This window comes from Equus quagga, chromosome 14 (genome assembly GCF_021613505.1).
Source record: "Equus quagga isolate Etosha38 chromosome 14, UCLA_HA_Equagga_1.0, whole genome shotgun sequence".
Classification (NCBI taxonomy): domain Eukaryota; kingdom Metazoa; phylum Chordata; class Mammalia; order Perissodactyla; family Equidae; genus Equus; species Equus quagga.
The window spans coordinates 67,170,002-67,307,536 of NC_060280.1; the positions used below are offsets into that span (position 1 = coordinate 67,170,002).

General features: G+C 55.5%; 1 protein-coding gene across 2 annotated transcripts; it reads right to left on the reverse strand.

Moving 5' to 3' along the window:
• Nucleotides 1-51,983: 51,983 nt before the first annotated feature.
• NECTIN1 (nectin cell adhesion molecule 1) lies at nt 51,984-118,524 on the reverse strand. Of its 2 annotated transcripts, none has more exons than XM_046684899.1 (6): nt 117,674-118,524; nt 68,621-68,971; nt 67,764-68,066; nt 67,255-67,372; nt 65,622-65,773; nt 51,984-56,179 (listed from the first exon to the last, which is right to left on the reverse strand). In XM_046684899.1, the coding sequence occupies exons 1-6, from the start codon at nt 117,750-117,752 to the stop codon at nt 55,632-55,634; spliced, it is 1,551 nt and encodes a 516-aa protein (XP_046540855.1). In that variant the 5' UTR covers nt 117,753-118,524; the 3' UTR covers nt 51,984-55,631. The 2 variants fall into 2 exon arrangements, with proteins under 2 accessions (XP_046540855.1, XP_046540854.1); XM_046684898.1 differs by lacking the exon at nt 117,674-118,524 and adding an exon at nt 86,655-86,974.
• Between the last annotated feature and the right edge of the window lie 19,011 nt (nt 118,525-137,535).

The following is a 137,535-nucleotide window of genomic DNA, read 5'->3' on the forward strand; positions in this document are numbered from 1 at the left end:
TGGCTTGCCGAGCGATTCATAGGTCAGCACCCGGGATCTGAACCGGTGAACCCTGGGCTGCCGAAGTGGAACGTGTGAACTTAACCACTGTGCCACTGGGCTGGCCCCTTCTTTTTTTATCGACGTGTAATTCACGTGTCATAAAATTCACCAATTTAAGATATACAATTCAGTGGCTTTCAGTATTTTCACAGAGTTGTGAAGCCATCACCACAATCAACTCTAGAACATTTTCATCACCCCAGAAAGAAACCTGGTGCCCATCTGCGGTCACTCCCTAGTTCCCCTCAACACCCCTAGTCCTAGGCAGCCGCTGGCCAACTTTCTGTCTCTAGAGTTGCCTAGTCTGGACATTGCATGTAAATAGAATCATACAGTATGTGGCCTTTTAGGTGGCTTCTTTCATGTAGCATACTGTTTTCAAGGTTCATCCGTGTTGTAGCATGTTTCAGTACTTCATTCCTTTTTATGGCTGAATAACCTTCCATTACGTGCAGAAACCACATTTGGTTTGTCTTTTCACCAGTTGATGGATATTTGGGTTGTTTCCACTTTTTGGCTATTATGAGTAATGCTGCTATGAATATCAGTGTACAAGTTATGTATGGACATGTATTTCCCCTTCTCTTGGGTATATACGTAGGAGAAGAATTGCCGAGTCATATAGGAACCCTACCACTCTAGTGGGCATAAAGTTGTGTTTCACTGTGGTTTTGACTTGCATTTCTCTGATGAGAATCTTTTCATGTGCTTATTGGCCATTTATATTTCTTCTTTGGAGAAATGTTTGTTCAAATACTTTGCCCATTTAAAAATTTTTTTCGTCTTTTTATTGCTGAATTGTAAGGGTTTTTAAAATACATACATAGTCTGTATACTGCACCCTTATCCATGGCTTCCTTTTGTGCACAGGATGAAGCTCAGCCCCCTTCATCTGGCCTACAAGGCCCTTGCTGATCTAACCCGGTTTCCTTCCTGTGGCTCCATCTCCAGCTTCTCCCTTCCTTTCACTGCTAACCTTTTTCCACTCCCTTGTCCAAGAAATGTTCTCTATCACAACTGGCCTTTTGCAGATGCTCTTCCCTCTACCCAGACACTATTCTCCCTTCTTGCCTGGCTAATGTCCACTCATCTTCCACTTAAGGCCCCTCCCTGGGGGCTAAAAAGATGGTGATTGCAGACAGGTTCTGTGGCTGAGTGTTGGCCTGTGGACAGGGCCCAGCCTCTGAGAGATACCTGGATTCTGGTCCTTTAATGATGATAGTGAGGTGGTGGAGATTGACGGCAACACTATCCCAGGGATTCGAGACGGGCAGTAAATACCTCATGGTTAGATGGGATTTTAAAGATCATTTAGCCCAACTTCCTGCCCCAAAGTTGGAGCCTCTCTGTAGCATCCCCACGCAGCCTGCCCTGTCCCTGGGTACTACCAAGGACAGCAAAACCAGTACTCTGGGGACACTCAACATTGTCTTTGGGAAAAGGGGGCGGTGTGCTTATCTGCAATCAGACCATCCTGGGCTGGAATCCTGGCTCTGCCCTCAGCTAAGGAATCTAGGGCAGGTCTCCTTAACTTCTGTGAGCATTAGTTAGTTAGTTAGTTTAATCTGCAGATTGGGACTAGGTAGTAAAACCACCTCACAGGATTGCTTTTTGGGCCCAGAGCAAATACTCGGCAATGTTAGTTCCCTTCTCTTCCTATTAGAAAATTCTTTCTTAGATTGAGCCTAAATCTCTTTCCCTGTGAATTTTAAACATTGGTGTTGAAGCCACAGGTAACACGTCTCTCTCATCCATAATGTCTGTTTCACATTTGGAGTCTGTCCCCTTAAAAGCTTCTCTTTTGCGAACTCAAACCCCGCTTCCTTCAGCTGCTCTGCTCCAGTCACCCACGCTGCTGTGGGCCTCCTTTAGACATCCTTGCGAGGCAAATCCATTCCACGGATAACGGCTGGATTATCCACGGTTCTAGGTCATTTCTGGCAGGATGGGAGCTGTGTCCGATTCACAGCACCTTGTAGAGCCCTTTGCACATGGTAAGTACCCAATAAATACGTGTTGACTAGGCCTGCCTCTCTTGGTCAGAGTGAGTACTCCAGTCCTGAGTCCCTCCTCCCTTCCTCAGGGGCTTCTTGAGACCAGGGAGTGAGGCAGACAGTAGTAGTATAGGATCATTCACTCACTCATTCTTTCAACCTTTACTGACTATGTAGTGGTGAAGCAAACACTGGGCTGGGGCTCTAATAGGAAATCTATTTTCTCCCTAGGGCTGCAGTAACAAAGTACCACAAACTACATGGCTTACAACAACAGAAATTTATTCTTTCACAGTTCTGGAGGCCAGAAGTCCAGAATCAAGGTGACCTCAGGGTCATCCTCTTTCTGAGGAATCTAATCCATGCCTCTCTCCCAGCTTCTGAAGGCTTCCAGCAATCCTTGATGCTCCTTGGTTTGTAGAGCCATCACTCTAAACTGTCTCTGTCTTCACATGGCATCCTCTCCTGTATGTCTGTTTCCAAATTTCCTTCTTCTTCAAAGGAGACCAATCATATTGGATTTAGGGTCCACTCTGAGCCAGCATGACTTCATCTTAACATGGTTACATCTGCAAAGACCCTATTTCTAAACAAAGTTCACATCCACAGGTTCTGGGTGGACATGAATTTTGGGAGGACAATATTCAATCCAGTATATTCGGCCTTGTGGCCTCCCCAAATTTGTATCTGTCCCATGTGCAAAATACATTCCCCTATCTCAACATCCTTAAGAGTCCTAACCCATTCTAGCACTAACTCTAAATCCAAAATCTCATCTAAATATTATCAACTCAAAAAGTTCCAGATCTCATCATGTAAATCATTTCAATTGAGTATGGATGAGGCTTTCAGGATGAACCCTTCTGAGGCAGAATTCCCCTCTCTCTGTGGACCTGTGAAACTAGAACATGAGTTATCTGTTTCGAAAGTACAATGGTGGGACAGGCATAGGATAGAAATTCTCATTGTGAAGGGGAGAATAATGGAAGGATTAAAGGGGTCACTGGTTTAAAGCAAGTTTGCAATCTAGCAGGGCAAGTTCTATTAGGTTTCAAGGTCTGAGAATAATTCTCTATGGCTTGATCCACCCTCTGGGCCCTCAGGAGTGGCCCTCCCTCTCTGGCCTCTACATCTATGACTCTACCCCCCAAATCATTCTTCCTTCATTTTGTCCCATCTCTGTCCCTTTCAGTCCAGGCTGCTAGAGTTTCTAGTGATATAAAATTCTTAAAAACCTTGTGGGTCTCCTATGTATGTCAAAAGGACCCACCCATTAACCGTGAGGGCTTTCCACAGATCCTTCCTGGATAATCATACCTCTATTCCTGGCTTGGCTGAGATGGTTGATTGGATCCATAAGTCACATGCCTAATCTTTTTAGCAAAAGTTGTCCAGTCACACCCTTGGCCTTATCTCTAGAGCATACTGTCTAGATAGGCTGAGAATTTTCCACCTCAAGTTCCAGGTTCCTTTTTGCTTAACAATTCATTCTTCAATTTATCTCTTTTCTCTTACATTTTACTGTAAGTGGCAAGGAGAAACCAGGCCTCAGCTCCACACTTTGCTTGAAAATCCCCTCAGCTGAATACCCAAGTTCTACTTTCCACCCAATGGTAGAACACAATTTGGCAAAAGATTTCTCTATAACAGGAGTCACGTTTCCTCCAGTGTGCAGTAACGTCTTCCTTCTTTCCTTCTGAGACTTCACCAGAAGCACCTTTAACACTGATATCATAGCAGCATTCTGTTCATGACAATATATGTATTTTCTAAAATGATAGAAACTGTCTCTACAGCTTTCCTTACTTCCTTCTGAGCTCTCACCAAAATCACTTTTAATGTCCACTTTCCTACCAGCAGAGTCATCCAGCCAGTCTAGATTTTTTTCTATCATAAACCTCAGAATTCTTCCAGCCTTTACCCATTACCCAGTTCCAAAGCCACTTCCACATCTTTAGATATTTGTTACAGCTGCACCCCACTTCCTGGTACCAAAATCTCTCTTAGATTCTTAGAGCTGTAGTAACAAAATACCACAAACTGGGTGGCATAAAACAATAGGAATTTATTCTCTCACAGCTTTGAAGGCTAGAGGCCCAAAATCAAGGTGACAGCAGGGTTGTGCTCTCTCTGAGGTTCTAGAGAAGAATGTATTCCATGCTTTTCTCCTAGCTTCTAGTGGCGTCTGGCAATCCTTGGTCTTCCTTGTGTTAAAAAAGAGAAACAGGTCCAAAATGGAGTCAGTTATGCTAAGCCCACGTCACTGAACCAAGACTTATTACCTAACTTAATTACAATTTCAACCTCTCCTGGGAGTAGAATCTTAAACCAGACAATCTAGAATCACGTGGTTAGCACCAGTGAGTAATTTGCCTGACAGAAGGCAAATTACTGAAAGAAGGTGACTTTGCCACAAACAATTCACTCTTTGCTAGTAACTTCCTTGTCCTGCCCCCTTCTGCCTACAGAAGTCTTCCGTTTTGTCCAGCTCTTTGGAGCTCCTTTCTATCCGCTAGATGGGATGCTGCCCAATTCATGAATCACTGAGTAAAGCCAATAAGATCTTTTAAATGTACTCAGTTGAATTTTGTTTTTTAACACTTGGCTTGTGGAATCATCACTCCAATCTGTCTCTGTCTTCACATGGCATTCTCTCCTGTGTGTGTCTGTTTCCAAATTTCCCTCTTCTTAAAGGATGCTATCATATTGGGTTCAGGGCCTATCCTTACTCATCTTAACTAATTACATCTGCAAAGACTCTATTTCCAAATAAGGTCATGCTCACAGGTTGTAGGTGGGCATGAATTTTGGAGGGACACTATTTAACCCAGTACAAGAAACAATCCCTGCTCTCAAGGAGCCCACAGTCTAGTGGGAGGGGGAGTAGACATATTAGCAGGAGCGATGCAGCGATGGAGAGAAGCGCACGCGGAGCAGGGAGCTTGTGCTGGGGAGGGGAGTGGGAGAAGAGGGAAGGAGGACATCTGAACCAAGCCTCCCAGGAGACAGGAGTTGGTAAGGGAAAGGATGTGAGATGGTGTAAAGGCACGGAGAAATGGCCTGGGGTGTGCCGAGAACTACCAGGAGTTGGTGACACTGGAGCGTAAACTGGGGAGTCAGGAAGTGATGAGAGGTGAGGCTGGTGAGGTGAGCAAGACTGGTTGTGGAGTGCCTTGTATGTCATGGGCCTTGTCCTATAGGTGATTGGAAGCCATCAGAAAGTTTTTAGGCAGGAAAATGATAAGGCCAAATATGTCTAGAAAGATGACTCTAGCATCTGTGTAGGATAGGCTGGAGGGGTGAGACTGGAGGCCAGCTGCAGTGGACTGAATGTTTGTGTCCCCCCTCAAATTCTTATGTTGACATCCTATCATCCAATGTGATGGTATTAGAAGGTAAGGCCTTTGGGAGGTGATTAGGTCACGAGGGCGGAGCCCTCAAGAATGGGATTAGTGCCCTTATAAAAGGACCCTAGAGAGCTCTCTCTCACCTTTTTCCACCAGGTGAGGGTAAAATAAGAAGTCTGCAACCTGGAAGAGGGTTTCACCAGAACCTGACCATGCTGGCACCCTGATCTTGCATTTCCAGCCTCCAGAACTGTGAGAAATAACTTTCTGTTGCTCACAAGCTACCCAGTCTATGGCATTTTGTTACAGCAGCCTGATTAGACCAAGACACCAGCAAACTGGTGCTAGTCTGGATTGGAGATGTGAGGCTGTCAACTGCTGATGGGACCTTGTCCAGTTTGCTTGGACTATTCTTCCGGGATAGACCTGTACCACAAACACTGTTTTGCATGTACAACTTGATCTGTGTAAAAGGAAGGCAGAGGAAGACATCAGAAATTGTTTTCCAAGAGCAAAGGTTGGGTTTCCAGAGGATCTGAAGTCAAGGCCGAATTTCCCAATGAGCTAGCTGGGCTCCACGTGGCGTTTAGACTTCCCAGGGCTTGCTTTCCATTATTTTCCAGTGGGAACCTCCTTCATACCCCTGGTCTTCCGCTTACACTCTCAGTCCCGTCAGGTGCAGTTTCTAGCAAGACCTGAAACTTTTCAATAGTGCCCCGTTGGTAAAGGAGCCTGTACACCCTGTAGACGCCCCTTTCCTGTAGGACTGTGTAACACATCCTCTTTCCTGGGCCAAAGAGATCTTCCGTGGGCCAGTGCCAATTGTGAGTGGCCTGGGGTCCAAGCCCCACAGGGCCCTCCTCTCCCCAGCCCACCTGTGCCCTTACTGTTGACTGTTCAGCATGAAAGTCCCCTCTCCTTTGGGGACATCTGGTAATGCAACCTTTTTTCCCCAGTCTAGACAAAGGAGATATTCCACAGGCAGCCGTAACTGTGAGTTTTGGGATGTTAGTCTCGCTGTGGGTGGGAGCTGAAAGGCCTCAGGGCCAGGCTGTGGGATCAGCCCCTGCCTAGTGGCGGTAGAGTGATGAAAGAAGTGTGCAAATGTGCAACCCAGGAGAGACGGAATTCGGGGATGGTTGGGGAGTGGACACTTCCTGCGGCAGCCCAGACAACTGCTGGCGTTGATACATTGATTCATTCTATAGAGGAACATTGTGAAAGACTGAAATAGACCGAAAAGATCATTGGGTGTCTTGTCTAGCACATTCTTGGGTTTTTTTCAAACTTTAATTGTCTTTAAGCTATTTTACAGCTCTGGAAATTGTAGAATACTGGTAATAATGCCAATGCTCGTTGTCTTTAAAAATGCAACTTAATTGCATTGTGTTCAGTGGAATGCAATTGATTATTGCCCTGTGGATAGACCCATTTTACATTTATTTGTAAATTCAGTCCAGCATTCCTTATTTGCCTGGACTGAATGTGTTCCCCTCCCCTCAAATTCATATTTGAAGCCCTAACCTCCAGTGTGGCTGTATTAGGAGATGGGACCTCCAAGGCAGAACTGTAATTAATTAAGGTTAAATGATGTCATAGGGTGGGGCTCTGATAGGATAGGATTAGTGTCCTTATAAGAAGAGACATCAGAGAGCTCACTGTCTCTCTTTCCCCCTCCTTTGCACACCCACAGCCCGAGGAAAGGCCACGTGAGGACATAGTGAGCAGGCAGCCGTGTACAAGCCAGAAAGAGACTCTCACCAGAAACTGACCATGCTGGCACCTGCCCTTGCACTTCCAGGCTCCAGAACTGTGAGAAAGAAATTTCTGCTGTTTCAGCCGCCCAGCCTGTGGAATTTTATTACGACAGTGTGAGCAGACTAAGACATCTGTATTTGAGGTTCTTTGAGTTTTCCTCTGAACCAATTATGACATCTTACTGGTTCCCCCGTTAATTAAAGAGGTAAATAATATTTTGACACAGGTTGCTTTTATCTATGTAAATGAGAGTCATGATTTTATCCTTGAGACAAAAATTATTCTTTGATCATTCAGTCATTTCGCTAATGTTTGTGATGGCTTCTAGGGCCCAGGCACCGTGCTGACGGTTGGGAATACAAAGATAACTTTAACACAGTCTGTGTCCTCGAAGAGCTGGCTGTCTGGTGCAGAGGCAGGCAGGGGCGGAATCAGTGATCATCGTCGAGTGACATTGCTGAGGCTGCGATCGGAGGGGGTGGCTTCCAGTAGGGATTTCAGGCAGGATTGGGTTTTTCTTAGTGGGAAAAGCATGAGTTTTGGAATCAGACAGGCCAGGGTCCAAGTTCTGAATCCAACACTTCAAAGCTTCATAACTTCAGATAAATTAATTGTCTTATCTGTAAAGTAAAAACACTAGTGTTTGAGTCTTGAGGAGTTGTGAGAAATAAGTGAGGTGCTGTGTACAAGGCGCCTGGCATGGGACAGATGCTCCGTAAATGTTAGTTTTCTCGTGCCTTCTTGGCCGGGATTTCAGAAGCACAAGGAAGGCCAGCAATTCCTATTTCTCCCCGCTGGATGACACTGAAATTCCTTTAGAGGAGGCAGATCCTTTCATTACACGGTGAGAGAAGGACCTGCGGTGTAAACAGCCTGGGACAGGAAATTCAGTGACTGCAACGCCCCTTAACGTGTAATTTGCTGATGCCACGGCTGGCTTCCGCTGCGAGAAGGCTTTGATAGGAACCGCCCCTTGCCTGCGAGTGCCTTGAGAGTATTTTCACATCTCCAACCTGACCTCACTTAATCCTCCCAGCGCCTCCTGGAGAGGGCAGGGCCAGGACCGTCATCCTCATTTCACGGAGGAGGGACCTGGCTCTGAGCAGTGAAATAAACAGCTTGAGCAGGAAGCCAGGCGTCTGACCTGGTCTCTGAACGCAAACGACGCACCCTTTCCTCCAGAGGGCGAGAGAAGGGAGAGAAGGAAGGATGAGGAAAGGGAAGGAGGGAAGGAGTTGCTCCAGAGAGACCCCAAACTCAGAGAAGCTCAGGGTTTGCTCTGCTCGAAGGAGGCAGAGCCTCCCAGGTGTGGATTAAGGTTCTGCTGTCTACAAGCTGTGTGATTTTTCACCACACTGGGCCTCTGTTTCTTTTTTTACACAGTGAAGATAGTAATGCCTATTTCATTGGGCTGCTATAAGAATAAATAGGATAAAATAAGCAAATGTGAGCACCGTACTAGAGGAAGAGGCTGCAAGCTGCACAGGGCAGGGACGAAGCTGGCCTGTTTACCATCATGTCTCCAGCAACCGGTGAAGCGCTGGGTGCATGGTGGGCGCACCCTAAGTAGGCATTACCTGAACGAATGAGTAGCATGTGCTCCATAAGTGGCCACTACTGTAATCACGATGGAGAAATGGGATTGCTGGTGGAACTAACCAAGGCTGGGCACATGGAAGGGAGGATGGAGGAACTGGGTCTGCGGACATCTTCCAGGTGGTTGTGGGGAGGGCAGGCTCAAGGAAGGGCTCACGTTCTTTGGGTACCAGGGTTCTGGGACACCCTCTGCTCTGAATCAAGGGGCTGGAGCCAGGATACCCTGCACCCAGGCAGAAGTCGTAGGCACACAGTTAAGCCCCAGAGGGCGGAGGTAGACAGAAGCCCAAGTCTGTGCAAACCAACAGGGGCAGCTCGAGTGGGTGGTCCAAGGCCATGCAAACAGCTCCCCGCAGGGTGGGCGGAGAGAGCTTCGCTGTGGCCCCTGCGCTGGGGTGGGGTCATGGATGGCCCAGAAGGACCCAGGCTGCTACCACATGGCCTGAGCACTTCCTCCCCACACCCCGCCTGGGTCCGGCCCTCACACAGGCCAGGACGTTCCATCAGGAGCCGTCTCAGCGCCTTCTGTGGACCTCCTGGGACCATGGTCAACGCCCAGGCCGAGATCTCCTAATGGGTGTCTCTGGAGTCAGATGTTTTTGATGGAGCCTGTCTTTAGGAGAGACTGGTGGGAGTCTCTGGTCTGTCTCAGTCTGAATCTTCACTTCTGCCTTCCACAGCCCCTCTCCACCCCCTGCCTGGCTCCTTCCCAAGGTCCTGCAGGCTTGCTCCACTCTCTCCCTTCTCAAAACAAAACAAACAAACCTGTCTCCCTGCCCCCACCTCTCTCCTCAGATAGCATCTTATCTTTTTTCCCTTGTAGCCTGCTGTCTTCTGTTCTCCCCTCTCACTCACTTTTCAAACCAATAAAAATTGGCTTCTAGATGTTACTCCTGAGTGGACTTGCCCATGGTCTCCGAAGTCATTAATAACTCCCCTGCACCCTACACCCTGTTTCTAAACCTGGTGGACGTGCTCAAGAGGTTCCTGACTTGAGCCGCACGGGACACTGTGGCAGCCCCCCTGTTGGGGCCCCTGCCCCTCCTCTCTTCCCTCTGACTTGGCTGGCCTCTCTCCGTTTCCTTTGTGGGTTGCTCTCCTGGGGCCCCTCCCTTTCCTGGGGGTGCTCCTGGGGTTGTATCCAAGGTCCTTGCCTCCTCTCCTTCCACACGTTCTCCAGGCGTGAGCTCATCCTCCCCGTGGCTTTAATTACCATCTCCAGGCCCATGGCCGCCTCTCCAGTGCAGGCTTGTCTGGGGAGCAGCAACCATACATGGAGCAGCTTATGAACCTCTCTGCCTGGATGCCTCATGGGCACCTACAACTCCACACTGTGCGAACTTGAACCATCGTCAATGTCCCCTTCCTGCCTTCCAGCTGTGGTCTGTCAACTACCTCCGTCAACATCCACCCAGTTGCCCATCAGAGATCTGGATGCGATCCTTGGCTCCTCTCTCTCTTTCACCCTCCGAGTTCAGTCCTTCTGTTGGATTTGACCCTCTTGTCCATTGGGTTTTCTCTCCTAATTAGCTTCCCAATCCACCGCCTTCCCTCCTTTCCCATGGCCCCTGCCCTAGCATGGAGGCCTTCCTCTGTTCCAGCCTCTTCCCAGCCTCCTCACCTCCAGGCCCGCCTCTGCTCACTCTGCCTGCTCCTGCCTGCTCATCAGCTCTGCTGGTCTCACGCCGTTGCCTTTGGGCTGGCATGGCCCTGTCCTCTTTGAAGATGAGTGTCATAGTTAAAAGGGGTGGTTCTGGAGCCGACAGACCTGGTTCAAATCCAGATGTCACCACTCACTAGCTCTGTGACTTTGGGCAAGTTTCTTAGTGGCTGTAAGCCTCAGTGCCCCCCCTGTGTAAATGGTGGTCACTGTGTCACAGATTGTCATGAATCGAGTGTGTGATTCCAGCTGCTTTTGGGTTCTAGAGAAAGGCTAATCGCCAGCAGGGAGACGGGAATCTTTGTTTTGGAAAATGACCCTTTTCGGTGCGACAGATCAAGCTCTCCTGCCAGCCCTGACGCCTGGGGTGAAAGGCGGGAAGAGAGGGCCGCACATGGGGGCAGCTGTGAGGGAGGGTCAGGCGTGGCCTGGCGGGCAGAGACTGAAGGGAGAACTGATGGAGGAGGAACTTGCAAGAGTAGGAGGTCTGGTTTTAACATTTTGAGTCAGACTCAGAAAAGAAGGTTCCACCACTTCCTCGGTTCCTCCCCACTTTCAGTAAAATTCTCTTGTAAGTTCTGCCTTACGTTAGTAATGTTTGGAGGAAAATTAAGGAAAAAGCAGAGCCACTCCACCTATCATTATCTTCCAAGAAGCCCCGCTGGATTCTCCCTGCCCCCACCCCAAGTCTGGTTTAGGGTCCCCCCTCCTGTCGATCAACCAGAAGACAAAAGTCAGGGATGAACGGCAGAACTGAGTCAGAACAGGACTGAGAGAGAAGAGGAAATCAGAATGGGAGGGAATCACGGACACGCCAGGTAATTCCTGCCAGTTCTCAGGGATCTTGGAGAGCACGCCAAGCGGAACCACTTTTATCTGAATATTAAAGGAAAGGGTGACTCCAAAAGCCTTAAAGTGACTTAAAGAGAGCATGTGGATTGTTGAGAATTAAATTAGATAATGTACCTAAAGCTCCCTGGCACTGGGCCCAACACATAGGATGCTCTCAGAAATTTAGGAGTTACTATTTTTAGAAAACATTATAATGTCCTGTTTTACAGATAGCAAGGATACACAGATCTCATCGGGAGTGAGGCGGGCACATGTCTGCAGAGGCAGATGCACTGCATCTCTTTGTATCGTCCCTGTCACCCCGTCTCCCTGGTGGGGATGCACAGCTGCTGGTGACACTCTCCATGCAAGCGACAGTCTCATTATATCTGGCAGTGTCATTTTTGTTGTTGTTATCATCAGCTACTATTATTTTTAATAACACTCTTCTTCCTGTGTGTTCCCAGAGCATCTCCCGTCTGTCTCCACAGCTCTGTTACTGAGTGCCCATCTTAGTTGACTATTTTTCTACTTGGATATAAAGAACATGGCTAATTTTCATGTGTGGTTTGTGGAAATAGAATTACTGTTTTTGGTTCCAGCATGTATTCTGTCTCCTTCCTCCAATTACATTGTAAGCTCTTTGAGTCAGAAATTGAATGGATGGTTCTCTTCTCTCTGGTTCCCTTTGATTTATGCACAATGGTGGCTCCATGGATGTCTGTTGCTACAGTGGGTGTTACTTCTGTCCCTGGCTGAGCCCAAGAGCCCAAACCTCGACAGAAGGAGGCTGGGATTGGCCCAGAAGCCCCTGCTCTGTCTGCCTGTGTCTTCACTCCCGTCTCCTGAGATCGTCTGAGCTGCCCAGCGGTGGTGGTAGAGAGAAGGAGACAAAGAAGGGGGTCTTCGAGAAAGAAGGGTGAGCAGTGTGAAACCGAGCGAGACCCCTGGGGCCTGGAGAGTGTACCTCATCAGTCAGAAAGCCCACTTCATGAGGCACAGGGAATTATTGAATTACAGAAGATTGACATCTTCTGGATTAGAAAGGACCTCAAGGTCATCACATTCAACTCTGGCCCACTGCCAGGCTCTCCTCTTACATCTCTGGCAGGTTTTATACAGTTGCTTGAATACCTCTGCTGATGGAAAGTTTACTACCATCAGAGCAGGAACTTTTGGTTACCTAATCATCTCTCTTCTCTCTGTCATCCCTTTTCCTCCTTCCTAACTCACAACCTGATTTTAATCAAGTACCCACCCTCCTCCATGTGCCAAAGGGAGAACCATCACTGGGCTAAGGAGCGGTGGTGAGCCCATTTCCCTTCCCAACGAATTACTTAGGCAAGGGCATGGGCATGTGACACAATTCTAGCTAATGAGGTGGAGGAAAAGCCTGCTGGGGGCTTCTGAGAAAGGTTAGGGTTTCTCAGAAGAAGAAGACCTAGGCTTTTAAAAAGACAGAAGAAGAGCTGGCCTCATTTTCTGAGAAATTTGAGCCTAGATGTGATGCCTGGAACTGTGGCAGCCATCTTACGACCATGAGGGGAGCTAACTTGAAGACAAGGTGGATAGACTGAGGCTAACAGAGCAGAAATGTGTAAAAACAAAATAAAACAAAACAAAACAAAACAAAACAAAAACACAAGCAAGCAAGCAAACAAACAAATTGAGTGCATTGATATAGTCATTGCACAGGTCAGTTAACCAGCCATGGGGCTGCATCTACCAATTTAAGCAAATTCCAAAAGCTATTAACTCATTTTAAACATGCAGTGGATGAAATAGTTCGCATGAACTGCAACTAAACTAGGAATCTCTAATCCTAAATGTATGTGACTGAGTTTTGAATTTAAATAAAGGACTTTACATTCATCTCTGTTAAAGTTTATTTTGGGGTTTTGATTTAATCTTCTATCTTTTATAGACCTTTGGGATTACAAATTTAATTCTACAGAATATTCCTAATTCCTTTCAACTCTATTTCTTTCACCCATGAAGTTTCAATGAACAGAATTTCTTCGTTCAAAGAAATAAGGGAGTTGGAACCAGGCCAAAGAAAGAGTTCTGTAAAAATACACTGGAAACCTCAGGGCACCAGTGTACAGACATTTTGAGTCCACCGAGTCATACCATGCAGCCCCTGTTTCTCTATCCTGTCCACATTTGGACAAACGCCTTGCTGAAAGCAGGATACAGTGGCTATGATAGAATGACGCACCTGCCTTTTAGAAATGGAACCACAGGTAGCAGACCTGTGCTGGGTCTGTGCAGCCCCAGGGTTAGGACCCTCTCTGGACATGTCTGTGTGGGGAGGCATGGCCCGTTTGTGGCCCTTCTCCACACTCTCGTAGCTGGATCTACAGTTCTGGTTTGGGGATGAGGTCTGATCTCCGGTTGCCAGGAGGCAGGGCTGGAGGAGAGGAAGTCGGCTGGAAACACAGATGAGCCATGAGCTGCTTTTCTTGTCGGAGGCCGGAAAGGCTATATAGTGGCCCGATCAGATGAGCTCCTTCTTAGGCCTCCTCACCTACACACTCACTTCTGCTTCCCTGGCCTTCCACTGGGCCTTTCTGCTCCAGAGCTTCCTGACCACTGTCAGGGTTGGCTCAATCTCCTATTGATCTGAAAACTAGATCTTGAGGGGGCTCTTTGGAAGGGAAACATTGGCAGGGGAGATGGAGGCCCCTTGAAGCTTCTTCAGCTCATGGGGCCTATATGAGCCTGGGAGTTCCGGGAGTGGAGATGATCCTACCCAGGAGGTGGGGCTTTCCTGAGCAGCCCTGGGGGTGACCTGTTCCCACTCCCCACTCATCATTGCCCCCATGAGCAGGTCTGGTCCCCTCCCTGCATCCTTGGCCCCTTGTTGGCCCAGGAGCAAGGAGAAGCCTGACTCTGAGATGACTGCCTCCTGGTCCAGTGCTCTGGGGCCTGTGGCTGCCAGGCCCAGCCGGTCCATCCCACCTCTCCCAGGGCCTGCTGGCCTCTGGGCATCTGTAAGTAGTGAGCCAGGTGGCAGTCTTGTTGGGCCTGGCCCAGATGTCCCCAGGGCCCTCTCCATCAGTGGCTCACATGCGCTCTCTGGAGATGCAGAGCTGTGCCAGGCCGGAGGGTTTGGGGTTGCTGGGGCTTCCTGCGTTGGCTCTTGCCCAGTCGGAGGAGAGCCAGGTTGGAACAGGATTGGCCTAGAAGCTTTGTAAGCTTCGGCAAGAAGAGGGCCTCCTGAACCTCTTCATCCCTGATCGTGGGCAAGGGGACCTGGCTAGAGAGGGGTGTTCCAGGATCTGAGTGGCCAGCAGAAGCTGTGGTCCGGTCTGAGTTGCTTGAGCCTTTGAGGGGATGTGCCTACGATGCCTGAGATGGCAACGAGTGGGAAGAAGAAGCTGGGTATTTGAGTTTGGAGGTGATTTGGGGGGTGCTGGAAAGCTGGGGGAGCTGCCTCAGGGGGTCAGCTCTACTGCCCTTTCCTGTGACCTGATGCTCAGCTTCCTGGCAGGAGAGGAGGGGTGGCAGTCTCGGGCCTGGCGGCCTGGGCAGCTGCTGGGCTCTGGAGGCCGAGGGGAGTCAGGGCTGGGGCTCTTTCTGGCAGCTTCAGAGAGAGGATGGGGAGTGTGTGGTGGGGGGGGAGGGGTGCTCACCTGCACACACTGAGGCACACCCACTTATTCTCGCCTGGTCTCCATGTGTGCCCAAGAGGGTCACGCTCAGTTGTTCACCCACATGTCCCCCCCCCATGTGTGGGGCTGGAGGGAAGTGGGGTCTGGGGGCTCTGGAGGTCTGGGGAGAGGACACTGGGATGCAGGATGAGGCTTCTGTCCTGGGCTGGCCTGGAGCAGAGCTGGGGGCTGGGGTGCGTACAGGAGGGGGGCAGTGTCCTCTACATGGATGGCCACTAGAGGCAGGTGTGGAGCTGAGGAAGGCCAGTGAAAAGAGGCTGGCGGAAGTGGTCCTGGGGGCGACAGGTGGGCAGCCTGCTCCAGGTAGAGGTCTTCCCAGAGGGAAGGGTGGCTCTGGAGGGCCAGGGGCCCCGCCGCTCTCATCCTGGCGTTCTAGGGAAAGAGAGGAGAGGAAGAGGGAGGGCAGGGAGGGACTGGTGACGGCGATGCCTCCTGCGTGACAGGCACCTCAGAGTCCATCTCGGTCCATTCGTCCGCCCGTCTTCTCCACAGTGCTGGGAGGGGTCCGTATTCCCACTCCACAGGCTCAGGGGGTTCACCCACTCGCCCAGGGTCACTCACAAATCAGTGGCAGAGTAGGGTTTGGACTCAGGTCTGTCCAGGACCGACCTCCCCCACCACCCGCGCAGCAGAGGAGGGGTCTCGAGGAATGGAGGGGAGGCAGGAGAAGAAGGGGGTTCTCCCTGGGGGGGTGAGGTGAGGAGTTCACTCCTGGGATCCTGAATGGATCTTCACTTGGCTCCCACACTCCTGAGCCCTGGCTGGGATGTCTCAGGGTCCCCTGTCATTCCATCCTGCCTCTCGCCCGGACCTGAAGTCCTGGGCGGCTTTCCCGGGAGCGCGCCTCGGGGGAGGCTGGGGCGCTGTTCCCGGGCCGCCCAGCAGGGGGACCCCCTCCCCATCAGCCTACGTCTCCGAGGGTCCGCGGGCCGCAGAGCCAGGCAGCCGCCGCCACCCTGCCCTCTAAAAGCAGGGGAGGCCGCTGCTCCTCCGCCTAAGGAGTGGAGGAGCCGGCCTGGGGGAGGCTGCCCGCCCTCTGCCTCTGGCCCGCCTGACCTGCCTGGCTTCCGGGCTCCCAGGAGGTCGGACATAAGACTCAGGCCCTTGGGCTCCTAAGCCCCTTCCAGGGGTGAGCTGGGCCTCCGGCCTCCTCTAGGTCTCCGGAGAAGGAAGAACCTGAGATGCGGAGGGGCCCCGGAGCAAGGGCGCCCCCGGGAAGGGAGGAAAGCTAATCAGAGGCCTGGGAGGGCTGCTCGGGCCGCGGGGCTCCAGCCTGCACACCACCACTTGGGGCTTTGCCGAGGGTGGCAGCTTGCTTCTCAGAACAGCACCCACTCCACCTGCCCACCCTGCGCTGCGTCTGGCCACCAAGGAGGCTGCCCCGGGGTGGGGAGCTTTTCTTGCCCACCTGGGGGCTCTGAGCTCCCGTATGCCCATTTACAACCTGGGGAGAAGAATCGCATCAGAGGGTGTGGGGAAGAGGGCCTGAGAGAGGCCTGGGCTGGCTTTGGGGCTCTGCCACCACTGGCTGTGTGGCCTGGGGCAGGTTCCTTCACCTCCCCGAGCCTTAGTCACTTCCTGGTAGAACAGGACCAACAGAGGCTCCGGACAGACGGTGAGTGTCCGCGGCTGCTGGCTGTGGGAAGCAGCGCAGACCGAAGATGGGCTCCTGGCTCCCTGTCCCGAGGGGCCTCCTCGAGGCTTGAGCTTTACCTCCTTGGTTCTTTAAAATTATAATGTATGCGGAGTCTGCTGCCAAAGGAGGACTAGAGGCAGCTAACCCCTTATTTTACAAATGAGAAAACAAGCTTCGGGAGGTTTAAGGACTTACTCAAGTCACGTAGTCTCTGAGGTTCCCTGATGTTCCGAGCCAAGAAAAGTTTCATAAATGCAGCTTCAGCCTCTCAGCCCCACCTCCCACCCCATCCAGACGCCATCATCCCCTTGAGGGATGTGGGGCTGGGCCGAGGTTGGAGGGAGGACTTGGGCCCGAGGCCTGGGGAGAGGCGGCCGCCTGGGCAGAGACTGGGAGAGCCCCGACCGAGGCAAGTGTCTGGCAGCAGTGATGGGGGGTTGGCCAGAGATGGCTTCCAAGTGGCCACTACATGGTGTCGAGGCCCAGGCCTGGAGGACGGGGTTCAGGTGGAGCCTCTGTGTGGAGTGGCTTCTTGGGGGCCTGGAACTGGGGTGTTAGGACCCCTCCATCGGGGCAGCAGCAGGCCTTACTCACCGACACCCCTGCTCTCAGCCCTACCTGCTCCCATCTCTGGAGGGCTTTGTGATGGCAATAATATTAACAGCAACAATTTATTGAGCACCTACTATAAGATTGGTGTAGTACTAGATACTATTCTTGCATTCTCTCCTTTAGTCCACTCACCAATCCTATAAGGTAGACAATAGTCCCCTTTAAACATAATATAGCTGTGGGTCACAGAGGTTCAGTGACTTGCCCAAGGTCACACAGCCAGTAAGGACCTGGTGGTATTAGGTTTCCAGCTAGCTCTTTGAATCGCAAGTCCTGGGAGCTTTCCACCAAGCCCAGGGGCCTTTCCAGCCCCAGGCTCTGGCAAAGAATGTGCTTCCCGGGGTGCTGGGATGCCGGACTCTGGCCTGTCAGGGAGAGTTACAGTCTAAGGGGGGGTTGCTCATGGCAGAGCCTGCTCTTTGATGGGGGACCCCAGCTTTGATCTCCTTTTGAAGTCCCGGCCTCTGGAACTGACAACTTCAGTGGGGAGAGCGCTGGGAAGGGGGAGATGAAAGGGCAGGAGAAGCCAGGGGAGAGGGGGAAGGGGAGGAGTGGGGGAGGCGTGAGCAGACGGAGAGAGAAACAGATGTGTGATGGAGGACAGGGAAGCAGGTAGCTGGCAAAGGGAGAGAGAGGATGGTAGGGAAGAGGAACCAGGGGGCAGGGAATGCTGTGGAAAGACAGGGGACTGGCCAGGCCCAGGCAGAGAAGGGGACGGACTGCGTGTGTCTAGGGGGTGGGCAGAGAGGCAGGGGAGGCAGCGGCTGGGGGCAGGGATAGGCTGTGGGCTCTGGCTTCCAGGCTCTTCTGCCCAGGATTCTGGGCTGCAGGGTGAGCCAGCACAGTGGAGCCCACTTGTCCCTCACCCGCCATCCTCCCCCTAAAGGAAGGCGCCTCTTTCTGGCTCATTCTGCCATGGCTGGTTGTTGGTGTCTAATGGCTAGAGGTTCCAACAAGTTTCGGGCCAAGGGATGGCATCGAATGGCCCAAGGAATGGGGTGCGGGGGAGGTGAGGCGCTCACATCCAGGATTTTCCTGGGGTCCGTGGGCCAGGCCTGCGCCCCAGTCGAGGGGGTGGGAGAGAGAAGCAGGAGGCTCTGCCCCAGTGGCCGTGCACCTGTTCCTGTCTGACATCCGAGTTCCTCCTGCGGGGCTGCTGCCAGCAGGCAAGTGAGAACACGTGGTGGAGCGGGGCCAGCGGCTGGGAGCCTGGGAGCCGGCTAATTCCTGCTCGGCAGCTTCCTTCCTCTCCGCCAAACCGCCAGCTCAGAGCTCCGCCCGCCCCTGCCCCGCGCCTTGCTCTGCGCTTCCACCCTGCACTGCCCAGGCTCCCCAGACCCCACACCCCCAGGTTTCTTGCAGCCTCTCCCCTGTCCTGGGCACCCTGGCCCTCGAAGGGCCTCCCTGGGGCCCAGGATGGCACCACTTAGCTCTGCTGACAGTGGGAAGGTTTGGCGAGTTTGGGTGGGGAGGAGGAGCCGAGGAAGGCCGATGAGGGAGGCAGCAGAAGCCCTCCGTTTGCTGGGTTTCTGCTAGGAGCGCCCAGGATTATACCCGCCCCGACTCTGTACTTCAGAGAGGCCGGGAGGGCTTCCAAATTAGGATTTATGGGATTAATGGCTTTTTTCTGCCCCCCTCCTCCCCGCCTGTCTCCCTCATTGCAATCCTCACACCCTCCTCCCAGTGGGCCTCTCTCAGGGGCCCAGACCTCACAAGAAGGCTCTGCAGGAGCCAGGCTTGCTTCCCTGGTTATAGGGGCTGCAGAGGCCAGGAACCTCCCTCCTTACGCCTGCAGCACCCCTTCCTTGGCGAGGTGCAGGGAACCAGTGCCAGGTTCTCCTTGGGGCCGTCCCTGCCTCCCCTTGGGTCTGCACCCTCATACCCAGCGGGCGTCTGGGGCTGAGCCAGATTCTGTCTGTAGAGGTGGTTGGGGAATGACACATCGTGGGAGCACAAGACGATGCTGAGATGCAGCGGGGTGGAGAACAACTGTGCCATGTGGAGGAGCAGAGTCCTGGCCCTTCACGGGTCTCCAGACCCAGCTGGCTCCCTGTCTGGGGGAAATGTTCTGCAAGGGCCACCAGTGAATCCCTCCTGGTCCTCCCCTGACCAGCCCGTGCAGCACCTGCCGGCTCACGGGCCTTGTGGGACTTTTCTCACCCTCGGCACCGCCATGTCCTTCCTGGCCAGTCCTTGCTTCCTCCATCCTGTCCTTTTCTTCATCCTCTCCCCCCGGCCATCCCCCAAACCAGCTCCAGCACAGGGCCTCGAGTTCAGGTTTCCTCATCTGTAGCCCCTTTGGCCTGAGTCTCCAGCCCCTGACTCTAGTGGCCCCATTTGAGGGGTCTTCGGCTCCCTTTAACCCCTCAGGGAGGCTCACATGTTTGCTGAAACCCCTCTGAGCTCATCATCCCCCTGAGTCGATATCTGGGTTCTCTGCCCTGTGGCCTCCACGTGACTCCAGGCCCCAGGGTGCAGAGAGAGAGCTGCGCTTGCCACCCAGCAGTGCCCTGCAGTTCCCCTTTCAGGCCAAGGGCTCCGGGGCCCTGAGCTGTCACTCCGCTGGGAGCCCCTCAACGGCTCAGGGACCTTGCCTTATCCCTCTCTGAACTCCGAGCTCTCAACATGGTGCCTGTCGGAGAGCAGATGCTCAGTAGAGGTTGGTTGAATTAAAGTGTTCAGCTGAGCCAAGGGAGGTCAAGAGGAAATGTCAGCGTGCAGCCTTGACCCTGGGGGCCACTTGGTAAGAAAAGAAAGGGGAGCAGCCAGGTGCCTGGTGAGGGCCAAGGGGCCATTTGTGATGCAGGGAGTGAGGCAACTTCTAGGAGAGGGCTGTGCCCACTGGAGCCATCGGAGGGTGAACAGGGACTGTTGGAGCAGGAAGGAGCCCTAGAGATGATTGGGTCCAACCTACTTGTTTCACAGGTAGGGAAACTGAGGCTCTGAGAGGGGAAATGATGAGCCGAAGGTAACACAGTAAATTGGAGGCAGAAGTGAAACGATGTTCCAGACCTCTGGGCTCTGGATCAGGTTCCTTCTCCTGTACCTGTCTGGTCCCCGCCCAGCTCTCCCACCCTTTCTGTTGCCGAGGCCCCCAGCTCTGCATCCCCCCAGCTCTGCATCCCCCCAGCCCTCCGTGCAGCTGGGCATTTGCAGAGCGTACCTGTGATCCAGAGACAGGCTGGGCAGCTAGGGGGCATGTGCTAGGGTGGGCTCAACTGGATGGTGGCATATTCCACAACCTCTCTGGGCCCTGGCACCATGGTCCGTGGCCCTGGCGTAAGTTCCAGGGCTGAGGTGTCCAGCTCTGCGTAGTGGACATCAGCGTCCTTTTGATCGGAGCCCTAGGCAGGAGGAGAGATGGCAGGAAGGGGCGAGTGGTAAGGACCGGGACAAAGTGCCCCAGGGCAAGGTGCCGGGATGAGATGGGGAGGTATGGGAGTGAGGTGGGTGCGTGAGGGAGAAAAGGGGACCATGGAGGGTTGTGAGGTACAGAGAGAGGGACAGAGAGAACCAGAAAAGCAATCAGTCAGTGACAACAGAGAAAACAAGGGTTTGGCAAATGTGTTTACAAACTTGGCCACAAAGCATTGATATGCTCTGCTAAGCTGTGTGCCCAGAGACCAATGGGGGGGGCTCTGGGGAGGCAGAGGCAGGGTGGGTCCCACTCCTGGCCCCACTGCACTTGGCTCCGAGAGATTACTTGGGTCAACTCTCTCATTTTGCAGAGGGAAGAGACTGAGGCCCAGAGAGGGGAAGTGACATGCCTGGTGTCACAGGAAAGTTGCTGGCAGAGCAGCTGTGGCATAAAATGGAACTTGGAGTCAGAAGACCTGGCTCTGAATTTTAGCCAGACCACTTGCTGTTGGCTGGCAAGATTCTTCAACCCCTCTGAGCCTAGTTTTTCATTTGTAAAATAGAGGAACGCGGCTTTCGTGAATTATCACCGTGGTTAGAACCCAGGGCTCCCCCTGCCACGCGAAACTCTTTGGTGGCGCTGTATTACTTCTGCCTTTCAGTGTGACTCGGAAATTACTAGAATGGCAGTGCTCTGAGGGCAGGGGCTGCCAGGAGGCTGAAGGGGCAGAGGCCCCACCTGCCTCCGGGTGAGTCAGCCCTTCTGATGACTCCCGCCGTGGCTGTGCCAAGCCCTGCCCCCTCGCTGCACCTTGGTTTCCCCTTCAGCAAAATGAGAGGGTGGCTCGATGATCACTGGGGCCTCCAGCTCTTACCTCTGGAGCTTTCTTCACGATCCTTCCCCTCAGCTCAATGCCCATGTTTAGGCAGACAGACAGATGGACCTGTCCGCAGAGCAGGAGTGGAGGCTTCCCCGGCCAAGAGGGCAGGAAGCTGGGGCAGGGAGGAGGGCTCTGCATGATGGAATGGGAGGCAGACCCCTGTGACCTAGGCTGTGCCCACTCCCTTCCCCTTGGCTAGGCTGCCTGCATCGTAGGGAGGGTGGGTATCCTGATTTCAGTCGTCTTTCAGCGGCGCCCATCTCATGCCCATCACTGACTGCGGTCAGGGACACATGGCAGGGCTGAGATGAGAGCAATCAGCCCCTGGTTTCTCAGAAGTGGAAGTCACACTCTGATGCCTCTCCTTCCTCAGTCCCTGTGCTTCCAGAGCCCACCTGGAGGTCAAGGTGGAGGAAACACCTCCGTTCCAGAAGGAAGGAGGCCTGGGGAGGAGGTTGGGGTTACAGGAGGCCAGAGACAGAGGGAAGGGGAAGGGGCTAAATAGATAGGACGTCTGGCTCCCAGCTGTGAGCTGGAGGTCCTGTGAGGGTGGAGAGGGACGGGAAGGTGGACTCAAGGCAAGCAGGGCAGTGTGCGAGGAGGAGCTGCTGAGGGCAGAAGGCCTCCTGGAGGCAGCCCAGACTGGCCTCGTTCCCGAGGGCCCCTGGAAGCAGGAGGAGCAGGACTCCACAAGCTGGGAGTCTAGGATGGCATGAAGACCACCATCTAGTGGAGGCAGAGGCGGGGGGACGAAATACAATGACTCTGTCCTCACTCTACACACAAATGGTGTGGCAGGATGAACAGACCCCATTTCTTGTCCTTCCCATCATCATGAGGATGCCTGGGGACAGGTGCGTCAGGTGGATGGGAGGCCAGGGTGTCCTGAAGCTGCCCAGACTCGATGGCTTCCCACTGAGACTGTCTGCTGAGAGACCATCGGTGTCCAGATAACTTCTCTTCATGGGCCTTTCCCAACAGAGCACCACTGGTATGGAGCAACCTTGTTCTGACCTCACAGAGGCCTGGGAGATTGGGGCGGGGGGCAGTAATGGCAAAAGGTGGTTAGGGACCATCTCATCCTGGTGGGTGGAGGGGAGTTCTCCAGTTCATTCTATGGGTTTCCACAGTGTGGGAACTGCCCAGGGAGCCCTGGATGCTTTGCCTTCAGCCTTGATCTAATCTGTCTCAAAGATGGAAAGTGAGCAGTGACCTGAGACTCCTGCTTAGAGTAGGAAGCCTTGGTGACAGGTCTTAGAGCCAGCACCTTGTAGGCCAGGTGTGTCTCTGGCCTTGGGCACCAGCCTTGCTTGGGCTCTGGCCTGCGTCTCATCCCAGAAAGCACAGACCTCCCAGCACAAGTTCAGGGAACTGGCCGAAGCTGCACCCTGAGTTGGCCCCTTAGCAAACTTGACCATCAGTTCCATCCCAAGGTCGTCCATGCCCTGGAGTTCCCATACCCCCTGTTTGATCCGTATCTGTAGCAGCCACGGACATGCACTGCTCAGATCTGCCATGAGGAGCATCACTGGATGACAACCCAGCAGCTGCCTGGTTGGATCTTCCACAGCATCTGCAGAGACCACACTTCCCTGGCTGCTCCTGCAATGACTGAGCTCGGCTGGCCGGGGTCCTAGTGTGGACCCATTCCTGTGGGGCAGGACGCCTCCAATGGACCACGCTGGCAGGTGGACTCCCCACGGGCCTGCCCAAAGCTTTGTCAGAGCTGTGCTGCAGTCTGCAATGCTTCTGGCACACTCCTCCTTCCTGCCCGCTCTCTCTCAGGGCCAGACCTGTGCTGAGGTCTGAAGCCCTTCCCTGCCTCCTGTCCCCTCTCCTTTATCCTTCAAAGGAGTTTCCCCCAATGCAGCTCTTGTACATCAAAACTCGTCTTGCTGTCTCTTCTTGGAGGCCTCGAACTGACCCAAGTGAGACCAGGAGCAGGCCGAGAAAACAGGAGGCAAAAGGTAAAATGAGATTTGGGCCTGCTCACTCCCTGCCCCGTGGCAAGGATGACCCCACCCCAAGTAGCAAGTAGGGCAGGAGAGTCCCTGGCACAGCATGGCAGCCTATGGTGAATATTCGCCAGCGGGGCCTGGAGCACATCCCGGGGGAGGGGAGCGCTCTTGCTGGTACAGCGATTCAGGCAGTTGAGATGCACAAGAAACAATGCCAGAGGGGGATGCAGACTGTGCTGGGTGTTATTTAGGTATACTGGCACCTAAAGAGGGATAATGAGAAACTAGGGCCGTCAACAGTTAAAGGCTCCACGTGAGAGCCAGAGACCCTCTTGGTAGCTCACAAAGAGGTCCCGTGCCCTCCTGCAGTGGAAGAGTGGACACAGCGGAGGAGCAGATGCACGATCTGAAAGAAAGAACGACAGCGCTCTAGAGATGCTCAGCCAGGCAGAGGTGGTTATACTAAGGTAAGGGCTCTGGCTGGGAAAATCTGGAGCCTGAAACCGAGGTGAGGGCAAATGGATAGAAGCCCTGAGGATGTAACCCTCAGAGCACTTAGAGGTGGCCCGCCCTTCCCCAATAAGAGCTGACACCATTCCGTGCTGGAAGACCCCGCAGGACCCTCTCGCCTGCAGGGCAGCATGCACCCCCTCGGGAGCTGCCTCCACCTCCGTTCCTGGCTGCCAGGCTAAGAACTAGGGTTTCAGCCCAGTGTGACCCAGCTGGGGACAGCTGGACCCGATGAGGGAGGAGAGATTACACCCAAGGAGTAAGGAGTGGCAGGAATTAGCTAGCAGGCCCCCGCAGAAGCCAGGTGAGCGTTGCTGGGGGAGATGCTGAGGGTTCCTGATCAAGAGGCCAGAACGAAGACTGGATAAGCAACAGAGCATTGACTTGGGGGCACTTTCTCAGGACTTGGGATTGAACCCCTGGCAAGGACCCCAGAGAATAGGGCAGATTCACTGCTGGGGGCATGGCATTTCCCCAGTCACATGCGCAGAACTGGGGTTGACATGCTAACGCCACATTGGGCCCTTGGTCTGTGGGACCAGAGCCATGTGGAAACCTCTGAAGCTGCTCCACCAGCCAAGAGAGTCAAGCAAAAGTGATATTGCACTCGAGGAGAGGTTAGTGTCACCATGAAAGCCCTAAAGGATGCAGGGGTGGTGGTCCCCATCTTATCTCCATTTAATTCATCAGTCTGGCACCGCAGAAGCCAGATGGATCCTAGAGAATGACTGTCGACCACAATAGGCTCAATCAAATGGCAGCCCCGATTGCAGCTACTGGAACAGTCTTCTAAACACCAGCTGAAGGGCTAGCTCGGTGGCAGAACTCTGAAGGGCCTCTATATGGTGCTGTGTCCCCAACAGGAAGAACACACGGGTCCAGGAACCAAGGGATGAAAACAGGTGTGGCCTCACTCACCATCATTCCCAATGACACAATGGGGGGATCTTAGGCTGCCCATTCCTGAAACTCTGGGCTCTGCAGGGTGCACTTGGGCTCCTGTGTTCTGGGGCCAGCAGGCAAGAAGGAGTGGCATCTTGGCACGGGTAACTGGCTCTGATCAGCAGGAGAAGGTCAGGCTGCTGTCACACAGTGGGGTAGGGAGGGATATGTGCAGGGCACAGGTGACTGCTTGGGCCTCTTCTGCTTTAACTGTGCATGGACACATGTAACACCCTTGGCCTGAGAAGGGTATGATTATCAAGGGCTCAAACCCCTCTGGAATGAAGGTTTGGCTCATAGCACCGGGTAAGCCACCAAGACCTGCTGAGGTGATGGCTGAGTTATGGGAGTGTAGAAGGGATATGGAAAGGAGAAGAGGAGCATCAGTTGTGGCCATAAGATCTACTGGAACAACAGGGGCGACACCCTTCAGGAAGAGAGGCTCACCACATCATGGAGGAGCAGCTCCCTGTGGGGCCAGGGTGGACCGTGGCAGCCGTGGACGTGCACGGCTTAGATCCTCTGCTGCGGGCAGCATGGTTGACTGCAGCCCCAGCTACTTCCCCTCTGGATCCACCACAGCGTTTGTGGTGAGACCACACTTCCCCCAGGCTGCTCCCCCAACGACAACGTGATGGGGTCTGGTGCAGGCCCGTTCCTGCGGCATGCAGGCCTCCTCTAACGGCCACTGTGGCCCGAGGACTCTCCGTGGCCTGCCCAACACTTTTGTAGGATGTGCTGCAGTTCGAGACTCTTCCTATCAACCTCCCTCCTTCCTCCTCTCCTCTCCCAGGTGTCAGACCCGCATGGTGGGCTGCAGTCTCTCCCTGTCTACTCCTCCTCCCTCCTTGAGCCTTCACAGGTCTTCCCCCCAATGACTCTGGACATCTAGTCTCATCTTGGCATCTCCTTCTTGAGAGACCTGAACTGACACAATAGCTTCAGAACTCCATCCCTCCGAAGGTCATTGTGTGCCGTCTTCCAATTCTAGCCTGGGCTGTCTGTCCTCACAAGGCTGAGGAGGTGGGAGCCCCTCTCCTTAAGGGGAAGGCAATGCTTTCTTCTCCCAGCTCTTCTAGACACCTGCCTCAATCCTCCGAAAGTCCTCCCTGAGATCTAGACTAGAGCCACCAGCTCTTCAAACGGTACCTGCCACCTGAGTGGACTCCTGGCCCAGAAACCTCGACAGAAATTGAGGGCTGTGCCACAGCCTTCGTTAGTGTCCCAGGGTATGTGTGCAGCATGGGGCCTGGGACCACCAGGCTGGGCCCCCAAGCTTGGATGGCCTCTATTTGCTGGCCCACCAGGCCCCCTGTAGCCTTCCCGCTCCCCTCCGGAGCCCTGCCTTGGTGAATGGTGCATGCTCTCTGCCTGGCTCCCTCTCACTACTTGTTGGGAAGGAGAATTGATGACAACATCAATAATGTGACTTGTATACAAGCTGCACCGCCAACGAACCCGAGTGCTGGGGATAAATCCTCTCCTGGACCAGTGATTGCTCTGTAAGCCAAAAGGAATTACACTTCTCTTGGCAACAATACCAGCGCCTCCCAGGACGCGAGTCGACCTCCGTACACCACCCAACAGGCCATTCTCACGTGCACCCCGATGCCCTAATCACATGGCGCCTGGGTTCAGAACACAGAGTGTCTCCACCACTTAGCCCCTCCTGCCCACGGCTGGCAGGTAGAGGTGGGCTCGCTCACTCTGTCCCAAGTGGTCTTGTTGTGTCTCTTGAATGCATAAGCTCAGTTGGGGGGTTTCCATCAATCTGATAGGCGCAGAGGCCGGGGAGGGAGGGCTGGGAGGGAGGGGGCAGAGGCAGAGCCATGTGCTGGGGTTGGGCTTGTATGAGAGAAGTCGGGGGCAGTGTTCATGATGGGGGGCCAAGGCAGCGGGGCTGTCCTTGAGCTGGAGCTTCCAGGCTTGGCCGGGCTCCTGCCGTGCCCCCAGGGAGGGCCGTGCATGCCAGGCTGAGGGGGCAGCAGTCAGAGTGCGGACAGAGAAGTCGTTAGCGGGGATTAGGGCGAGCTGCAGCTGTCCCCTTACATCATAGCGATTTTTATGCCTAGCCCGGGCCCGCTCTTCAGGGGATGCCGTTGGAGTCTTCCATGACTTTCCAAATCACTAACTTCTATCATCTTACTTCTCCCTCTGTGCCTCAGGCCCCCTCCCCACCCCATTCCTGCTTATTTCCCCCTCCCGGCCCCCCATCTCCTTCTACCCAGGTTCTGACAAGATTACTGACTCTCCGGTGGGGGCTGAGCTGAGGGAGAAGCTGATTTGGAGAATGCTGAATGAAGCGTCTTCCCCCTTTCTGGAATGTCGGGGTCTCTGCACCCCCTCCTACCTCACCCACTTTCAGGCCTGGGGGTCGTGTTCTTTCTCACTGTCCCAAGGCAGGGGATGAGGCGAGGCTCTCCAGAGATTCCACCCTGCCTGGCCCAAAGTGACACCTGGCCCCTAACTCAGGACACCAAACCTGAGCTCCCAGGGCAGCTGGCCTGTTCTCTGGGCCCCCTGGAGCTGAGGGACAGCCGGGCGGCTGAGCTGGGTGCCCCGCCGTGCACGGAAGCCTGGGTTCGCCGAGGGTTCTACGCAGCTGGCGCCCACCCTGAGGCTCTGCCCACTGTCTCAGGCTCCTGCCTTCAGGTAAACTCCCCGCAGGTCTGGCCATCATCCTGCTGCTGTGTGATCAGGGCCTGGATGTGGGAGCCAGAGGACCAGGGGCTTGAAGGATGCTCTCCCGGTTACTGACTGGGTGACCTTTAGCGAGCCTCTTAACTCCACTGAGCCTCAGCCTCCTCGTCTAGAAAATGGGGGCGATAACAGGACTCATCACAGATTGTCGTGAGGATCAAACAGAACAGTATTTGAAAAGCGCTCAGCAAAGTGCCTGGCACACTGTAGGCTCTCAGCAGGGCCATTACGATCCCTTCTGCTGGAGCTGGCAGGGCCACATGGCGCAGTCTGGGACGTGGGGGTGTGTGTACCCTCACACGGGAAGGGGTTGTCCAGCTGCTGTCTGAGGAACAGACTGTGTCCACAGTGAGTCCAACTCACTTCCAAGTCTCTAGGTTGCTGGTGGTCTTCTGACCCTCCCCATAGAATCAGAAGGTGGGGGCCGGGTTGGTCGTCTGGGCTCAGGGCCCCCGATAGGAATGCTGCCTCCCCAGGGGCAGGATTTGGCATCTCAAGATGGGCTCACTTTGGCACTTCCAGCTGAGAGGGAGGGTGGCTGTGCTGCGGAGACAAAGGCCTGGCTCTCCCCCCAGTGCCAGGAGAGGATGTGTTATCTTTGGGCCCAGGCAGTCTGGCCTGGGTCTCAGGGCTGGCACGGTCTGGGTCCCGCCCAGTCCCCCAGTCTGCTGAAAGGCGTGGGCTGCGGGCAGAAGTGGCAGCCATTCAAGTGGACGTTGGCCCTCTGAGCAGCTGGGAGCAGGGCCAGGAAGCGGCTGTGGCTGGCTTCCTGGTGGTCATTGACAGGACAGGGACCTGGGGTGTGGGGTACAGAGCTGAGGGTGGGGCTTTGGGGAGGAAGGGCTGGGCATTCCCCCAGGTGGGGGCTCTGCCTCTCTGGAAACCCCACCTTCCTGCCCTGGTCTGTCAGCGCCCAACAGCGCTTTGCCGAGGCTACCAGGAGCGGTGCAACTCAGGGGCCTCCCCCACCCCGGGGAGAGCCGCCCTGTGCCCTCCCCTCCCTGTCTCTGTCCTGTTTCCCTCTAAGGCAGCTGGGCTCGTGGCCAGGCTGGTGGAACTGGGCCGGGGGCACCCTCCTTGAGGTTCAGGGGTCCTTACTGAGGGGCGGTAGGAGGGGGAGGCCCCCAGATCATAGTAGGGGGTCTGTGGGGGCAGCTTCTGCAGTTCCTCTTCTTCCTGCTGTGGCTGCTGCGTCCCCGGCTCCAGGTGGAGAATCTGGAAGAGAAGGGGGTATGTCTGCACAGGCTCCTACATGCCTCCTGCTCCAGACGGCCCTCTTGGACTCCCAGCTTGATTGGGGTTCCCCTCCTCAGTTCCCACGCACCCCATCCTGGCTTCCCCACACTGGTGGCTGTCTGGGAGGCACAAGCGCAGCCTTTCGCTTTGCAGGCTCTTGGTGACCAGCACTGGGCCAGGTGCCAATGATTTCTTTTAGTGAATGGATGCACGGGAGGTGGTGGAAGAGGTTTCCCTGGGGCCCCTGGGTAGGGAGGGTCCTGTTTGTCATTTCTCAGGGTGAGGGAGGGAGAAGACCCAAACCATAGTCTCCAGCCTTGACCTGGCCTTGTGGGAACTGACAAGGGCCAGCAGTGTGCTGGGGACTGTTCAGGGCCCCATGCAGGTGGGAGGGCTCTGCCTTCCAGTTGGGCCCCCTTCCTGGGGCCATCTCCCTTTTTTTCTCCCCGCTCCCTCATTCCAGGGACTCCGACTCACCTGGATGTCCTCAGGGGCAAGATGGCTCTGCCTGTTGGGAAGAGGTTCCAGCTTCTGGGAGGGGGACTGGGCAGTCCTGGGGGAACAGAATGAGGCTCACATGGGGGTCTGCCCCAGTCAGGCCACCTGACAGTTACTGGTCCCTGAGCACCCCCCGCCCCCCCCCCGCCCCCCCCCAGCACTCTGCTCCCAGGCTTGAGGGGGGGTTACTCTCACGGTGGGGAGGGGCTGAGGGGGCCCTCCCATCTTCCCAGTGTCTCTGCTCCTAGCCCAGCCCAACCCAGCCGGTCCCTCCCCCCAGCCTGGGTACTATGGCAACTGTGTGAGTCTCACGGGTCCTAGCTTGGAGGACAGTGGATACACAGGGGCCCTCACATGGGGCCAGGACCAGGGTGAGGGGAGGAAGGCCTCAGGTGCAAGGCTAATGGGGTCACCAAAAGTCTCAGCCATCATGATAAATAATATTTTAATGTGATATTTTAAAAATTAAAATTAATGCAAAAATCCATGATGAACAAAATACCAACATTTTAAATAAAGACAGGATCAGTAATAGCGCCATGCCGCACCATGTTGCAGCTTGAGGCAAAAGGAAAAATCAGTAATACCGATCCTGCCTTTATTTAGAATGTTGATATTTTGTTCATCATGGATTTTTTGCATTAATTTTGATTTTTAAAAAATATTGCTTTAAAATATTATTTATCAAGCTGATGAGGTTTTTGGCATTCAATTAAACTTTGTGCCAGAGGCGAGTGCCCCACTCATGTCACCCTGGTCTGAGTCCTGCCCTCACTGCTTGCTGGTGGCTGGGAGAAGGTAAACTTATGTAAGGTATTTAATGGCTCTGTGCCTCAGTTTCCTCATCTGTAAACTGGGGATTATAATGCACACCTACTTCTCTGAGTAGCTGAGAGGATAAAGTGTGTCTTTATAACGCAGTGTAAACACTTGGGTGGTGCCTGGCACAACCAAGTACTCTGAAGGGTAAGCTCTTCCTGCAAAAGGGTTAATGCCCCTCCCACCTCACAGGTGGCAGGGGGAGGGAGTGAGGCCTGGGGGTGGGGAAAGTCCAGGTATTTCAGCAGGGAGCCTGTGGGGGTGGGAGTTTGGGGAGGCAGATGAAGGGGCTTGCCAACACTCACCTGCCACTGTCCATCTCCAGCCAGCTCTTCCGCTGCCGGTGATACAGAAAGAAGACAGCAAGAGCCACACCAAGGATGAGGACCAGGGCCACCACACCTCCCAGGAACCTGGCTGCACTTCCTAGGCCCCGTTGGGGAAGGGGTTTTTCTGGAACCAAGAGACCAAGGCAGAGAATGAGAGAGAGGGGGAGAGAGGGAACTCAGGGAGTCAGAGATGGGCAGAAAGTAACAGAATCTGCCCTGAGGCAGTGCCCTGCCTTAACCCCATCCCCACCCCTGCTGCTCCCCTCCCCCATCCTGCTCCAGTTCTGGGATGGGCTGTCCCAGTTAGGGGGCGATAGATGTCTACTCTGGCTCACTGGGGCCCTATAATCCCAGACCTTGCTCTGATCTCAGGATCTGGGGCATGCAGGTGGGGGTGGGGGATGGGGAAGGCAGGGCAGGCAGAGGGGTGCTCAGAGATGGGGGTCCCTACCCCCTCATTGCATCTCTGGCCCTGCAGGGAAGATTCCTGTTGAGGAGTTTAATTTCCTTCCCCTCCCTACCCAATTAAACAAGCAAATGAACTAATTGGTGCTTTGCCCTCCCAGCTCTGGAGAGAGTGAGGATCTGGAGAGGGGAAGATGGGGACCGGGACCGGGAGGCTGGAAGGGGATCCTCAGGGAAACCAAGGCTGTCCAGGACTGAGAAGCTGAAAAACCCAGAGAAGCTGAGTAACCCACCCTCCGTGTGAACCATTGCCCCAGGAGTGTTAGCCTCATGGGGGCCCTGGGTCTGGGCCTCGGGCAGCCCTCCTCGACTTGCTTTGTGGTGGGAAGGGCAAGTCACTTAATCTCTCTGGGCCTCGGAAAGAAAAAGGCTGGGCGGTTTGTGAGAGTTTGTTGAACGATTTCTCAGTCTGAGCAGGAGCCTGAAGACCAGAACACCACGAGGCGGCTGGAACTGAGCCCGTAGCCAGGGACACACGCTGCTTTCTGGCCGGCCCTTCTGGCCAGGTCTTTTCCTCCCCTCCCTGGACTGGGTTCCATTACCCACCTCTGACCTTTACAACACCCAGGGAGGAAGGGACTGGGGAGAAAATCATATATGCTCCCTTCCCTCCTTCCTCCCCACACCATATTATATATAATTAAACATGGAGAGCACCTGAATAGAGATGCTAAATTGCAGTTTGCAATAAACATCATGGAGCCAATTTTCCTAAAGCAGGATTGACAAGCACCTGCCTCTCTCTCTGCTCCATCCCAGTGCCCTGATGGGGAGTGTGTCTGGCAGAGACCTCAGCACCAGCCTGGCTCCCAGTGAATCCGCAGCCCCTAAGGTCTCTGCAGAGGCTCTGGCCCCAGCATCCATCCATCCACAGCCAGTGGGCTGTGATCCCGTTGGGAAGGCAGCATCTGTGTGTGTGTATCATAGGGACTCAGGAACCCCAGACTCCTCCGTGGACGCTTGCCCCTTGCCCAGCACTGTCTCTCCTCTCCTTTCCAGACCTCGTGGCCTGGGATACTGCAGTCAGTTAAACAAACCTTGTCCCCTTTTCTCTAAACCTTAGCGTCTTAGCACCCACCATAACCTCCTTCTTGTCTCTTCTTTATCCTCAAGCCTTTCTGCTCCTGCTTCTGCCACCTTCCAGCTTGGCGTCTCCTTTTGTTTAGCAGGCATTGACGGAGCATCTACTGTGCTCCAGGCCCTGTTGCGGTACTGGGCAACGGAGGTGCGTACGGCACAGGCCCTGCCTCTGAACGCCACTGTTTCCCATCCGGCTCACTTCTGCCTTCTGGACAGCTCTCCTCCCTGTCTCCAGCGCCACCCCCCTGGTCCAAGCCACCAGCATCCCCTTAGTTCTGCAACAGCCTAACTAGCCTCCCTGCCCCCAGTCTTTTCCTGTCTAAGGCATTCTCCACCCTTGAGCCCCAATGGTCTTTCTAAAAACAAATCCAATCAGGCCACATCCCTGCTTAAAATCTTCCAAGAGAGCCTCGTGGCCCGCAGTGAAGTGTGTGGGCTCTGACGCTTTGAGGTCTTGTCGACCTGGGCCCTATGCATTCTGGAGGAAATGACTCTGTGCGTTCCACTGCCCTCCCTGTGCAGCCAACCTGGACTACTTGCAGTTCCCGACGGTGAGTCCTTGCTTGCTCTCATCCTCGGCTCTCAGTAGAGCTGCTCCCACTACCAGGGGCTTTCTTTCCTACACCCTCTTTGCCAGGCCAGCGCATCCTCCAGGTTTAAGCTGGACAGGTTTCTAGGGAGCCCTCCTTGCTTCCTACACTGGAATGGGCATCCTCCTCTTTTAATGTGACGATGAGCGCATGCCCGTTTGTCTGTCTTCCTCGTCTCTGGCACGGCACCTTGTTTGCAGGAAGTGCTCAGTCCGTGTTGATGAATCAAGGAGTGCTTGGCTCAGTGAGTGTGCGAAGGGCAGCTCTGGAGGCCCACCTCTGCCCTGGAATCTCACCTTCCACCAGGGGGTGCTGAGTCCCAGCACCTCTGTGCGGGACCTGGGAATTCTGTTTCCTGGACCCAACCCAAACCGATATCCCTGCTTCCTCTCAGCACAGCTGAGGCAGGCTGGCGTTTCCGAAGGGCTGGCGCGGGGGGAGCAGCAGGGAAAGAACAAAGAGGCACAAGCACACATACCCGGGCCGACTCACGGGGTTCGGGTTTCTCTCCTGCCAGGGCCAGCTCAGCTCAGGGGGCCACCCCACACAGGGTCCATGCCGGAGGGAGAGGTGGTTTCACTTGAGCCCCTTCCTCGGCTCCCTGCTTCAAGATAACCTCTCTCGGGGCCATTTCAGCAAGAGAAGGAGGCCGCTGCCCTTAGCAGGGGCCTTCAATCATGCTTCTAGTGCAAACGATAGCATCTGACAAATGAGACTGTGAGTGCGCTCATGTGGGCATCAGGGACATCGAGGGGCAAAAAGGGTGGGAGCTGTGGGCCAGGCCTCCAAGGTGCCAGGGCCAGAGCGGATAACTGATTTTGTTCCCTCCAAATTGCCCTATCTCCCAGTCCCACCCTCCTAAGGTCTAAGCGCAAGTTCCCTTGGAGCCCCTGGTCCACCTGGAGGGCCCCATCCTGGTGGAAGAAACACCAGTGGAGGGAAGATGAGAAATGGGGACAAGAAAAGGGAAAGATGAGGAGGAGAACTTGGCCTGAGCCTATGGCATACCAGGCACTGGCTGGGTACCTCGGCTGATTTGGGGGTCACGTCAAGCCTGCAGAGTTAGATCACGTTACTCCTGATGAGCAAAATGAGGCTTAGAGAAGTAAAGTAATTTGCCCAAGGTCACCCAGCTAGTCAGTGGCAGAGCAGGCAGCGGAACCTGCATCTGGGTGGCGTTCCCTGATCGGGCTGTGGGGTCTTCCTCATCGTCCTGGACCCTCACATAGCATGGAGCTGCTGCCCCCAACTCTTACCCGACACATCCCTACCTACCCTCCTCCCTTGGTTCCTTTGTCTCTGAGCCTCGCCTTGACAGCTGTGACGAGGGGGCCTGGCGCTGGCCCCAGCTGGAGCCCTGGCATCGAGCCCCCAGACGCTCTCTGGTTACACCGGGACGAATCTGTTCCCCTAGCCCCAGCTCCACAGGCTTTAGGGCAGGACTGTCACCTGCAGCCAGCCGGGCTGGCTGGGGCTGGAGTGCGGGACCCGGGAGAGCTGGGAGTCAGTGTGTGAGGGAGGGGAGCCAGGGGCCTTCCGAGAGCATCTCTTGTGAGCCAGGCTGGGTGCTGGACCGAGATGGTCATGTTGGCTTTGAGAAGGCTCAGAGGGCTAATGTCACTTGTCCAGAGTCCCACAGCCAGAAACAGCACAGCTGGAACTGGATCCAGATCAACTTTGAAGTCTCTTTTTCATACTGTGTTAGCAGGACCTGGTGTCCCTGCAGCCCAGGAGGTCCCCTCTCCAAGCAGAGCCTACATCTGTCCTGGCTCGGGCCCCAAGAAGGGCCTCCGACTGACTCCCATGCCAGTGCCATGCCCTAAGGCTCGTTGCTCTCACGTGTCACACCTGTCACATGGTCATAGCACACCTCAGACTGAGAAAGCAAAATCCCCAGTTAGGAGGTAAACACAGAGCTGGGCTCCAGTCTTGGGGGACTGTGAGCCAGGGACAGTCAGGGGCTTCTTGGTTTCTCGTGGAACCAGACCTGCCCGCTGCATTGAGGCCCCGTGGGGGGGACTGTGGTGAGCTGTGGGTCCCAGCCACGCATCCAAAGACCCCAGTCTGCTTCCCCCTCCCACCCCACTCACAGCCAGACATCGGGGGTCCTGTGCTGTTGCCCCTCCTTCAATCTAATGGACACGTCCCGAGCATCTATGTGCCAGGTTCCGGGGGTCTTACCTCCTGGCTAATGGGGAGTCAGACATGTACACAAACGAGCCCCCCCTAGTGTGTGGTTCATGCCTCAAGAGCAGTCTGTTGGAGGCCCAGCACGATATAGAGAAGACAGTGGTGAGCTCTGGAGTTCATGGCTTTTCCAAGGAGGTGCCTTCTGAGCAGGGTTTTGAAAGCATAATAGGAGTTCACCAGGAGCATCAAGGGAGAAGAGCATTGTAGGCAGGGTGAGGAGTGCTGCGGGGACATGTGCTGGAATGTGGGGTGTATGGGGGAAATTCCAAGTATTGGATACAGCTGGGAAATGGGGTGCAAGGGAAGATAGGCAGGATAGGAATGTAGGGTGGGGAGTAAGTTGAGGGCAGACTTGGCTCAGAGGTTTAGATTTTATTCATAGATAATGTGACACCCTCTCCCCTGCCCGCCCCGCCTGGGGACAGAGACACTGCTTTTTTTAAATTTCTTTTGCAGGGAAAGACTTGTCCTGAGCTAACACCTGCTGCCAATCTTCCTCTTTTTATTCTCCCCAAAGCCACCCAGCACGTGGTTGCCTATCCCAATTGTAAGTCCTTCTATTTCTTCTATGTGGGATGCCACCACAGCATGGCTACCGACAGATGGGTGGTGTGGTTCCAAGACCGGGAAATGAACCCAGGCCACTGAAGTAGTGAGAGCGCCGAACTTTAACCACTAGACCATCATGGCTGGCTCAGAGAGATGCTTCTTTCTGAAGAGCTGGGCTGACCGGGGCTCTCCTCGGGCTGCCTCTTCCAGAGCTCCTTGGGGCAGTGCTTGGCCCTTCTGCCCACAAAGCTGTCCTGGGTTAGTCTGCCCCCTTCCAGTGACACAGGTGGAACAGGTGTTTCTGGGGGACCAGAGCTCAGAAGGGGTTGGATGTCTGGACTTGGCGCTGATTTCTCTGCCCAGGGCCCACCTAGCGGGTCAGAGTCCACCTGACCATTGCTGCAGCAAGAGTGCCTCTTTCCTGCTGGCCAGAGGCAGGCGGCAAGGACTTGAGTCAAACTCTCCTCTCTCCACAAGGTCAGAAGGCAGAGTCCAGCAGCACCACTGGGTACCCCATATCTCCAAGTGCCAGATGGAGGCAGGGCTCCCAAGACCCATCTTAATCTTGCTGTTATATAGAAGGCCAACTGTGAGAAGGCAGAACCCACCCACAGGTGGCAGGGGCTTCTGCCTGCACAGGCCTGAGCAGCACCAACCTGGAGCTGGGGACAGTGGGTGTCAGGACGCTTCTGGCATGGCTGGCTCTCCACGCTCGGGGACCAACAGCAGTATCCCTGCAGTCCTGTGGCCTCATCAAGACTAATCTCCCCACCTGCTTTCCAAGGCCCCGCATGAACTCCCCAGGGGGCCCTACCTCCCTTCCCACACCTGTCGGGCTGTGTGTTCTCTGGCTCCAGCTCTCTGTCTGTCTGTCTCTCGCTTCACTTCTTTCCTCCCAGGATTCCCAGCTGAGTGGTGGCTGCACCTTCGCACTTGGGGTTGTGGGACCCACCTCTCCCCTTGCCCAGGAGTGGACATATCCCTGTCTTCTCCAGTTTAGCCCCTACTGGAGGGGGCTCCTTCAGGCACTTTCCTCGGACCCAGGGTGGTGACGAAACCCACCTAGCAGCCTGGGACCGAAGGAGTCACAGAGCTCTTTCCTTGGTCAATGCAGGCAGCCGGTGACTGCGGGCCAGCATGGATTGGATGTGGCCAGCCTCTGCCTCCTCCATCCCTTGGGCTGCAGGGTGAGGAGGCGACCCTGTAGTCTGCAGCCTGACACGGCCCTGGCTGCCACCTAGGCTGAAGCTACTGGGAGCCCCCTGCCTGCGCTTCCCTGGGGTGGGCTCCTGGTCCCTCCCGCTGCCCCGGGCTGGCTTGCACTTTGGCCTTGTATCTGCCCTGGTGTACTGGTATTAGTGCAAAAGCTTTTTCTCTTTGGCCACAGAATTTGCTCTGGTTCTGAACTCAGGTGGTGGTCCCTGTGCAGTCGCCTTCTTCAGACCTCCTGGGCGGAGGTCGGAGGCGCCGGGCTCTGCGGATCTGCCCTGGGTCCCCCTTGAATTGACTTCATTTGTCTGGGGCAGATGTAAATTATGGAACGTGCTTAGCACGGGGCCTGGCACATGGTCAATATGTAGTAAATGGTTGCTATTTTTGTTATTAGCTATTCAATAAGCGCCAGTGGATGGTGGTGATGATGTTGCTGCTGCTGCTGCTGCTGCCGTTGGTGATGGTGTCAGTGCTTCTCCCCTCCCTGGAAGCTTGGCTTCTTCACCTACAATAGCATTCCAGGCCAAGTTACACCTGTGACCACATTATCACAGTATCAATTACATCTTACATGTGCTTTTCCTAAAATTATCTCATTTGACACCCTCACCCCTTTCTTCTGTTGACAGATGGGTAACGGGAGGCTCAGAGAAGTTTAGTAAAATGCTCAGGGTCACACAGCTCACTGATGATGGAAGTGAGATGAGAACCCAGGCGTCCGGATCCTCAGGGCAGAGCTCTGAGTGGCCTCCATGAGGATCCTGCCTGGGTCCATTTCCATGCCTCCTGCTGCCTCCGTGTTCCAGTTCATCTGCAGAGGAAGACTCACTCTTGAGTCTGCCACTTACTTGGCTGTATAATCTTGGGCAAGTCACTCAAACCTTCTGAGCCTCAGTGTCCTCATCTGTGAAATGGGAACCACAGGAGGGTTGTTGTCTGGCGTAGATGGGGTCATGCATGTGAGAGCCCTTAGCACAGGGCCTGGGCCTGCTCAGTGCCCAGTAAGCGTTGGTTCTAGTAGGGTGGGGGACACGTCTATTCCTGGGCAAACCCCAGGTAGCCGGGGCCGGGGCCCCTGCCCTAGTCCTGTCTGTTGGCCTCTCTCATCCCTGCCCTCAGCTTTCCCTCGTGCCTTGCTAGTCATGATCCACAAACCCCAACTTGTCTAGGCCTGCATGGGCCTCAGGACAAGGGGTCAGGGCATCCCAGTGCGTGTGTGTATGCGTGCGTATGTGTGTGTGAGAGAGACTGTGACACTCCTTGAGGAGCGTTGAGGGCAGTCACTTTCCGCTTTCACACAGCAGCCTTCCCGCCATCTGGATTGCTCTCCCTAATGTCACCAGGCCTCCCAGCCCCTCCCACCCAGCCCTTCAAACCCTGAGTTGTTGTTAGGAGGAAAAAGGAACCTGAAGGAGGCTGACTTCCCCAGAAGCTTGCCCCTCGCCTGCCGCAGCGTCTGTCCGCAGGGTTTGTTCTCGGAGCCCCCTCCAGGTCAGGCCCAGCTGGAGAGAGTTACTGGGATTTCATGCACATTCCTGGGGGGAGAGGGATGTCTCCCTGTTGGGGACCCTGCCGGGCAGGAACCTGGCCCCCAGCCCTCTCTGAGGGAGGGAGATGAGCCAGGGTATTGCCTAGCCAGGTGGGGCGGGCTGGGGGGCACAGGGAAACCATTTGTCTGTCACACACCCTGTGGGTGGGGCACTCCCTCCGCCTCCCCTGGGCGCCCTCTCCCCTCCCCATCTCCTTCTCACAAATGGCTGCTCTGAAGGGAGAAAGAAGGACCGAATCTGAGAAGGTGCACAGCGCAGCGGGGAAAAATAATGGCCTGGATTCTCCACTTTCTGGCAGTGTGACCTTCACTGTTCTGAGCCTCAGTTTTGTCTTCTGAGAAACAGTAGAAATAAGTGAGATAATGCACGTGAAGTGCCCGGCCCAGAGCGGCCTCCATAAATCACAGCGGCAGCGGCAGCGGCAGTAGGATTCCAACCTTCCTGGCATTATTAGTATTCCCATATTAAAGGACAGTGTGGTGGGGAGAGGAAGTTCTCCCCTTTGCCTGGATGGGGGTGGGGGAGGGGGGGCCATGGCTGTGTGTTTAAGGGCTCCAGGATTCTCTCAGCTCCAGGAGGCTCTTCCTTCATCACCCCCACTGCTGCCTCCCGGGGCCGATCCAGCACCCAGCAGGAGAGCTGGGCAAACCAAGGGGCCCAGTGCTCTGTCCCCTAGAAGCCAAAACTCACTGGCTTGGCATCAGTGCCACCCGAGGCCTCAGCCAGGTCCCTCCAGCCACCATCCCGCTCTCAGCTGCCGGGCATGGTGCAGTGACTCCCTGCACTGATGGAGCCCCTGTTGTCCCCCACGGGTGGGAGCCCAGTGGGTCTTTGTGGCCCTGACGGCCCTCTCTCTTCTGGTCTGGCAGGGCTCTTACACTGTGGCCTGCCTCCGTGGGGCTGGGTCTCAGGCTGGGGGTAGGAAGGCGTGAGTGACAGCAGCATTAAAGCTGTCAAGTCGGACGCTGCCTCGCTGTGGCCTGCTGGTATGAGCTGTGCGTGTGGAGCAGAGAGATGTGAGGGCAAGGGCAGCCGAGACAATCCCGAGGCATCTGGGAGCTGGACTGAAGGCTACGACAGCAGTGGAGTGGAGAGCAGGCTCCAACCCACAGGGCATGGTCCAGGGTGTAAGTGGGGGGTGGGAGGAGGGAACACAGCCTCCCTGCTCCTCCCCCAACCCCGACATACACACTGCCCCAGGTCTCAGAAACAGCCTGTCCTCTGAGCCGCCTGCTGCCTGTTTTTGGGCCCTGTCACTCCCTCTCAGTCTTGGTGGGTGCTCAAGCAGCCCCTCACCCATTCCCAAACCCCAGGCCTTCCCCGCATGGTTTGGGGGGTGGCCTGAGGAGAGCCTGCACCTCCAGCTCCTTCAGGCTCTTTGTCCCCTGGTTCCCCTCTCAACAGGCTCTGGTTTTGGGGGGTCCTCAACTCCCTCCACCCCCTTAACACCTGTGTGAACTTCTTGCCATGACAGTCACTGCCCACAGGGACAAGTCGTTCTCCCACTTTATTTCATCTGGGACTAGATGAGCATTTTTCAAAAGGAATGTTACTAGGAAGATAAGAACAGGAAATACGAAAACACAGGAATGGCTGAGTTCATAGAGAACCTATTTCTTCTGATGTCATTTACCATGCAGTCGCAAACTCACTGGAAATGTCTGAAGGTCAATGCTGCCAGCAGAAAGCTTGGGCTGCCCTGGGAAGAAGTGAGGTCCCTGTCATTGGAGGTATTCTAGCACAGCTTTGATGTCTCCTTGGTGGGGAATGACCTTGAAAGTTCCCTACATAATGACGATCCTTTACATTCACACAGAACTTCACAGTCTACAAAGGGTTTTCCCTTGCATTCTCATGTCTCTGGAATAATCCTAGGAAACAGGCAGAGCATGGGTTAATATCACTGTTTTACAGACGAGAAAATCGAGGGGCCGGCCCTGTGGCGTAGTGGTTAAGTTCGTGTGTTCCACTTCTGTGGCCTGGGGTTCACAGTTTCAGATCCTGGGCATGGACCTACACACGGCTCATCAAGCCCATTCTGTGGCAGCATCCCACATACAAAACAGAGGAAGATTGGCACAGATGTCAGCTCAAGGCGAATCTTCCTCAAGCAAAATGAGGAAGATTGGCAATAGATGTTAGCTCAGGGCCAATCTTCCTCACACACACACAAAAGAAAATCAAGACACAGGAGAGAAGTGGCTTTCTGAAGTCACATAGCGGTGGTGCCGACACTTGCTGGGATTCACATTCTGAGCCCCGACCTGGGGCAGAGCTGGTCCAACTTCAGGACGTCTGTGGTTCTTTTCTTACTCAGTCCTTCACGGGGAGCCCATCCCCACCAACTTGCCTCCTCTTGCAGGTTGGTCCACATCTGCAGGGTGCTTCGGAGGCAGCCAGAGGTGATTCTGGAGTGACTGAGCCCACACAGGGAGAGTGGAAGCCTCACCCTCCCATGGGGACACATGAGCAAGACAGACTCAGACTGGGGGCTCTTGAGGTTTCCAGTGGGGATTAGGTTGGGGAAGGGACCCCAAAAGGCTAGAATTCCTGAAGCCAAGAGCTGGAAGCCAAAGGGCCATCTCCCTGAGAGTGATGGCTGTTAATGATCTCGTGTCTGTCCCTCCTGGGCCAGGGCTCTCTGCAGGACCCCACTCCTTGCAAAAAATCCCCCAAATCAAGTATATATTGAGAGTCACCTCAGCGGGGTCTGGAGTGATGGAAATGAGAGGGGTTTAGATATGGAGATGCTTAAGATAACATGCAGTTAAATGCAATGGCGTTTCTCTGGGCCCTGCCAAGCTGGAAGGTGCAAATGCACCCGCCTCAGGAAGAGCTCTGTTCCAAGATGGGGTGTGCTGGGTGGGGAGGGGATGAGCTCCAATACTCTGGGGGGCCGAAGACCCAAGAAATCTGGGGAACTTCAGGACCTGGACGCGTCTAGGGAGGTAAAGAGGAGTGGGGTGATTTAGTTCTGGCAAGTTCTGTGAGCAGCGCCATGGGAAGCCTCAGAGAAGATTTAATCAATTGGTTTACCCCTCTCAAGTTGAGGGGAAAACAACTTCAAGGAGAGAAACAGGGACACCTGCACTCTGGGTCCTTCTTGGGGAAACGCTGGAAGAGGTCTGATTTGGGTTGGGGGTGAGCTTTTGGGTGGGGGGCTGTGTGGAGACGGTATTTCCTGTGCACGGGCCGTGTGCAGCCTATCTCACTGCCCCTCAGGGCAGCCCTGGAAGCGGGCATTATCGTCTCCATTCTACACTACTTGCCCCAAATCACCAAGCTGATAGACAGATTTGGGGACTGAACCCGGGTCTGTATGACTCCAAAACTGGGCCCACCCACCAATGTGTGTGTCAGCACAGCCACCAATGTTAGCACAGTCTCGGCTGTGCTTTGAGATTCTGGGGCACAACCTTGAACGGAACTGTGTATGTTCAATGTGTTCTGTAAGTTATAAGCCAATGGAAAACTGTGAGCCGTGGCGGCATTTTGTGTCCTTTTAATGGGAGGTTCAATAAGTGCAAAGAGCCCTTGGCTTGGAGTCACAATGCCTGGATCCAAGGTGTGTCTACTCCTCGCCACCTGTGTGATCTTGGGCAGGACATTTAACATCTCTGAGCCTTGGGTTAAGCATCAGCTACATGGGGCTGGGAAGACCTGTCCCCTGCTTCCCTCCCCAGCTGGCTGTGAGGATCCTGGGGTGCGAGGTCCCCCCACTTCCTGCCGCAAATGTTTACAAGGAGGCCCTCCTCACTGCTGGGTATTCTCCAGCTTTTCCAGATCACTTCCGTTTTACAGAATCACCTCCCATACTGTCTTCTCCAGGAAGCCTATTCCCAGGAGCCCTGCCTGCCATGGATGCCTCCTTCTGATGCCAACATGGTTCCCACTATCTCAGTTGTACCCCAGGGCGCTTGCTGCTTTGGGGGTGTTCTGAAACTTGTATTATGCCCGGTGTGGCCCCCTCTCCTGGCTTGCCTTCCATCCTGTTGTCAGGACATGGCTCTGCCCTTTAGGGTCTCGATGGTTGCAGGCAGTGGTAGGGTAGTACAGTGGTTAGAGGCATGGCCTCTAAGGCCAGACTGCCTCGGTTTGAAGCCCAGCCCCCCACCAGCTAACTGTGCGACTTTGGATGACTCTGTTCATTTCTTCGTTACCCAGTGTTTTGGGATGATGGTAATAATCATTCCTGCTTCCTATGACCCAGGTGAGGGTTTAATGCTGTAAAGTACTTTGAACAGTGCCTGGCACTTAGCGAGGGAGACTGCGAGTCCCAACTATTATTAAAAGATCTGGAGTCGCTTTGTAATTTCCAAATATTGTGTAAATGTGTGGAATTCTTACTGTCGTTAGCCTTCTGGGACTCAGTTTCCCCATTTGAGGGTTGGGGCAAATGATCTTTGATGTTCCTTCTGGTTCTAATGGTCTGTAATTCTAAAACAGGTGGATAAATGTCTTGCTTGGGTTCGGCTGTAGGGGCAAAAGAATAGCCCGCCGCAGGACACCTCAGGGCCCAGGCTTCGGAAGGGAGAACCTGATCGCTGGAGGTGATGGCACAAAGCCCCCGAGAGGAGGCCGCAGATGCTGGACGGCAAGTCTTCCCAATCAGGGAGGCCCTGTGTGCCGTCTTTATCCAGAGCCTGCAGGAAGGCCAGTACCAGCCAGCCGGGCCCAGTTCTCATATGGGCTTGGGGATGTCTCCTGAAAGTGCTGCGTAGAGGAGAACTACATTTTTCATTGATGAAACCCCCAAGTCTTCCCAGGGTGAACTTCTCCAGAGGGAAACCCTGGAGAGAGACAGCAGCCACAGCTGTTCTTGGGGGTCTGGTCTCCCCTCTGCCACCTGATGCTCTTGAAGTGGGCTGTCGGAGGAGACGTGGGGAGCCCACGCCCACCATGGTTTTCCCTGTGGGGACCCCTTCTCTGCTCAACTCTTGCGGGGCTTGGGTGCTTGCTCTGTTAGCAGGGCACTTCTCTGCAGAGGAGGTGGGTGTGGGGCGTTCTCACCAGTGAGGGTGTGAGAACAGCCTGACAGGCTGCTGCCCACCCTCCCCCACACTCCCACTGTGCAGCAAGCTGGACTCCTCCGGAAGCCGCCTCGGGCCACCATCACCCCAGGCACCTGGGCTCCGGATCAATTGCTGTAGATAGAGGGATGGAATGTGGCGTGGTGATTCATCACTGTCAGGGCTGCAAGGAGCTCAGGGGACCTGCTACCCCAGCCCCGTTTTGTCGCTTTGTATCTGGAGCAGCCCAGGCAAGGCCGCCAAGCTCCTTTCTCCAGGGTCTTTGTCGCCTACGCAGTCATGGAATCAGGGGCCAAGGGCCTTGCTCAAGGTCACCAGGTGAGAAGCAGCAGAGCTGGCCTCTTTCCAGCATGTTACCTGCTGTGGGCCAGCCCTGAGCCCCTGCCATTCCCTGCCAGTCCATTACAATTGTTAGTGAAAGCCCCATCTGGGTGTGGCTCAGCGTCCCCTGCCCTCCTTGTGAAACCTCAGGAAATCTGCACTGCTTAGGAAAGATCTGAGGAGGAGAGGAAGCTCTTCCAGCTGACTCCACCCAGTGTGGTCAACAGCTCATCTTAGCCACAGGGCACTGCTCTGGGTTTGGTGTCAGGATTCCTGTTTCCTGACTGCTGGCCCTTACTTCCTGCTACTCTGGGACTCCTCCAGAGCACACACCATCCTCCCTTCTCTTCTGGCTCTACCCATCCTGTCCCCAGCTCCCCCAGTACCTCCCAGGCTCTCAGAGGAGGACCACAGCATGGCTGGGTGGACACTAACCCCTCCTCCTGAGCTCCAGGAAATGCATGACAATGGGTTTTCAACATTCCTCTTTTTTGAGTCTAGGATTCTTTCAAAACCCCAAATCTCTGATAGTCATGTGAAAAAAATGTTCGGCATCCTTAGTTATCAGGGAGCTGCAAATTAAAATCACAATGAGATACCACTATGCCCTTGCCAGAATGGCTAAAACAAAAAGGACAGATGATATCAAGTGTGGACGAGGAAGCGGGGTAATTAGAACTCTCATACACTGCCGGTGGGGGCATAAGTTGCCACAACCTCTCTGGAAGACTGTTCGGCTGTATTTGCTGATCCTCATTCCACTCATTCCTGGGTATATACCAATCAGAAATGAGGACTATGTGCCCCAAAGTTACATACAAGAACGCCTGTAGAAACTTCATTTGTAATTGCCCCAAACTGGAAACCGGGCACATATCCCTTGGTGGCAGAACAGAGGAATACATTGTGGCATGATCACACAATGGCATATTACACAGCAAGGAAAAGCACACCACATGGCTATATCTCACAGACATCACGTGGAATGAAAGAAGCAGATCCACGAGTAAGTGCACCCTTTGTATGATTCCATTTATGTGAAGTTCCAGAGTAGCGATATTGCCTGGGACGGAGCTTGAGTGAGTCTCTGTTTTGATCTGGGGGTGGTGACGGGGGGTATACATGTGGAGCTGTACCTTTAAGATTTATACACTTTACTGTTTGCATGGCATTCCTCAATTAAAAACAAATTAAGTTAAAAATAACAAGTACCAAAATCTTACACGGAATCCTGGTATAAAACAGATGGAAGTTGGGACCCATCCCCTCGCTTCCCACCTCAGGGGGCTCCTGGGGCACTTCTGCAGATGAAACCTTGGAGGATACCCTGGAAGGCTTTGCTCTGGAGTAAACACAGCCTCACATTCCTGAGGCTGGCCCCAGGCCCCCACCACATGGGGTGGGGGGGGATGGCCTAGTGCAGGGATCCCAACCAGGGCCATGCCCTTGAGGGACGTGTCTCAGCTCCTGCATGCCCGCGCCCCTCCTCCAGCTGGTGGTCATTGTGTGGGATGATGCAAATCAGAGAGGAGGAAACTGTGTCACCATAGAGCCAGGAAGGTGCAGAGCTGGGCTCCCACCTGGGACTTGGCAAGCGTCCTAAACCCAATACGGTTTCTGTGACAGGCTCGTTTCCCTGCTGCAGTTTGGGGCAGAGGCAGACAGGCAGTGGTGAAAGCCACAGTAAGAGATAACATTACCCTAGCTTAACTCCACTGAGCACTGTGTCAGGCATTGTGGGAAGTACTTTACAAAGGGACGACTCTCCTTTAATCCCCACAGCAGCCCTCTGTGGTAGGTGCCACTATTATCTGCTTTACAAATAACTGTCTCTATACACACCTCTCTTTACTCATCCCAGCAGTCTATTCACGTAGATGGTGAAATATAGCTCAGGGAGGGCAAGCAACTTGCCTAAGGTCCACACAGCTGATAAGTGGTAGAACCAGGGATAGAATCAAGGTCAGTTGGACCCTAAGGCCCTGCCTCTTTGCTTTCACCAGATTTTCAATAAATGTCTGCTGTGAACTGAACTGATGATAGAATCAGCATCTAAAAAGGACCACAACAGGCTGAAATGCTGACCTGGATCATTAAGATGAAACATAGCAGTGATACATGAAATCACAGCATTTAGGGGAAAAATAGGCCAGTACAGGGTGAGAGAGACCTGCTTAGAGGTAGCGCACATGAAAAAGTCTCAAAGGCTTACTCATTCATCCATCCATCCACTCATCCATCCATCTATATACCCATCCACCCATCCATCCATCCATCCATCCATGCACACATCCACCCATCCATCCATCCATCCACGCACCCATCCATACACCCATCCACCCACCCACCCATCCATCCATCCATCCACCGATCCATCCACACACCCAGAAATTTAACCTCCAGGATTGAGCTCCTCTGTGTTCCACGCCACCACTATGAGGTGAGCTGGGTTGGCTGTGCCCACAGTGTAAGAGGGAGCAGGCCAAGTTCAGAGAGGACACTGAGATAATCCCCTGTCCCTGCACTCCCATCCCTTGCTGGTCAGATCAGTTCCAGGGAACAGTATTTTGTCCCAGGCCCTCGGAAGGAGAGGAAGCTAATAATTTATTTTTCTCAGGAACGGCTGGGGTACTGGGAATTTTTTTAAAAAAAGACTTTTTTAGAGTAGTTTTAGGTCACAGCAAAACCGAGTGGAAGGTACAGAGATTTCCCACATATACGCACAGCCTCCCTTACTACCACAACCCTGCACCAGAGTGGTACATTTGTTACATCGATGAATCGCCACTGACACATCGTGATCACCCAGAGCCCGTAGGGAACTGGGACTCTTGATGTGGGTTTGAGAGCTTGCTCTGCACTGGGCATTGTGATAAGGCTTTTCCACAGATGCTGGCCAACTGAGCCAAGACTTGAACCCAGGCTTGCCTGACTCCCAAGTCCAGGCTTCTAATGGATGTGTTGCTAAGTGGCCTGACGACTAGGGCAGAGGGTTGAGCACATGAAAAAGAGGTTTGGCGAGGAGTAACTATCTCCAGATATCTGAAGGACTGTCCTAGGGGGGCCAGACCACATAGCTTCTGAGGGAAATACATGGACCAATGGGCGAAACTTAGGGGAGGGAAACTTTGTCTGAATAGAAGAGTTGCCCTATGGTGGTAGGGCTTGACTCGAGAGGTAGTGAGTTGCCCATCACCGGAAGCAACTGGAATGCTTGGAGGAAAGCCCTGCCTTGGGGGAAGTTGGGCCATGTCACCTGCAAGGTCTCTTGACTCTCGTGTTGCTAAATTCAATTTGGTTCAACCTTTATTGAACACTCACTCTGCTCGCCCTGGGCTAAGTGCTGGGGATGAATCAGATATGATCCCAGCCCTCAAGGCGCTTACAGTCTAGCAGCCTACTCAAGGCAGCTTGTGTGGTTCTGTCACTTTCTGACTCTTCTTACCCATGGAGGCTCTCTCAGGGCTGAGGGTCCCAGGAGTGTTGTAAAATGGAAAGGAGCTGGCCACTAATGGAGGGGAGAGTGGATGTGAGGAGTTCAGGCTGAGAGGACCCTGGCCTGCTGGCCTCTGAGCCAGTCATCCCCCAAAAGGTCTTTGCTCCCTGTGGGAGAGAATACCTTCCTCAGAGAAGGCTCTCTAGAGGCCCTCGGGCCAGTTGGGGAGAGCAAAGGGCTTACAGGGCACAGGCCCTGCCACCCTCCCCTCCGCCTCTCTCAGAGGGTCCTCCCTCATCTGCCTAACAGGATTCTAAGGGGACTGTCACATTCACTTCTTCCAAGGCTCTAACATTATGGAGCAAGAATCTCCATTCGGGGAGGGCCTGTGGGACCTCCTGCCTGGCCTTTTAACTCAGAATCCTGCTTTCTTTTCCAGCAGGTACCCAGAGATCAAGCGCCCAGGAATGGTCTAAACCCAGAAAACCTGCTTCATGAGGATTATAGGTAGGGTTTCATCCTGGCCCTCCATCTGCCTGTAGGTGCTGGCCTGCATTGCAGTCACTGTCATCTGGGATCTCAGATCTCAGAGGTGATGATGGTGATGATGAAGATGATTGATGAAGATGACAATAAACAGCATATTTGGCACTCAAGCTCTTATGTGCATTAACTCAGGGAATCAACCAACTACCCACCCCTCGGTCCCAGTTTCCTATCTCAGGACCCGCCTCTTCCTCATGATTGACACCTGGGGTGGCCTCTGCCTCCACAGTGGGGGCTCTGAATCTGGCTGTTCATTAGAATCTCCTGGGTAGCTTGTTGAAAACATACCTGTCTGGGCCTCAACCCCGGATGCTCTGACCCTATTGGCCCGGGGTGGGGACTGCACATTTGACTTTTTAAAATCCCCAGGTGGTTCTGGTGTGTGTCCAGGGTTTGGATCTCTGGCTCCGTGGAGCCTGTGATGTCTGTTGATGATGCCCTTGGGCCAGTTCTCCAGCCAAGCAAGCCTATTCCTGCACCCTTCCTAGCAAGGAGCTCAAGATGAGCTTGGATACAGCAGGGCTGGAGGGACTAGCTTAGATGAGGCCCCCAGCAAGCAGTGTCTGTGTGTGCTGGGGAAGGAGGCTGGCAGAGGGGAGGGAGGGAAGAGGCCCGCGCCTGCAGCTTCTCATCCCAGAGTTGGTAGTGGGGATGAGGAGTGGGAGTTGCCCTGGCTCTGCCATCAAGCCTATAAACCAGGGGAGAAAACAGGGTTTGGGGGCCACAGAAGCCAGCACCAAGGTGGAGCCCAGGGACTGCTCCCCAGAAGTGTTTGGCCGTAGGGGCAGGGCCGAGGCGGTTCCAGGAGCAGGGTCTGGCGGGTGCACTCCCTAAGCCTTCCCAGAGGCCTTTCTCCTCCACCTTTCCCACCAACCCATGTGCCTCCCATTCTTCAAAACCATGTCAGATACCATCTGTGATATGCTGCTTTATGATAAGTGTATATTTGGTCTTTGTCCTTGTTCCTGGTGCAGAGTTCCTAAAATCCTTGGAATTCCTAAGTGATAAGAGCCATAAAGATGTCTTGATATTCACAGAAGTCTCTTTTCACCTGAGGTTATGTTAAAAGAAGTCTCTTTTAACATATGAGGTGATTTTTGGAAAGCCCCTAGGATGGGGCTGGTTGCCAGGGGAATGAACGACATGATTAGAGGGGTGGAAATTTCAGCCCCACCCCTGATCTCTGGGGAGGGGAGAGGCACTGAAGATTGAATTTGATCACCAATGGCCAATAATTTAATCAGTCATGCCTAGAGAATGAAGTCTCCATAAAACCCCTAAAGGACGGGGTTCAGAGAGATTCTGGGTTGGAGAACACATACGGGTGCTGGGAGAGTGGTGCCCGGAGAGGGTGCAGATGCTCCCTATGCATCTGTTTCACCTGCTATTCCTGAGTTATATCCTTCCATAACAATCTAGTGAGCAACTGGTTTCCTAAGTTCTGTGAGCCACTCTAGCCAATTAATTGAACCCAAGGAGGGGGCTGTGGGAACCTCTGATCTGTAGCCAGTTGGTCAGAAGCCCAGGTAACAGCCTGGACTTGTGATCAGCATCTGAAGTGGGGGCAGTCTTGTGGGACGGAACCCTTAACCTGAGGAATCTGATGCTATCTCCAGGTGGGTAGGGTCAGGATTGAGTTTACTGCTTGGTGGTGTGGAAAAAACCCACATCGAGATGGGTGTCAGAATCACACCACCTTTTCCAGGGCCCCATGAGCCCTGTCTGACTCTCATGGCTCCACTCAACACCAAGCGTGGCTCCTGCAAGCCCAGTTTATACCCCACGGGGCTTCGCACTACTCTGTGGGTGAACTGAAACTCGTGTCAGATCTAGCATGCCCCCAAGAGTTAGGTTGGTATGACCCCCCTCTCCAGGATCCCTCCCCCTCCTTCTGTTCACAGGTTGTGGCCCTGCCCTTGAGCATGTCTAGCACACACTTTCCGATGAACTGATTGCCAACCTTACAGTTTCCTCTCTAGGCTTCAGTTCTCCATGGGCTGAATGAATGCGTTGGACTAGAATGATCTCTTCTAGAACAACCAACATAAGATGCTAGATTCTCAAGCTAGCCTGGGATACTCTTTTTTTTTTTTTTTAAAGACTGGCACCTGAGCTAACAACTGTTGCCCGTCTTCTTTTTTTCCCTTCTTCTCCCCAAAGCCCCCTGGTACATGGTTGGATATTCTAGTTATGAGTGCCTCTGGTTGTGCTGTGTGGGATGCTGCCTCAGCATGGCCTGATGAGCAGTGCCACGTCCACGCCCAGGATCTGAATGGGCGAAATCCTGGCTGCCAAGTGGAGTGCGTGAACTTAACCACTTGGCCACGGGGCGGGCCCCTCTTTTTTTCTTTTTGGAGGAAGATTAGCCCTGAGCTAACATCTGTGCCCATCTTCCTATACTTTATATGTGGGACACCTGCCACAGCATGGCTTGACAAGCAGCACATAGGTCTGCACCTGAGATCCGAACTGGAGAACCTTAGGCCGTTGAAACAGAGCACCAGAAATTAACTGCTGTGCCACTGGGCCGGCCCCTGGAATACTCTTAACAAACCTCTGGTCTGGAGAACTCCTATCCATCCTTCAAGGCCCAGGGGGAATGTCACCTCTTCCATCAAGCCTTTGAGACCTTCCCAAACAAAACTAGCCACTCCCCTTCTGTGCTACCACAGCACTTTACGCACAGCTCTGCTTCAGCCTGCGGCCAGCAGGGCACTGGAATTTGGGACCCTTGGAGGCTCTGAATTTTTGAGAGCAGGGACTCTCAGTGGTACTATCGCAGCATCACACAGTGCCTGGCCCAGGGTGGCTAAATGAATGAATGAATGCATGAGCAAATGGCTGAATTCCTTGATTCAGCGAGTTCATTCTCTTAACCATCTGCAACCAGAGGAGGTAAGGTAAGGAGGGTGGGAGAGAGGCCTCAGTGGCATCCAGAGGGAGGTCTGGCTGCCCAGCCATCTTAGTCCTGGGTCCACAGCGGAAGGAGGGCAAAGGTGGGCACACCCCAGGGAGCCTTGGCCACTCCGGTGGGTCCTTTCTCCAGACCATTCGGCATTTGGTCCTCCGCTCTGCTGAGGGTGGGATGGGGGGACAGGGGCAAGGATTGAGGTTTGGGTGGAAGAAGCCATGCCCTGACTAGCAAAAAGTTCTTCCTAAGCCTAGCTCAACTAGGCAGGTGGGTGTGCCCTGGACTCCTGGCATCCTGGGGGAAGGGCTGGGTCTGGCTTCTCCAGCCCAGGAGAGGCTGTGCCTGGGACTAATTGGCTTGCCCTCCTTCCGCTGCTGGAGAAAGTCTTGGCTAATTTGCCGGAACGCTCTAGTTAAATGCCAATTAGGATGTTCTGTCCACTGCTCTCTTTCAATATATTAATACTGTAATTAAGCATTTATTGCCTGTGCAAATTAAAAATTAACTTAAATGGACAGCCTGGAAAACTGAGGAAGTGACCGCTTAAACAACCAATTTGCATCTCACTCAAGTATCAACATCTAAACACAGTCTAGGGTGCTGGGTCTGGCCTTCCAGTGAGGGGCCCAGCCAGCTGCCAACAGCTGCTGTCTCCTTCTCCACGCCTGATTGCGCCTGCCCAGGCCTCTCCATCACGCCCCAATCCTAGGTGTGGAGGACCTGGTCTTGCCCCAGATGGGCAGCAGGGCCTTCTGCTTGGCAGCCACCTTGCCTTGCAGTATCCCTACCCCCTTTTCTCAGGGGTGAATGGTGTGGATTTCAGTGAAAGGAGATGCTACTGGGGGTGGTTGGGAGGGGGTGGTTGGGAGGGGGCGGCTACTGAAGCCCCTGCCACTCCCATCCCAGGATCGATTTGTCCTGCATTCCAGCCCAGGAGATGGGAAGCAGATGGTGCTAGAGTAGGGAGGGGGGAGGTAACCAAGGAACTAGGAGACCTTGCCTTCCACTAGTCCCCTGGAGAGATGTGGGGGCTGGGTCTGAGAGAGAGCTTGCAGGGGATGGGGCCTGGCAGGATCCTCCAAACAGAAGATGAAAGGATAAAGCTCCCCGTCTCTTCTCTGTCCCCAGGGATCTGTCTAACACGACAGGTGTGACACTGCTGGTTTTCTTCTCCAAACAGCCGCAGGAGGGGACTTGGCAGGAAGGAGCAGGACAGTGGGGTGTGGGGCGAGAAGAGGAATCAGAGAGGGTCTGAGTGAGTGGGAGCTTGCCTCTCTGGGGCAGGAGGGCCTGCACGCAGTGGGGCAGGAGACTCCAGCCAGCACATGGCCCTCCCTCACTGTTGGCCCCCAGCCTCCCTGCCTGTGCCTGGGACGCCAAGCCCTGCCAATGCTGCTGTCCATGGTCTTGCCGCTTGTGTGCAAATGGTTCCATGGCAGCCTGTGGGCTGTGGGGGAGGCCTCAGGCAGGACCCTCACATTCTCCCTTGGGACGGTTACAACTGGTGGGTTGGGGTTCCTTTTGTTCTGTGCAGGGGGCTCCTGCAGGATCCATGTCACTGTCCCAGACCCATGGAATCCGGACACGGGGTTGAGGCTCCCTTCCTCTCCCAGTGGTGCTGGCCGCAGTTCCAGATTCACCCTGTCCCACTCCCACGGCTGTGGGGAAGGGCACGGCCACTGCAGGGAGATGACAGGAGGACACGAGGCAACCAGGGTTGTTTTAAACACTTTATTTATAAAAAAGTACATTTTTTTCCTCAGTACATTTTCAACCCAACATTTTTTTTTTTTATACAAGTAAAAGGGGGTGATGCAAACACCCCCTGGGTCAGAACCAGGAGAATCTGCTGGGTCGTCCCCGGGACCAAAGATGAAAACGGTGACGAAGAAGCTGAAGCAAGAGTAGCGGGTCACAATCAGAGGTGAAGGGTGGCAGCTTCTCCTGGATTTTGTGTCCATTTGTACAAAAAGAGAAAACCATTGTTCTTTCCAGCCAAGAATCTCCTTCCTCACAGCAGGAGTCGGAAGAGCAGCAGCAGTGGCAGCAGCAGCGGTCCCCGCCTGGGACACCACTCAGGAGCCACATCCCGGTGCCCGGGCCAGAGCGGGCCTCCCGTCGGGGTGTGGGCCAGGGAGGCACCTACTGCTCCTCTCGAGGAGCCGGCTGCTGGTGGCGGTCAGTGGGGCTCCAGAGGTCTCCATCTGGCCCCACAGAGGCCTGGAGCGCGCCCCTCCTCCCAGGTGTGCTGCCCACACCCACCAACACAATTCCTGATTCCTCAGCTTGGAGGACGGCAGGAAAGTTATTGCACCAGTGACTCCAGCACACAGGAGGGGGCTGGCAGAGGGGGCACGAGCCTGGGAGAGAGGGCCCCCTGGGAGTCTCTCTATGGCCCATGCACCAGACACTCACTGTTCTTTTGGCAGGACCCGCCCCCTGCCGCTGCCGTGTCTGTGCGTGTGCACCTGTGCTTGGGTCTGCCGGAGGTGTGCGTGCCCCGTACGTGCATGTGCTGGGCCTGAGGTGCTGCACACATGCTGTGTTCACTGATTCCCAGCTGCTGCTTTTCAGACCCTTCTGTAGAAGGGGACTTGAATGGTTGCTTCTGTTACACATTAGAACGATATCAAAATCTTAAGGAAATAGGGGGATAAGTGGAGTGGGGGGCGGGCGAGGACAGGGAGGGCAACAAGAGGCAGGATGACAACTGGGGAGGCCTTGGCACAATTAATACCAAGTTTATTTCACTTCCAGCAAAGGCAGAAACTCAGCTCGTGCTGGGGGCGTGGAGGAGAAGCAAAATGTCCTCATCTCTCTGCTGGGCTGGAACTCCCCTTTGCTAGCTGGTTGTGTCTGTGGGCCCAGCAGCAGTGCCGACCTCCCCACAAACTCAGGGCACAGAAAACCCCATCTCCCCAGGCCCAAGTGACCTCTGCCTCATGCCCACTCTTGGCTCCAGGTAGCTGCTGCCCTGCCGGGCACACTGCTGCTGGGCATCTAGCAATGCAGGAGCCTCCCACGTGGCCCATGCATGCGGCATGGACCCCACAATTTGTGCTTTGCTTGGAATGAGGGCATGGAGGTGTCTTAAGAGGGTTTCAGTGCTTTGGCTGGGCCCAGGGGCCTCTTAAGTCCATCATACAGTGAGGAATAGTGGGTGGCAGTGCAGGATAAGGGAGACACAGGAGGATGAGTCCTTTTAGTCTCATGGTTTCAAGGGGATACAGAATGCCTCTATCAGGCAGGCCCCTGGGATTGCCTCCTGCCTGGGGCAAGGGGACCAAGCAGAGGGGCCAGAGTGGCATGAGGTGGGATGGGGCAGTGATGTCACATGGAAAAGGTCCTCTGCCCTTGGGGGGGACACTAATACTGCTGGGAGAAGCAGCCCAGCTCCTCCACCTCCCTCTGCCCTGTGGCTAGAAAGACCCAGAATTTTCTCCTCCAGTTCCACCTCATCTAGTACCCCCAATGCCAAGAGGAGAGAACCGTCCCAGGGCTGGCATGGCTTCAGACTTCTGCTACGTGGCTACTGGGCGGCCTGGGCTGGGGCTAGGGCAGTAGGGGCCAGGCAAGGGTGGCCCAGCTGGTGGGCCCAGGGTTGTCAGGGCAGAGACGGAGCTGGCTGGGGGTTCAATAGCAGCACCAGGGAGGGAAGGAGTAGGGCGGGGGACTGGGGCTCCCTTGGGAAGCCTATGGCAGGGTAGGTCAGTGCCCGTGGGGCACAGAGTGGTCTGCCTCCCTGCCCCCAACACTAGCCATGCCACAGAGCCCGACACCTGGGCTGAGTTAACTGGAATCCTGATGGGCAGCATGACGCTGCCTCTCCCATCCCAGGTTCTTTCCCATCTAGAGTGCCGGGGGACTGGAGTGGGCAGACGCAGGAACTGAGGCACTTTGAGCTGGGGGATGGGAAGACCGAGGTTTGGGTGACTGGCAGGAACCCAGAGCCCCCTTCAAGGAGGGAATCTACAACTCAAAGGGAGAGCTTCTCCAAGGCCCCCTCCCCCGATCCAGAATGGAGACCAGGAATAGCTGAGCAGGGAGTGGAGAGCGGGCAGGCAGGAGCTTCTGACTCAGGACCCCGGGCTACCCTGCTCTCCTTGAGCTTTCTGGCAAGCCCGGGACATCGACACTGGCCTTCGTGGGGGAGGCTCTCCCTGCACTCCTTAGGGTCTGTCAGCCTGTGTGCAGAGCTTCAGCCTCGTGGGCTGCCTTCTGCCTTGCCCTCCACCTTGATACTTCTTCACTGCTAACTCCTGGAGGAATTTCCCCTTCGGGATCCCAGCCCTGACTCCCCAGGATAATCAGGAGTTGCTAGCACTTCATAGATAAGGGAGAAATCCGAGAAGCTTCCATGCTGTAAAAAGCAGTTTAGGGCCAGCCTGAGATCCTAGAGTGGAGGCACCAGGGGGGCCTAGTCTCAGCAGTCCCTGGAAGCTTCTGAAGGCTGCCCCCATCCTCAGCTGGGAAGGGGGAAGAGGTTGGGCAGAGAGGGGCAGGCCTTGGGCAGTGTCCAGCCTGGGTAAGGCTTTGACCCCAGGGGCAGCACAGGGGTAGACACGAGTGGTGTGTGTGCATGTACGTATGTGGATGTGGCAGCAGAGGCATGTGGGAGCTGTGGGCCAGGTCCCCTTGCAGTCCCGTTGTGTGGGGAGCAGACTGGGGTAAAGAAGAGGACACACCAGAGCTGGGCCAACTTCACTCTCTGTAGGCCAATGAGGAAAAAAAATGTAAAACCAACCTCACCAGGAAAATACACCGCCCAAGGCCCCAGGCAGGGACCTAGACTGGATTCACTTAACAAAAAGACAACCCTGGGTGCTTTGCAGATCCCACCCCCCCACCCCCTACCTCTTGGCACAACAGCTGTCTAGATGGGGGGTCCGAACTCCTGGCTGGGGCAGCTCATGGTGGGGGCTGTGGGGTTCCCTCTCCCGGGGAAAGGAGGAGCAGCATCTGGGGGGGGGGGGAAGGGCTTTTCCTCTTGGAGCCCCTCAGCCCTCCACCCCCATGGAGAGAACATAAACAAATTCCAGTGTTGGGGGGTGGGGGAGGGCTGGCTCCCCAAAGCCTAGAGGGGTGCCCAGGTACCCACACAGGGCGAGGGTGGGATCAGGGGAGGAGAGGTACAGCAACACCGAAGCCACAGTGAACACAACACCACGGGGAAGGCTGGGGACAGGAGGAAACCAAATCAAAGTCAGGTGTGTCTGCCCTGGGCTCCCGGCTCCCTGGGGGTGTGGGGCTGGCTTTGGGCAGCTGGGTGAGTCTCTGTGGGGCTCCTGGAGGAGTGGGGTGGGGAGTGGCAGGGGGCGTGCGGGTGGGGCTGGGGAGAGGGGGTCGCAGACAGACGCTGTGGAGAGGACGGCTACACGTACCACTCTTTCTTGGAAATGAAAGACCCGTCGTTCTGAGAAACCATGTTCTCGGCCAAGTCCAGCTGCTCCGGGTCGTACTGGTAGCCCAGAGTCCGGTCCCCGTAGCCGTCCTGACGGGCCTCTGCCTCATCCACCGTGAAGTAGGGCCGCTTGGCGTCCTCGTCGTATTTGGGGTGGGGGCCGCCCACCTTGCGCTCACCCCCTCCACCGCCGTCCTCCTCCTCTTCCTCCTCGTAGCTGCTCCCGCCCAGTGGGCCGGCCTTCTTCTCGTCGTCCGAATCGTCCGGGTACTGTAGGTTCTGGGCCATGGGCGGGTGGTGCTGCGGGATGCCCGCCTTGCTGTAGCCATTGCCATACACGTGCTTCTTGGTGCTGTAGTCGCCCTTGAAGGTGTGCCGGCGCCGGCGCAGGGCCACCACGATCCCGCCAACAACGATCAGCACCAGCAGGACGCTCCCCGCCACGCCCCCAATGATGGCCGTGGGTACCGACCCGGCGCGCCGCCCGTGTTCGGGAGGAGACGGGGTGTAGGGAAATTCTGGGTAAGGAAAAGAGATGGAGGGGGACAGTGTCAGTGTCTGCTCCTGGGGAGCTGGCAGGAGTGGCAGGGAGGGAGGAAGGGGAGGGAAAGGCCAGGAAAAGGGCCAAGGACAGCTCCAGTTGCAGAGGCCCCTCAGCAATCCACCCCTCCACCAGCCCGAAGTGCTGCACTGGCAGCTGGAGTGAGAGGAGAGGCAGAGACAGTCCACAGCCCCAGAGCCTCCACACTGACTTCCTCCATGGATGTGGTGCCAGCCCACCCTTGACCCAGTGTCCACTAGACGCCAGTCACCGTCACAACACCCTGTGATGTGGGTGTTCTGTTTCCATTCAACACACGAGCAGAGGAGGCCTAGAGAGGTTAAATAACTTGCCTAAGACCACCAGCCAATGACGCAGCATTGGTTCTCTTGCATGTAAAGCCTGTGCAAACGTCACCACTACTACACTGGACACCTGCTGGTCACTGTGCCCCAGCACAACACCTGGGCTTCCTAGACTCCGAGTCTAGAGCAGGCTGGGTGCCCCATGCCTGATCTCATCTGCTCCCAGGGTACAGGGAGGAGGATGGCTTCCCAGATGCTGGCCCTGTAGATGCCCCGTGAATGCCAGAAACCAGGGCTGTGGTTCTTGGCTGCGGTATGGTCCTGCAGGGCAAGGCGGGTGCCAAGGGCTATGAGCATAAACCACTCAGCATGGCCATGCAGAAAGTGGGGGCAAGAGCAGGAGAGTACGTAGCAAAGATGACGATTATGCACGAGAGAGCGTGTGCCTGGGCATACACCCTTGTCGTCACGGTGAGCCCATCTGCCTGTGCTGACGTGATGAATGTGTGTGCGGAGATATGCACGTACTGAGGATAAAGTGGAAACAAGAAGGCAGGAAAGGTGAAAAGAAGAGAAAGGAAGCAGGTGGGAGGGGAGAGAAGGCTGGCTGGTGACTTCCAGTGCCAGTGGAGCCAGGCTGGAGTGCTGCTCTGCTCTGGGCAATGCTGCCTCTCCCTGTCCTTTCAGGGCCATGCCAGAAAGGGGTCCCAAGGTGAGGCTGAGGGAGGCCGTTCCTGGCACCACCACAGGGTGGCACCGGAGACCATGGCTGGCCTTGGTCAGGAGGAGCTGGTGGGCAGGTCCAGGGCTAGCCCTGAGGGTGACCTTGGATGCTCTTGTCCCTCCTCTCTTCAGGCCAAGGTAAAGGGTTGATTTGGGCATATGTTCTGGCCTCTGGGAATCGGTTTCTGCCAGCTCACTCCTTGATTCAGCATCACTCTCTCCATGGGAATCCTGCTCCTCCTGTGAGAACATTCCCTCCTCCCAAAGGCAGAGCCGGCCCATGTGTGTGATGTGTAGAGTGTTGTCTGCAGCAGGCAGAAGAGAATCTAGAGATTCTAGAAGCTTCTAGAAGAGAAGAAAGGCCTTCCAGGAGTTCAGGCTGGAAGGGCTAATGAAAACAGTGGGGCCAAAGAAGGGGAGGCAATTTGCCCACGGTCACATGGCTAAGCTGGGACCACCCAGATGCTCCTGCTCCTGGCTTCCCCACATGCAGGAGTTGGCAGAGAGAAGCATAACCACTGAAGACTCAGCTTCCCACTTGTCACCAGTGTGTCCTCAGTGCAGGTCATGGAGTGGCTGCCCAATAAATATTTATTGAATATTTGTCCTCACTGCCTACTTCCAGAACAGTCTCCCTGGAACCTCGAGCTTCTCCTGGTTCACCAGGTCCCATCTATTTACTGCCTTTAAAAAGGCTGCACATCTGCTCCCGATGAGGTGGGAGCTGCCTCCACAAGGTGCCCAAGAGGCAGCTGGCAGGAACCTGGCCTCTTCTGTACTTTCAGTGCCTGAATGCTCTTGCCTCTCTTCACCTGTCTCACGGCTCCAGCCATCTACCCACCCACCCATTCAGCAAACATGTACCAAGCATCTCTTTTGCTGGTCACAGGATACAAGAAACTCACAGCCTAGCTGGGGAACCATATGACACTCTTAGAGACAAAGCAGCATGTGGACATCAAGGGCACTGGCAGAGAAGTGCCTCAGGAGTGCAGGGGAAGGAGAGTGCTGTGGCCTGGAGTTAGAAAAGGCTTCTTGGAGAAGACTTAAGCCAAGGCTTGAAGGATGGCAAGGACCTGCAGAGGCCAAGAGAGTAAGGAAGGCATCCAGGTGGAGGGACCTGTCTTTCCTTTCTGACCCGTTTCCCCTGCCTTCCAATACAAGGTCCCCTGATCCTTGACTTTCCTGAGGGTTCTGTCTCTGGCTGCACGGCTGGGCCTTCCCTCTGCTCCAGCCACCTGGCTGGGGGCTCTGCTCTTGTACCTTCAGCCCTTCCCCTCTGCTTTCTTTCCTAGTGACAGACCTGGTCTCACTGTCATGAGTTACCTTTGTCCTGCTGGCTCTCCAAACCATCTTGGGTTTCTAGCTCTCACCCAACTCTGGGACTTTATCTCCAAAGGCTTCTCGGACAACATTTCCCAAACTGTGGTCCGTGGAACCTCAAGTCATTGGCTCAGAGGGTCAGCAAAAATACTGGGGTCAAACACTTCGGGAAATGTTGGTTTAGACAAAGCATCAGAGCCCTGTATCTTCTCATGCACACTGTGGACCATAAGAGGAACATGTAGGATGCAGTGTTCCTCAACCTACTGGAGCATGAACCTGCCTTCCTGACTCAAGGACATTCACAGGACTAGTATTTGGATACACTCTCTGAAAAGTTCTCGAGCACATTCTCATTTGGAATTCTCTTCAGCACCTCAAAACCCATCTGTCCCAACCTGGTTCACCATCATCCCTCCATTCAAACCCTCTCCATCCAACACCACAACTCCCACCACCATTTGTCTACTCTTCCGGCTTAGAATCTCATGTATCTTTGACTCTTCCTTCTTCATCTCTAGAGTCAAAAATGCCGCCAAATCTTGTTGACTCTTCCTCTTCAGTATCTCATCACATTATGCCAGGTTTTACTGTCGTCGTAGATTCCTGCATCTCCCACCTTCAGTTGGTCTCTGCCTCCCTGTAGTCACTCCATTCAGTCACCAGGTTAATTTTCACTGTGTAGACATGACAACTCCTTTTCTCAAATATTAGCAATGACTTCCCAACTGCCTGTTGGACCGTATCAGGCTGGCTTTCAAAGCTTGCATCATGCAACTTGATCTTGGGTTTGGCCAACTCACCATCCTTGCTGTCCAAGTTGATTCTTTACTGTAAACCTTTGCTCACGCTCTTCACCCTTCCAGGAATGCCCTTCCTCATCCCCTTCTGCCCATTTCAGTTCCTCAGTCCCGTCTTTGAGCAGCCTTCTCTTCTCCAGCTCACACTTACCTTTTCTCTTTAGAATTTTTGCGTACTAATGGTCTGCACCTCTCATTCTGCACCTCTGGTATAAACAATAGGTAATCCCATTGCATTACTCAAACACTGATGCATTATAGTAAAGCCTGTGCTAAAACACCCTGCACTAAATGCAAATTAGGATCCACCATGATTGGCTCTGGTCCTCCTGCCAGTTTTCAAATGGCTAAAGTTCTCCTCTTCTGATGGAATGAGGAGAGGGGTGGAGGAAGTGGCAGTCTCATGACAATTTGGGATTGACTCAATTCGGTGTGTTACCCCTGAGGACAATGTAAGTTTCACTATATTTTCCTTTGTGCTTTCTGTGACAGCAGAGACCCAATGAAAAATAAACCTCTCCTATATTTTACTCAACTAGATTCAATTTTTTGGACCCTACTAATCACGGTACGGTAGAGTATTACCTATTTCAGAGAGTAGCTGGTGTCCCAAACTAGTCTAATTCGAATATAAAATAAATTTAGAACCTGACCACTTCTCACCAATCCATCACTCCCACCCCCATCCAAGCCACCGTCTTCTCTCACCTGGATTATTGCCACAGCCGCCAGCCTGGCTTCCCTCATTCCGCCCTTTTCCTCTATATACAATGTTCAACACAGCAGCCACAGAGGTCCTGTTAAATCTGGAGGGCTGAACATGCTCTGCGCGCTCTGTGCCCCACCCCCACCTCTGACTTCACCTCCTGCTCTCCTCCCAGCTCCCTCCACTACAAGCACACATGGGGCCTTTGCACTGGCTGCTCTGCACCCTGGAAGGCAACCCCCCACTGTCCCGTGGTCACTCCCTCACCTCCGTCAGGGCTTGGCTCAAACTCCCATCCAGGTCACCTGCTCACTGAGGCCTTCTCTGAGCAGCCTGTTTAAAATCGCAGCTCACAAACCCCCATTCCCAGCATTGTGACCCCTTACCCTGCTCTTTTTCTTTTCTCCGTATCACCTTCAAAATGACTTCGTGATTTTTCAAAGGTATTTTATCTCCTGTTTGTTGTCTGTCCTCCTGTGTTAGGATGTAAGCCCTGCAGGGATAGGGACTTTGTTTGGCTCATTGGTGTGTCCCCAAGCCCCTGGACTGCCTGGCATGTGGCCGGAGTTCAAGAATATTTGTTGAATGAATTCTATGAAGGCAAGGCTGTGTCTGAGAGGGGAGCCTTGCTCTAGGCAGTGCAAGTATTTAGGAGACACTCAGATAAATACATGGATGGGGTGCACTGTGGACCTCATTTCACTGGAGCTGGGGACAGGAAGAGTGTAGCAGTGGCTTGGGGACAGATGACACTGGGTCTCTTTCCCCTCTAGGCCTGTCTGTTTAACTTTCTTTTTTTCTAAATTCTAAGGAGGTGTACAGTTCCCTGGGGATCTTTTGGGACCCAAGGGAACGCTGGTTGTTTTGGCTACTTTAGGGCCAGGCCTGGCCAGAGGCAGAGGAGTGGCTCAGACGCCCTTCCAGCTCTGCAGACCTCCGAGTGAAGACGCCAAGGGAAGCTGCAGGAGAAAGGAGCAGACACAGGGTCCTAACGCATTCGCACGCAGAGGGGGCTGTTTGGTGTGGAGTGGAGCAGCTCCGTCCCCTCTGTCCCTCTGGCTGTCACATTTAGCCAGCAGCTCTTGTCTTTGTGCCAGGAGCAAAGCCTCAAGGGCTGCAGCTGGCAGGGGAGAAGAGAGCTGGCTGGTGGGGTCATTTGCGTTTGCTGCAGGGGCCCCAGCCGGCCTCCCTTACATCCTCTTACAAAAGCGGGCAGCGCAGCCTCCATTCCTGGAGGGTTGCAGCCTCCGCTCTGGGATCCCGGGTGGCCAGGACCCCAGGGCAGTGGGCACTCTGCATGGATCTGAGGTGGAGTGATGGTTAGGGTTCACAGTGTGGATCTAGGATCCGGAGGAGGTTTCGGGTAAAAGAGAGTGTTTGGACTTGCTTCTAAAACCAGCGCCTGGTGCTTCCTCAGGCAGGAAATGGTCCGATATCAGAAGATGAGGCCGTGAAGCTTGGAGAACTACACCTCCCAGTGTGCAGTGCAGCCAGCAGCAGGGAGAGTGGGAGGCCTGAGGTCAAACTCGGGAGAGCCCTTCTCTTCCTCCTGCAGCTGCAGCAGCTGTGCACGGCATCAGACCGTCAGGCAAGACCTCGTCAAGCTGGAGGAGAACCCAATCCTCCCAGGGGTGCAGACGCAGCTGCCTTCTCACAGACGCCCCAGCCCACTGCCATTCGCCAGCCTGGAGAAAGGCCCAGAGCACAGCCACGGGCTCCCATTTGCACACTCAGCATGCAGTTGCTCGCCTGCTTCCTGGTGCACGTTTGCATGCTCAAGAGGCACACACCCACACTCACACCTGGGCACGCATACTTGCAGGCTCACATACCCCCTCCCTTCCCGATGGATCTTGTAGCCCCACCAAGGTTGCTCTGAAGAACTCCCGGCCTAATGGGCAGACCCTATTACTTTCACCTGCAAGTGATTATCCCCAAGGGATGAGCCTGGGACTCACCAGAAATGAGAACTGAAACAGACTTCCTACACCCAGTGGCCTCCCGCCCTTCTCCTGGGAGTGGCCTGGACATCCTCCTGACATCTCCAGCCCCAGGGACAGATGCTGCCTCATTTGGCTTCTTTAGTCTGGTCAAGGCCATACCCTGGGCTCCCCTCTGCACCCTCAGCATTACCCCCAGAGGGAGAAGGGAGGAGCTCACTGGTTTGTTCTGTGAATTAGGTCAACCCTATGAAACTGCTCCTCAGCATGAGGGCTTTGCTGAGAGCCCTGGGCTCTGGGCAAATGGACACACAAATTCCGGTGAGTGTGGCTCCTTTACTCTCCTTTGCATCCCCACAGCCATAGTATGAGCCTGTTGTTTCCCACTAGGGGAACCCTCATTGTCCGCCCCTACCTGGTCCCCAGTGCCATCCACATAGCCTCCTAAGTGCTCGGTCTAAACCACGTGCCTCACTGTGCTGCTTCTCCACTCAGCAGCTCCCCCAGGCCAACAGAGGGAGGCCCCACTCTTTCCCTTCCTGCCCAGCCATCTGCCTCCCACAGCTTCCCCTGCCTGGGAACCCTGACCCTCCATCACTGCCCACTCACTCATCCTTGTAGGAACATCTCACATGCCACCTCCTCTGGGATCCAGGACCTCAAGAAGCCTGTGCCCAAGTGTGTCTGTGCAGGTGGTGCAGTGGCCCTGCACACGCACGCCCTGCACACGCACATGTCTTTGGCACACACCCTGCCGCATGCCTTCTCCTGCCTCTGCCCCAGCTGCTCTTCATCTCCCTCTCCAGATGCGCCCAGGGCAAAGCTATTACCCGAACGGATGGCCCGAATGAAAAATTAAATTTCCACTTATTCGTCTCGCTCATGCATTCCTTCCAGACCAGGGGAGCTCGGAGCACAGGGCAAGGCTGTGCGCCTCGGAGTGGGCCCCCGGAGAACGTGACCGGCACTAGCCCATGCGGGATAAGGGCTGGTGGGCTTGGCTGCTGCTTGGAAATTGCCCGTGAGCACAAAAACAAACAGCTCTGAAGAGGCTCAGGCTGTCTGGCTCAGTCCTCCTGCGGGGCTGGGAGACGTTCCCTCAGGACGGCCAGCCAAACAGCTCCTGGGCCCATCAATGATTCAGTGAGCGTCACGCTTCCTGGCTCCTGCCTAACTGGGCTGTCAACAACAAAGCCCCTTATGGAGGGCCCCCCTTGCCACCCATGTGTGTGTCTTTGTTACCACCCCCATCCCACTCTGTACCTCCGGGGAGCACAGGAGGACATGCCGTGTGCCTCTTCCTGCTGGAGCCCTGGGCGGCCCCAGCCCACCTGCCCACAAGGCCACCTGGGCCTGGCCACAGATCTCATGGAGGCCATCACTGCAGCAACCACCGGCACGAAGACGGCCCCCTCCACAGCCTGTTTCTTTCTCTTCCTTTCCTCTCCTTGCTTGGCTGGGGCCTGAGAAGTGCTCTTTCCCCTCCTCCCGGCTCCAGGACCTGGTGTGACTCCCTGAAGAGAAGTCCTGCGCTCATGGTGGTCCTGCATCCTCCTGGGCTTTGGGAGAGGGAGGCCCTGATTCTCCCGTCCCAGCCCTGCCTCTGGGGCTGGGCATCACCACTTAGCCCCATAAGCCCAGCAAGGCCTCTGGCTGGTCCACTCATGCTGTGGAGTAGGATCAACGGGAGGTCATTGCTCCTGGCTTTCTTGGCCTCCTCCCCTGATTTCCCAATCAGCAGTTTCCCAGGAGAGCCTGAGAGGTGGGGGAGGACACCAGTGGTGGCGTCGGTGGTCCAACATCAGGGTAAAGTATCACCACGCAGGGAGGACTCACCATGTGCCAGGCAGTGGAATATAGATTTGGTGTGATCATAAGAGGCCCGAGATAAGTATGGTTATCTCCATATTAAAGACTAGGAAGCTGAGGCTCGGAGAGGCGAAGACTTGCTTAAGGCCACACAGCCAGGAAGAGGCCGTAAGTGGACACACTCAGGCCAAGTCTGTGCTGTCCCCCATCTGACAGGCCTCCCTGCAGAGTGCTCATGCTCCCTTATGACGCTCCTCACACTCGCCTGCCCCGTGGCCCCGGGGCCAGAGCTCAGGCCCCTTGAGGCTCTTACTGAGCTTTGCTCAGACTTCCTCCAGGAGGGAAGAAGTGTGTGATTCTGACCCTCCCATCCTTGCCAACCTATGGGAACCCCCAAGCGCCAGCCTGGGGGTGGGGCTGCCTCAGCTTTCCCCAGGCTCCACCTCCGACACTTCTATTACCTTAACCAGCCTGCGAGCCAAGGGCAGGGAGTTGACGGAAACAGCAGGTGACAAGTGACTCCACCCTCCCCCCAGCCCTGGCGAGAGAGGTGACAATTGGCTCCAAGGACAGGTAGGTGCAGCCCCTGGGCAGCTTTGGGCTGCTCTTCCTGCAGCTGTGTCTTGAATGTACCCACAAATGAGGTCTCCCACTTCTGGGTCACGGGCTCAGAGCTAATGAATCCTCAGGCCTTCCCCAGGCCCTGCGCCAGGAGCCCAGTGACCACTGCCCAACTGCCTGTATCCCTGAGCCCAGCTCACCATCTCCCTGAGGTCGCCTCCTGTGCAGAGCACGCACCCTCTGCTGTCACTTCCTGTCCATCTCAGCAGCCGCATGACACCACTTCCTGTCCTAGGAGGTTCTTTCTGTCACTTTCTCACCCCACAACTAGCTCAGGTGCAATGGTGGACACTCCCTTTTCCGGTTGTGAGGTTATGATGGCAGCTTATCCCTCTATTGGCTTCTTTTGATACTTCCATTAATAATGGTAATGAGAGAGGTCAAGATAATAACCATAGAGCACGGGCCTTTTATTGGCAGACTGGTCTGTGCCAGGCGCTTGGCCTACATTGTGTAAATTCTGATAAGAAGCCTTCAAGGCACGTTACACCAGCCCCACTTGGCAGATGAAGCCTTGTTCAGGGTCCCAGACGTCTGACACTGAACCCCATGCTCTGTTCCTGTCCCTGTCCCATGTGAAGTGCCCCCTGGAACATCCTAGCCCCTGAGCTCCCTTTGCCTTGACAGGTCTGGTGGCTGAGTCTCCTCGTCCGCACTGACAGAGAGAAAAATGCAGGGAAAAGAGCAACGCAGTCACAGGACACACACACCGCCATGGCGTTGGGCTGTATCCTTGCTTTTCCCCCAGTACTCCTGCCTGAGATAAGCCTCACCTTGCCGCCCATGGGGGTTTCCTGAGCTGCAGGAGCAGAGCTTGAGGGAGATGAGCTCTCACTGCAAACTCACCCCCAGCACGCTGGCGTCACAGGGTGCGTTCTGTTGGCAGACCCATGGGCAGGCTCTAAATGCCCCCCTCCCCACTAAACAGCATTGCTACAACAGCACTTCCTTCCTTCATCCAGGAGCCTCCCTCTTGCCCCTCTCTGATTGGGGCTCACCCTGTCTCACACGTGCTGCCTTGACAGAGGAAAGAGGAAAGTAAAGTAAGACCAATGGCCAGCGCTCAGGGAGAACCAGAGGAGCAGGAAGAGGAGACACAAACTTCCTATAGTGACACAACCCAAAGGCGGGGGACATCGGCAGTGGAGGAAGCAGCGGGTGGGGAGAGGCAGGGGAGGGTGCAGCTTCCTACCTGTGATGTTGACTTCCACCTGGCCCGAGCGGGTGCCGATGGCGTTGGTGGCCTCACAGATGTAGGTCCCTGCCAGGCTATAGTTGATAGGTCCCTTGAAGAAGAGGGTTCTGTTGTGGGCCTCCACGCCCTTGGGGAGAGAGCCGTTCAGCCTGCAGGGATTGGGAGGCATGGCAGAGGGTTATGACTCTCCAGCCCCAAGAAGCTGCCCCTGTGTCACCCATCTGACTCCAAGACCACCAGCCCTTTTGCTGAGTTAATAGGCAGTGTCTGCCTTGGATGGAGTAACAACAACAGAACAATAATCTCTCGCATTTGGCAGTTTTGTATGATTCAGTGTTTCCCATTGGCCATCACAGCACTGAAATGTAGAAAGGACAGGTAGAGACTGGTCCCACTTAACAGATGAGGAACTTGGGGTTCAAGGCCAAGGAAACACACCTAGTGAGCTACAGAACTGAGGCTCTAGCCAGATCTTTGGACTCCTGATCTTTGGACACAGTGCTCTTTCTAGTACTCATGGTTCCTGGTAATTGGTCCTTGATTTCCTGGGTAGCCAGTTAATAATGCAGATGTTGGGGTCCTCACTCCATATCTACTGAAGCTGAACCCGTGGGGCCATGGTCTGGGAATCTGTATTTTAACAAGCTACTCTGGTAAGGAGATGTGACCCACGTTCAGACTGTGTTCCATTTCACTATCTCATTTTCTTGCTGGGGATGTTACAGCCCTTTTTCACGTGGGGAGCATCCTGGAAGTTTCCTGAACACAGGGGACCTTCTTCCTTCCTCCTGATCCCTTATGCCACAAAGCTATTATTCTGTTGGATCTAGCAGCTCCTTGGTCCACAGAACTATAATCCGCAAGCAAGCCCTGCCCACTCACACCTTCAGAAGCACTTCTGGTTCCAAGAAGTCGAGGGGAATAAACAGCTAGGGTGTGCCTCTACTTGCTGGAAAAAGAGTGTGGACCCAAGCTGGGCAGCTGTCTTCGGGCCACCCGTGTCAACCTTCTTCTTGGCTCCCACCATGCCCCTGTCTTTCTGTGTGTTCCGTCCAGCTCTTCTCTGGGAGGAACCTTGGCTCAGGCCATCAGAGCTGGCTACAAAGGGGACGGGACCTTTTGAGGACCAGGCCTGAAGACCATGAAGCCAAGAATGGGATGATGGGATGTGGGGCGAGCACTCCAGGAACACAGGCATTCTGGGCTGACTGCTGCCTTCTCCCTGAGAATCTGGGGGTGCTAGAGAGAAGGAATAGGAACAAAGAAAGATCTGGGATGCTCCAGAAAGCCAGCTTCCTTGGGGACACCTCGATAAAAATAAATACTGGGGGCTGGGTGGGAGTGACTCAGACTGAATCACCAAAGGAAAACGACAAAATTCTTTATTTAGGGAGAAGGTAGGCAGATCACAAGGGAAGTCTCCTCTTACAGAATGGTTTGTCCTACTGACCCTGATGCTGTCAAACATGGGGGTGTGTGTGTGTGGGCGGGGGTCTCTCATGGACCCTTTCCCTCTCATTGAGAAACCTGAGCCTAGACCTTAATTTCCTCCCTGCCTAAGGCTCCTGGACGGGGGGTAGGTGGGCCTCCCTGTGACCAGCAAGGTACCTTGCCAGGTGATCAGACTTACGTGGTCCAGCGGTACTCGGTGGCTGGGGGGTTAGCATCAGCTTTGCATGTGAGCTTTACATCCATCCGCTGCAGGTACCAGTTCCCATCAAATCCCTTGATGGTCACCTCAGGCTCATCTGTGGGGCAAGGGAGGATGTTTGAAAAGGGTGAGGTCAGGAGAGCAAGACTTGGGGTGAGGGAGCCTCGGATAGGGAAGGGATGGAAGGGGTAGTGACATAAAAACAGCCAGAAGAGAGGGAAGATGAGAGGGAGGGTGGCGATCACAGACTCTCAGAACAGAAGCAGCAGAGGGAATGAGGAAGGAGGAGAGAGAATGAGCAAAGGGAGGAGACGGCGGAGGGGAGGACGAATGACCCCCAGAAAGAGAAAGGGAGGAAGAAGGAGAAGGGGCGTGTGAGAAGGAAGGAGCGGGGAGAGTGACAGGAGAGGAGAAGCAGATGAGGAAGGAGGGCTGGTAAGGGTAGGGTGGTGGGGATAGTGGCGCCCACACCAGGAGGCCTGGCTCACACTGCACGTTGAGGGTGAGGCTTTCCCGGAAGCGGTCCATGTGGTAGTTGACGATGCAGGCCAGGGACTGCTGGTGGGCTTCCCGGCTGGGCACCAGGCGGTAGCGGCTGATGACGGTCACCGTGCCGTTGGGGTTCCGGATCTCCTGGTACTCTGCCTCGCCCTTCAGCCGAGTTTCCCAGGATACCACACTGGGAGGCTTCCCATTGGCCGAGGTGCAGGTGGCCACCAGGACCTTGTCATCCTGCCCCTTCTTGGCTCGAAGCACTGCTTGGGTGCCCTCTATCCAGTTGGTGGGTTTGGCTGCAGGGAACCAGAAAGAGCCATGGCACTGGCTCTATTGCCTCATCAAAGATACTCAAAGTATGTACCCTCCAGGCCTTTCTTCAGGTCACCTTGGTCGTCTCTGCCTCTCAGCTAGGCTTCACCAAAGCCCCTTCCAGCACTTCTCACAGGGACATCTTCATGCCTAACCTATGTCCTCCTGGTCTATTTGTACCCCCTTTTGTCAAGTGGAGGCCTTCTTGGAGTCTTGGCATGCTCAAGCCAAGCGGCTCTTTTCCTTACCACGGTGTCTAATGATTCTGCCTGCTTCCTGGCCACCCACAAAGTGCCCCATTGTGGAGCTCCAACCTCAGTACCAATCCTCAGCCCACAGCTAAGGCCCTGCCCCCAACCCCTAGCAAACTGTGGGGCAGCCTGGCTAGAAGGAACTGGGAGCACCATGCCTGGAGCTTTGGGAGCACGACAACCCAAGGAGAATGTCTGGGGCCACTGAGGCACAGACTAAGGACGACCAAGCCCTCCAGGCCACAGGCCTCTGCACAAGCGGGGAGGGAAGGGTCCGGGGAGCTCACCCATGACGGTGAGGTTGAGCTGGCTCTCTCGATTGCCGGCAGGGAAGGTGGCGAACTCGCAGATGTAGACTCCCTCATCCTCCAGCTCTAGGCGGGAGAGGCGGATGGTGCCGTCAGTGAAGGAGGGCCGCAGGAACTCCACACGCTCGCGGTAGGGAGCCAGCACGGAGACGCCCATGGCTGGGTTGTAGAGGGCCACGTTCTGCTTGGAGCCATTGGTGGCCTTTTGCCACGTGACCTGGGTGATCTTCACGCCGGGCAGCAGGTTGGCGAAGCTGCAGTGCAGCACCACATCCGTGCCAATGAAACCATACATGGAGTCGTTCACCTGGACCACCTGGGTGTGGGCGCCTGGTCGAGGGAGATGGCAGGGAGTGGTCAGTGACGGGCGCAAGCCCCATGCAAACCCCTTGTGTGCCGGTCTTTTCTTTTCTAGCAGTCATTACCATTTTATTCAGATTATAAAAATAATAATTGCTTGTTATAAAAATACTCTGGGCACTTCTGAAAAATACTGAGAAGAAAATGACAACAACCCATGCATGATTCCACCACTTAGAAATATCACTGATAATCTTGTAGAAAATATCTTTTTACTTTTCTTCTCTGTATATCTATGTAATCATTGGTTTTTTTTTTTACAAAATCAGAATCATACTGTACGTATTGTTCCATAAGCTGTCTTTTCACTTGGTGATAGCTTATCAATATTGCTCCATGGCAGTACATATATGTCCACACCTTCATTTTTGATGATGAGGGTCGAATGCTCTGCTTTTCGAGTAGAGCCGCAGCCTAGGAGCCACCAGCTGCTTCCCCTCCCTGGGCCTCGGTTCCCCTGTCTGACAAATGGGGTGGACAATCCGGTCCTCTCTCCCTCACAGGTTGCTAGGAGGACCAAATGGTATGATGGACGGGAAAGTGTGTTGGGAGGCAGGAAGTGCTGGGTGACCACGAGGGCCCACAGTGACTGTCATCATGGCCACCCCCACTGTCTTCTCCCTCACGCCGAGTCCCAGGCCCTGCGGCACTGGCTTGGTCCCTCTTACCCAGCCAGGCAGACAGGAGTAGGCGCTGCACAAGGCTTGGCCTCCTCTAGCTCCCATTACCCTCATAGTAAACTCTAAATGTCTTCTTTTCTTTTTTTCAAGACTGGCACCTGAGCTAACATCTGTCGCCAATCTTCTTTTTTTTCTTCTTCTCTCCCCAAAGCCCCCTGGGACATAGTTGTATATTCTAGTTGTAGGTCCTTCTGGTTGTGCTATATGGGACGCCACCTCAGCATGGCTTGATGAACGGTGCCATGTCTGTGCCCAGGATCTGAACTGGGGAAACCCTGGGCCTCCGAAATAGAGTGCGCAACCACTTGGCTGCTGGGCTGGCCCCAAGTCTAAATGTCTTAACTTGGCATTTGATGTCCTCGTCATCTGGGCCCTGCCTTCTTGTCCACATCTCTCCATGCATGAGCCCCTCCAGCCACGTCAGACTGGGCCCCTCCTCAGAACAAGCCATGTTTCCATTTCCTTCCTCCCTCTCTCTTCCCATTTATTCAACCACCATTTGCTGAGTCTATTATCGGCGCTTGAGTCATATCAACGAGTGATTCAGTCCCAGCCCCCAAGGAGCACAGAGTCTCTCAATGTGACACTTCTAGATTCTTGCTCATGCAGTTCCTTGGAAGGCCCTTCCCCGTCTCTACCTGTGGACATCCTACTCAGGCCGCCTCTTTCGGGAAGCTTCCCTGGTCCTCCCAGCCAGCTCCATGGCAGCTCTTTTCTGCCTTGGCATGTGGTTGTTCACACCTCTGACTTCCCATCAGAGGGAACTTCTCCAGAGCAGGGCCTGTGTCTACCATGACTGTATCCCTAGGGCCCAGCCCAGCATCTGGCACACAGTAGGCACTCAAGAAATGTCTGCTGCCAGATAAACTGCAATGGAAGCCACGATGGAGATGTGGAGATGTGTAAGAAGGGGGGAGTGATCAGTGGCATCGAATGGATGAATAAATTCCCTCTAGTCTTCCCACTGGTTGTTTTATTCCATGTAGAATGGCTTTTTTTTGGGCTTTTCCTTAACCCTGAACTTGGCTCACCCCCTTAACTTGGGGCAGCCATTGCGTCTAGTGGGCATGTTCGGTTCTTTCCACTTGACCTCATTCCTGAGCTCTGTCACTGGCCGAGCTGTACACTGTGCACTGCATGTCCTTGCATCCTTACTTCACTCAGTTACTGAGCCTCATCAGTAACACCAATGCCAGGCCCTGTACTGACCCAGAGGCAGGGGGAGGGCCTAAGCGGTCCCCCAAGGGAGTCTGGGATGCAAGTGGTGGAACTCGGGGCTTACACTTGCCTCTGTACCATGGAGACACAGAGCAGGGCACACTCCTGAGGGCTCTAAAGACCATGGTCAGTGAAGTATGCTGCCCTCTCCCACTCTTCCCCTCAAGAGGGTACCAGCCAGGTCTCTCTAGTCACTGCAGTATCCCTGGTGTCTGGCACACAGTAGGCACTCAAGGAAAGCTTGCTGAATATATACATCTTTGGCGTCTCCAAGCCAGGCCCTTCCCTGATGCTCCCCGGTTCTCTAAGCCTTTTCACACCCAGAGCCCTTCAAGGCCCGTCTGGGTATTTCCAGTCCCGCCCCTCCAGTGGGGCCCTTGGCCGGTCTGCGGGGTTCCGACATTGCCCCAGGCAGAGAACACTGTGGGCTGGCAGGAGCACAATGGAGGAAGCACCCCCCCAGAGAGTCAGGAGGGTTGGGATCCAGCCTGGCACCACCTTGAGCTTGCCTTGGGACCTTGGCCAGCCACTCCCCCGTCCTTAGCTCTATTTTCTTCCTCTCTCAGGGAGCAGGCTGGACTCCCCAGTCTCAATGGTCCCTTCTGGCCCTAACTGTCTGATTCCCTGAACTGCAGCCCAGCCCAGCTGTGGCCCCACCCCAGAAACAGTCCCACAGTGAGGTCAGTGGGCCAGACAGCCCAGGAGTCCTGCTGACTGGCCAGTTGGCAAGTAGCTAAACCCTTGGCCCTCCCAGCAGGATAAATGGGTGCTCCCTCCCCTCCCCCCAAGCCTCTACTCACCGAGCCTGCTGGAGGCTGCCCAGGAGCTGAGATAATGTGGGTAATTGGCGAACTTTCACCACCCAAAACCAGGAACAGGAAAAGCCAGTTGGGAGGGCTTGGGCCACAGGGGGCAGGGGTGTGGGCACCAGGAACCACCTTGGGATTGGTGCCAGGGCATGGTGGGGTCTATAGTAGGACACAGCCCACCAATCCACCCTTATCTTCTCTTGTCCCCCCCAAGGTGTGGGGACAGGCAGGCTTCAGTGTCTGGTAGACAGGCTGACACTCATTGGCCGTGTCTTCAGCAGTGATCTCACCCTTCAGGGCTGTGAGTGCCAGGAGGGGAGATCGCTGATAGTGGCCTGGGTGTGCAGTGGGGAGGGTGCCGCAAGAGGCTCAGACCCCAGGAGGCCCCCTCTCATCTATCAAAGCTCAGCAGGCAGAGGCAGCCTTCCCCCCCCACATCTGTTTTGGGGTTGAGGCTGCTCTCTCCTCTCCTGTGTGGCTCTCCCAGAAGCATCCCCACGTGGGGCAGTGAGGAACGTGCCTGGCATGCCCGCTCACTGTGCACGAAGCAGTCTGTGCAGCCGTGCCCCTTTTGCCCCAGAGATGGGTGGGCAGGGCAGGAGGACCTCTGAGGGGCAGGCAGACTCATTTTGATGTTGGCCCCTCTGCCCACAGCCCACTGTTAGCAGGCCCAGGGGAAGTGGCCCTGGGGATGGGCATAAGGGAGCTCTCAGAGTATGGGGTCAGCGGTCACTGAGGGTGGGGATCCCAGAGTTCTGGAACTGGGAGGGGCTTAGAAGACAGGCAAGTTCTGAAGACACCCCCATACCCCTTCCCTCCGCTCCAGGCTTAGGCACCCAGAACCTGAGCTTCTGGCTCAGGCTGCCTGGCTGGGTCCAAGGATGCAGGGTCGGGGAGAGAATCCCTGTTCTTTAGATGGCAGGTTGGGAGACTTTCAGAAAGGGGCAGACCCTGGTGACTCTGACAGGCAGGGCTCACCACTGAAAGGGAGAGAAAGGGCCGCATGGGGGCAGGAACCCAGGAAGAAAGCCTTCTGTGCAGGGAGGTGGGCCGCAAATCCCTCTGGGTGCCCCCAGGGAAGGGCGCACAGCAGGAGGGGAGGCCCTTGAAGACCACACAGCCCCTCTCCTCTGTGGTCTAAGTTTCTCCACCAACCACTCCAGCCCTGACAACCCGAAAACTAACGCTTGTGTTTCCCTTACACTGCCCATGCTCTGCCCGCCCTCTGAAGGGCTGTTCCATCACCATCCCCTTCGGGCAGTGTGGCGGCCTTGCGAAGAGCCGGGCAGCGTGGGCTTGCATTCTCTGTGTGTTACGAGCTGTGAAACTTTGAGCAAATGACTTAACCTCTCTGTGCCTCAGTTTGCACTGAGGTTGCACATCTGTCAAATGGGGATTATAATAACACCTACCCCATAAAACTGTTGTCAGGATTAAATGAGTACATTTGAAACTTAGAGAGCAGCACTTAGCACAAAATGAAACGCTCAATAAATGTTAGTCGTTATTATCATCACCACCACCATCATCACCACCATCATCTCTCATTTATGAAGCAATAGGCCTCCCTTCCCGGAACTTCATTCGACAAATATTTATTGAGCACCTACTCAGTCCTAGGCACTGTACCGGGTGCTCCTAGGCCCCTTCTTCCAGGAAGCCCTTTCTGACTCTCATCCCTTCCTACTCAGTTGACACCTCTATTCAAACCCCAGCTGCACAGAACATGAATCTGTGCCCCTTTATTTGCTGTTTCTTGGCATGTGTGTCTAGTGTGTTGCCCCCTGTTTCCCAAGACAGTCCCTGTGAGAGAGGGAAGGAGCGGGCTGGCCTTGGGTTGAGTTGATCATGACATGGCTGATGCTCACAGGGTCCAGGGCTTGGGGAGTACTCTGCTGACTTTCTCCGGTTCCCTAAGCAGGCAGGCTGGTTCACAGGAGGCCCCATCTCCCCTTCCCTGCAGGCTCCCTCTTACCTGAGAAGCAGAGGCTATCCCAGACGTGGGAGCCTGGACCTCTAAGAGGGTAGCGTATCGGAGCTTAGCGGACATGCAATCCATCATTTTACAAAGGAGGGGACCGGGGTCCAGCGGGGTCGGGTCACTTGCTCAGGGATACAGAATAGCAGCACCCTGCCTAGTGCTCTTCCCACTCTGCCATAAAAGTAGACTCAGGTTCTCAATCTAACTCCTCAGGATCCCTTTCCGCGTGGCGTTCCTCCTGGAACGTAATGTTAGTGCCTCCACTGCTCCTTTTGAGAAACAGCGCGAATACCAGTTACAACACTGCAGCCACGGCACGGGCAGGCCACCCTGCACTGGGCTTGGCAGGTGGGTGGGTCAAGGGCTAGGGGGCCGAGGATGAAGCCCTAGCTGGAGTCCAGTGGCTAGATGCTAGGTGATGGGTCAGAAACAGGGACTTTTGGGAGCCCAGGTTGGGGGCACCTGTAAGAGGCTGCTATGTGCAGAGCATGAAGGAGCTAGAGGCGGGGAGTAAAGGGTGGAGAGATCCGTGGGAACCTGTGTCCTCCACAGAGGGCTTCTTGCATCCCAGGGATATCAAAAGAACGAGTCTCTTTCTTTTCCTGACCTCAAGCACTACCTATAGCCTCCCTGACTACCCTAGGAGCTCTAGGGTCTGAGATCCAGGCCCCTGGGGCGTGCATGCAAGTGCCTCAGTTTCCCCACTAGAGCTCGGGTTAGGTAGCTCGGGCTGCCTTCGGGGCTTCCCAGAAGTGCTGAGCCAACAAGGCAGGCGTCGGCCCAGCCCCCCGGGACGTCACTGACCTGCAAAAGCCTGAGCTCAGCAACAAAACACAAAGGCTCCTCAGTTGTGGCCGACAAACCTGCTCCCCAGGCCCTGCCTACCTGCCCTGCCCACCAGGGAGCTAATCCGAAGCTGGGGCCACGAGTTCCCACGCAGCGGGGTGCGGCCCAGAGCGGGGAGGTGCTCTGCTCCCCATACCCACCTCGAGCAGTTTCTCTTCCCGCCTTTTGAAACCTCAGACCCCTCTCTCCCTGGCCAAGTAGGCTGGGACAGGGCCCATGTGGGTGGGTGAAGGGGAGGGCCCAGGAGAGGGGGGCTTGGGGATTTCTGGCATGGACCACCTCTTTTTCTATCCCCCACTCCTTTCCTGAGACTCTGCCTGGGTGCCCTCAGTTGGGTGGGCAGAAGTGGCAGGCCTGGCCTGGAGGAAAGTGGGAGCACACTGGGGGTGTACACTGGGCCCAATAGGGGCCTCTCTGAAACCAATATCCATTGGGATCCATCTCTAGGGCTTTCCAGGGATGCTCCCCCACCCTCCCTGGAACTGGCAGAAAGGAACAGGACATCCGGTGAGAAACCGGCTAAGTGGTAAGAGGGAATGACTCACCCATGGAGGGGGGAGGGCCTCCAGCCAAAAACCCTGCTGAGTCAGCACAGTGACCTGAAGGTGATGGGTCCCCTCCTCCCAGTGCAGCTACTTCCCTAAATGCCAACTGCCAGGGCTGGCCAGCTCCTCATTTCCTGATGCCCAGGCTGATCCACCTGGGGAGAGCCAGGTGAGGAAGAGGGTGAGATCTGGAGGGAATCCCCTTTCCAGGGTCCCCTCCTCTGGGAAGGTTTTGCCAATCAGTGTCGCCTGGACCCAGTTGTTCTGCCAGCAAGAACTCACATGAGCAGGGCTCTCACTGAAGTCCTTTGAACTTGTCCTGTCTCGTACCTATGCCCTGGGCACGTTTCCCCATTAGTCCAGGAGCTCCCCAAGTGCCCGGGATGCACCTCCAGCCTCCCCTCCACACCTGGGATGGGGTCTAGGGTGACCCAAGTCAGAGGGCTCAGTGAGGAAACAGAGAAGCAGCAGCTGACCCAGTTCCTGTCCCTACACCCCCGGCCACCCCTCTCTGGGGCTGGGTATGGCAAGAAGGTGTGAGGGCTGAGTCTGGGCGGAGCACCTGTGCCCTGCGCCACTGCTGGCCCAGCCCTAACGCATCCCCCACCTCCTGCCTGCAGGGGCTTTACCTAGGGGAAGTGGGCCTTAGGCAGTTCTCCCTCGGAGCAGTGCCTGCTGGGACGGCTCCAGGTGTTCTGGGGCCTTAAGTCCCCTCTACATCCACCTTGCCAGCAGAGGTGATAACATCCCATGATCCCACAGTCAGGGGCTAATTGCTACTGTCCAAACCCAGGCGCCTCCACCCCTCATTTGGGGTCACAGAAACTGCCGATGTTTTCCTCTTGGCTGATGCCCTCCCCCCCAACTCCCCACATGGAGCTGGTTAATGATGGGCTGTGGGGCTGGCGCCTGGCGCCTTGGGCGGGTGAGCACAGTGCGTGGGAGAGGAGGGGGCGCGGCAGCCTGGGAAAAGCCCCGAGAGGGAGCTGGAATGGGAGCCCAGGATCTTCCAGATGGGCTGGGCCGGCGCTGCTCCCCAGCAGCGTGGAGCCCCGGGGTGGTGGTGGCGGTGGGGGCTGCTTTGGCAAGTCCTGTCTGTCTCTGAAACCCAGCAGGACAGGTTGGGAGACAGGATGACTCAGGGAGCTGGGTTTTGCCTTCTCCCACCGAGGAGCAAGTGGCCAGAGACACCTGGACTGCTCTCCTGCAGGCCTGTTTGATGCTGGCTGCCCCAGCCCCAATGCCCAGGGCAGGGCTGGACCTGAGCAGCCTGTGACACCACCTCAGCATCCTAGGAACAGGAGCCTCTTGCGGGTCTGCCCCTCTCCGTTGCCAGCCTTCAGGCTCTATCTCTTGGTCCTTTCTGTGGTGCTCATCCTGTACCTGCCACCTCTCTTCTGGCCAAGCGGTGGGGAGGAAGCATACCTACTGGAAATTGGCAGAGGTGGGCTCTGGTCCCTACTACTTGGTCACTTTTTTCTGTATGGCCTTAGGTAGAGCAGGTCCCCTCTCTGGCCTCAGTTTCCTTTTCCATAAAATAAGCACGTTGGACCCCAGGACCCTGGAGGACTGTACTTTGAATGTCACCTGTCCAGCTCTCTCTCTGCCTTAGCTCTGCATCTTCCCTGGATCAGCCTCTGGAACTTCTCTACCACGTGGCTGCTCTACCTCTGTATACTGCCCAGCTCTTCCAGGAAGACCTCCCAGATTAAGTGGAATGCCAGGAAAATCCAGGCTGCACAGCAGCACAGCTGGGCGCACAGAGGTCTTCAACAGCCATACAATCCCGAGTGCAGCTGACCCGGCTCCTAAATGCCTTTGAATTCCTCTTTGTTCTCCATCCCACGGTCAGTTCAGCCCCTTCCCCGCCCCCACCTCCAGCAGAGTCTCACTTCCTTATTTTCTTAATACTCCTGGGCTGGGACTCTACCCCAGCTAAGTAAATCCAACCCCTTTCCTTTGAGCCTCAGCACCCACCATCTCATCCCTCCCACTGTCCCTCCCGCTGCCCAAGCCTTGTCCCTGGGGCAGGGCTCGTCTCCTGTAGAATAATGTCAAGTCAGCAGTCTCCCTCCTCCAACCCACTCCTCATGCTCTAAAATGTAAGTCATTCTCTACTTACATCCTCCCATGGCTTCCTGGAGCCCTTAGGAACAAGTCCAAAGTCCTTTTGGGCTCTGGACCTCATTTTGGGCATCCCCAGCCCCCTGACACCTCCTCTCCTGCTCTCCCTCCTGCCACATGGAACAATACCATCAATTCCCTGCCATGTTATTCCCTCCACTAAAAACATGTACCGCGTTACCTGCCCTGGTCCTCTTCATCCTTCCCCTATGACCTTAGACTTGACTTTTGAGGAGGAGGCTTCCTGGAGCCCCCCCCACCCCATGAGGAGGAGTTACTGTCCCCTGAGGACCCCAGGACCTGAGCATTCATCTGTCCTAGCACTTCCCCTGCTGAGGGGAAAGGCCGGGACTTTGTTCCAGTGCCTGGAACACAGTAAGCATAAGGCGGCCCCAAGTGATTGGTGGAAAAGGCTGTGAGCCAGCTGGGGTCCTGGGCCAGGGTTAGCCATTTCTCTGGTCTGACTGCAGCTTTCTGGAAATTGCACATCAGCCAAGGAGCGGGGCCTATGCAGGAGGACACAGCACGGTGTCAGCATGTAGGGCAGGAAGACAGATGCAAGAAGAGGCCTCCTACCTACAGAGGTCAGGGACTGAATCTTCCCCTTCTTGACTGAAACCAGGAAGCTACACCCCAAAAGAGTGAAGGTCTGCCTGACCTCTTGCCCACCCCCGACACCAACTCCCACTTTCTTCCCACTGGGTTCCTTTCCTCTGCCCTCTGCCCCAGTTCCTAGCACCCAACCCTGCTTCTTCCCTCACTCCAGACCACAAGGTGAAAAATCTTCTCACCCAAGCAAGCTGCGGCCCTCAGGCCCTGCTGCCAAGGTCTCAGCCCTACAAAGCCTGCTCATCCCCCAGCTCCACACCCCTCCCAATACAGTCTAGGTTTCTCCTGGCCTGGCCTTTTGAAGCCTCGAAGACCTGGACTACCTGGCTGGAAGGCCAGGATTCAGACAGGTCCCGCCTCTGCAGCAGACGCTGACTCTCCACGGCAGCGGCAGCGGAGGACACAGTCTCGCAGCAGACACACGCGGCAGCCTGGATTCCCCTCGGCAAGGGTGCATTTTTAATGACACATTTTGGGGAGCGTAGGCAACATCCTCCTTGGAAGGCTAGCGTGGGGGTGGAAGAGGCTGAGGGCTGCTGAGGGAGCAGAGGGAGAATTCCCTAGGCTGCCCCTGGGGAACCTTCTAAAAGCTCAGAATTGACACATGCATTGTCTCAGCCCTGTGGGTCCAAGCCGACGTTCACCACCTGTTTGGAAGTGGAGGACTCTCAATCTGCCTCTTACCAGGAGGGGCTGTCAGACCACCCCAGCGCCCAGCTGTGCTGATGCCCTGTCCAGCTCCTGGCAGCTGCCCGCACTGATGGCTGGGGGCACGGCCTGTGCGCGGAGGGGAAGGCAGTCAGGTGGGCGTATGCTGTCTGCTCCAGAGAAGACTCCTTCTCAGACGGAAGGGTTGGGTGGGAGAAGGATAGTGAAGGGGTTCAAAGGAATATGGTGGGGGTATATAAAGTAATTCACCCATGAGCACTGACTCTGCATTCAGATGGACCTGGGTTTGTATCTGCTACTGACTAGCTGGGTGACTGAGCAAGTTGCATCAACCTCTCTATGCCTCAGTTTTCTCAGGTGTAAAATGGGGACAACTATAGTACTATGTCCCAGGGTTGATCTGAGGATGAAAGGAGGTAATTCATGTATGCTCTTAGCACAGTGCTGGGCACACAGTCTTGGTTTCCATCCCAGCTCAACAGGCCACTTGTGATCTTCAGCAAGTCCCTAGGAGAAGGTCACTTTCCCAGAGCAAGGGGTTCTCAACTTGGCACTGTTGACATTGGGGGCCTGAAAATTCTGTTGTGGGACTGTCCTGTGCACTGCAGGATGTTTAGTAGCATCGCTGGCCTCTACCCGCTCCATGCCAGTAGCACCCCACCAGTTGTGACAAGCAATAACGTCACTAGACATTGCCCAATGTTCCCTGGGGGGTAACACAGCCTCCAGTTAAGACCACTGACCTAGAGGGAAGGGCTTAAAACTCAGGCATTGGTGCTGGAGTGTGTGATGGATGGACAGGGCAGACCGGAGCAAGCTGGGTGCAGGAGGGGAGTGGGGAACAGGGTTGGGGGCGCTCAGAGGGGACCTGTCCTCATCTGTCCTGGGGCAGAGGCCCAGAGGTGGCTCAGGGTGGGTGTGCAGAGCTTGTTCTCGGCGCTGGAGGAGGAGGGCAGTGACTTGTGTGTTTGGGGAAGACAGGTGGAGAGACCAGGAGGCCCCGGGAGTTTGGACCCGACTGTTGTTTGCTGTCAGAACACGGGTCACAGAGTAGCGAGCGTGTCCTCTGAGGACAGAAGCACATGGGGAACGGGGAGCCTGAGGAAGAGACACAGTCAAGGAGACACACAGTGGAAGTGACACTAGAACCCTTGGCCAGGGAGCAGGGCGGCGGCCAAGACGAGGGGGATGGCTGTGTTTCTAAGAGCAGAAACCAGGTCGGGCAGCGTCTTCTTTCGGCTGGTAAACTGCTATCATTTCGGAAGGATTTTCACCTCATTTGGTTCCTGCTTAAGTGAAATCCACAACATGTGTTCTCTGCATTAGTGGAGTGTTTGTGCTTAATTAGTGGCAAATTCTTTCATATTAAAGTCATTAAGTTTTGCCGTTTGCTCTTCTCACCCCGGGCCTGGCTCTCCTCTGTCTTTCCTTCTAGCGCGGGCAGCCTGATTGCAGCCACGCAGGTTGTTCCAGCCTCGCGGCCCCCGCAGACACAACACACACACACACACCACCCCCTCCCTGTGGCATTCGGACCCTACAGCACCAGCCCTTGGCCCGTCCCACCCTGGGCTGGTATTTGTCACTGCTAGCACCTCCGTCCACACCCTAGGCTCCTCCACGTGGGCTGGCAGCTCTGCCTCCTGCCCCATTACCTCCTGCCTCTGGGGGCTCCTCCTAGGCAAGGCTTTAGGGTCAGAACTCTTCCTGCCAGGAAGGCTCTAGGGCTAGAGTGGGAGGGACTGGCTGGCTTTCAGGGTGTGGGCTGGGGCACTGCTGCTGACTGGCCAATGAGAAAGCAACCCTACAGCTCAGGAGGCCATGTCCACACAGCCAACGAGGCAGCAGGACCAAGGCTCGACATGCACTGCTGGGGCAGTGTGGAGGGTCCCTGGAGGCAGGGGCACTGGGATGGGGCGGATGCTGCCTCTTGACCCTGCTGCTGCAGGAAGGTCTTCATCTCACCAGTGACCTCTGTGACTATGCTTTGTAGCCACAGCACAGCGGTGACTCTGGACTCTTGGACAGGGAGGGGACAGTGATCGGGGCCCAAGGCAATCTCTTCCCCTTCACCTGCTTCCGAAGCAGCTGAAGAGGGAGACGGTGGATGCCACAGGCACCAAAACTGCTGTTTCGTTTCCTGGCAGGACTCCCTGGCCAGGACCAAAAGAGAGATCCCGTAGTCCAATGGCGGCCTGAGGTTCATGCTGGACATGCTATTCCCAGGCAGGGCTGGAAGGCCTAGGTCTTCTGCTGACCCCGTTCACGGCACGGGTGACGCCAAACTGAACCCAGCTTTGGGGACTAGCTTCTGGGACGCAGGGCCAGGTGGGCTGCGGCTTTCTCTGCAGACTCTGCAGGGGGCATAGGGATGGGGTGCCGGGGGCCTGCACAAGGCGTTTCTCTGGAGCTGGACTCCTGCAGTGCAAGGGAGCAGCGATGCTGGCTGGAGATGGCAGCAGGACCTCCTCTCCTCGCACAGCCCCCGCTTGGTGAAGCTGGTTCCGGAATGTCTCAGTTGCCACAACCTGGTCCCAGACTCCAGCAGGTCAGCCTCCCTCTCTACTTCAGGGCTGTCTCCACCTGAAAATGCCTTCCTTGCCTCCGCTCTGCTCCTGGACCAGGGACTGCAGGCAGGAGGGTAGCAGTCTTTATCTGACCCATTCGCGACAGCATTAAACCTCTGTAATGGGCAGGAAACAGGGAGCAGGCCCAGGCTCGGGGTCACGTTTTCTCTGACTGACCTTCCTCAGCTAATGTTGCCCCAGAGCCTCCCCTAAAGGGTTTCTCACAGGGGCTGGTGGTGGGCAAGGAGAGCAGGCGCCCCCAGCTCCAGCAGACCAGGGCTTCGGGCCTGCCGGGGAGACAGGAGAGGCAAACCCTAGTCCTGTGCTCGCCTGGCTGACGGGAGAACCCAAACCCCAGGGAGGAGAGCCACCAGTGCCTCAGAAATTCAGGCTCCCATCTGGGTAGCATCTGAGTGGGGCCGGGGTGGACCGCATCACAGGAGGCAACAGAGGTGAGCTGAACTTAGGGAAAAGGGAGGTGAGAGTCTTTCAACGGTCCTTCAGTCACATTCAGAACCCAGCTCTCTTTCATACCCCCACACTGAACCTGCGCTGGCTCAGAGACCACCCCCAGCCCCGATTCTCTCCCCAGTCCAAGGCTCAAGTGAAAGGGAACATTTCTCCTCCTAATATAAGCAACAGATGCTGGATCCCTAACTTCTCTGCTAATAGTAGCCCTAGCTGTAACAGCCTCAACTCACTCTACCCACCTCCACGTTAACCCCGAATGGCATCCTCCCCAGTGTAAACCCCAATCCTAGCCCCAGCCCTGTCTCAATGTCAATGCCAACCTAGCCCACAAGACCTGAGTCATGACCTAACCCTGGTGCTAACCTCCTTCTGGTCTCAACCACAGAACGAAGCAGAAGCCGATGTGTGGCCTATGTCAGGACAGCGCTAACCTCACCTCACTCCAGCTCTGAATGCAGCCTCAGCTTTGGGGTGCCCCAGTAGGAAGGCAGTTATGGCTCACGGTTTTCTTTCTACCCAGTAGTGCACCCCCTTGGGCTGGTCAGAGAAAGGGGGGGTCTTCAAAGGGCCCTGACATGGCGTTGCAGGGAGAGGCCTGCTGAGCCAGAGGTCTCCCCCTGTGTGGTGGCTCTGCCTGACTGGGGGCACCGTGCTGCTATGCTTATCTTGCTCTCTCCCCACGCCACCCCATGGCACGGGCTTGTGGACACATCCAGGTCCCTAGAAACCCTCCTTGGGCTGTCCCTTGCCCCAGCGCCCAGGAGGCTGGAAGGGGTGGTGAGAGGGCTCACACTTTCCAGTTTATTCTGCTGCTAATTTCAGCCTCAGCGGTCATGAGCAGCAGGACCCATGAACAAGTTCCACCACCTCCTCGAAACCCAGGGTCTTCACCTATAAAATGGGCCTATGCACAGCCACCTCATTTGGCTGGAGTGAGGATGGAGTGAGGCCCCAGGGTCTCCTGGGCAACCTCCTTCTGGGCCTCACTGTTCTCCCAGCACTGGCTGTCATCCCCCTCCCTTCTCCTCTCTCTCCCCGCAGCACTGAAATCATCGTCCTCTTCTTGGCAAACGCTGAGAGGAGCAGGTCCATGACACTGTCACAGCCTGTCCTCTTCCTGTCCCGCCAGGCAGGGGTGGGTGGGGTGAGGGGACCCAAGAGGCAGGAGGTGAAAACCCCAAGCCTTGGTCACTTCCCCCCAGTCCTGCCCACTCTCCCAGTTTCACCTGCCACTGGCAGTGTCAGAGTTTCGAGTGCAGGGTCTTTCCCATCCTCCCCGCCCCTCCTCCCCGCCATCGCTCTGCCCAACACGAATCTATCAGGAGCCTCACCCAGTCCCGCTTCCAGCTCAGACTTGTTGGGGTTTCAGGAGTCACTGGGTAGGGGCGCGGCATGCCGGGACCTGCTGCTCGTCCTGCCTTGCAGAGAGAGCTAGCACGTAGGCAGCAGGGCACGGCGCCCAGCTGCAGGATGCAGCCCAGCCTCTGCGGCCACCTGCTTCCCTTCCCTTCCCCTCCCTCCCTCTGCTTCCCATTCCCATGCCTTCCTTGCCCTGCCCACCACACTGCCCAGAGCGGCCCCTGGAAGCCCAGCAGTGGCCCGTGGCAGGAGTGTGTGTGAGGGCGAACCCCCATGTTCTGCTGAGTCTGGGAAGGGTGTTATCTGCCACCTTCCACCACCCCAAGACTGGGCTCATCCCCTTAGCAGCAGAAACCCAGGGTCTCGCGTGCTCCCCTCCCACCCTAGGAGAGAAGGTACAAAAAGACGCTAGGCCCCTGACGCCGAATGGGCAAGAACAGTTAACATATGTATCTTACTTATCTTTGCCAGGCCCAGGTCTGAATGTTTATAGATATTAACTCACACAATCCTTTCAACAACTCTTGGAGTTGGTACCATTATTGTCTCCATCTTAGAGATGAGGAAACAGAGAGGTCAAGTAACCTCCCCAAGGTCACAGAGTCTACAAAACTGATTCGACAAGGGCAGTCTGGCTCCAGAGGCACCCACCACCTGCCTATGGCCTCCCTCTCTCCCTTTCCTGGAGAGATAAGTGGTCTGCACACACCCACTGTGCCCCAGAATTGTGGGAGAGGGTACACAAGACACATGGGACCCTGTCTGTCGGCAGCCGTGGTATCAGGGCTGGGAAGGGTTCTTTGTGGGGAGGGCAGACATCATTTCCCCTCCACCTCCCATCCTGGCTCTGGATGAGGCTGAGCCCCCCAAATCCACTCCTATTAGGACTGCAGGGCTCGCTGAGCCCAGGGCAGCCCCGGCCCAAGAATATTATTGGGCATTCCAAACACATAAATCTCCATTCTTCCCTGCTCCCTTTTCCTCCTGGTCCAGGAGTAAAGATACTTGACTTCCAGTCCAAACTGCCAATCTCTGGCTGTGGATCTTTATCTTTGTGCCCCTGGGATGCTCCACCCGTGAAGTGCTGGTGGTCACATCTTCTCCCATTGCCTCCGGGGGGTGGGAGGACCTGGTAAGCTGAAGGGCTAACGCATGGGAAGCTGCAAAGGGCTACTGATGGCTACCGTTGATTAAGCGCCTATGATGTGCCAGGCATCTACATACACATCTCACTTCATCTTCACCACCATCCCAGGAGGGAGTCCCCTCAGCCCAGGGCCCCGTCCTTTCCCAAGGCCCCAGCAATATAAGGTTCTATTATTCTTTTCCTTCTTGTTTTTCACCCCTGCTCCTCCCACACGGCATGCACTGCTCCCCTACCCCCAGGCCAGCTCTACCCACTCTGGGTTAGGAGCTGCCTGGAAGCCTAGGAAGTGGGCAGCAGGTACTCATCTTCATCCCCCTCCCTGAGCAGGGGACTAGGGGCCTGGAGGGGGTACTTTGGGGCCGGCCCAGCCCCCAAGGTGAGCAGGGAGCTCAGACACATCTCCTAGCCAGCTCCACCGCCGGGCTTCCCATCAGAGGCTGCTGGGATAGCATGCCAAATTAGCTTAATGAGCGAGGCCCCAGCTTTAATTGGTGCCCTCCGCTTTGCAGCCCCGTCTCCTGCTTTCATTTTTAATGCTGGGAAAGGGTGGGTTTCTTCCTCTCTGGCTCCTGTGCATTTTCACCCTGGCTAATGGTTCCTCGCTCAGAAAGGCCCCTACAACTGCTAATTGGGTTTAATTACTGGGGTAATTAATGATTCTATTGGAAAACTGAAATGTTGTGGGTGAATTCTGTGTATAAATAGATAGGAAAGTCAAAGGGACAGAATGAGACCCAGGGAGACACTGGGGCGGGAAGAAGGACTAGGCTGAGAATCCTTCAGCTGGCGGGTCCCTTACATGGGGACCATCTAGCCTAAGCTCCCCGTTTATACATGAGAAAACGAAGGTGCAGAGAAAAGCAACTCACCCAAGGTTGCCAAGAAGGTGGTGGCGATGGGGAAGGAGGAGCTGGCAGCACTGGGCCGTGGAAGAAAGGGGTGGGAAGGTGTGACTTTGCCTGGCTGGCTCAGTCATGTGATGATGGACCCAAGAGCACCTGGGGAATGGTTATCAGTCAGACACTAGCCCACAGACAAGGCCTGTGGTTATTTCTCTTGCTGTGGTTACACAGGCCCAGCTGATAAGCAGATGAGGCCAGGAGGCAGCCAGGTGTACACAGAGAGCATGGTGGGTGAGACATGGAAAGAAGGCCACCACCTCCAGCTGTGACCTCTCACCTCTCTTGTCCATACGGAAAAGGCAGACCAGGTGTCTCTTAAGGTATCTCCTGTATCTTTCCCGCTTAGCTCATACCCACCAGCCTCAGCTGATGCGGAGGGGAGGGGGCGAGGTGGGTAAGACATTCGCCCCTTGAACTCCATGGTGACCTCTAAGTTTTGTACTATTCTGGGGAGGCAGGAGACAGGGGGAAGGAATATGAGATGAGAAGGGGGTGGGAGAGGACTGGTGAATATCTGGTCTACTCTAGGGTTGGCCCACATGCCCCCATGGCCTTGACGATGCCTTCACGCTGAGGGCCCCGAATCCACGTGTCTAGTTGCCAACAGGGCATCTCGCCCTCCACGTGCCCACACTGAACTCTTCTCTCTCAGCTGCTCCCTCACCCCCGTCCCTCCCAGGGTTTTGCCACATCAGTCACTTCATTATATCCATTTGACTCTCCTTCCCCTGATTTCCAGAATACAGCCCTTGAACTCCCAAGGCTTCCTGCAGCTCCACTGGGAGTTTAGGGCCCCACCATTTCTTATCTGGAATCCTGGCACCAATAACACTAATAACAAATAGTGAACCTTTAATGAGCACTCATTATCTAAGAGGCATTTTTAGGTAATGGATCTCATTTCATCCCCACAAAAATCCTCCATGAGAGATCCTACTGTTAATGGTGGGAAACTGAGGCTCAGGCTGGTGAAGTGGTCTGTTGAAGCCACAGTGCCAGCAGGTAGATATGAAGATAAATCAGATCTTGTCACACAGGTCCCAGCTCTCTGATGGTCTTGGGGTAAATCTGAGCTGCTTATCAGACGTCACAATCTGTCCCTGCCTGTCTTCCCAGCTTCTTCTTCCGTCTCTCCCATGTCCCCACCCTCCACACCAGCCCCTGTGGAAAACTCCTACCCACATCCAACATTCAGGTCCCACATTGCAACCAGCTCTCCCCAGAGCACAGTGCTGGGCTCTGCCAGGGGACTCGTCATCTCTGAGGCCCCAGCGCCTGGCAATGGTAGGACCTGGATCCGTCTTTGCTCAATGAACTGCGAGCTAGGCCGGAGAGTCAAATCTCAGAGAACAGACTCGGGGACATGGGACTGTCGGCTTCTCCAGTCACCGAGATCTTTTAATCAAGACTTCTTAGGAAGCTCGTGATCAAAGGACGACCAGACTCCCTGGAGAACGTCATGATTATTTGTAAAAAGGACGAATTCTCTATAGGAAAGAGGCCGAGAGGCCCCTTACATGGGAGGTGCATCCAATTCTAGCCCCAGTGGGAGATGAGATACCCTCCTTCCTTTACTACCCAGTCCAGCCTGCCAGCGCTAATCCCATCCCTCTGCAGGTGCAGCCCCATTTACCCTGATGATCCTAGATTCTAGAATGATCTAAAGGAAGGTGCCGCCCATTTTGTAGATGTTGAAATTGAGACCCAGAAGGGTGAGGTGACTTACTTGAGGCGATAGAAGAAAGGAACTGAAAAGCCAAGGAGAGAATCCAAGTCTCTCGACCTTCTTTTGCATTCCTGGTCCAAAGGGAAGAGGAAGAGGGATGCGGTAGAAACAGCCCCTGGGTGAGTGAAGGCTTCTGGGTAGGCGTCTTTGGAGGGCAGGATGGCATCCTGTGCCCAGTGCTCAGAGACCCAGGCTGGCCTAGTCAAGGTGAAGACGGGCAGCACCCTTCTTCTCTACTCCCCCTGCACACTAGGCCTTAGCTGCCCCAGGCTGGGCCCCTTGTGGGCGCAATCAGGAGGTGCTCCGGAGTTCACCCCCACCTGGCCCCTTGGGGTAGGGGTGGTGGAGGGAGGGAAGCCTGAAGAAGCAGGTCAGAGCAAACCCTTCCCATGTGCCCCACCCCCAATGAGAGCGGGCAGAGCTGGAGCCTGTAGGACCAGAACCCAGGCGCCCTGTCCTGACACGTCCCAGAGATCTGCTTGAGTGGGAAGTGAGAGGGTGAGTCAGGGCTGGGGCGGGGGAGTGCAGAGGAGGACAGAGAGGGATGGGCAGGGGGCTAGGAGGTCTTTCCCCCCTCAGAGGACATGGGGACCAGGGCTGGCAGGAACCAGGGAAAGGGTGGGTTCCCAGGGTGGGAGGGAAACAGTGTTGGCTCAGCGGGTCTTTGGCCCAAGGCCCCAGCCTCCTTGGTTACAGGCTCAGACAGGTCCTGGAAGCAGGCTGCTGGCTGCAGATAGGGGCAAGGTGGGAAGCGGCAGCCAGCCTCCTTTGTCTAGGGAAGAACCACGCTGAGGCCCGATAATAGTCAGATGGCTGCACCACTTCACCCTGACAACGAGCGACAATCAACAGGAGATCTGGCGGGGCAGAAGCGGGGGAGCTGCCTTTATCTCCCATCTCACAGCCCCCTCCCTGCCTCCCATCAGGCCTGACAACTTGGGTGCTGCCCACCGCAGGTAGAGGCCGCCCGGGAGGGGAAGGCCCTTTCGCCCACAGTGGATGTTGGGGTGGGGAGGCTGGGGTGAGGATTAGGGTGGAGAGATGCTTTGAACCCAAGACAGACTGGTGGGACCTGGTTCTTGACTCACGGCAGAGAAAGGGGGGATGGCCAGGGCCTGTGCTTTATTTTTTTTTCTTTTATGAGATGTGAACTCAAGCAATTAAAAATATGCATTTTATTTTACACAATCTGCCCCGCTGTGTCTCTTCATCTTTGCTCTAGCCCTGGTCCCATCAGAATGGTGGGCATTTCGCAGCAACTTTTCATCTTCAAAGTGATTAGACAGATTGAGTGTGTCCCTAATTTTTACACAGTTCATCTCCCTCCGTTGTAGGCCCCTCATCCCTAAAAATAAATACTGGTGGATGGCATTCGTGCTTCCTGTCCCCTAGAATTCTAGCAGCAAGTGATTTTATTTCTACCAATATTGATAGAACACCTCCTATGTACCAGGCACTGGGAAGTGTTTCCCATTTAGGATCCCATATCATTTCCACTTCCATCCTGTAGAGTAAATATTGATATTCCCATTTACAGAGGAGGAAACTGAGGCCCAATGGTTGAGGAATTCACCAAGGTGCAGAGCTAAAAAGCCGCGGGTCCAGAACTTGAGCTGCTGTCTCCTGGCTTCTGTGCACTGTACTCGCTTTCAGAATGAGAGCTCCCTCTGTTTTTCTGTCTGCTCAGTTAGAACCTCTCCCCCAAGGCCAGATTCCAGCTTTCCAGGAGGGTGCTGCCTAACTCTCCGGCGGACATTCATAGGTTCAGATTTGCTGAAGGGAACAGGATGGATTTCCCCAGAGGACAGCGTGGGCACCAGAGGCCGAAGCCCTCAGTGACCTACCCGTCCGGGTCTCCTCCTGGCCCCGTTCTGGGAGCAGGGAAGGGAAAGGGAGCAAAGATTGGGGTTTAGGGGTGGCTAAGCTCTCACTGTGGAGCCAACTGGTGCTCAGACAGGTAAATGGGGCCACACCTGCCCAGGCCCAGGCGCTGCCCTGCCCGACATGCCACCCCAGGCGCCAGTTGGCAAGGGCTCCCAAGTGGACTTGGGCAAGGAAGCACGCCCTTGGGAAGGCGACATCCCTGCCTGACCCCGCGGCCATGTGGCAGCAGCAGAGGTCAGTCAGACCCAGCCAGAGCTGGGGCCTGGGCTCTGACCTGCACACCAGAGGTTAAAGCGAGGGGCTGTCATACACTAACTACCCTCTGCCTCTGACAAGGTTTTACCCCAAACAACTCCACTCGGGTGACTAAATAAATCACTTCTCCTTCTTTTAAGGTCTCCATAGCAGGAGATCCCACCATCTCCCCTAGGAAATGGCGAAATGTTCTACACCCTTCACTGACGGAGATGTTCTTCCTGAGGTCTGTCCTCCATTCCCCTCGCTGCGATGGAAGCACACTCTGTTCTGTGGGGTGCCAGGGCCTGTGGGTTCAGGTGCCAGAGCTGGAGATCAGGCAGGGCCTCCTCTGAAGGAGGGACCAGGAGGGTAGGGAGGGGCTTGGGTGGCAGACAGACCGGGGCTGAGCTCTTCCACTCACTGGCAGTGAGCCTCAGTTTCTCCATCTGTAAAATGGGCTTAATAATCACAAAATGGCTATAAGGATTCAATAAAATAATATATGTACATGGTAAGTGTGACATAGAGTAATTGCTCATGAGGTAGCAGCTGGTATGTAGATTCCTTGGGGACACGAACAGAGCCAGCTAGCTGAGACTATGCCTCAGACCAAAGTGGGCTCCAGGCCTTCCCCAAAGGTCAAGGCTACTCTCATTTGTCTGGATTCTAGAAGCTTCCCTGTGCCCTCCTGCAGAAGAATGGGCAGCCTCGAAGCTCCACAACAGGTCTCAGATGCTCAATTGCACCCCCCTCCCCAACCCCCAATCAGCATCCTCACTCTGGCCTATGGTGCCTGGCCTGGTCCTAGAGTCCTGTGGCAAGCCGCCCAGGGACCCAGGAGAGCTCGGCAAAGTGCTGGGTGTGCTCCCTGCAGAGGGTCAGGGGCAGTGCCCTGTGTCTCTACCAGCTGGCCTCCTGGTGGGTGCCCACACAGACCTGCATTCACACTGTGGGCCGAGGATGCAGAGAAAAGGACCAGAGGTGTCAGAGGCTTGACATGGGCTGAGGGGCTTCCCCCAACCTCCTTCCACAGCTCCAGGAGTCTAAGAAAGTTTCTGAGCGTCCTTGAGGGAACTCTGGGAGTCTTTCCCACGTCAGGCCAGCAGATGCCAACACTGCCAGCTCCTCCCTCTCCCCTCGTCCTTCTCCCCACCACCCGGGGCTACCCACGCCCTGCTCTGTCAGTGCCCAGCCCCGAGTCCTGGAGAGCAGAGGCCCCCATCCCAGCCGCCTGCCACACCCCTGCACTCTGGCACCCCAGACAAGCAGGCGTGGCCAGGCCTCTGGGCCTGGCTGGAGTCACAGGATGGCTGGGAGGGCCCCATCCCGACATCTCTCTCTGCTCCCTTGTCCCCCACAAATGTGTGAGGGAGAGTGGCCGGAGCCTGGGGTAGGGCCTTGTGAAAGACACTGGCCACATTCACTGGGCACTGGCTGCCCTGGCTCCTAAGTCCTCAGCACGACCTTCCAGAGCCAGCTGAGGAAACCAAGGCTCAGAGGCACTCAGGACTGCCAAAGTCAGTTAGCGGTCGAGTCAGGACAAAAACCCAGGTCTGCTCGCTGGCTCTCCCCTCTTCTCCAAGGCCTCTGGAATGAGGAGACTGCTTCTCAGGTCCATGACGACAGGAAAGCCCAGAGCTTCTCTGGGTCTTGGTCCCTGCTCTGTACAGTGGGAATCACAACCACTACCACGCCTACACTTGCAGGTTTGTTGGGGACATCAAATGAGACAAGCTTTGAAAAGAGAACTCTGTTACCTGCAAGGAGGTGCCCAGCTACTACCACTTTGGGATTTGAGGTCATGGAACAGGACCGCATGCTCCCGAGGGGTGAAGCCCCTCCTGAGAGCTTTGCCAGGAGGCCTGGAGAGGGTGGGGGTAGTGGTCTTGGACCTGGGCTTTGTAGTCTGGCCCCACTGGGCATATGTCCCGCACCCCAGGGACATTGCATTGTCTGGCTGCTACCCGCCCCTCAGCCTGTTCTTGGCTCTGAGGGTCCCTGATGTGACAAATACATTTTATGATGTCATTTGCTAAGCACTAACACCTAGCTCACGAAAGGGGCCTGGGCTGGAGTCAGGAGACCCAGGTTCTGATGCTGCTGCAGCCGTGAGCCAGTGAGGGGCGGGACTTTCTCCTCCTGGGCCTCAGTGCCCTCATTTAAAATACAGGAGCTGGTCAGCTGACGCTTCCTGCACGTTCCCTCTGGCCTGGCCTGTCTGGGAGTCTCTGCAGCCAGCCCCAGACAGGCTCCAGGTGCAGAAGGCAACAAGCTCCTGGGCTCAGGGTGACACTGCAGGGTGGCAGAAATGGAACCTTGAGGATTCCATCACAGCATGGCAGGATAGAGAGCAGATTTTGCAGCTCTCTGAGGCGTTGCAAACAGGGCGTGGCCGATTCCCCAGGCCTTCCCATGTGCCTGGTGCAGAGGCATTTCTCAGAGCTGGTTCTTGTCAGAAAGGGCAGAGCCGAGTCCTGTTTTGGGAGGGGGCGGGTGCTTGGGGAAAGGCACCAACTCTACAAAACGAATCCAGGCTCTTGCCTAACCCAAGGGGCAGCCTGTAGAAGCTTTGGTAGCTGGAGGAGGCTCCCGGGTTGGAGACCTTGAACTCACAGCCAGGAAGTGAGGTGTCTGTTAGTAAGTGAGACTCCGGCAGTGAGTCAGGTCTCTGCAGAGCCCAGGGATGGGGTGGGGTGGGACAGGCCGGGGAGCAGAGCACTTGCCCAGCTGAGTTCTGATCCTGCTTTTGCAGCAATTTGCTGTGTGGTCTCAATGACATACTTAACCACTCTGTACTTCCTCTTTATCATCTGTCCTCATTTGCCATCTTCCTCATTCCCATCTGAAATGGGAATACAAATGACGGCTTCTTAACACTTCCTGAGGTTATGGTTAGGGTCAAACACAAGGTCAAATGTGCTTTACTGAAGTTCCATTTCCCAACATAACACAGAGAGCTGACTCTGAGCCGGGCAGGGACTCGTTGCTTCACATTCTCCCAAAGCCCCTGGATGAGGTGGGCACTGATGCAGTACCATGGAGAAGGGGTGGAGGCTCAGAGGTGAAGTAACTGAGATTTGGTGTTAGGAGTTTTCTGGGGTTCCACCCCCGAGCTGTGTCATCCATGATGGGACTCAGCACCCCAGCTAAGTGGACAAGATGACTTTGTGGGGTCCCTCTCAGCTTGCAGTCCCTAGAATAGGACCCCAAAGCCCAAAGTCTGGTCTCTTCCAGACTCATCCCTTTCTCCTGCTCAGGGGGGCGTCTGGAAAGGAGATGAATCTGGGGGAGATGTTAATTAGTTCTGACAAATTAATAAAGAAAGCCTAATTTATTCTCCAGATCTAATTTCCTTCCCCGTGCTTTATTTTCCTGCCCAACAAGCTGCTGCTAGGGAAAAGGAGGGGAAAGGTGGCGGTGCTGGGGTCAGTCTGAAGACAGGCGCAGCCCAAATCTGCCGGCCTCCTCCTGGCTGGCTCCCTGCGCCCACCCCACCCCACCCTCCACTGCTGCAGGAAGCCGACCCAGACATTAAGCTGTCAAACCACTCCCAATTATCTCTCTCTATGCCCGCCGGCTCCAGGGGCGACAGTTGTAGCAAGCTGGCATTGACTCATGCTGTCACCGGCCTGCCCTGCTCTGGGAAAATGCAATTTAATGAAGTCCAATGGCAGGGCTGGGGCAGACAGGGTCCCAGGAAGAGGGTGGCCCCAGCACGGGGACGGCTGATAGTCTCCTCTTTCTGCGGGACAGTGTCTCTGCTCGTCTGACATCACCTCACCTTCAGTGCCGAGCCGAGACCCAGCGGGAGGGGTCATCCTATACCTTCTCGGCCTCCAGTCACCTCTTCTGCAGGTCTGAGCAACCGAGGGACTGACCTTCCCTCCGAGGGCCTCCACCTCCCCTGGCTGCCTGTTTTAACAGCGTATGGTCATGACAGCTGGGAAATTCTTCCTGCTGTTTGATCTTGATCCCTCTTGCTGAAAAGCAAGTGTATTTCCCCATGCCTTTTCATGCAGAGCCCAGGAGAGGGTCAACCACTGCCAGACACCATCCAGGGCAGTCCAGGGTTGGGGAAAGAGGCTGTCGCTGTACTGCCAGGCCAGTCTGACGCTGGCAGAAACTGTATCTCCCCTTTCGATTTTGGCTGCGCTGGCCTGGCCCTGCCACCTGCCCCCACCCTGGTCCTACCTCATCAGGGGCATTTGCTGGAGAACCACGTTCTCTCCAGCTGTACAGCAAAGGACCTCTGGCTGCAGGTTCCTGGGTTCAAACCCCAGCCCTGCCACTGGCTACCTGTGTGACTGCAGACTTTCTCTGCCTGTTTCCTCATCTATAAAAATGGGACAATAGTAGTAACTTCTTCATAGGTTGCTGGGAAGATGAAATGAATTTCTATAAGCAAAGCAGTGAGAGCAGAACCAGGGCGGAAGTGGTCAGTCACGGTCAGCCTTTGCTACTGCCCACCATGCCTCCTGGCCCCGAAAGGTACTATGGCTTCTGTCAATGCAGGGCCTCCACACATGCTCTTCCCTTTCCTCTGCCCTCTTTCTCCAGCGCTCTGTCATCCTTTAGGTCTCCCTAGACTGGGTTAAACCCCCTCGCTGTGTGTCCCCACCAGGTCATCCCCTTTGGCCATTGCCACACCCAGAAGAACTTGTTGTCTGTCCCCGGCCAGACCATCGGCTCCATGGGAACACGGACGGCACCTGCCCGCTCAAGCCGGATCCCAGCGTCCTGCCAGGGCCTGCACGCAGGTGATCAGTCACTCAAGAGTTGACTGATGCCTGGCACGACTTGTCCAAGGGGCCTCAAAGCTTCCCCTCTCCCCTCAGGGGAAAGGGTCTGGGGACCCAGGCAGGTTTGAGAAATGCTCCTGAGCAAGGAGAGAGGAGGCTAGTTCCAACCACAAGTTTCTCCCATCTGGCTCCACTCTGAGGCCCAAAGATAGTCAGAAGGGCCTTCCTTCTGGGTACCAAAGGGACAGAGAAATGTCTCATGGCAAGGGCAGTCGGACATCTCCAGAGCTCAGAGAAGAGCTGCACCCTGGGCAGTCCCAGCACCCATTCTCTCGTGCCCTTCTGGGCCTCTGAGTGCCTTGCACTGGGCCAAGTGGTGGAATACAGTCATTGGTCCCACACACGTCTACGGGGCACCAAGGATGGGCTAGAAGAGACCGCACAGAAACGAGTACTCCAACCTTCTCGCTGTACCAATGGGGACACTGAGGCCAGAGGGTGACTTGGCCAGGAAGTGGCTGAGGTGCCACTCTTAACTCCGAGGCTGATGCTCTTCCCCCAAAGCCATTTGGCCCACAGTAGCAATCCTGCTTCCTCACTCCTGCAGTTGATTCTGTCGCCCGGGATTATTGTTAAAGGAACTCCCCCTCCAGTGCTCCAAGTGAGGGCCCAAAAGGATCAATCATGTACAGTGCAAGGTAGCTCACTGCCAGGTAATGAAACATGCGCTCGGCCCTCGCAGACTGTCCACTCCACTGCATCGTGCCTCTTCTAACAACCAGTCAATGCTCCTCCCAAACCTCCTGGGCTCGGCTCCTCCAGGAAGCCTGCTCCAGTGAGCTCCACCAGCTCCCGGCTCAGGGACCCTGCCTCAGCACCCAGGGACATGGATCTGGGGCGGAAGGAGTGCCTCTGGCAGCTCACCTGAGGCCACACAGCTGGTACTCCCCGGCTGAGGGCAGGGCTGCTTCCCCCGTCCCTCTAGATCTTTCCTGGACTACCCCAGTGTTTCTCAAGATGGAGAGAGCCCAGAGCTGTGAGAGAAGGACTTCTGGGAACAGAGGGCTTCCCCGAGCATAGGAAGAGGTCCCTCGGGCCCTCCCAGCGTCCACCTTCCCATCTATAACTTGGTTTACTAAGCATTGTGAGGGCTAGGCCTGACTCTCCTCCCTGGGGTAAGGGCAGGCCCCGGAGGCACTGAGAATGCCCTGCCACACCCCAGGAAGTTCTGTCCAGCCTGGTGGACAGATGCAGAAAAAGGGCTGAAAGGTCAGCTATGCCTGTGCGCACATCGAGGGATGAGAGATGCGGGAGGGGACCTGGATGAGCTGGGACACGGGGCAGCAGGTGGTCAGCAGGAGCCAGACCAACACCAAGACTGTGGGCAGAGAGCTGCTCACAGGACAAGAGAGCATGCAGCCCAGGCCAGGGTGTCAGACCTGAGGCTGGGGAGGGCCCGGACACTCCTCCACTCACACCCAGGGGGAGCTTCTGCGGAAAATGCGGACAGCTCCGGCCACGAGCCTGCCACCCACATGTGGGATTCTCTCTGAACTCTCCTGAGACGTAAAACAGGGATAACCACCCTGACCTCCAGAGGTTGCTGGAGGAGGAGGTGAGAGCACTTTGCAGATGCTGTAAGGCCCTGCAGGAGGGGAGAAATCTCAGAGGAATCAGGGTGTGCTGCCGGGACAGCTCCTGGAGCAGGCTGTGGCAAGCAGGATTTTCACAGAGACTGTGTGTGTGCGTGTGTATGTGTGTGTGTGTATGTAGACAGGACTACTTAATTGTAGATCAAGGATGGCCAGGAAGGCCTCACTGAGAGGGGGACATTTGAGCCAAGAACCAAGTGCCAACCATGTGGCTGTCTGGGAGAAGAACATTCCAGGCAGAGGGAGTAGAAGGTGCAAAGGCCCTGAGGTAGGAGTGTGCCTGGCAGCTTTGGCTGGTGCGGCTGGAGAGGAGAGATGCAGGGGCCAGATGATGGAGGACCTAGGCTCCTCCTCTGAGCGAGATGGGAGCCCTTAGAGAGCATGAACAGAGGAGGAACAAGGTTTGAACAAGACTGCTGACAATTGCTGAGAATACACTGTAGGGAGTGGAGGCAGGGGCACTAGTTAGGAGGCCACTGCAATCATCTGAGACATCTTGGCAGCCTCTGCAAAGGTGGGGAGGGAGAGCCAAGGCCAGAGGCCCAGGGGTGGGGAGGGGTGCCACCAGGTCTCAGGAGCCCACCTCCGCCTGCCTTTCCAGGTGAGATAGCTGGTGTCCCACCCCTTCTCCCTGCAGACAAGCTGTCTTCCTCATCCTGGGCCTGAAGGGGAGGCGGGGAGGGTTGGGGTGGGGAGGAGGCTCTGCACAAAATAATGGCCTTGAGCCAAGACAAGAGAGATGCTTGTTCCCCTTTATTTACGATTGTTATTGGGAGAAATAAAGGCCTCTGCAGCATGCCTCCACTCGGCTGGGAGCCAGGCCCTCGCTCCTCTCTCTCCTTCCACCTTTCCCTTCCGTCCCCACCTCTTCCCTGGGCACAGGCTTTCCTCTGACACACAGAGATCAAATAACTTTTCACTCAAAGGGAAAGATATTATCTCCCCTTAGGATTCAGCAGCAACACCAGCGGACCGATGTCCCAGATTAAAAGGCAATTAGGCAGCTTTGTTTCCACAGGGGCAGGAGGTCCGCTTGGGCCCCTCCTTGGGAACTGGATCCCACTGTGGGGAGGGCCAGTGGCTCTGGCGACTCCCCATGGAGAAGGCTGCTGGCCTCACCTCGGTCCCACCCCACCTTGGCCCCCAGCCCCTCACCATGCCCCAGCAGCAGGAAGGACAGACTTCCCTCTGCTCCAGGACAACTGGGTGCCCAGGAAGAGGGAGGGATCCCCCAACCAGGCACCACTATATCTTTCTTCTGCAAACCCAAACCCTCAGAGTAAGAGTGGAAGCTAAATTTGCCCCCCACCCCCACCCCAGAAAATACAGTACTATTGCTTTCAAGCCTATTTCAAATAAACAGCGTGGAATTGCCCCCATCAGGGTTTCTAATGTCTTGGAAATGACATAAAAGACAAGAAAAGAGAAGGGGCCTTGGCAATTTCTTCAAACGAGAGACCCTGGGCCTCCACTTCCTTCACTCACATTCTGCTGACGGTACCTCTGAGAAGAAATGCTCACGCAGCCCCTTCAGAGCATCAGGGGCCCCATCTCCTTTCATCCTCATGGAGCCTCAGAGGAGGTATCATTACCCTGCTTTTATACCCAGCTGGCCAATATTTACAGGAGGAGAAACTGAGGGTCAGGGATGTGGTGTCATTGGTCCAAGGGCACAAAGGTAGTATGTGGCAAGGAACCCAAGTCCATCCCTGTCCCTTGATTCTTTCCCCATGGGGCTGGGTGAAGAAGGAGAGGGTTTTAGAATCCATCCTTTGCCTTCTAGTAGTTTCCATCAGGCAAGGACAGGAGGACCACTGATAGCCCTGCCAGCTGGGGTGGTCAGGGAAAGCCCATCCATCCTTCAGTGACCCTTGAAGGATGTGAAGGATGGGGAGGTTTTCATGAGACACAGGTGTAAAGGCCACCATCCACCCCTCCCTGGGCAGCTGGGCTCCTGCTCGCCGCACCAGCCTAAGCCTCAGGCTGCCCTGTCCCTCTCCCAGGCTGGGCTCTCTCCTCCAGGATGTTTTAGGCACTGACTCTGGCCAGCCTTTGGGCCTGGGCACAAGCTGTTCTGTCCGCTGGAAGCACCCTCCTCTCCTGTCCCCATCAAAAAGGTCACCCCCACTCTCTCTTTTGCTGGCCTTCCCCTGTTCTGCTCCATGCCTGCCTCTCCCCGTGCCAAACCTTCCACCCCGTCTCTCACATTAGTGACCACCTAGGCACTCCACAAAGGCCATCTAACTGAGGGAACCACCCCTCCCCTCTTCTCTCACCTCTGAGCATCCGTAAAGGCAGCTCCCAGACCCAGCCATACCCACCTAGTCTCTGCCGTACCAGGATGCCAAAGCCTCCCCTCCCTGCAGGTCCTTCTCCAGGGTCACCTCTCCCAGATGAGACCCACTGGCTCTGGTTCTTCTACTCCCCCGCCTTTATCTATGAAGCGTTATTGTGCCAAGCACAATGCCAGCTTCACTTGGGGAGAAGAAGTTGATGGTGGTGGTGGTAAGAGGTAGGAAGGCAGAGGGACAAGAAAGAACAAGGCATTTTCTCTTTCTCTAGAAGCTCAGTCTAGCAGGGGACCCAGACATGAAAACAAATAATTACTGAGTGGTAAGTGCTGTGTATTATTGTTTGTTTTTTCAAAGTATGAACCAGAAGCGATGGGAGTTCAGAAGGAGGAGTGACTCTGAGGGTGACACAGGGATCACCGAAGAGCGAGAGTTTTAGCTGGGTCTTGCAGGATAAGCCGGAGTCCCTCAGAGAGAGAAGAGGGGACAGGAAGGGGAGAGAGCGTCTCTAAAAGCACGGCTGTGGCTGAAGCGTTGGCTCTTTGGTGCAGAGGTGAATGGAAGGAAGGCAGGCACCCATGTAAACGGGCTCTGTACCGGACAAGGGTCTGTGCTTCACCTGAAGTGACTGGGAGCCACTGATGTGCTTTTGGCAGGACAGCGACATGGACGGAGGCACAGGGAATGCTCAGTGAAAAACGCCAGCTACAAAAGGCCACACAGTATATGACTGTATTTATATGAAATGTCCAGAACAGATAAATCCATAGACACAGAAGTAGACGAGAGGCTGCTGGGGCTGGGGAGAGGGAAAAATGGGGAGTGACTGCAAATGGGCACATTGTTTCTTTTTGGGGTGAAGAAAATGTTTTATATTAGGAAGCAGTGATGGCTGCACAACTTTGTGGATATACTAAAAGCCACTGCTTTGTACACTTTAAAAGGGTGAATTTTACAGTATGTGAGTTATATCTCAATAAAAAAAGAGGCACGTGAAGAAGGATGGATGGTGGGGAGCTAGACCCCCCCCGATGGAGGCATGCTGGCCACTAGGAGACCTCTACAAGGCTGCAGCACCCCCCAATATGGGGGTCCCTGGCTCAGCACCGCTGCTCTGAGTGCCGATTCTGAGGTCCGCGACTGTCTTCTTCCTCCCTCCCCCGCCCAGGAGTGATTCTGCTGGGGTAGCGGGCACTGGAGAGATCCTGGGACCCTCACCTCTGGGCAGGCCCCCTCCATCCCTGCATGAAGGAGGTATGGCCGGCGCGTAATGCCTGGGACCCAAGAGCGACAGACAGGTCACCTGACAAGCCACATCACTTATTTTTGAAGACAGGCGGGTCCCCTGGTAATAGAGCAGGCACGGAAGACGCTTTGCCATAGATGGGGAAATTAGGGCAGAAAATAACACCACAAAAACAGAACTGTTTGTCCAGAAATAGGAGAGAAAAAGCCTCGCTCCCGTGCCTGTGTGTCAGGGCCTGTCTGAGCTCCTGCGGATCCAGGGACCAGCCAGCTGCGGAGCTGCCACATTTTCTCTGCTGGGCTCAGAGCTCTTCTCTCTGCTACGCACTCGCCACTTGTGGGGGCTGTTCACCAGGGTCGGGGGGGTGGGGAGCCCCAGGTTGGGGGATGAGGGGCTCCTACAGAGTCCTTTGTGTGGGGCCCTGGGTATCTGTAATGAGGCTGTGAGGTGGCACTCATTCCCAGGGGAGGGAAGCAAAGGACCCCATTCTCAAAGACCTGTCACCTGGAAGGTCAGTGGGGACTGAGGCTCCCTGGACAGGGGTGGGGGAGGGGGGAATGCATCAGCTGTCACCAGAGGTTGACATTTCTGATGCTTGCAAAGTGGAGTGTGTGTGTGTGTGAGATCCCTGGTTGAAGGAGATTTTGAGATGCCCAGATGGGGTGACTTTGGAGGCAGGGGTGGCTGAGGCTCAAATATATAGGCAAAAACTGCTGGCTTTCATGGCCCCAGGTTTCCCTGCTGATCCTAGGTGTGGGTGGAAGGCAGGGCCAGCCCCCCAGTCTGCTCGGTGGCAAGAGCTTATGAATGGAACAGAGAGGGAGCCGTGTGTGGGAAGCCCAAAGAAGCCTGGGAGAGAGCAAGGCTAGGGCTGCGACGGGAGAGTGATGCTGGGGGCCTTCCGACTCCCTGGCAAGCAGTAGCTTTATTTTTACTCTGGGCTTGGGGGTGAGGGCAGGGTGGAGAGGAGAAGGTGAGGCAGAGCAGATTTGAGGGGGAAGACTTCACTGATTTTTCCCGGCATCCCCCAGGCCACTTCTCTCACCACAAACCTCAGTCTCAAGCCACTTGGTTGTCATAGAAACAGGCCGGAATAGAACAGATGGTCTCCACTAGCCAAATTCCAATTAAACAGGGCAGAGATGGATCTGGAAGCGGGTGTGATGTGACTAGGCCACCGAGGGCTCTGCCCCCTAACCCAACCTGCCCACCCTGGCTACCCCTTCCAGCAGACCAGGGACTGGGGTCAGAAGGAAATCCTGGGAGGGGGTCTCTCAGGTGGGTGGAGAAAGCTGCCCAGGGGGAGTCACCATCCAGTCCCCCCCACCCTCACCCCTTCAATTCTCAAAGACGGGGGGCTGGAGGTGAGGGAACGCCACCTTGGAGAGGGGCAGCATTGGGGGGACACACATTTAAACCTACAGAAACACTGAAACAGAGACACGTGCTTGCAGACATGTACACCCAAGCACACGTGTGCAACTACATACTGCTGTGCGCGTATATATGTATACGTGTGTGCAGGTTGACATGCACAGAAACATGTGGGGCGCACGCGCAGAAGGTGAAGCGAAGTCATTAATCAGAGACATGCTCAGAACAGCACAAAGAAAAGGCTTTAGAAGACAAAATAAGCGAGTTATTTCCATTTATTTAATAAACACGTATCAAGAATCTATCAGGTGCCTAAAAGTAGGGATTACACACACACACATACACACACACACACGAGTGATAGGGTCCCAGGCTCAAGGACACAGGATAAATTAGCTAATAACATGATCATTGTGCTATGGTAGGAAAGTTCACAAGTGCCACGACAATACGGGGAGGGAGTCGGGGATTAGAGGAGGAGGGCCTGGAAGGATGAGTAGGAGTTTGCCAGGCAGTGACATCGGGCCCACCAGGCAGAGGGGACAAGCTCAGTGTGAGTGGGGTCTGGAGTGCAGAGCAGCTCATGGACGAGAAGACCCCAGAGCAAACCCTGGCGCGCATGGTCTAATTTCTGACTCAAACACAAACTCCCACACCTAGAAATGTGCCAGCATACCTGCCTGCGAAACCACACATCCATGCACAACCACACGCACAACCACAGAGCCCCCTGGTCCCCAGGAGTCGACGCATACAAGGTACTTAGTAAATGTTGACTGGCTGAAAAAGATGCTTTTGTTTGCTGCGAACAACATGAGGTGGGGATGGGAGGTGTCAGGAGAGAGGCACACGTCAGAAATTCTCACATCTTGGCTACGGAGGTTAAACAAAATGCCAAGAAAACAGAGAGGCGCCCAGAAGAAGGAAACCTCTAGTTTACTGGGGTTGAGAGGGAGGGGAAGCCAGCCAGTTCCCCTCAGTTTCCTGTACATTTATGGAGCGCCTACTGTGTACAAGGCACTGACAAGAGCCTGCAGAGATTTTAAGGCTGAGTCCTCTCCTTCACAGACCTTAGGGCCTAGAAGAGGAGAAGAGAAACAAAGTACCAGACAACACAGGGCCAGGAGACAGGGGGAAGGTCTCATGGGAGGGGGCCATTTGGCAACAAGGTATTTCACAGGTAGGTATGGTGGGGGCTCTGGGCTCAGCGGGCAGCAGGAGCCAAGGCCCAGGGCCCAGAGCAGAGGAGCTGGAAGCAGTTAGCCTTGGCTGGAACCTAGAATGTGCTCATGTCAAGTAGTGGGAGATATCTTTGGACAAGAAGGTTCTGGCCACAGCGAGAGCCTCGACCAGTGGCTCTCAACTGGCGGTGACTTTGACCCCAGGGACATTCAGCAATGTCTAAAGACATTTTTTGTTGTCCCATGGTGGGGGGTGGCAGGAGGATGGTACTGGCATCTACTGGGTAGAAGCCAGGGATGCTGCTCAATATCCTACAGTGCACAGGACAGCCCCACACGAAAGAACTGTCTGGCCCAACATGTCAGGAGTGCTGGCTGGGGTTGAGAAGCCCTGGCCGAGATCACGGAGTCTGTACTTAAGTCAGCAGCACTGGGGAGCCCATGAGGGCCTCAGACGGAGCAGGAGGGTGACATACGCAAACCTCTTCTGGCTCTGACTGAGGTGTGCAGGCTACACAGGAACGGGGAGAGGCCCCCGGGATGTCTCAGAGGGCAGTGGCAGTGGGACGGGGGAGGGGTCCCGCCGAAATGGAACCAATAGGAACTGACAGCAAATCAGAGGCAGAGGATGAAGAAGAAGGAGCCACAGCCCCAGCGAAGGGCAGAATTGGGGTTCTGAGTACAGAACCGGGAAGAGCCCAGCGAGGGCTGCATCCTGGGAAGAGGAGGATGAGGGCGGTTTTGGATTCCACACAGGGCACGACGCTGGAATGTCCAGCTGGCGGTCAGAAAAGCTGGCCTGGGGCGCAAGTCAGGCTGAAATCGGACAGAACAGACTGGGGGATTGCTCTCTTAAGTGCAAAATCCTCCACATGGCCTTCCCAGTACCTCCCACAGCCACACGCCTCCACACCCCACTCCCCAGCCAGAAAACGCTAGCTTCTTCCGTGTGTGTCCAGTCTGGCCTCCCTCAGGCTGCCCTGCTCACCCTCCAGCCACTCCTCCTCAGCCTCCAGGTGTCAGCATCAAGGTCACTTCCCAGGGAAGCCTCCCCCAGGTTCAGGCTGGTGACTGCTCACAGCCCTGTGCACATTCGGGCAACTCGGCCAGTCCTCTGGACCGCTCTGTGCATCACCCGAGAGAGGGGTGACCCCTGTTTCTGGACAGTACTCCACTACTTGGCCGAGCCTGGCTCCGGCAGAGTGCTCAAACCAGCAAGGGGTCTCCCCCCGCTTCCCTCACTTCCTTGCTTCCACCCTTGCCTCCTTTCCCTTTGCGTCCTTTCTTTGCCACCTCCCCCTCCCCTGACCACAGGGTCCAAAACAGCTCTAGAAAGAACTGTTCTGACAGCCATCAGGATGGGACCGCACCCAGGGTCCCGAGGAAGAGGCACAGAAACCTCAGCAGCCCCCAACGGGAAGTGTTCCAGCCCCTGAAGATGAAAAATGCCCACCAACAGGCCAGGCCTCAAGGACATGTAGCCCCCTTTCCTCCTCACCCCAAACCTCCAATCCTGCTTCGACCTTGGGAGTTACCTGGTCTCCCCAAGGCACATCAGCCTTTGACTAAAGCCTATAACCTCAATTTGAGTGGCATAAAGTACTTTTTCTTGGTACACAGTATCTGGCACATAGCAGAGGCTCAAAGAACATCTGCTGACTGACTAAGCGACCTCACCGAGAGGATTAGGGAAGAGTTACCCACAGGGTCACCCCAGGGCCCCACTTGGCCAGCAGAAAGGGCCCAGCCAAGTGAGTCAGTGGGGGCTGGGGGCACTGCCAAGGAGAATAGGTACCTGGAGACGCTCTCTGGGTGGCCACAGGGCCTGCCCTTCCAGCTGGAGATATCTAGGGGCATCCAAAGAGCCTGTGGGGGGAGGCCAGCGAAAGCAGGTCGCTAATCTCTCTTAGAGATTAAACACCAGGCTGGCTCCAGAGACCAGAAATCTGTTAGGGGAAGAGGAGAGGGGGAGGGGGCGGCCCAGGGCAGGAGTGGAGGTGGGGGCTTCTTTTCAGAGGTCTGAGCAGAGCCTAGAAGGACCTCCAGGGTTGGAGGTGGGCGATCTGAAATTGGGGAAAAAACACCACTGATTTATTAACTAGAGTTACTAATTATTAACCAGCTAGACGCTTGGACTTGAGGGCCCAGTTTCTGGCTTCACCCCTTCACCAGCTCTAAATCCCGAGGGCCTCTGGAGCTCCCCACCCCCTCTCTGCCCCTCCCCCGCTAGCAGACTCTCTCCAGCCGGCCTTGCTCTTTATCCTGCCCTGCCCTTCCCAGTGGCTGCTGCCATTGAAGATCAATATCCACTCATGCTCCCAGCCCTGGGGAGGGGGGTATTAGGAGACAGCAGGATGACAGTGAGTAAAACAGTATTTGGGGCATGTCCCCACCTAGGTCTGGGTGACCTGGGGCAGCCCTGCCCAGGAGACCCATCCCCTCTTCACTTCTCACCTGACTCAGCTCCTTATCTCTCCCTGGTCAGCCTCAGGGTTTGGCAAGGGGAGGCCAGAGGGGCCTGGAGGAGGGAAGGGGAGGCACCGAAGGGGGGCCCCAAACCCCCTGCTAGGGAGGGGTGATGCCTGGGAGGGTGGCAAGGAGCAGCAAGCCTGGGGACATGGGGGAAGGACTCCAGGCAGAGCCGTCTGGGCTTTGGGGGCAGCGGCCCTGGAGCTGAGTAGGGTGGAGGCACGTTTTGGGGGCAGATCCTGAGTGACCCCCTTGGGGTTCAGGAAGGAGGTTTCCAGGTTACCCTTGGGATATAGGGAAGCCCAGACTCTCCAAGCATTGGCCACAGGAATCCATGGCTAAGTCAGTCTCACCAGAGAAGCACAGTGGGCCACAAGAGTCTGCCCAGGAGTTATCTCAGCGGTGGACTTCCAGCTGTGGACTCTGCATTACAGCCGCTGTATCACAGCGTCAAACAGACCCGGCCACATGCCGTGGCTCACTCTCCCAGTGCCGTGACATGCCACAGAGCCGCCGCACCATGTCATGGAGCACTAATGGGAGACACGAGAGGCTGCTGGACATCACCCCAGGAGCGCATCTCTGTGGGGCACTGCCACCCACCAGGTGACCCCACCCTTCCAAGCGGCCCCCACCCATCCCCATTAGGGCAGAGGCTGCTGGGAGGACTAGGGGGCTGCCTCCCCCGCCTCCAGGGTGAAGGCACTGCAGGCAGAGGGCCCTTGCTGTCCCCTGCCCTCCCCACTGTCCTCACCATGCCCTGAAATCTCTGCAATATGCTCCCTCTCCCAGGCCCCTCTCTCCACATTACCAACTTAATTCCTTAATTCCCACTGGAGATAAGCGGATCTTTCACTGCAATTTACTGTTAATCCAAAGGAAAACAGTGGTGGGGAGGGGTGAGGGCAGCCAGCCCCCTCTGCCTGTGCCCAGATCCTGGACAGTTGTGGCGGCCAGGGAATCTACGCCGAAATCCCCTGGCTGGTCAGCCCACATCTGGAGGACCACACCTGTTATTGGGGATCTAGGCAACTTGGTCCCAAAGAGAGCATCTGAGATGGTGAGGTGTGTCAGACTTCTGTTGAATGAGCTCATGGGAGAGAAGACTCTGGGAGCCAGCTGGAGGGCCTCTTTAAATGCCTGAGGGATCAGGTGCAAGATCAGTTGTGCTCACACAATTCCACTGGGGTCGGAAGTAATGGGTGGGAGCTTCTGGGATATAGATTTCAGCTCAGTGCAAGGAAGAATTTGGGGCAGTCAGAGCTGTACAGGCTTCCATTTAGGGTGGTGAGTTCCCCATCACTGGAGGTATTCATGCTGAAGCTGGATGATCAGCCAACTGGAAGGGATGTGGTTGAGGGGTTTTAAGAAGTAAGTGGCTACTACATTATTTGACTCCCCTTCCAATGCGGAGAATCTAGGAACCTCAGACTTACTCTTTCTATCCTCTCCCGCCTTCCCCTGCAGGGCCAGGAAGCTCCTTCCAGACGTGGGGCTGGGAGGGGACCAAGTGGGCTCAGCTGTTGACCCCACCTTCAAGGGCAAAGGAGAAGGCAGCCGCCGGCCTAACCACCCCTGCCCCTTCACGTCCAGCAGGGAGGGTGTAGGGAGAGTGTGGGCTCACGCAGGCATGATCCCACAAGGCCCCAGCTCCTCTCCACCTCCCAGCCAGGCACTGCCCTGCGGGCATTAAGTGACAGCATTTTCAGGTGTCACCTGCTGTGTGTGATGTCAGAGGGCGGACACCCTCCCATGCTAGACTGGGAGCTCTGGGAGGGCTGGGACGTTGTGGTTACTGCTGCAGCCCCTGCCCCCGGCTCAGTGCCTGGCCCACAGGAGGCACCAGTGGCCATCCCTCTCCCAGCACCACACCCAGGGCAGTGGGATTCCCACAAGTGCCAGCACTGGGCACCTGGGGCAGCTGGAATGCTGCACCTGGGGTTCCTTGTTGGAGGGCGTATAACACTTGCTTCCAAGTACCTGTAAGGAAGCACAGGACGGCTCCAAAGAGCCACCAGGCAGCTTCCCAGGCGACCATCTAGGGTTGGGGATGGTTTTCTAGGAGACCAAGGGCCTGAGCCCCTGATGTACCCTGCCTGGGGTGATCACCCTGGAAGGGTCAGGAGCCCAGCTGAGTGACTCCCCCAAGCGTGCTAGGTCATGACCTGCTGGGAGGGCTCCTGGGCCCGGCTTTTCAGCATCCTTGGGATGCTGGGTCCCTGGGCGAGCAGCAGCTAGCAGGCAAGCGGTGTGAAGACTTGCTCTGTACCAGGCAGAGCGCTAACCACACCACACGATTATGCACCTCCTGAACCTCCCATTCTCGCCTCCTCATTTTACAGTGAAGGCAACTCAAGTTTGGAGAAAACAAGACACAGACATACACGCACGTGTAAGGAATAAACGGCGAAGACCACTTGGTTCCAAAACAATCAGTGGGTTCAGTCAATTTGCTGGGAAAAAAATAGTCAAACCAGTTGTCTGTGATCCTATAGACAAAACAATTATCTAAGATTGACCTTCTGCATTGTCTAACTGGCGGGCAGTGTGGACCCTGCCTTGGACAGTCATTACTGATTGCCTACCCTCCCCACTCCCCATCCACCCCCATGACCCCAGCCCTGTCCCCCAGTGTCAGGCTCTGCCCCCTCTAGGGAGCTGGCTGAGAGCCCCCTACCTCCCTGGGGGAGAAGATAGCGATCAGAGTCTAATCAGGAGCAGGTACACACAGCACATGACCTCATGCACACACACAGAGCACGTGATCTCATGTGCACATACAAACACATAAACCATAAACCTCTCTCATACACACACAGAGGACATAAAAACACTTGTAAAGAAACACATAAACCAGCACAAATTATCATTACAGCGCAAACTGTGTACACAAGTGCCGAGGGGATAGGAGTAATGGAGTGATGTGAGATGGGAGGATAGTCGGGCCATTTCCCAGGAAGGGTGTCTCTGAGCAGAGCTGGGGGGCTGGTCTCCAGAGAAGCTGCCTGGTGGTCTGTCTGCCCCTGCCCCAGGTTCCCTGGGGAGACGGGGGAGCCGCACAGTCCCTTCCCAGCTACCCATGCGGCAGTGCAGAGAGGTAGGTGCTCAGGGTTGTTGCAGCATCCCCTCCCCCATCACCGCCCCCCTTCAGTACTGAGGCCCATTATCTGAGTTCTGGGAGGCGAGGAGGGCTGGAAGGGTGCTGGGGCCCTGGCAGCGGCAGGAACAGGGAAGCAGGAGGCTGTCGCCTGAGTTCCCCAAAGGCCCATCCATCAACCGAGTGGAGATAATCAGAGTGCTCAGCCGGCCCGGGACACTGATTACTCTCTGGGCACCATAAACACAGGGAATAAATCTGGGAAGGGGCCGAGTGGGAGGGAGTTTCGGGAGCAGGGCTGGCCACCCTGCCTGGGAAGGGAGAGGCGGCCCATCCATCACGCTGAGAGATGCAGCAATCTAGGCCAATGAGATCAGGACAGTTTGGGGGCGGGGGAGGTGGGCAATCACAATAAAATAACCTAGTGCAGTGTGGCTGCTGTGCTCTGATCTCATTTACACTTGGGTAGAAGCCTGTCCCTGCCTCCATTCCAATTTTTACCCAGGAGCCCCTGCAGAAAGCCCCTGCCATTGACTCAAAACCTGGCCCAGAGGGCAGAGACGAGGGGCATGAAAGTGGCTAGCTCAAGAGCACGGGGCGGGGGCATCTGCAGGCCCCGGGGCAGGCAGGCTGCGGGCAAAGCTGGTCCCTTTGTGCTGACGAAGCGATCCTTAGGTTTGGATGGGGGTCAGGTGGGTCTCATGCCCTCCGCCCTCCTATTGCTTCCAAGCTCTTCCTGGGTGCAGGGCAGATTCCAGCCCCAGGAACCGACTGCACAGCTCTGGCCTGTGTCTGGGCCACAGAGGCCACACCGTAATTCAAGCTAACGGAGCATGGATAATCTAGAACAGCAGAGGGTCTAGGAGGAATTTCTCTTTGGCGTCGAAACATATCAGATGACTGTTTTGCAGCCGAGTTACCCTCCTAATTAAGCAATGGAGTTTGTGAGGCCTGAGCCCACGTGGTGACCTACAGGGTCAGGGATGCAGAGTGGAGCGTCGGCCCTGGGTGACCCTCGAGAGACAATCTGCACTGGCCCTCTGGGGTTCACCTGCTCCTCAGCCGCAATGTCCAGAAAGGGTTTTGACTTTCCTGCTCCCACGATCCTCTTTCCTGAGATAGCTCTCCATCCCCAGCCGGGCCTCTGGGGCCTCTCTGTCCCAGCTCCCTGTCCTGAACCTGCCTGGGGCGAGGAAGCAGCATTCCTTTCAACCCAGGAGATCAAAGCAGTCGGCACAGGTGAACACCTTAAATCCTCTTCCCCCCCCCCCCCCCCCCCGGGGGGGGTTCCCCCGGGGCCCCCCCCCCACCCTGCCCCGCCATCTTTTGGGATCTCTGGGTGAGCGCGGGACCAGAACCTTCCAGAAGCTTAGGACAGGCCCTGGCATAGGATCAGCCTGCTGAGCGGTGGACCCACCCAGAATCTGGGCCAGCCTGGGAACACCCGCTGCAGGCAGTTCCAGGCAGAGTCTCTGGGAGAAGCTATTACACCTGCCTCTAGACTCACAATGAAACACGGTAGGAGGCCCCCAAATGGCATCAGTGATGCCCAAAGGCTCTGGGGATGAAAGAGTGATGACTATCAAGACATTTCCCTCCAGCACAGCCACATTAATACTCCCAAGACACAACAGTGACAGTGGCGGAATATACCAGAAGCATAACGATCGTACTTCTAGAACTTGAAAGGTATCCAAAAGATACAGGAGTGATGACTGCTGAGACTCTCCGATGATAAGCACTAATAACTCCCCAAAGGCTCCAGGGGTGCACCAGGTTCTTCCTGCACCGTCAGAGTGCGCAGGAGAGGAGGCGGCAACAAGGTGCCACGCAGGGGTGCTGGGCATTCTGGAGGCAAGGCCTTGGGTTCCCCGGCTTAGTAAGCTGTCTTCCTCCATCAGCCACTCACCCAAAAGAGAGGCAGCTTAGCCAAGTGGTATGATCACACACACTGGGCCTGACTTCCTGGATCTGAATCCTGGCTCTGCCACTTACTAGCTGTGTGACCACGGGCAAGTTACCTAACCTCTGCCTGGGCCTGGTCGTTCCCTATGTAAAAACAGGGAGAACAGAAGTACCTCCCACAGGAGTTGTTATGAAAATTAAATAAGTTATTACATGTCAGATGTTTACAACAGTGTCTGAGCGTCCAAGAACTCTTGAAAAAAGTTTGCTACTATGATCGTCATCATCAACTGTCCGAATAAGCAACCATGTATCCATCTCGCATGTACTACCAGCCCACGATGCGGCTGACACTGTGCCAGACACTGGGGATACCAAACCCCATCAGCAATGGACCCTGCCCTTTTGGAGCTCTCTGTCTTGGGGAGAAGATAAATCCCAGGCCCAAATAACTATTTTGCAAGATGTAGAGTGGTTAGTGCCACAGAATGGCATGGATGAGGTGCTGGGGGGTGGGGGGCTTTGAGATGAGAGAGGTCATCCCTAGCTGTGGGGTACATGAAGACTGATGGAAGTGGCTCTCGACCTCAGTATTTACATATGGGAAATAAGGGAGAACTGTGGGGGGGGAATGGCATGTGCAAAGGCACTGAGGTGAGAAAGCATGGGGCATGTGTAGAGGCATATGTGGCTGGGTGGGCCTGGCATGCAGGGGAGGCTGGTGGGAGATGAGCCAGGGAGAGGGCAGCCATCAAATGCTGCGGGGCCAGAGAGTGTCTCTCTCGGGTGTGCTTTAGCTACATTCATCCAAGAAGCAGGGTGGGCAGACTGGAGCTAGAGAGCCAGGAGTCAGAGAGAGAAGCGAGCCAAGGCTGCTGCAGCAGTCCCATGAATGAGGATGTCACTACCAGCCCCTCCCACAGCGGGACCCACATGCAGTGGCAGGGCTGGCTTGGCTCGGTGGCACCTTCTCTATTTCCTTTGTCCTAGCAGCTGACATTTGCTCACAAGATACCAGGAGGGAGGGAGGGGGCGCCAGGGTGCTGCTCGGGGGCCAGAGAATGGAGCCCATCGGGGCGGCCTCACCAATCCCACTTGGGGCTCGTACTCTAGCCAAGCTGCAGACAAGGGGCGCTCCAGGGGCAGTATAGGTCTCCGCTACCCTTTTCTCCAGAGCAGGGCTGACTTGTGTCTGCCCCAACAGATCAGTGCTCCCATCTCCGCTGAGTCATTTGGCGGGAACACCAGCTCATGCGCCAAAAGCGTGGGCTGGCCTGTGTGACCCATCCATGGGAGCAGACCAAGCGAGCCCGTGTACGCTGAGGACCAGTTTTTGGGGCCTGGCACTTACTTTCCTCCATAAGACGGAGGCACAAGAAGAGGCATGCCTTCCTTCACCCACGTCTTTTCTTCCATGGTGACATGCACTGAGCCCTGGTGGTATGCTGGTGACCAGCAGGTACGCAGGATTGCAGGGGAAGAAAGATCAAGCAGAGGGGAGGGTACAGACAGAGAGGAGGCTGAACGCCAAGAGGCACTGGAATCTGCTAAGAGAAATAACCCTGTCTTTGGTGGGAAGAACCCCAGGAAGGAACCCAAGGTTCCATCACAGCGATTGTGGGCAAGCTGTTCCTCCTTGGGGCGCGGGTGGGACCAGGAAGCGTCGCCAAGGCTGCCAGCTGGTGAAACTGCATCTTCAGGGGAGGGAAAATGCTTCTACCATGGGGTCCCCAGGTCTCTACCCCTATCTTTTGGACAGAAAGATGGGCTAAAATTCAGGCCAAGGCCGCCGTGAGGACTCCAGACTCCATCTCTACTGCTAGGACATGTCTCTGAGAACACCCCCAAACTCAGGTGTGGGTGGGCATGCTGTCCCCCATACCCAAAGGCCCTCCTCCATGGAATGACGATTTGCTGAGCTTCTCAGCCAGCTCCTCCCAGAGAAGGTGGACTCCTATGAACAGCCCTGGAGCGAGCTGTGTCCCTTTCTCCCTAGGGCAGGGGGCAGAACAGAGGGTCCAAGGGGGCAGGAGGGACTCCATGTTTCCAGCTTTGGGGAACAAGCATTCCAGGAATTTGCGTGGGGGGAGGACTCCATTTAAGCCCACAGATCGAACTCAAACTCCCAATGGGCCATTCTGGTGCCCATGGCCACTGGCCTGTTTTGCTGCCTGGGCCACGCCTGCAGCTGTGTCCCAATGGAGCCACCAGCCAGCGGAACTAATGTCCTCTAATGAGATCCGGGCCGGAGTGGCCGGGTGGGTTTTATTGTCTGTGGCTTGGTAATGAGACTCCTCATAAACTGGGAATGAAATTAGGGTCTGTGCAGACCAGAGCGGGTTGGGGGGAGCCCAGGAGAGGGAGTCTAATGTGCCTGCCAAATCTCGTCCCCTTTCCCCTCTCTGCTGCTCCATCAGGTCCACAACGCTTTCTGAGCACCACTCTGCCCCTGGGCTTGGCCCACGTCCTGGCCCTGTGCCTGCCTGTGCCCTGGGGCTCCATGCTCACATCTCAGGGGCCCTGCCCACGTCTCAGGCCAGAACCCCAGCATCCAGAAGGACATTGTTCCCCTGACCCTTCAGCTGCTGTGTTATTAGATGTCTTTACTCTGTGCCAACCTGGGCTCTGTGGTCAGCTCTGCCTGGGCCCCTCTCCAACCTATGTCCTCAACCTACTTCCCCAGGGAACTGCCACGCTCTGGCTTGGTGTGGGAGAGCAAAAGCTCGTGGTGGCTGGTGAAGTGAATGACCATCTCATGGGACATTCTACCGTGGCCCGGCTCAGCCTCTTCTATATCTGTCCATCCTAGCCCATTGCATTGTCCTCATCTACTGGATCTGGAGTCAGAAGCCCCGGCATCTAATTTGGCTGCACTGGCATGAGATGGTCAGCCAGTTACTAGACCCAAATCTCACTTTCCTCATCTGTAAAATAGAAGAAGTGCTAATACCACTCACAGGGGGTTACTGAGGGGATCAGCTGAAACTATGAGCTGAAAAGAGTGCCACAAATGTTATTATTATTATTGGCAAAAAGATTCAATCTGTAACAGGAGAAACTGAAAGAAGGACTATCTCGATCTCTCTGGCTGCACCATCTCACCAGATGAGCGGACTGCTGGAGAGAGGGTCCTGCTGCCCACCCTTCCCCCAAACGTGGACGTTTGAAGGGAGGCAGGGCTGAGTCCCAGGCCCTCCCGGCCGGCCCCAGGCTGCTGCCACAGCGAGCGTTCCAGATGGGCAATGGCGCCCAGCTGGGCTGCTGCCAGGGAGTGAGGCGGGTGCCGGGGAGAGCCCTCGGCGACATGCTGCAGAACAAAGGCCGCACAGCACCTGCTGCTCATGCAGTACATGACCACCAGGGCCGGCTCGTGCAGGTGCCCGCAGCCAACCAGGCCACCTGAGCCCCCAGGGCTGCCACAGCCTCTGCCGTCATTTCCAGGTGGGGGCAGGGGCTCACGGCCTGCACAGCTCCTGGTTGGAGACAAGGGAAGTGAGGTCAGCAGTGGGCAGGCAGCTGAGTGGCTCTTTCTCAAGGGAGTACAAAGTACAAAGTTGGCACTGCCCAGCTGGCAGACGCAGAGGGGGCCAGGACCACTTAGAGGAAAGCCATAGGAAATAGGAGTAGCTACCACTTTACTGCACAGTTATCACATGCCTAGCAATGTGCAAAGCACTTTGCTTACGTTATTCTTGATCTAATTCACAAAGCTCCTTTGAAATCTGTGTTAACAGAAACCTATTTTGCAGATGGGAAAACCAAAGCTCACAAAGTGACTTAAGAAAGTCCACTCAGCTAGCAATTGGTAGACCTGGGATTCAAACCCAGTCCACTGGGCCCTTCTTTGTGGTCTCACTATGGTGAGTTGCCAAGATGGGGTCATCTCCAGGTTGTAGGGAGAGGAACCAAGATACCTGTGGCTCCCTCTTGACTGGAGCCTTGGACCACTGCTGCTCTGCCTTGGAAGGCTGAAACGCACAGATCCTGTGAGCCCCTGAGAATTCATATTTATTGCCCCCCACTCTCCCATCCCAGGATGAACCTTGGGATTCTCCACTGCCCTCAAGAGACTACATTCAGCTGCCAGGAAGTCTTTCTCTGTGTCCTTCTTGGGTTTCTTCTGTCGCCCTGACCTCATCTCTCCTTGTGGAATGGGTCCGATGGGTTTTCTCCCACCATTTTCCTCTCCTCATCTCCCAGCCCTAAAGTGCATAACAGAATCCAGAGCTTAAAGGGTTAACTGGACGAAGGGGTGTTATCTCTAGCTCAGGGCATTCCCTTTGCAAGGTGATCCCTGCTCAGATCTTAAGTTACCTCCTACCCCAGCCAGCACATCTGCTGCTGGCTCTGCGGACCTGGTCTCTATGGAGAGGGGCGGGCATCACCGGGGAGAAAACACTTGACAGCTGGCCTTGGGCACAGGGTGCTGCGCTCCCAGGACTGCCCTCTTCCCCCCCTCCCACCAGCCCCTCATCCCCACTTTCCTTTCTGACAAGGAGGCTCCCGCTTTCTGCTGTATGAACCCGGAATGCTTCTAGGTACACGTACACTGCCGGTCTGGGCACACACGTGGTTCTGCAGGGTTATTCACAGAGGACCAAAGCCCACACGTGCACCCCTTTTTAAATGCCCTGCATATGTCGCCTTTCTCCCCGGATGATATCCTCCCCCAGTACTCATGCAGGAAGCAAAGATTCCTAATTAGTAGCTGAAAACCTATCTCCCATGGCCCCTCCCAGCTGTTCAGAGATCATGAGAAGCCGTGGGGCAAGTCAGGCCCTAGTTAACACCAGCTTCCAGTGCTGTTCTGTCGGCCAGGGAGACAGGAGGCTGACGAGGGTGGAAGGCTTCTCCAGGTGAGCATCTCCCCGTGAGGATGCAGAGGCCCAGTCAAAAGCCAAGGTCAGAGCAGAAAGAGACAGCACTGTCCCAGCTTCCCACCCAAAGGACCCAGCAGCTCATCTCAGAAGGGGCTGGCTAAGGGCAAATCCGAAGTCTCTCCAAAGTCACCCTCACTGGCACTCTGACACAAACATGGGCATTGTCCAGGCCACTCACAAAGTCCTAGTGGGAAAGCCCTAAGAAACCAGTTATACGTGAATATACATTTGGTACATGGTGATGGCCTCAGTCCTATGGTGACTCACAGATACCAGTGCACACACCTCCTGTCCTAGTCCCCATGGGTCTGCACGTGCACAGTGATTTGTAGATAACCAACACAAACACACAAAGCCCTGCACACGGCTGTGCAGACACCCACTCTACACTGAAGGTAAGACTACATGCAGATGGTCAGGAATGTTATACGCTGAGGCCCACGGCTGGCTAATGTCCATTTTAGCCTGGCACACTGACCAACATTCGAAGTTAAAAAAAAAAAAAAATCAGCAGAACAGGTGAATATACAGACACCCTCTCTGTCTGTGCCTCCTGTAGGTAGGAGCCATTTAATTTGCCAGGTTAACCAGGAAAGATACAATCGGGAAAATCGAAGGTACATTCACACCTCCCTTGGGTGTTTTGTTTGTGCCGAACAATGAACATTAGTCAGCTGCTAGACAATGGCGGTATCGTAGACAGAGCAACTGGGGCCGAGCCTCTGTCCCCTGGGCCTGGCCTTCTTGCTTAGCCATCAGCACTAGGGTGCTTGCTGGCAACCATCCTGGCAGCATACAGCTGTGTCCTGGGTCAGGCAGTGGCCAAGGAACTGGATTCACTGTGCAAAGCTGAGTAGCTGAGAAGGGAGCTGATATCAGAGTGAACAATGCATCATGGCTCTTTGAGCCGCAGACGTGCAGGTTCAGAGATACCTTCTAGTCCACTCAGCCGGGGTGCCGGGCCCAAGCTCTGCAATATCTCCTCCTCCCTTCCAGCCTTGACTATTAGGCCTCGAATCGGATTCTGAGACATGCTCCACAGTGCTGCCTCCAAAACGGACCCTGCGATTCCCCTTTACATACGCTGCAAACCCAGGCCAGCAGAATCGGTTTTGCTGTAACATCCTGCCCAGCCAGCCCAAGCACACCACTGTTTGTGAGAAATGGGAGAAAGGAAAATAAGCCAAGAGCCCTGACACTCCGAGTTTTAAAGGAAACTACCATGGCAGCGAGCTCTGCACAGACTGCAGAGAAGGGGTGTGCTGTAGCCCAACAGGTCTTCCGAGGGTGTGCATGACACCTGGGGTGTGTGTTCTCTTTCCAGACAAAAGGTTTGGGGAAGCCAATTAGGGAGGGTGTGGTGTAGGTGGGACACCAGCCCAGTGTACCTATTGCTAAGGCAGGTTCTCTGCCTCCTCCCCCAGGCGCCTCCTGTCCATCTTTGGGATGCAGCCCCTGTCGCCCCTGCCCTTCTCCTCTGAGTTAACGGTAGGAACCACAGATTGTCAATTCAGAGGCTTGTGGGCCTTCACTGCCCTGACTGGTAAAGTCTGTGTTGTCGAAAATACACTTCTGTGTTTACACTTCAATAGCCAGATTTGGAGGGTTCTGAAGTCAGGGGGCCATCACACACACCAGGCGCTCCCACCCCCCAATTCTCCCCAGCGGGCTCCTCTCCTCATCCCTCCATGCTCCCTGCCACAGCCCAGGAGAACCCAGAAAAGAGCATCCGGCTGTCAAGTCCCCAGAGAGAAGCAGCAGCAGCGGGCAATCAGGAGGGAGCTGGCGGGTGGAGGAAAGTGGGGCATGGGCAGGCAACTTCTGGGCCTACCAGCCTCTGCCCAAGGGTCAGATGGGCACTACCATATTGACCTGCCTCCCTTCACAGAGGCACCAGGGGCACAGGCACTGGGTAGAGGAGCTGGTGAGTCCAGGAACTCTGGCTGCCGCTGATGCCACCGAGCCACAGCAACCAATCACTCCAGGAGCTTTACTAAGTGCCGTCCGAGCTGTGGTCCCTTCTCTGCATCCCACTCCCTCCATCTGGACTTTTTGCGGGGGGAGTGTCCACACTTGAGCCAGGTGAGAGTGTCACCTCCCTGCCCCCACTTCCTGAGGAGGGTGGAGCAGGGCAGGCCTCCAGCCCCCCAAAGAAGGAATTACCCACTATGCATTACCAAGCTGGGGGAAGAGAAAACGAAAAGAGGGGGAAATGGGGGTGAGTAGATCCTCCCCCCCAACCTGCCCCCTCTTTGTCCACCCAGGATCAGGTTAACCCCTAGTGTGCCAGACCAACTAGAGCCCCCAAGAAAGCTCTTCTCTTGCTGGGTTCCAGCTTTAGACACTGTGTAACTGAAGGGTTCCCAGAAGCCCAAACTGGGGGGGGGGGGGGGGGTGGGGGGGAGGGTCAGACAGGTACTAGATCCCTAGCTTCTGCTATCTCCTGCCTGCTTGCCAGGGGGTGCCGTGGGAGAGGAAGGCCTCCCCATCTCACCGTGACCACCCTCTGGGGAGGGACTCTGTCAAGCCGCCTTAAAATGGGCAGTGACACCCGTGTGCCCTGCAATTCCCCCTCCCCCAGCACCTAGCAGAGCAGCACCCACAGGCTGCAGGGTTGGGGGCACCATGGGCCAGCTTGGCTCCTACAAACTGCTTTGGACGCCATGGGCCACTCAGTGAGATGCACGGAGTCCTGGCAGTGAGCTGGTCCAGAGGGGTAGAGAAGTGAATGAGGCCAGGTTTCGTCCTTCCAGGAGTGCACTCCAGCCCCCCAAGTCAGCAGCCAGGCTGGCCCCGCGATCACAAACTGCCCCTCGAGTCTGCGGAATCGAAGGTGTTGCCGACCGGTCGCTGCCAGGGTGCCTGCGATCTAATATTCTCACCCCACGCAGAGCTGTTGTCTCTGTACTCTGACCCCTTATTCTACCACCCTCAGGCCAGGACCACGTGTTCCAACCTAGCCCCCACCCTCTCCCCAAAACCCCAATCCAGCTGGGCCGGAGGTCGTCTCAGGTTTCTTCCCAGAGGGCTGGGTGCACCCTCACCCCCACCCGGACCCGTGTCGGCGTGGCCAGCCACCGTGCGAGGCGGGCAGCTTCCCCAGGGACACAAGGGGTTAAATCCAGGCGAGGGGACTCGGTCGGATTTGCCTCCTAAACGCATTTTCCAGTTCATTCCCCAGCACAATACGGCCGGCCGGCCGGTCCCAGCCTCCGCCCCCACCCCACCCCACCCGTCAGAGGGGCCACCGCGGGCCACCCCAGGGTCGGCGTCGGGTTAACCCCTCGGCGGCCGGCATCTCGAGGGAGGACACGCGGGGCACTCTCAGGAAAGTGGGTCGTGCAGCCACCTGGCTGGCACGAAGCCCGCGGAGCCTCCTCCGGGGACAGCCCTCCGAACTGGGAGTAGAGTCCCGAGGCGAAGCCCAGCCTCACGCCAGGCCGGGAGACTGCGACCCCGTGCTCACCCTCCGGGAGAGGAACCGCAGGTGAGCGGAGCGCCGCCTGTGCCGCAGGAGCGGGCTCTCCACTCCCGCCGTGGGGCGACGAGGGCGGGAGCGGCCCGAGCGCCCGGACCGTCTGGCCAAGGGGCCGGCGAACGCAACGCAGACCCCTGCCATCCTCCAAACCCACAGCCCACCAGCTCCGAGACTGACGCCCTCCCCCTGGGGCTGATGTCTCTTACCCCGCGATGGTGATTATGGTGATTATTTTGCATTTATGTAACATGCAGTGTTTCCAAACTGCTTCCCGAGCTGAGAGCTGGTTATTAAATAAATAGAACGCTATTACATATTATTATTTTTGTGAAAAACTGAGCGGGGAAAGTGCTTTCTTGCTACATAGAGACGTGCATCCGACTGCTTCCCTGCAGGGCAGGCTCTTCGGCTTCCTAACCTCTCTTTCTCAGCCGACCCCCGCCCCCTTACCTAAGCCGTGACCTAACTTTTCTGGCTCCTTTCACTCCCTACAACCCAGACGTGCCTGCCATCCAGCTCCCAGCCCCGGGGAGGCACTGGATGAAAAAAAAAAAAAAAAAAAAAGGCATAGGCGCAACGCGCTTACCTGGGAGGAAGAATGCGGTCAAGCCGAGAGCGAGTCCCCACCAGCGTCCAGCGGCGCCCGCAAGCCCCATCCGAGCCATCGGGGGCCGGGGCTCCGGCGAGAGCGGCCGCGAGGAGAGCGCTCCTCGCGCTCCAGAAACCAGCCCGGAAGACGAAGGTAGATCACTGCCGGCCGGCGGGCGCTCCGAGGATCCAGGTCAGCCGCAGCCGTCGGCCGGGGCGGGGTGGGCTGGGTGCGATCGGCGCGGCCGCAATCCGGGCCCCGGGCCGCCGCCGGCTCAGAGGCTCGGCAGATGCCCGCTGCAAGTTGCACGAGTCATGCCCCCTTCTCCTCCTCCGCTCTCCTCCCCGCGCCGGTCCCCGCCCTCTTCTTCCACGCAGAGCCGGGCTGAGGAGAGGGACCCACCCCCGGCGCGCCTGGCCGCCCGGCTGCGCGGCGCGGGCTCCCGGCCCCCCGCGAGCTCACACCCTCCCGCTCGGCTCCAACTTGCAGGCGTCCATGGCCGGCCGTCCTCCGAGGGTGGCGGGACGAGCCCAGGCGGCGGGCGGGCGGCGCGGTGGGCTCGGGGCCCAGGCGGCGGGCGCGGGGCTCGGCGGCCAGCTGCCCGGCGGCTCGGGCGCTGCGGCTCCGCGCGAGGAGGTCGAGCCGGGGGCTCCGCGCGTCCCCGCCGCGCCGCCGCCGCTCACTCCGCCCGGTCCCGGCGATCCGCAACAATGTGGAGCTGCCCGGGCGCCGAGTCCGCCGCGCTCGCTCCTCTCCCTCTCTTTCTCTCACTCGCCCCGCTCCAGCCTCTCACCCGCTCTCCCCGTGATGTCAGACCAGGGGGAGGGGTTAGCGTTAACCCCGTCGTGGCTCCGACGCGCGGCCCGCGACCGGCCCCGGCCTCCGCCCGACCGCTCACACCTTCCGGCCCGCGGCAGAGGCGGATCCCGAGCGGGGGCCGTGGGGTCCGGCTCAGGCCCGCTGGCTCGGGAGATGCTCTTCTGGTCGCCTTTCGGGCCGGGAGAGGGCTGGAGGGCCGGCCGCCCTCCTCTGTCGCTGACAAAGGGAGGCAGTGACCCCTAGCGGCCGGCGTCGGGGGAGAAGCCTCTGGGTGGGGGTGGAGTTAAGATGGGGAGGGCAGTGGAGGAGCGAGCGTGCAGTATGGAGAATACTGGATCTAGCCATGTCCGAGCTGAAAGGGCTTCTGGAGGCCCTCTACGCCAACCCTGGCCCCATTTTACAGATGAGGAAACAAAGGCCCAAAGAAGGGGAAGGCGACTCGCCTAGGAGCACAAGGGCAGAGAGTGGCAGAGCTCGGACTGGAACCCAGTAGCGGGAGCTCCCTCTCTGCTGAATGGAAAGACAGCTATGCGGGGACCGACCGGAAGCGGCCGGAGAAGTGGGCGGTGGGCCTTAGCGGGTGAGATGGGGCCACCGAGGTTTCTGGTCTTTTCTAATCCCCGCTCCCTTCGGGGGTTCCTTTTCGGAAAACTGAAGCCCCCTCTTCTCTCCGAATAGAGCGTGAACCCGAGCTCTGCTCCCTTCGCCCTCACCTTTGTTGTGAGTGATTTGTGGGATTCCCGCGAAAGTGACCCATCCAGCCAGTGTCGGCGGCCGAGCAGGCACTCTCCCCTCAGTCCTGATCACCAGCCACCACATCCGGGTGTGGTCGGCTTCCTGCCAAGGCGGCTGGGCCCTCTGGGTCCTTGGCAGCCCGAAGCCTGTCCTCTGCTCCTTCCCTCTGGACCTCGTACCGCTCCAGAATGTCTCCTCCAGAATGAGGCAGACAGACAGACGGGGTTTCCCATAAAGAGAACCCAGTCCTCCCCAGACGCCTGACAAGACAATGCTCCCTTTGCCCATTGCTGCCCTTTGCCCAGCTGGCAGGTGCGGAGGGGAAGTGGCCTGTTCCTGATAAAGTAAGTTGGAGCAGGAGGAGCATGAGGATGGGCAGGAGGGCACCACTTTCCCACTCTTTGGGATCTGGGGAGGGAGAGGGGCGAGACTCTCCGTTTTTCTCTGAAGTGATCTAATTCGACATTCACATGAATACTCACACACTCAAGTATACATCTTCTACATTTGACAAATGTAACCGGGCTTTCTTTGTACCAAACGCTGTGCCAGGCTTGGGGATACAGAGACATCATCGTTACCCTAAAGGCACTCATTCTAGTTGGGGGGCAGGGAGGAAGACAACCACAGAAACGGATGTTGGGAACAAGCGCTTAATATGTGGTGTGTCCCAGAGATGCCCACACAGGATTTGGTGGGTCTGGGAGAAAGTGCCCAGTTCAGCCTCTGGGTAGCAGAGAGGGGGCCACTGGCTGAGTCATCTGTCAGACAAAGGCCTGTGCTGGAGGGGGAGGCATTAAGGGGACTGGATTTCAGGTGGCCCGGGTCAGCTGAGGAGAGGCACAAAGACCAGCAACAGCCGACTGAACAGGGCCCACAAACGGCTGGTTGTGGCCTGAGCCTAAGATTGGGGAAGGGAGAGGCCTGCAGATGGTGAATGCCGGGTTGGGTAGCCACCAGGACGGCTTTACGCTGGGGAATGCCTTGTGATAGCCCCGTCTGGCAGCCAGGCACCTCCTCTCTGGCCCTCAGTACTTCAATGGCCAGGGCTGAGTTGGGTTCATCGCTCTGGTCTCAGACTCTGCCTGGCATATTTTAGGAGCCGATTGGATGGGTCTGAGGGGGCAATTCCAGATAGACCAATGCCCGCTAGTTCCCTGCTCATGTCCTCCCACCTCTCCACCCTAGATAAGGCTTCTTTGATCTTCTGCTCTGAAATGGGCTTCCAGAAAGGTTGTGTCTTGGGCTGGCACAGCAGCCTGGGGATGGGTTAGTGGAGAAGATAGAGCCACGTATGGTCACTCACTCACCATCTTTAAACAAGCTCCTAAAACATGCAAACCACCAACATGGGTGTCAGGCAAGGGGTATATGTGTTTGTGTGTATGTGTTTGTCGTGGGTTGCAGGAGACAGAAAAAGGAGCCAGAGAGAGAGCAAAGGAAAATAAGACAGAACTTGTTTACTCAGAAAGACGAGTCACTCAACAAATGTCTTTTTGAGTACCTCCTGTGCTAGCTACTGAGCATACAAAAGTGAGCAACAGCCAAGACCCTACTCACATAACTATATTATAGGATGGAAGCTGTCCACTGCCAAAGAGAGCCAAAAATGCTGGCATCTTTTGAGTGAGTGCTTCTCATTGTGGAGAGCAGGAGAGGCTTCTGGAGGAGGTGGCATCTGACCGAGCTCTGAAGGGTGGATCAGATTTGGACGAAGGGAGGCCAAGGAGAGACTTTCGGTGGAGGGAACAGCTTGTACAACAAGGACATGGAGGTGGCAGAGGTCGGGGCCTGTGCGGGAACAGCAGGCGGTCTGGTTTGTTCTGCATTGTGGGGATGTGTAAGAGAAAGGGACAGGTAAGTACAGCCTGGTGGCAAAAGGTCTGGAAGGTTTCCCTCCATGGCGGAAAGAAGCAAGGGCCGGATCATCGGGAGACGAGGCTCTGCTCCCTGCTCTTAAGCTGGAAGCCCAGGAGCCATTCCTGCTGCTTCTCTCTTCTCCAACCAGCATGTCCCAATTCAAAAGCAAACGCTGGTGATTCTGCCTCCAATATATGTCTTAAGTCTAATGACCTTGCTCCATTTTTACTGTTATCACCCTTGTCCTTGCACTCATGATTTCTGCCTGATCCTTGCCATATCCTCTGACAGTATGGCCAGCGCACACTGAGGGGAGGGAGTAAAACGTAATGGTCAAGCACACGGGATTCTGGTGCTAGACTGCCTGGATTGGGATCCTTAAACCCCAGCTCTGCCACTCAGTAGCTGTGTGTTCTTGGGCAAGTGACTTAACTTCTCTGTGCTCAGGTTCCTCATCTGTAAAAGGAGGGGAAATAATAGCACCTATCTCATGGAGCTGTTTTGAGGATTAAATTCATTAAACACATTAAGTGCTTGGAAAGTTGCCTGGTGTACAGGAAGCATGTTTAAGTGTTAGTCATCGTTATTACTGTACTCTCTCTCCCTACATCCAGTTTTGCTCCGCTCTGCCATTGTGCCAGAGGGATATATGTACTTTTAAAACTTTTTACTTGGAAACAGTTTCAGATTTACAGAAGAGTTGCAAAGAGGGTACAGAGTTTCCATATGTCCTTCATGCACCTTCCCCTAATGTTAATGTCTCATATAACCTTGGTACGTTTGTCAAAATGAAGAAATCAGAATTGCTGTAACACTGTTAACTGAACTTCAGAATTTGTCCAGATTTCTCATTTTTCCGCTAATGTCTATTTTATGTCACAGGATCCACTCCACGATTCCATGTTGCATTTAGCAATGGACTGTCTTCTAATGCGAGTGATCAGGCCCCCGCCCCTGAGATCCCGCCCGTGGCCTGCCAGCCTCTGGGGCCGGTGCCAGGTCCGCAGCAAGGCCTATGTGGCTGCTGCGTCTGCAGCCTTGTCCATGCAGCTCTGGGGTTTCTGGTGGGAGCCGCTGGGCTTCCCTGAGGTTCCACCCACGATCTCACCTCCTCGGCCTTCACCCAAGCTGTTCCATCTGCACCAATGCTCTTCCCCTTCTTTTTGGCTGGCTACTTATCTATCATTTAGGGCTGTTTGCATGTGTCACTTCCCCCGGGTGGCCCACTCTGCCCTTCAGACCAGGAAAGTCCCCTCCTAGATGCTCTCACAGCTCCCTTTGTAACCACATCAGTAATTGCTTATAATAGTTGATTCATTCCCCACCGGGCTGTCAGCGCCCCCAAGGCAGGACCATGTCAGTCTTGTTCCCCACTTTATCCCTCCCACCTGGAACGTGCCTGGCACTCAGTAGGCATTTAATGAAAATGTGCTGATTGACTAACTTGCATCCTGTGCTGCTTTCTACCAATTGCTTCTCCTCTCTGGGCCTTTTTTCTCCTCTGCAGACCAAGAAGTTTAATTTGTTCCAGGGTTTTCCACTTGTGCTGTGAAAGCCCTAGAATTTCCTGGGTTCCCCACTCCCTGCTTCAATAGGAGCTGTGTTTAAAGGGCATGTTGTTTTAATGCTTTTTAAACATCAGGCCTCTGAGAAAGATTCTCCTTAATGGATTCTGCTGCTTAAAAAAGTTTGAACCCTCTGACATATTACTGCGTTAGATATTGTGTATTGTGTATAGTTGCATTATTTTATGACTGTGACTTTTTTTCTGCAGGCAGTGGTGAGCCATTGAAGGTTTCTGCACAGAGAAGCAGTTATTGGGAGCTGTCGGAGCTGTGCTTTTAGGAGACGAGTCTGGCAATAACGTGGGCAGGATGGACAGAAGAGGATGGTCAGTGAGGGAGGAGGGGAGCGAGGAGATGGGGTTGTCATGGAAGCCAAGCCAGGAGCGAATTTCATGGAGGGGGAGGTTGCCTACAGTGACTGATGCTGCAGAAAGCAGGTGGGGATCAGAAAGCATCTTAGGAAACAATGGCCAAAACACCAGTGACCTTTGAGAGAGTGGTGTTGGTGGCAGAGCAGGGGCACAACCCAGATCAAAGGGGAAGAGAAGCGAATGGAAGGAGAAAAAGCAGAGGAGCAGGTGTCCCCTTGCTTTTGAGGAGTTTGGTGGCGGACAGAATGAGCAAACGGGATCAGAAGCTCAGAGAGGGTTAGCATGACAGGGACAAGGACTTGTTTTCCCCTTCTTTCATGGCCCAATCCAGGCCTACTGAGCACCTTGTAGGCAGAGGGAGCAGAGCTAATGGGCAGTGAGGATGGAGAAACAAGTATAAGAAGTGAAACAGGGTGCCGTTCACGGCCCAGGCCCTGGAGGAGGCATGGGTGGTGGGACTAGGGTGGAGGAGGGGTCAGCCTTGGAAAGGAGACGACACACCTTTCTCTGAGCCTGGAGGGAAGGTGAAGAGAGTGGTGAAGATGGAAGTTGTGGGGTGGAAAGCAGGGAAATTAATAATAAGGTCATGGCAATAAAGTAGGAGTTGAAGTCACCTGCAGAGAAGATAGAAGGTGGCTTCAGATTTCATAAAGGAGAGGCCGAAGGCGACAGACGGGCAGCGTGCTTAGCAATCTTCCAAAACCTGAAGGGAAAAGGAACAAGCCTAGTCTGTGCACCTTCAGAGAGAAGAGTCAGGACCAACGGGCGTATGTGTTGGGGAAGCAGACTGCAGTTCAGCCTGGGGAAGACTGGTCGGGGAATCGACAATGGGATGAGCTCCCCGTCCCTTTCAGACTGAGACCCCGTTTATCAGGGATGCTGTGGCTGGGATTCCTGCCCTGGCATCGAGAGTAGACCAGATGAAATCCACACTCCCGCCTGGCTCTGAGACTTCGCCACTGCGGAGTGACCACCCGCACAGGACAGGCACCTGCCCTCACCTTTCTCACCTACCCCACAGCTGGCGGCAGTGACCAGACAGAGTCCAGCCCTGAGGAAGGTGCCATCCCCAGGAAGCTGTCCCCGAGCCGTCCCTCCGCTTCCACAGGCTCTTTCAGAGAGGCAGCTGTTGGCCTTGGAAGAGGCCCAAAGTCAATACAATAAGGACTTCCCCTTTGGCCATATCCCAGGCCCCTCTGTGTCATTCAGTAATTGGTTAATAGAGCTCACTTTGATGTGAGGGGAGCCCTATTAAGAAATCCCCAACGTTCCCCAATCGCCTCAAATCTTTGGATAGAAGATCAACTTGAACATATATTAGAATGGTACGCTGAGTGGGGTCACCCTCTCCTGGGTCCCCAAGCCCCAATCTGGGTCAGTTGAGGCTGAGGTCAAGGGAAGGGGAGAGGAGGAGGGGGAATCCCACAGAGGAGATAAGGCCAAAGCCCTTCCCAGCCCCGGAGAGGACCCACTGGCCTGGCCGCCCCTTTCCCTAACCTCACGGGCCTACCTCACCCTGGGCTGTGCTCCTGGGGGTAGTTGAGAAACCACAGCACCTAATTACTGTTATCATCGCCCTGGTGGCTGTGGTGATTATGATGGTGCCTCTGTATCCCACAGTGCTTAGCAACTGTTAATTATTGTTGTTCTTACGGAGATCACTGCAGAGCCTTCCTATTGCCACGATCATTGCTCTTGGGGACAATGGATGAGCTGAACGCAGCTGCCCCCCAGGTCCAATGATCTACCATGTCAAAGTGACACCAGGAGGGCCAGCAGGCAGCCAGCCTCTCCCTTGTGGGCCATCGTGTCCCAGGGATCTCCATGGCTTTTGGGGCTGGAGCTCTGAGCAATGACAGAAAGGCCCCAGTTCCATCTTGAATCACCTAGTTCTCCAGAAAGAAGGGATTCCAGAAGGTAAATTGGTCCACGCCCTGCTCTGGTCAGAAGGCCCTTCATATACTCCTGTGAATCGCCACATCCAAAGTCCTAAGGAATTCTGGATGTGATTGGAGGCAGCATTCCTGAGTTGCAATGGGAATACTTAAAACTCAACGGTGGTACTGACAAGAGGGTTTCAGTGAGGATCTGCATGGACCAGGGGGCTTAGCCCAAGAGGTGGGAAGGGGCTGGCTAGGGCTTCAGCCCGGAGCATCCCCGATGGAGGAGGTGAGAGGGAAAAGGACTTAGAGAGAGGAAGACACTCAGCCTTCCTCCCATGCTCTCTTCCCTTCGATGGTCCTGTGGGTCCAGGACGGGGGTGTGGTGGTCATGATAATTGTCAGGATGGGCTCCTCATCTGGGGGAACCAGGCATTTTTTTTTTTGAGAGCCATATGGAAGCCAAGAAATGGAACTTATTGTAAGGGAGGAACAAAGTTCCTGGGTCAGCCCAAGCCCTACAGAGAAAGTGCCGGTGGCTGCTGGCTCTGGGAGCATGGAGACGCTGCCACACCTCCTTCCCTGGGAGGCCGTGGCTCTTAACCTGTTTGGGCCCCAGACCTTTTCAGGGTCTGATGAAAACTATGTCCCTGTGCCCTGCAGACGGCACACATGCACAGGACAGTGAATACCCGGCAGGCTGTAGAAGCCTGGCCGGGCCCTTGAGTTGGGAAGGCCTGCTGTGGAAGGGGTCCTTCACGGGGGAGGCGGCCCCGAGCCCAGAGTCCCTGCGATCTGGGCTAATGAGGGATGTTACTGACATGGAGGAGCCTGAATGAGGGAAATCTAAATCAGATTTCTGTGATGTGAAGTGAGAAGAACAAGCACGATACACACACTGCATTGCAATTCTGTAAAAAAAATATGCACCTAGAGAGAGAAAACTGTGAAGGCAACATGGAGAAATGAAAACAATTTGTGGGTGTGGGATTTTTATTTTAAAATTTACTTTAATATCATTATAAAGTTACTTTACTAATAGATTGAATCTTTTCCTATATTATGTAAAGTGCTTTTCCTCCAGAATGGAGTTTCTGAATTATATTGTATTTAGGTTGATATTAATACTCTGTACTCCTTGAGCACATGCTTCTGGGGAGACGAGCTCCAGGCGGGTGCCAAGTGGCCTGGAGGTGACGTCCAAAGGGTAGCTAAAACTCACACCCGGGTGGGTCACTGAATTTCGAGAAACCTCAGGAGGCAGCTGAGCTGGCAGAGGACACGTGCTTTAGAGTCGGGAGTCCAAGGTTCATGTCCCGGATCCACCTTTTACTAACTGCACAAGAAGGGAGACCAACTGTCTCAGTTTGCCTGGGGTTGAGGGGGTTCTCAGGACACAGGACTTTCAGTGCTAAAACTGGGGAAGTTCTGGGCAACCTGGGGTGAGTTGGTCATCCTATTAATGACCCACCATGCCTCTCTGTGCCTCAGTTTCCTCATTTGTAAAATGGTGTTGATGACTTCCAGCAGCTTTGTAAATGCATTGTGTAAACTCCACCATCTTCACACCTGTTGGGGATGATGATGATGATTGGGGGGTGGGGTGGAGGGGAGGGAGTGGGGGAAGGGGTGGTCCTCCCCACCTTGAGCTCTGAGAGACCAGGAGCCTGTCCAGACACACACCATGATTTTTATATGGAGAGTTTAAGGCAACTGCTCTCTCACAACAGGCTTTTAGCAATAATTCACTTGGCAAATATTTATGGACCACCTGTGACCAGGTATCATGCCAGGCATAGAAATTAAGCCATGAACTACTGAGACACGCTCCCTTCCTTCCGGGGCCGAAGTCTAATGGGGAAGAAAGGCTGTGGGGGGAAGGAGGAGGACAGGAAGCTCTAGGCCTGGAGGAACGCCAGGTGTGTGGGGACCCTTCCCTAGTCTGGGGGTCAGGAAGGGTCGGGGAAGCATTCCTTCAGAGGTGAGCTGAGCCCCGGGGGGTGAGGACTGGTGAGCCAGGGATGGCACGTGGAGAAATCAGGCAGAGGGACAGGCAGCGAAAGGCCCAGGGGGCTGGGAGCATCGAGTGGTTCAGTCTGCCTGGTGCAGTGCAAGAGGAGAGGGAGGGAGAGGGGGCTGGGAGATGCGTGCCCAGGTTGCGTGGGCCTTGCCCACTGCCTTAGGGAGTTCGGACCTAATCCTGAGGGCAGCCGTGGCAGGGGCATAGCAGAGGAAGGACGTTTCACACCTGGCCACTCGGCAGCCCCAACCCCTGTTATGCTGGGATGGTGCTCCTGGGCCAGGCATTGGTTTAGCTTGTTACCGTCGGGTCCTCTGGTCCTGCTCCCAAGGCCCTCGAGTCTGGCCCTTCTGCTGAGCGTTCCTGTGACTCCATGCTTGGTGTAGTCAATCTACATCTTCCCCTGGCAGGAGCCCATTGCCTGGCACTGACTGTGGTTCCAGAGAGCAGAGTGGCAGCCCCCTCCTAAACACGCTGCTGTCACCACAATGTGTGTGTGGGCTTGATGGCGGTGTGGCAATGAGCTCAGGGCATGCAGGGGGCTCATGTAGCCCAGGAAGCCGATAAATAAAAAACAGTTACACCAATCGGCCCAAGAACAGGGAGGCGAGTGTACACCCATGTGCATATGCATGCACACACATGTGTGTGCACACACTCAAATACCTCACATCTATACCCACACTTTCACTGAAACTCAGGCAAGCACGTGGACAGATTCCCTGCTACCCGCATGAGATGAATAGGTACACATTACATTACATCCATCCAACTCTGACACGCATATCCTGCAAATGCTCTCTATACAGACTCCAGTAGATGCCTGCACACCCACGCCGGCCACACCTCCCTATATCAAGTGTTTAGCAAAATGCCTGGAACATAGGATTATTATATTATAATATTTTAATGTGATATTATATTAAGACACTCGAACCTGTGTTTAAGTACCAAGGTGCTCATACACACGCACAGATATTGCCCCATATGCTCCTTTAAAGGCCGGTGCAAACACAAGAACCCCATCCTTCCACGAAGCTGGGACATACACCCCCGTGGGCGTGAACAAGCTCATTCTCATAGACACACAAGTAATTTGCTCTCCCAGTTGCACCTACACACAATCACAACAGCAATAATAATAATAGCAAAACCAGGTTGGGTGATTGCTTTGCATTTTTCAAAGGGCTTTCAGGCCTATAATCTCATTTGATCCTACGGCAGCCCCGTGAGGGAGGTGGGTGGAGCAGGCATTATTGCCCCAGGTTTACAGTTGAAGAAGCAGAAGCCAGAGAAGTTAAACATGCCATCTGGGAGGCGGCGGCAACTCAGATCTGACTTCTTGGTAGTGAGCTTCCGGGCCCCGGGGCCGGTTTGACGGCCTCCAGCTCTCCCCGAGGACAGCCACAAGCAGGGCAGGAGTCTGCTGCTAGATTCTGGAGTCCTGGTCAAAATAGGTCCCAGAGTCAATCGGGGCTGAGAAGTGGGAATTGGAGGCTGATAAAGGGAAACCACCATCATTAGAAATCCCATAAAGTCTTATTTACAACTCCTGTCAGAGGAAAGGAACAACTGACTGCTTTGGAGGGAAAAGCAAATACCGATTTGCTTTAGGACTGCTCAGCCTCAGACAGTTGGTCCTGGGAGGGCCCGGAGGTCCTGGGGTGGGGGGTTCTGTCCCTTCTGGGCTTTCCCCAACTCTGTGCACGTCCTCTCCCCTCTGACCGGGCTGGCCTCTGGGTCCTTAAGCTCTGGTTCTAGAAGAGGAGAGAAAAGGACCAAGAAGGGGTGCCCCCTCCTTCAGAGCCCTCTCTCCTCCCACCTCACAGCGGAAGCCTCCCTCTGTTGCTCAGTCTTGAGCCTTCAGGACACATTGAGCGCCGTCTCCTACCTGCTGGGGCCCAGATGGGAACACGCTGCCAGCCCCCTAATGCCTGGCCTGCCACGTCCAGGGAGGGGAGGCCCTTAGGATGAAGATCCCTCAGACCCAACAGCTTTGAAAGGTGATGAGACAGAGGTCTTCAAAGGCCTGAGCTCAGTCGGGGAGGTGGCCTCATAGGGAGAGGACCGTGCTTCTGATGCTGTTGCGGTTTCCCTCTGCTTTCATCATCACTGTGTGCCTTAGTTTCTGCATCTGTGAAATGGGATAGTTAGACCAACCTTACATGCTGCTATGAGGATCAGAGGAGATGAGGGTGCAGAGGCCCCCCGCACAGGCCCAGCACATGGTTGGGCTCCACGGTGGCAGCCTCCCGAGGAGCCCTCCACTGCCATGGCTGGAGGGATGACGAGAGGTGATTCCCAGCCTCCTGGGTGTGCCACCTCTGGCTGGGAGGTTGGAAGGGAGGGAGGGGACATCTGTTTGACACTCTTGTCAGCATCCATTACCTGGTGTGTATTTTCCCAGGAGCTGATTACATTACAGCGTGTGTTGATAAACATTTGGAGTTGGAGCGGAGTGGAAACTGAGCAGAATGTTAAGCGCGTGGTGGTTTGGTCAGGAGATGCTGAGAAAGGGCTGGCTGTGTCAACGGGAGGTGGTGACAGGGCCCCAATCTGGTGGCTTCTTAGCCCGCCAGACCCCTTTCTCTTTCTGTCTCTTTCCTCCCTATGTGTCCTGCTTTGGCCCCCGGCAGGGCATCCAGACATGGCCCCAGAAGAGCAAGTGACAGCAGAAGTGCAGGATTCAAACTCAGGCAGTTATGGGTTCCAAACCCAGCTCTGCCACAGACCGGCTGTTGGCACCTTGGGCCAGTCCCTTAATCTCTGTGATCCTCAGTCTCCTCTTCTGTGAAGTGGGCTTCACCTACACTCCACAGAGTGAAGTGGAGGTTGAACGAGAAGACACAACCATGCACGTGGAACTCAGCACTCAGTAAACGTGGGTTCTTTCCTCAGTTGTCGCCCCAGCCTTGACTGTGATTTGGCTGTTAGGCAACTGTTTCTTATGTCTATTCAGGACTAAGAGGAAGGGGACTCATGTTCTTCACAATGCAAACTTCCCCACTCCCAACCCTGCTTAGGGCTGGAGCAGGCGGCCCAGGGTGAGCGTGGCATCTTCCTCCCTACGTCTTTGTGTACCTCTGCACGCCTGACAGCTGGAGTTTGCGAATTATTCGCGCAGTTATCTGACTGAGGTCTTTCTCCCTCACTAGTCCACAAACTCTCTGAGGACAGGGACGGTGTGACCTGGTGACAGTTGAACGCTCAGGACCTAGCCCAGTGCCTGGCACCAGAAGGAATGGATGACTCGCACCCATCTGCTTGGTCCAGGCAGAACGGTCAAGATAACCCCCTCAGAGTTCTGTGGCCTCTTAGTCCGTGGTTGTTTCTGAACTCAGGGCACTGGCTGTACCTCTCACTTGGGCTTTGCCATAGATGACCTTGGATTAATTTTCCTATGGGTATCTCTTGTCACTCCGAGGCTGTGGGCTTCTAGAGGACTGGGGCATTTAGACCTTCAAGAGAGGACCTGCGACAGAGAGCTGAGGCCTTAGACATTCAAAAGACATGAATAAATAAAGGAGGGGAGGCTGCTCCTTCATCCCTCCCTCACGGCTGTGGGTCCTTGGCTAGGCACCTGCCACCCTGGCTCTCCCGCCGGTGCCCAGGCGCCTCCGACGCTGCAGGGGCGGCCCGCAGAGGGGAGGCGCACGACTGCGCAGCGCCACCTAGCGGGCGCGGGGCGGGGGGCGCGCGGGTCTTCCCTGGGCTATGGGACAGGCGAGTGGCCCACCGCGCAGCGTCGGGAGGCTCCAGCCGCTCCCCCTGTAGGGCCCCATCCTCTATGTCCAGAGAGTTTGGACACCCTCCGGGGAGAGTACTCCTCCCGCGTTCCGGGGAGCCCTGGCCCCGACGGCGGCAAGTCGGGGTTGTGCGCGCCCGGGTGCCCATGAGGTGGCCTCCCACCCCTCCCCCTGCACTTCGTGTCCTGGTTCCCGTCCCTCCGCAGCCACAAAGAGGCCATTGATTGGGAAGAGTAGCCGGGTTGTGGTAAGGAAGCTGGAGGGGACACACACGCACACACACACACACACACACACACACACACACGCGGGCCCCGCCTCCTGCAGCGCCCAGCACTCTCTGGGGGATGGGGTGGGTGGGGAGGGGTGCGTGGGACGGCCTGGGGCTGGGTGTACTGGTCCTGTGGGGAAAGCTCTGCCTCTAGGATGCTGACTTCTCGCCCTCTCCTCCTTCCACTCCTCCTCCTCCTCCCCCGCCTAATTCTTGCATCCACCTTTGGATGAATCAGCAGCAAACAGTTCATCCCAGGCTGTCCGACCTCCCCATCCCCCCGGGGTGTGGTCTCCTCTCCCAGCAAAGATGTCGGTGGCACTTAGGGGCCCTTTTTAATACCAGGCGAAGCCAATATTGTTAGGAAGGAAGAACTGCTGTCGCAGCTGCTGCAAAGACAAATAATGTGCAGTAGCGCATCCTGGCCTGATAGGAAGGTGTGAATGTGCCGGCTCTCTGGTTCATCAGCACTCGGTCCTCCCCATAGAATGGCTAATAGATGGCACACAGCACCCAGGGGAAGTGCGGGAGGACTGTGTGAGGCGCGGTGCAGGAGGGGAGAAGGCAGGGGCAGGAATCACTTTGGCTGGGGGTGAGGCTTCTGACCCTGCCACAAATTCCTGCTTCGTTCCTTCCATATCTTACCTCTCACAGCATCCGAATTCTGGGCACCCTGACTCATTAGAGGTGGGGGTTGCCAAGACTGCCCCAGGTCCCCTCTCAGTCCACCTACATCAGAGGTAGAACCAACCCCCGGCTACCTTGTCCCATTGCTGGTCACCTGCCCCACCTGTCTCAGAGCCAGCCTGCACTAGGGGTGGGGGGGCTGGCAGTTGGTGCTCATCAAAAGAGAACTGGGCGTGGTAGGGAGCAGGCTCCTTGAAACCCCACTTGGCGCCTCCCGCAAAGCTCCTGCTTGCCACCTGGGTGCCTGTGTGTACACAGGAACTGGCTGGGTGCTGGGGGAAGGGCTGGGTGAGGATGCTGGCTTGGCTGGTTTAAAACAGTCCTTCCTGGTTCCCAGAGACAGTGTGGAGAGTGTGTCCTTGTACATGTGTCCCGATTTGTGGGCAAGGCTGTGCCCACGTGGCTGCCAGGAGTTGTGGGTTTAGTCAAATATTCACAGTCTCTTGGGGTTGGAAAGTTCTTTGGAAAAGATCCCTTTCCCCCTCTTCTGCAATATCCATGCAAAATGCTCATCTGGATTGCTCTGCTTGATTGCTCCCCATGACAGGGAGCTCACTACTTCTCAAGGCAGTCCATCTCTGCTCTGACTGTTGGAATACTGAGTTGGAAACTGTGCCAGGCAGCCTGGACAATACCTGCCACCCCCACCCCTACCCCTGACCACAGGAAAACAGGGTCAAGACAAGGTGTCAAGAAATAGCATCCCAATATAGTTATAGCCAACATAAGTGATGCACATGTATTCACTCTAGAGATATTCATAGCGATCTCTGAGGTCATGTTTGTTGTTACACCGTTGTTTTAAAGAGGAAACTGAGACGCAGAGAAGTTAAGGCACTTGTCTGAAATTTCACAGCCAAGAACAGTAAAAGCCAGGATTCAAAACCTTGATGTCTGGCTCTGCCTGAGCTTACTTACCACATTATATTGCATACTCTACCCAGAGAGAGAGAGAGAGAGAGAGAGAGAGAGAGAGAGAGAGAGTGTGTGTGTGTGTATCTTCACCACCATTTCTGGGACGCAGAGCTCAGTGGTGTTAGAGGCAACTGGACACCCTGGACAAGAAATTAAGACATCGGGAACTGCTCTTCTTCCTCTCCCCTACCCCCGCTTCCCTCCTCATCCCCATTGCCCTCACCTACATCTAAGTTAAAAGTCATCATGTGGGGCGGCCCCGTGGCCTAGTGGTTAAGTTCACGTGCTCCGCTTTGGCAGCCCAGGGTTTCACTGGTTTGGATCCTGGGCACGGACATGGCACCACTCGTCAGGTCCTGTTGAGGCGGTGTCCCACATGCCACAGCTAGAAGGACCCACAACTAAAAGTATACAACTATCTACTGGGGGGGATTTGGGGAGGAGAAAAAGTAAAAGAAAGAGAGAGATTGGCAAGTTGTTAGCTCAGGTGCAAATCTTTAGAAAAAAAAGTCATCTTGTGAGCACTGGTGCGTTCAGGGCTTCTCCTGAAGTGAGCAGCTCCGTCTGGGAGTTTCCAGGCCAGGACACACGTACTGGCCAGACAGACAGTAGGGGACACACTCACAGTGACGTGGCACGGGATAACCGTGGTTGGTAGATGGGAAATAAATGGGGAAGATCGGTATTTATGTTCCACACCAGCCCAGGGTTAGGTGGCGCACGGTTCAGAGAGTTTTATGTGCAATTTTATGTCTAGACAGAGTTTGGGATGAGGTTATCACTTCTCTTCTAATTAGTGCAAGAAGCCTTCCCCGGGCGCTGCTTTCAGGAGCAATCCTGCTGTCTGGGCTTTGCCATCTGTCCCCAAGAGTGAGAGTGGGGAGAGGAGGGTGAGGGAATGAGCACTAGATTGGGAGTCAGGACACATGGATCTTTGGCCTTGGGCCTGGCACCAGCTAGGTGTGTGACCTTGGATAAATCACCCTGCCCTTCCAGGTCTCCACTTCCTCACCTGTAAAATGACAGGTTAAGACTCAGTGGTCTATCAGGCCCCTTCAATGGATGTGCTCCCTGAAGTCTGTCAAACAGGGCTGTTGCGTGCAGGTGGGCAGGTTGTGCACTGTGCAAGGACACTTGATGGAGAGGTGGATGGGGGCTGAAATCCAGCCTATGTTCTTCTCACCAGGCCATGCCCCCTGGTGGGGCTGCATCCCCTGGAGAAAGATGGACTCTTTTGTGGTTTGCACAGAAGCACCACATGGACCAGCACTGACCCTGCAAGGTCCCCATGCGATCGGCTCCCAGTGGGTGGAGTTGGAGTTGGGGGGGGGGGGGGGGGGGGAAGGGGAGTTTCTTTGTCAGAAAGTGAGGTTGTGGGCTGGGAGATAGAGACTATGTGGGGAGGAACAAGCACAAGTCCCACGGTCTGTGAACTGCCAGAGAAGGCTGGCTGAGCAGGAAGCAGTGGGGAAACATCAGCTGGGAGCTAAACTCCGGAGAGAAAGGGAAGTTGCAGGAGGGGGTGGGGATGGGGAGGTCTCAGCTGATGGGATGGAGCCTCGGGCTGAGGTCGGGGTGTCCCTGGGAGCAGCGATTCTTCCTGCCCCCCAGCCTGGCTCACTCTCATCTCCAGTCACCCCAAAGCAGCTGGTCTCTTTGGAGAGGTTCTTTCTGCCAAGTTCTCTTTTAGACGGAGGTGGGAAGGACTTGGGTGTCTCTAGTGCCCTCTGAGAGGGCTGGGGACCTTCAGGGGTGTTCCTGTATCCAGAGAATGGTGTCAGAGGCCGGCTCGGGGCCAGGCTGTGGTGAACAGACGTGCGTGAACCCTGTGCTCAGGGAACTGAGTGGCTGGTAGTGTTTTCGTCCACAGGCCTCAAGGGAAAGGGCCCTTGTCCCCTGAGACTGGGAGGTCTGTGGACGTTGTTGGACAGTCTGGCGCCCACACCGGCCTCGGTCTGGTCTGAGGTGAAGGATCTTTCCCGGGAACTGAAGACTATGAGTGGCTACCAGCTGGGCTCTTTGGCTCCTGAGAAGTAGAAGATCTGTGGGGACAGGTTTCTGAGGCCCCCCCCCCCCGGTATCCGAGGAAGATGTGGGGGTCACTGAGGAGGAAAACTGGGGGTGAAGGGCTTCTGGAAGGGGGGAAGGGGAGGTGGGCAGGCTGGGGGGCTCTTTTGGGGCAAAGCCTCGCTTTCACGTGGTCAGGAGGAGGGGCTGAGAATGAGAATGGAGCGGGCACGGAGGGGGCTTGTTCTGGGAGGACGGCCCATTGCTGATCACAGATGGGGCCTCTGGAGACGGTTTCGTCTCCCTCCCCGACCCCCCCCTCCAGCACACGGCTGTTCACAGGAGGCCCAGCCCTTCCCATCCTGGGGGGTCTTCCCAGCACATCCCGTGTTGTCTGCTATTTGATGTTCTCTCACAAGAGAAAGTCCCCCCTTCTGTCTAACTTGGTGTCCTTCCCACAGCGGGTCCTGCTCATTCCCACGCGGCACAGCAGAGACAAGCTCTGGATGGAAACTGTTAGAACGGCCAAGCTTTCCCAGCCGCCTGTCTCCTTAGCAATCCCGGTTGTGTGGAGATGCGACAGAGCGCAGTGAAGCCCCAGAGCTGTCATCTCTTCAGGGGCAGCCACAGGCGGGCCCTTGTGTCTGGGCTGCGCAGGACCACCCCCTCTCCCAGCGCGCCCGTCACTCCCGTTCTGTAAAAGAAAGGGGACCACAGGGAAGCTGATCATCTGTCTCAGCTCCCAGGGTGGCTGTGCCGAGTGACATTTTGTTTCGAGGATGTTCTCTGCCCCCTGGCTGCCTTGCATTCAGTCTCCAATGAGTGAGACAGGGGCCCTGAGCAGCTCACGCGGGAGAGGCAGCTGTCCTGAGACGGAAGCAACAGTGTGTCCTCCACCCTGGATTATAGCAGCGATGCGGATGATAATGATAACTATGATAGTATGAATATTAGAAAGTTAACGTTTACTGGACTCTTATTATTTGCCACGCTCTGTTCTAAGTGCATACACACAGATATTTGTTTCCTGTGCCTGTGTAACAAATGACCACCGACTTGATGGTTTAAAGCAACACAAATTTATCATCTTACAGATCTGTAGGTTAGAAGTCTGAACTGGGTCTCGCTGGGCTCAAAATCAAGGTGGAGGGCGGGCTGCATGCGTTTCTAGTGATTCCAGGAGTACTACCATCCTCTCACCTTCTCCAGCTTCCGGGGGCCTGCCTTCCTCGGCTTGTGGCCCCTTCCTACGTCTCCAAAGCCAGCAACGTTGCCTCTCTCTGATGCTCCTTCTGTCATCACGTCTCTCTCTCCACTTTTAAGGACTCACACTGTTAGGTTGGGTCCATCTAGACGGTCCAGGATAATCTCTGCATTGGCAACCTCCCTCTGCCACGTGAGGTAGCACCTTCAGAGGTCCCGGGGATTAGGGCATGGACCTCTTTGGGGTCTGTTATTTTGCTCTCGCCACGTACTTAAATTTCTCCATCTAAGGGACCAGTGAGGGAGGTACTGTTATTACCCCATTTTAAAGATAAGAAAACGGAGGCGCAGAGAAGCTAAGTAACTCGCCCAAAATCACCTTGCCAGTAGTAATGTATTCAGAATTCGCATTAAGGCAATCTGACTCCAGAGTTGTGCCTGAGTCACTGTGACAAAAGCAGAACCATGGAGCAGGTGGTAGAAGATGGCCAAGTTTCACGTGGTCTGAGGCCAACTGCCCTAGATCAGCCACGCAGTGGAGCGACATGTGTTCACTGAGCACCTGCTGTGTGTCATGGCCTGGGAGGGCTCTCAGGAGGATATGACGGAGCTCTCGTCTGAGCCCCGGGACTGAGCTCCTTCTCTTTCCACATCCCCTTGCTGTAGAAAGGGGTGGGCCCTCTTCTGCAGAGGGAACCCGGGGAAAGGATTGGGCTCCAGTGGGCTCAGGACCAGGGGGTCTGGGGGGGCCTGGGTGGAGGCCTGGGTTGCCCTGCCTCCTGCAGGACCCTGCTGGACAAGCCCGAGCCCGTGGGGGCTGGCTCATCAGGCCGACTGCTCCTGCCCATCCATCACTTTGGGGAATGGGCCCTCTGTGAGCCTGGGAGCTGCAAATCATCAGAATTAAGACCAATTAGAGGGGAACAGCAGCCCCTTGGCAGGGCTTCCGGCCACAGAGGTGGCTCGGGCACTTTATGGATGTTTCCTTTCATTTTGTGATCCAGCTGGGAGGCAGAAACATGCCAGCTCAGCACAAGGCCTCGTCTAGATGCTTCTGAGCAACTTGGAGGGAGGGTACCGCTCAAGAAGATCTGCAGCCCCCTCCTCTCCCATCACCAGCACAGCCTTCCTGTCCATGGGGACCACTAAAGTCAGCATCCAGTCTGCCGGCCTCCTCGGCCTTGCTGCGGGCTCCTTTCTCTTCGTGCTCCACGCTGCCCTCCATGCTAGACTCTGGAGAATCGAGCCTGGGAGCGGGAGGAGGGAGAGAGACAACCACAAGTCACTTTCGGGCTGCGGGTTGCGTGGCCTGCCCTGCCTCTGCTTCCTCGCCCTCTGTGCCCCCTGTCATCCTGGCCCGTTGGAAGGGCTGCCCACTTCCCTGCCAGGGGAACTCCTGAACAAACCTCTCCTTATTTTCTTCCAGGGAAAAGGAGACTAAGCTGTCAGAAGCTGTACACTGTGGCCTTCTGGTGGCAGCAGTGGCAGGATGGTGCCATAGGAGTAAGGACAAAAGCAAGAATAAGTCTCCAGTTTCCCGGATCCTTTGCTATCTTTAATCCTTGCCCCTTGCCCTCGTCCTTCACCCCCTGCCCTTCCTGTGGTGAGAAGGACAGAGATGGGCCTGTAACTATGGAGAAGGCTGGCACGGAAGGGGCCTGAGAAGGGCAGAGGCTTCTCTGGAATACGGGGGGCAGAAGTATCTGGGACAGGAGAAAGCTGGTTGTCTGAACCCTCCTCTGGGTGGGAGCTGCGACATTGCAGGGGTGAGGCCTCCTCT

Bases quoted from the DNA above. Each gene is read 5' to 3' on its own strand.
- NECTIN1 (XM_046684898.1), bottom strand. From the start codon at position 86,820: ATGCCATCCTGCCCTCCAAAGACGCCTACCCAGAAGCCTTCACTCACC. The intron at 67,373-67,763 runs GTGAGCCAGGCC...CTTGCCCCACAG, and splicing joins CCTCACCCTCAACGTGCAGT to ATGAGCCTGAGGTGACCATC. The intron at 56,180-65,621 runs GTAGGAAGCTGC...TTCCTTACCCAG, and splicing joins GGTGGAAGTCAACATCACAG to AATTTCCCTACACCCCGTCT.